This window comes from Chelonia mydas, chromosome 4, assembly GCF_015237465.2.
Source record: "Chelonia mydas isolate rCheMyd1 chromosome 4, rCheMyd1.pri.v2, whole genome shotgun sequence".
Classification (NCBI taxonomy): domain Eukaryota; kingdom Metazoa; phylum Chordata; order Testudines; family Cheloniidae; genus Chelonia; species Chelonia mydas.
The window spans coordinates 127,857,648-127,963,483 of record NC_057852.1 but is presented as its reverse complement, the minus strand read 5'-3'; the positions used below and the strand labels follow the sequence as shown (position 1 = coordinate 127,963,483).

The 105,836-nt window shown below is 42.3% G+C and overlaps 2 protein-coding genes and 1 long non-coding RNA gene across 10 annotated transcripts; 2 read left to right on the top strand and 1 right to left on the bottom strand.

The window, feature by feature from the left end:
• Positions 1-10,976: 10,976 nt before the first annotated feature.
• KRCC1 (lysine rich coiled-coil 1) lies at positions 10,977-60,685 on the top strand. Of its 7 annotated transcripts, XR_006290252.1 has the most exons (11): positions 11,098-11,257; positions 37,277-37,383; positions 44,376-44,483; positions 44,573-44,747; positions 45,478-45,756; positions 46,923-47,022; positions 48,154-49,099; positions 53,193-53,271; positions 53,803-54,001; positions 54,932-55,031; positions 56,467-60,685. XR_006290252.1 is itself a non-coding variant. In XM_043544878.1 (7 exons), exons 3-7 carry the CDS (start codon positions 44,415-44,417, stop codon positions 48,956-48,958), a joined length of 1,428 nt encoding a protein of 475 aa, XP_043400813.1. In that variant the 5' UTR covers positions 10,977-11,014; positions 37,277-37,383; positions 44,376-44,414; the 3' UTR covers positions 48,959-49,488. The 7 variants fall into 7 exon arrangements, 2 of the variants coding, with proteins under 2 accessions (XP_043400813.1, XP_037754233.1); XR_006290253.1 differs by lacking the exon at positions 53,193-53,271 and having other exon boundaries at positions 46,926-47,022; XR_006290250.1 differs by lacking the exon at positions 53,193-53,271.
• Positions 60,686-82,895: 22,210 nt separating this feature from the next.
• On the top strand, positions 82,896-99,112 carry CD8B (CD8b molecule). The gene is made up of 6 exons (XM_037898304.2): positions 82,896-83,058; positions 88,339-88,698; positions 93,273-93,374; positions 94,123-94,215; positions 94,901-94,937; positions 96,994-99,112. Exons 1-6 carry the CDS (start codon positions 83,013-83,015, stop codon positions 97,004-97,006), a joined length of 651 nt encoding a protein of 216 aa, XP_037754232.1. The 5' UTR covers positions 82,896-83,012; the 3' UTR covers positions 97,007-99,112.
• On the bottom strand, positions 88,640-97,049 carry LOC119566153. 2 transcript variants are annotated; one of them, XR_006290256.1, is made up of 4 exons: positions 96,912-97,049; positions 94,100-94,356; positions 89,865-90,014; positions 88,640-88,761 (listed from the first exon to the last, which is right to left on the bottom strand). It is a non-coding gene; the product is annotated as an uncharacterized LOC119566153 (long non-coding RNA). The 2 variants fall into 2 exon arrangements; XR_005225261.2 differs by lacking the exon at positions 96,912-97,049 and having other exon boundaries at positions 94,100-96,720.
• Positions 99,113-105,836: the final 6,724 nt, after the last annotated feature.

Here is a 105,836-nt window from a genome sequence, read left to right as displayed (position 1 = left end):
TGCCAGCCAAGTGGCTTGTAGAAGCATGGGGAATATGCTGGAAGGACTGCAGAAACTTGGCGTCTCTTTCAGCGCAGGCTTGCCATGTCAGCTATTCCCTCTGGTGTTTAATAGGCTAAGCTCAATGAAGTAACATGTCAGAGGATTAAATTCACCCAAGTTCCTCTCCACTGAATTGGATGGATGAATTGGGGCCACAGAGCACAAGAGGAAGAGAATATTACCTGTGAGTTCAATTAAATTGCAAAAATGGGGACCAGTTTCTGCTCTCCCCTTACAGCAACTGTAGTAACATGGTCATCAAGGGGTTAATTGGGTTACTCAGAGTTTTAGGGGATGGAGCCATGCTCAACCCCTACCCATCATTGGTTAGTTAGTGGGACTTTCCCCCAGCTGTGTTAGGGGGCGTGCATTTAATAAAGCAGCAAGTTCCTAGCCTGCAGTCCTGAGAGTAGGCTTGTTTTTGCTGCATTGAGTGGTGCCTTTACAAACCCAGTCAGTGTAAATCCAGAACAACTTCACTGAGGTTGGTGGGGTTGCTCCACATTCACACCGCTGTAGCTGAGGTGAAGAATGTGGCCCTGGACTCTCAATCAACTAAATATTGCTATTTAGCATCTTATAGTTCTTCAACGAGACTTTGCACTTTTAAAGTTCATGGTAACCTCACATGCCCATCACACTGGTATCTGACCCCATTTCATCCCAGGGTCTCAAAGTGCTTTATAAACACTCATGAATTTAGCTTCCCCGTTTCCCTAAGAGGCAAGTAAGGATTATACACTTTAACTGATGGGGAAACAAAGGCAACTTCATGAAAAAACTCGTACAGATACAGACAGACATCATCTTCCTTTCCAAATGCAAACAGATGGACATCGTACCAAAAGGACTGAAGGTAAAAAATCCATTACAATCTACATACCACACAGACTATGCTGACAGCTTGTGCCACATGCTCTCAGAGAAACTGCAGAACCACCTGATCAACATCCTCTACAGCAAACAGGGAAAGATTAGGAATGAGCTCTCAAAACTGGATACTCTCATAAAAAAAACAACCTTCCACACAAACTTCCTCGTGGCTGGACTTTACAAAAACTAGACAAGCCATTTACAACACACACTTTGCTTCTCTACAAAAGAAAAAGGACACTAAACTATCTAAACTACTACATGCCACAAAAGGCCACAGCAATGGTTCCCTTAACCCACCCAGCAATATTGTTCATGTATCCAACTATACTCTTAGCCCAGCAGAAGAATCTGTCCTATCTCGGGGCCTCTCCTTCTGCCCCTCCATCCCCATGAACATGATACAGTTCTGTGGTGACCTAGAATCCTATTTTCGACGTCTCCGACTCAAGGAATATTTCCAACACACCTCTGAACAACATACTAATCCACAGAGACCTTCCTACCAACTCTACAAAAAGAAGGATTCTAGGTGGACTCCTCCTGAAGGTCGAAACAACAGACTGGACTTCTACATAGAGTGCTTCCGCCGACGTGCACGGGCTGAAATTGTGGAAAAACAGCATCACTTGCCCATAACCTCAGCCGTGCAGAACACAATGCCATCCACAGCCTCAGAAACAACTCTGACATCATAATCAAAAAGGCTGACAAAGGAGGTGCTGTCGTCATCATGAATAGGTCGGAATATGAACAAGAGGCTGCTAGGCAGCTCTCCAACACCACTTTCTACAAGCCATTACCCTCTGATCCCACTGAGGGTTACCAAAAGAAACTACAGCATTTGCTCAAGAAAGTCCCTGAAAAAGCACAAGAACAAATCTGCACAGACACACCCCTGGAACCCCGACCTGGGGCATTCTATCTACTACCCAAGATCCATAAACCTGGAAATCCTGGGCGCCCCATCATCTCAGGCATTGGCACCCTGACAGTAGGATTGTCTGGCTATGTAGACTCCCTCCTCAGGCCCTACGCTACCAGCACTCCCAGCTATCTTCGAGACATCAGTGAATTCCTGAGGAAACTACAATCCATCAGTGATCTTCCTTAAAACACCATCCTGGCCACTATGGATGTAGAAGCCCTCTACACCAACATTCCACACAAAGATGGACTGCAAGCCACCAGGAACAGTATCCCCGATAATGTCACGGCAAACCTGGTGGCTGAACTTTGTGACTTTGTCCTCACCCATAACTATTTCACATTTGGGGACAATGTATACCTTCAAATCAGTGGCACTGCTATGGGTACCCGCATGGCCCCACAGTATGCCAACATTTTTATGGCTGACTTAGAACAACGCTTCCTTAGCTCTTATCCCCTAACACCCCTACTCTACTTGCGCTACACTGATGACATCTTCATCATCTGGACCCGTGGAAAAGAAGCCGTTGAGGAATTCCACCATGATTTCAACAATTTCCATCCCAATATCAACCTCAGCCTGGACCAGTCCACACAAGAGATCCACTTCCTGGACACTACGGTGCTAATAAGTGATGGTCACATAAACACCACCCTGTACCGGAAACCTACTGACCACTATTCCTACCTACATGCCTCCAGCTTTCACCCAGACCACACCACACGATCCATCGTCTACAACCAAGCTCTACGATACAACCGCATTTGCTCCAACCCCTGAGACAGAGACAAACACCTACAAGATCTCTATCAAGCATTCTTACAACTACAATACCCACCTGCTGAAGTGAAGAAACAGATTGACAGAGCCAGGAGAGTACCCAGAAGTCACCTGCTACAGGACAGGCCCAGCAAAGATAGTAACAGAACGCCACTAGCCATCACCTTCAGCCCCCAACTAAAACCTCTCCAATGCATCATCAAGGATCTACAACCTATCCTGAAGGACGACCCATCACTCTCACAAATCTTGGGAGACAGGCCAGTCCTTGCCTACAGACAGCCCCCTAACCTGAAGCAAATACTCACCAGCAACAACACACCGCACAACAGAACCACTAACCGAGGAACCTATCCTTGCAGCAAAGCCCGTTGCCAACTATGCCCACATATCTATGCAGGGGACACCATCACAGGGCCTAATCACATCAGCCACACTATCAGAGGCTCGTTCACCTGCACATCTACCAATGTGATATATGCCATCATGTGCCAGCAATGCCCCTCTGCCATGTACATTGGTCAAACTGGACAGTCTCTATGTAAAAGAATAAACGGACACAAATCAGATGTCAAGAATTATAACATTCATAAACCAGTCAGAGAACACTTCAATCTCACTGGTCACTCGATTTCAGACCTAAAGGTTGTAATATTACAACAAAAAGACTTCAAAAACAGACTCCAACGAGAGACTGCTGAATTGGAACTAATTTGCAGACTGGATACAATTAACTTAGGCTTGAATAGAGACTGGGAGTGGATGTGTCATTACACAAAGTAAAACTATTTCCCCATGTTTATTTCCCCCACCGCTCCTCGGACGTTCCTGTTAACTGCTGGAAATGGCCCACCTTGATTATCACTACAAAAGGTTTTCTCTCTCCCACCCCCCCCCCCGCTCTCCTGCTGGTAATAGCTCATCTTAAGTGATCACTCTCCTTACAGTGTGTATGATAACACCCATTTTTTCATGTTCTGTGTGTATATAAATCTCCTCACTGTATTTTCCACTGAATGCATCCGATGAAGTGAGCTGTAGCTCACGAAAGCTTATGCTCAAATAAATTGGTTAGTCTCTAAGGTGCCACTAGTACTCCTTTTCTTTCTGCGAATACAGACTAACACGCCTGCTACTCTGAAAAAAGCACAGAAAGATGACGTGGTTAATTCCTTTGAGTAGGGTGACCAGATGTCCCGCTTTTATAGGGACAGTCCCGATTTTTGGGTCTTTTTCTTATCTAGGCTCCTATTACCCCCACCCCCGTCCCGATTTTTCACATATGCTGTCTGGTCACCCTACCGCTGAGTGATCCCCAGCCACTTGAGGATGAACTCTGTCTAACTAGGGTTGTATGAGCCAGGGGGAGAGAGCATATGTGCACACCCCTGCCATCTTCTGGACAATCTCAGAACTGCTCAGTTGTGCATCATAGGCTCAGGCCCAAGTCTAGAGACCTGCATGTGCCCAGTGTTCGTATTCTGCATTGACATGTGAGTGTATCCATCTCCAAGTAGTTCTTGCGGAGGTTCCTGTGGTGATCTGGATTTGTGTGAGGGACCTGCCAAAACCACTCAACTCACCACCACACTCCTAACCTCTGCTTACAGTAGAAATCCTGCCCTTAGGAAGCAATGAATGGAAACAATTCTTTAATAGACAAAAATCACTTTATTTCTCATATTTTTTAATATGGTATCAACACATCAATAAAACTTGGGGTTTTATCAGTAACTATCTACCTGAGGCAGTAGGGCACACAAGAGCTTGGCTGGATTGAAAAATAAACAACTTCCCTTTGGAATGCAGACAAGAGCTTCTACATGAAGGGCCTACTTACTAGCTAGGGAGTTATGAAGATCTCTGCTGGACAGTGCGGGGCACTTCTTGTGTCATCCCACCATCTTGTGCACCTATGAAAGGACCGGGCACAATATGACCCTTCTGTTTTGCAATTGCAATGCATAATATGAGGGCCTTTGTCTGCTAGTGCCCCCTTGTAGCAGGATCGCTACTGTGACACTCTATTCCTTGGGGGACTGCTCTGTAACCCCCATATTCCTCATTTATATATAATTGTGATCTTGCATATAAAGCATGCCATGTAAGGTATCGGGAAAGATTAGGATCTGTTGAAAGTCACTGTTCTATCTAAATACGTATATCATTAGTGCATATGAAGTTATGAAATTGTGTTGTATGGTTGGGTGACTGGGCAACAAAATGGAAGATGAAATTCAATGTTGATAAATGCAAAGTAATGCACATTGGAAAACATAATCCCAACTATACATATAAAATGACGGGGTCTAAATTAGCTAAATTAGCTCAAGAAAGAGATCTTGGAGTCATTGTGGATAGTTCTCTGAAAACATCCACTCAATGTACAGCGGCAGTCAAAAAAGCGAACAAAATGTTGGGAATCATTATGAAAGGGATAGACAATAACACAGAAAATATCATATTGCCTCTACATAAATCCATGGTACACCCACATCTGGAATACTGTGTGTAGTTCTGGTCGCCCCATCTCAAAAAAGATATATTGGAATTGGAAAAGGTTGAGAAAAGGGCAACAAAAATGGTTAGGGATATGGAACAGCTTCCATATGAGGAGAGATTAATAAGCCTGGGACTTTTCAGCTTGGAAAAGAGACAACTAAGGGAGGATATGATCGAAGTCTATAAAAGCATGACCGATGTGGAGAAAATAAATAAGGAAGTGTTATTTACTCCTTCTCAGAACACAAGAACTAAGGATCACCAAATGAAATTAATGGGCAGCAGGTTTAAAACAAACAAAAGGAAGTATTTTTTCACATAACGCACAGTCAACCTGTGGAACTCTTTGCCAGAAGACGTTGTGAAGGCTGTGTTGCGGAGGCTGGGGGGGATTTGGGGTCTAAAAGCCAGTCAGGCAGCTCAATCTGGAGCTGGTGAGCCAGGGAGCAGGACATACCTGGGAACTCCCAGGAAGGACCAGAGTAGAGCCAGTATCGAGACGGTAAGCGAAGGGAGCCACAGCACCCATTGGAGGGGACAAGGACCAAAAGCCTGAAGGCGACATCCTCCAGAGTCCGGCAACAGCCAGATGGGAGGTGGACTGGAGCACAAAGTGACCCAGGGAAGCTGACAGGAAGCTGCACATCACACGAACACAGGTGAGCAGCAGAGTCAGCCTCACAGGGCCATGGGTCGGAACCCGGTGGAGAAAGGCAGACCTGGGCTCCCCTGCTCCCACCCAAACGGCAGCCACAAGGCGGGACTGCCACTACCTTGAACTAGTGCCACTAGGCGGGACTGACGCTTCCTTGGACTACCGCTACTAGGCATAACGGCCACTGTAGTGAACTGTGACCACTAGGCAGGAGCACCCTGCAGCACCCCCAATCACACTTCTATTCAGGTTCTTATACCATGCCCATCACTGAGGTTTCAGAGGGCCTGGGAGAAACACAAGTTTGTAGTAACTGAGCCACATTTCGCTTTCACTTAAGACACATGCAACCCCTCTGACTCCATTTCAAAAGCATCCTCTGCTTGGTCACTGCATGATTTATTATATCAATCAGTAATAAACTACAATATTCATTAACACATGAAAAAGAGTGACTCGGGAACCAAGCAAGGACTTGCCAGGATTTACAGAAAGCATAAGACCTGATCCTGTGTGAAACTGAACATCCTCCATTCCCATTGCAGTTAATGGAGATAAAGACAGAAAAGCCCCTCACTTTAGGATTCCTTGAAAGTTTTTCTCTCTCTCTAGAAGTGCTGTAAAAGTTCTTTAGAAATTGTACTGGGTCATCTATTTCAGACATACTGATAAAAGGCAAATGAGGTGGGAAGCCTACTGTGATTATTCAGGTGCACTAATAGCTTGTGTAAGAGCTACTGCCAAGTTACTATTATAACATACAAAAAGATACTGGAGATTTTTTAAGTAACAGTAAACAATTTACTTACCTAGTCAAACCATACAGCTACCTGCCTGGCTCCAAGTGCCTTAGCCACAGGCTTCTGCTAATAATGCTCACTACGATTCCACCCCCCACAACAGTGTGGGTAACTTTGGTTCCTACTCCAAAGTTCCTAATATCGTTACATCTTCCTTTATTTTTTAAATAAAGACATACAATTTAACTGAACTTCAACTTTTTTACTTAAATATATAAATTTAATTTAGCATCCATAACTCTACTCTGAATCCTTAAAGAGTCTAGAACAATTAGTCTCTTTATCTAGCAGGTTTTCCTATCACTCTGCATTTAGAGATAATAGTATCAGTGTGTTTCCTCCCCCCCCCCTTTTTTTTCTTCTTCCTGAATTTGATCTGACCACTTGAGATTCAGAGATTCAGTAAAATGGTCTGGCATTGCTTGCATTTCTGAGTTGGATGTTGACACAGTTTCTATTTGTTCCATGTTTCCATGCCCTTTCTGCACGTTTCTTTTATTTCTTTTAGTGCTCATCAAATCCTTTCTGTTTTTCCTACAGAGATCTCCTTCCTTTGTCTCAACAAGATAAGATCTTGGAGCAGTGTGTTGGTCTGTCACCTTTGCTGGTTTCCATGCTCCTTTATGCCAAATACAAACAGTCTCTGGATTTTCCAGTGGTGATAAAGGCTTTGCACCTTTATCAAAGAAATAGCTTTGCTTGTCTCAATTTTAGGCTAGTTTGTGTGTCTCTTTGAATCCGCTTAGGTTGCAACAACTATGATGAAGTCTGCAATCTGGCTTTTAGACATCTTCTCATGAGGAGTTGGGCAGATGATAGCATATCTCCCATCAGTGTATTCCGATAGTCCAACAGGCTAAAATAGGCATCTGTGTTATCCAAACTAGATTTTTTAAGACTCCTTTTAAAGAGAACCCAGTGTAGCTATTATTGGGTTAAAGCTTTCGCAGAGCACAGATAATCTAGAGTTTTGTGATCAGTGAACACGTGAACTGGGTGGCTGGCTCCTTCAAGATAATGCCTCCAGGTCTCAAAAGCCACTTTGATGGCAAGTAGCTCCTTATCTGAAATTTCATAATTGTACTTGGCAGGAGTGAGCTTGCGGGAATATGCACAGGGATGAACTTCTTTGTTGAGGCCCTGATTTGGGGACCGCACTACCCCAGTGGCGATGGTGGAAGTATTGGTTTCCAGGATAAACAGCTGACTTGGGTCAGGATGCGTAAGGATGGGCGTGAAGGCGAACCCTGCCTTTAGATGAGTGAAGGCTTCTTGGGCTTCTTGTGTCCAAGAGACCTGGGCGGGTTTTCACACAGAGAAGTTATAAGGGCCAGGATTTGGGGGTAGTCTCGTATACAGAGTTTATAGAAATTTGCAAACCCAATGAAGCGCTGAATTTCCCAATTGCTTCATGGTGTTGCCCACTTTCAAACCGCTTCTACCTTCTGCAGATTCATAAAGACTCCCCGACATAGAGAATGTAACCTAAGAATTTCCACAGTGGGCTGACTGTAGATGCATTACTCTAGCTTAGCACAGAGACTTTGTTGGCAGAGCCTTTTTGGACCTCGTGCGCATGCTGGTTGTGCAGAGGCTGGTCTTCAGAGTAAATTTGGATGTCATCTAAGCAGGTAACCAGATAGTGGTCTATCATATCTCAAAAGACATCTTTAATTACATGCTGAAAGGTCGTGGGTGCATTAGTAAGTCCTAAGGCATCATAAGATATTTTAAGTGTCCCTATTGAGTGCAAAAAGCAGTTTTCTATTCATCCCCTGACCAGATTCTGATTAGGCTGAATGCCCTTCTGAGGTCTAACTTGATAAATATCCAGGCTGCTCTTACCTGATCCAGGAACTCTGGGATCGGGGTAGAGAGTATGAGTTCCACACGGTGATCTTGTTTAGAACACAATAGTCCACACAGAGTCTTAGGGAGCCATCTTTCTTTTTTATAGGGCATATAGTCTCATAGATGTAGTCCTTAAGGGTGGCTCATTTGGGTTCTGATATGGAATATATTCCGCCAAACAGAATTGTTGCCCAGACTGTAAATTGATCAGGCAGTCATATTCCCAGTGAGGGGACAGTGTGTCCATGTTTCACCTTTTGAATACATCTGAAAACTCTTGGTATGTTGTTGGGGGTGTGATAGCTGACCCTAGTAGCAAGGAGGCCTGCTCTGTTGCCCAGGCATTTCTCCCTATTTCCAAAGCCCGGGCAAGGCTACTGTAACTATATTTCCAAATTATACGCATAAAGCATATAAAATAGAAGAAAAGGGTAAAAGAGGAAGTGACTTCTAGAGTTGGAATTCCCGTTCTGTGGGAAATTCTAACATTTCGAAAATGATTTTGTTCCACTTCAAACTGATCTCCTCAAAACTGTGGTCTTTTTCCACTCCTGCCTCCGATGCTCGGGACCTCTCACCCTCAACACAGTGTGTACTAGAGTGTTTGTGCCACCATGTGTGGCACCATTTCCTTGGTCACGGAAAGTAAACAGCAGTCTGTTAGCCTTTTTGGGTCCTCAGATAGCAAGCATGAATTCTGAATAGCTTTAGAAAGATCTGCTCTTGAGTTTGTGGGAGCAGCGAGATTTCTCTGCTGCTGATCAGAGGTTGCACAAGTTTACCACTCAGTGAACTTGTAGGCCATGATACTGTAGTGCCACAATATATAATTAAAATTCCAATATTATTAATAAGATACCTATATAAGATTCAGCTTTTCTGAAGCTTCAGATAGCTCTGACCTTATAACTGGGAAATTGTTTCCCATTCCAAAATGAAATGAAAGCAAACATTTCAAATTTCCAGTGGAAAAAAATTAAAAAAAAAAAAAAATCATTTCAGGTCGATTGAAACATTTTGCTTTGATAAAATCAAAATGTTTCATTTCAATTTCAACTTTTTCATTTTATATTACATACTATAATTTTTTTTATAAATTGACACAAAAAGTTATTTTGAAATGGAAAATCAGAAAACATTCCATTATAAAAAGGTTGAAATGGAAGATTTGAAATGCTTTATTTCAGTTTTTCTTTCTAAATGAACTTTTGGCAAAATCAACATGTTTCCATTGAAACATTTTGCTTTCAACTAACTGGCATGTTCTGATGGAAAATTTCCTCTTATCTCTTGCCCTTATAACAATAAAACAAATAGCACTATCTGCTGTCCATAATTTCATGAACTACATGCTAGTAGCTCACCAAAATAACAGCTGAATCCCCAATGTTTAATTAACTTATAATTAATTATGGAATTTGATTCTCTAATTATGAGCGAACAAATGGCAAAGAATAATCTCAGGGGCCTCATTACAACAGCCCTGAAACTCTTTGAATCTCACGGAGGCAACATGTCCTAGAGCAGGGGTTCTCAAAATGATGGTCGTGACCCTTATTCGGTCATCAGCCTCCACCCCCAATCCCCACTTTGCCTCCAGCTTTTATAATAGTGTTAAAAATGTTAAAATGTGTTTTTAATTTATAAGGAGGGATTACACTTAGAGGTTTGCTGTCTGAAAGAGGTCACCAATGCAAAAGTTTGACAACCACTGTCCTAGAGGAAAGCGGACAGGCTGGGAGTGAGGAATCCAAATCTGTATCCAGATCCACATTTGAGGTTGATCACCTACCTCTGTCAGGAACCCAGCCAAAACCCTTGACCTTTGTAGTGTTCAAAATCCAGACCCAAGCATAGGTCTCCATTTTGTAGGTCAGACCCATCCTCTAGTACAGACCTCCCCTTAAATATAATTTAATCTGAAGCAATTTTTCATTTCCTTCATCTTCCAGAATCCTCACTGCCGGATGAGCCTGATGGCCTGTTTCAGTCAGTGGCAGTGCAGCCTGGCATGCCGGTGGCACGCGTGATATTTGAGCACTTGGGGTTTGCAATACTGCAGCTCTGGCATGCACCCATCTATCAAGAGGCAAGTTGGCTGGAGAGTCCTGGAGGCCCTCCATGTCACCAAGAGACAACCAAAGACCTCACGGAGCAGCCCGAGGCCACCTGTGATGCCCTGAGGCAGACCCCAGAGCTCCACAGCACGGTCTGCAACCCCCACTCTCCCATCTGCCGGCACAGCCCGGATGCCCAAGGCGGTGCAGGGGCTGGGGGGACCCAGAGCGTGAGCTTGAGCCCAGTGGCCTGCAGGATGGAGCCGCTGCCTGGCACGCTGGGACCTGCCCGCCCTGGGGCCAGAGTGCAGCTGGAGACGGGCTATTACGGGATGGCACCTGTAACTGCCATGTGCTCCAGTATTTAAGGAGGCCTAGTCCTTTGAAGGGGACAGGGCGCTGGTTAAGGTGGCCTGCTCCCCCTTAAGGGGGAGGGGCGGGGCTGAGCGCTGGTTAAGGTGGCCCAGGCTCTGTTGAGGCGGGCGGATCCGGCTCCCGTTAAGCGGGCCGGGCGCGGGCGGAGGTTTGTTTTTTAAGGTGGCCTGGCGGGGAAGCCGCGTGAGCTCGAGGCCCCGCCCGCCGGCGGGTCTCTGGGCTTGGCGCAGGCGCGCTCGCTGTAAGATGGCCGGGCGGGGCGCCGCCATCCCTGCGCAGCTAGCGGGGAGCGCCCGCCCCACGGGCTCCCCCATGGCGGCGGCCCCCGTGGGGGGGGAGGCGGGGGGTAGGGACGGGGCCCCGCGCCCCGTGCCCAGTGTCCAGAGAGAAGGTGAGTGAGTGAGTGAGGGGCCGGGCGGGCGCCCCTCCCCCGCTCCCCACAGGGCGGGGCCGGAGCCTGGCGGGGAGCAGCCGGGCTAGGCGGAGCGGGGACGGGGAGCCGGGCCCGGGGCTGAGGCGTGGTGGGGCCCGGACGTGAGAAAGGGAGAGGGGGCGGGGTGTGGGGTTCACGGGGGGGCTGCACTGGGGGGAGGAAGAGGAGACGGGGAGGGGGCTCACTGGGGAGAGGGTGAGGAGGAAAGGGGGTGTGGGGGGGGCTGCAGGGGACCTGGGGGGCTGCACTGGGGGGAGGAAGAGGAGACGGGGAGGGGGCTCACTGGGGTGGGGTGGGGGGGCCGCAGGGGAGCTGGGGGGGGGGGCACACTTGGGGCAGTCTATGGGGCTGACGCTCCTGGATCCTGCAGTAATACCAGGAATAAGAGGAGTAATAAGGAAGTGGCGGGGGTGCTGGGCTAGGGAAGGAGCCGGCAGAGGGCAGGGAAAGGAGGAGGGATCAACACTCCTGCCCCAGCCTCCCCTTGAACATAAGAACAGCCGGACAGGGTCCCACCAATGGTCTCTCTGGCCGTCTCCTGTCTTCTGACAGCGGCTGGTTCCAGAGGCTTCAGAGGGAGTGAACCGAACCGGGCAGTGTACAGTGATCTGTCGTCCTCTATTGTCCACCTGGAGGCTAGGGACACCCAGCGTGTGGGGTTGTGTCCCTCGGACCATCTTAGCTAAAACCCATTCGTGGACCCATCTTCCATCAACTTATCTCAATCTTTTTTTTTTTTTTTTTTTTTTTTGAATCCAGTTATAGTTCTGGCCTTCACAACATGCTGTGGTGATGAGTTCCACAGGTTCGCTCTGTGTTTTCTGAAGAAGTACTTCCTTATATTTGTTTTAAAAGGGCTGCCTGTTAACTTCGTTGGATGACCCGTGGTTCTTGTGTTATGTGAAGTGAATAACACTTCCCTATTCACTTTCTCCACACCGGTCATGATTTTATAGACCGCTATCATGTCCTCCCTTTAGTAGTCTCTTTTCTAAGCTGAACAGTCCCAGTCTTTTTAACCTCTCATATGAACGCTGTTCCAAACCCCTCATCATTTTTGTTGCCCTCCTCTGTACTTCTTCCAATTCTAATATATCTTTTTTGAGATGGGATGACCTGAATGGCATGCAGTATTCAAGGTGTGGGCATAGCATGCATTTTTGTAGTGGCATTATGATACATTGAACAGATGTTTTCAGACGACTTATCTACAGTGACTCCAAGATCTCTTTTGTGAGTGGTAACAGCTGATTTACACCCCGTCATTTTGTAAGGATAGTTGGGATTATGTTTTCTAACATGCATTACTTTGCATTCATCAACATTGATTTTCATCTGCTGTTTTGTTGTCCAGTCACCCAGTTTAGTGAGATCCTTTTGTAACTCTTCAGTCTGTTTTGGACTCACCATCTTGAATAATTTTGTATCATGTGCAGAGTTTGCCACATCACTGTTTACCCCTTTTGCTAGATCATTTATGGATACGTTCAAGAGCACTGGTCCCAATGCAGATCCTTGGAGGACCCCACTATTTACTCTCTCCACTGTGAAAACTGACTATTCTTATCCTTTGTTTCCTATCTTTTAACCAGTACTGATCCATGAGAGGAGCTTCCCTCTTATCCCATAACTATTTATTTTGCTTAAGAATCTTGTGAGCAGCCCTGTCAAAAGTTTTCTTAATGTCCAAGTATACTATATCCACTAGCTAACCCTTGTCCACTTGTTTGTTGACACCCTCAGAGAACTCTAGTAGATTAGAGAGGCATAATTTCCCTTATAAAAGTTGTATTGACTCTTTCCCAACATACTGTGTTCATCTGTGTCTGATAATTCTGTTCTTTACTGTAGTTTCAACCAGTTTGCCTGGTATTGAAATTAGGCTTACTGGCCTGTAATTGCTAGGATCACCTCTGCAGTCTTTTTTTAAATCAACATCACATTTGTATCCATTGTCATCTAATACAGAGGCTGATTTAAGCAATGTTACGTGCTGCAGTTAGTGGTTCTGCAGTTTCATATTTGAGTTCCTTCAGAACTCTTGAGTGAATCCCATCTGACTCTGGTGGCTTATTACTGTTTAATTTACCAGTTTGTTCCAACACCTACTCTATTGACCCCTCAATCTGGGACAATTAGTCAGATTTGTCACCTAAAATGAATGGCTCAGGTGTGGGAATCTCCCTCACATCCTCTGCAGTGAAGACCCATGCAAAGAATTAATTTGGCTTCTCCACAACAGCCTTGTCTTCCTGGAGGGCTCCTTCAACTCCTTGATTGTCCAGTGACCCCACTGATTGGCAGGCTTCCTGCTTCTGATGTACTGTTAAAAAAAAAAAAAAAAAAGTTGCTGTTAGTTTTTGGGGTGGGAGAGGGGTGGGGGTGGAAAGGGAGAGGGGAGGTAGGGAGTGTTGTGGGAAGGAAGAGGTGGCTGGGGGTGGGAGGTGTTGGGAGCGGTGGTGGTGGGAGAGGCTGGTGGGCAGTGTTAAAGGGAAGGTGTAGGGGTTGGAGGGAGGAAGAGGCTGGTTGGGGATGGGTGTTAGAGGGGACATAGGGGATAGCCATGGGAGTAGTAGCTGGAACTACTAAGCAGAGGCTGAAGGGCTGGGGGCTCTCAGACTCTCCTGTGGGGAGACAGTAACTACACCTAACAATGGTTTACCAGGCCTCTTGGGCTGCGAGAATTTAAATGAGGGAGATTTCAGAAAATAATGCGTGAGATTTTAAATCTCAGTGAAACATGCACAGCAAAACCCTGTGTCACAGGAGAGAGAAATTTCAAACACCGCCTTGAAATCCATTCCTTTAACCTGGGTGTCTCCCTCCCTCCCACGTGCGCAAGTCTTGGCAACAGGTGTGCTTTTTGGCTCTGGAGCATAGCGAACCTGTAGTGCAGCTAGTGTGTATGTAAATATATACCCTGTCAGGCCTGCCAAGTCTCATTCATTGGGGTAAGGGTGACTCTCTTCTCTGTGATGCATTTTAAGCCAGAGTTTGAAGTCTCCCCTTTGTGAGGCTGGATTTTGCTGTATGTTTCAGTGAGACATTTAAAATCTCACTCATTCAAATTCTCACAGTTCGAGACTCATATCTATATTTTATATACTTTTTGGTGATGCCTAATCTGTCTTGCAGTGAGATCTACATACTGATCCTGGTGCACCCTGTGCATTTCCCTCCATGTAGACAATTTTCCCATACATGCTATGATATCCATTGCCACACATGGGGGTGAAAAAATCTTACTAAGATTAAGAAAATGGCAGGAATGTGGCAGTGCAGTTCCCCCTGTGAAATAAAATGTTTCCCACCCTGACAGTGTCTAAAAGCAAGTAGCCTTAAAAACCTAAGGGAGAAACTAATAACAAACAAGATGTGAACAGGAGGCTGACTTGCATATGTTTTGCTGTAAGTGGAAAGATGCTGTCCTTTCTTGAAGCAGCACTGAAGAACAGGTATGCTATGGAAAGAGACCTTGAGTTCTTAAAAATTACAGAAGGGAGACTATCTGCCAGGTGTAGAGAGTTCGTCAAGCAGTGCATGTCACTGTCCTAAAACTTCTGGAATTTTCTTTAAATCTCAACAACAAATATGAACCAAATTTTATACATCAGACCTGTGAAATAGAGTCCTGAACTTAATCTTGAGGTGGTGGCTCAGGGTGAAAACAGTAAAAAAATCTTCACCACCTCTTATCATGTGATCGTGGAGAGAGTCTCCTGTAGAGAGCATCATGTGTGGTAAAATGTAGCTAATCACACATAACTTACTACCTCATCTTGCCAGAAGTTCAGTAGCAGAAATAGTAAATAAACCTGCCATCTTAGAATTCATTTATGTATTTATCTACAAAATACTTGGTAGGACACTGAGTACTACAAATTAAAATGGAATTAAGTTAGTGGTCTACAATTGTTTTATTGTTATTTCTGAAACTTGTATTCGTGATTAAATTAACAATGGATCACCCCATTGCTAGTGCAAATTAGTACAGGTCTGCTGCAAGGATGAACAGAAATAATAGTGACAAAATGATTCCTTATGAGTAACAGAACTGCTTAAAGTATGGGTGGTAAACTGACACTAAGCCTTTTTTTAACAATCAAATTCTTGAAGATGAAGTAAGTTCGGGAAAAGTGGTACAAAGTCTTGTTTTCTCATGTTTTTAGATTTTTTTTTTTTTTTTTTTTGGTAACCACACAACTTCAATTGAAACTTGGCATTTTATAAACTCATTAACACCAAAGCTCTCAGGGTGAAACTGTGTATTGAAGGTAGTCCTCATTTGCAATAGCCTTCTGCACCAGCTACTATAAGAAGTATTTTTAAATTGCTATCGGTTACTTCTCTGGTGAAAGAGGACTCATTCATATGAGCTAGGGAGTAGAGTGTTTAAGGGCCCTCAATTCACTAATGTCCCTTTAAGATGTTAATTTTGCAAACAATACATTCTCACACCATTAAAATATCTCTGTTAGCTGTTAACAATAAGTTATGTACGTCATGAATCTAGTTCTATCTGTTCTTGTCAGCATATATAGTAGGGGCTGCTAGTTATGTGTTTGGACATGAACTAGCCTGAAGGGAGAATGTTAATAGTAGAGCTGTGAAGCGATTGAAAAAAATCATACAGTTAAACAATAATAGAATACTATTTATTTAAATATTTTTGGATGTTTTCTACATGTTCAAATATATTTTAATTAACACAATACAAAGTATTTTGTATACAGTGCTCACTTTATAGTTTTGATTACAAATATTTGCACTGTAAAAAAACAAAAGAAATAGTGTATTTCAATTCACCTAATGCAAGTACTGTAGTGCAATCTCTTTATCATGGAAGTTGAACTTACAAATATAGAATTATATACAAAAAAACTGCATTCGAAAATAAAACAGTGTAAAATTTTAGAGCCTGCAAGTCCACTCTGTCCTACTTCTTCAGCCAATCACTGAGACAAACAAGTTTGTCTACTTTTGCAGGAGATAATGCTGCTTGCTTCTTGTTTACAATGTCCCCTGAAAGTGAGAACAGGCGTTCGCATGGCACTGTTGTAGCCGGCATCGCAAGAGATTTACATGCCACATGCACTAAAAGAGTCATATGTCCCTTCATGCTTCAACCACCATTCCAGGGGACATGTGTCCATGCTGATGACGGGATCTGCTCAATAACAATCGAAAGCAAGGTGGACCAGCGCATGTTCATTTTAATTATCTGAGTCAGATGCCACCAGCAGAAGGTTGATTTTCTTTTTTGGTGGTTTGGGTTCTGTAGTTTCCGCATCAGAGTGTTGCTCTTTTAAGACTTCTGAAAGCATGCTCCACACCTTGTCCCTCTCAGATTTTGGAAGACACTTAGGATTCTTAAATCTTGGGTCGAAAGCTGTAGCTATCTTTAGAAATCTCACATTGGTACCTTCTTTGTGTTTTGTCAGATCTGCAGTGAAATTGTTCTTAAAATGAACAACATGTGCCAAGACTGCTATAACATAAAATATATGACAGAATGCAAGTAAAACAGAGCAGAGCACATACAATTCTCCCCCAAGGAGTTCAATCACAAATTTAATAAACTCATTATTTTTTTAACAATCATCATCAACATGGAAGCATGTCCTCTGGAATGGTGGCTGAAGCATGAGGGGGCATACAAATGTTTAGCATATCTGGTACATAAATACCTTGCAATGCCGGCTACAAAAGTGCCATGCAAATGCCTGTTCTCACTTTCTAGTGACGTTGTAAATAAGAAGAGGGCAGCATTATCGCCTGTAAATGTAAACAAACTTGTTTCTTAGCAATTGGCTGAACAAGAAGTAGGACTGAGTGGACTTGTAGGCTCTGAAGTTTTACACTGTATTGGTTTTTTTGAGTGCAGTTATGTAACAAAAATCTACATTTCTAAATTGCACTTTCACGACAAAGAGATTGCACTACAGTACTTGTATGAGGTGAATTGAAAAATACTAATTTGTTTTCACAGTGCAAATATTTAGAATAAAAAATAATATACACTTTGATTTCAATTACACAATACATTATATATGAAAATGTAGAAAAATCCAAAATATTTAATAAATTTCAATTGGTATTCTATTGCTTATCAGTGCAATTAAAACTGAGATTAATCGTGATTAATTTTTTTAATCACAATTTTTTGAGTTAATTGCATGAGTTAACTGTGATTAATCGACAGCCCTAATTAATAGCTACGTCAAAGTAAATGTGTACAACTGTATGTATGAATGTCACTTATGATGACACAATTTATTTGTATAGGAAAAGGGTTCTTCATATGTATTTTATTTTATTTATTTATTTTTAAATTAACAGCAGTTGTTAGCTTTGGGGACCTATTCTGGCATCTGTCCTTGCACAGCCTAAGCCTGAGGTCTTTCATGGCATTTTAAGGTTCCAGACCATACTGTTAGTTGCTAATTAAACAAAACATAATGAACTCTAAACAGCTTACCTTTTCTGGGATCACAACCATGACCCCTGTACAGAGAGAGAATGTGTGACTTACGTCAGTATATTAATGTCTTTGCTCTGAACAATACATCTCCCCTCCTTCCACCAAAACATGTAATGGGCATAAAATGAGAGCTATTACACAGTGTTTTACAAGCCAGTCTTCAAGGAGCACTGAGTATAATGCTAGTGAATACAGTATCAATCATCTTACAGGAATTCTTACATGCCAGAAGAGCAGAAAACTATCTAACAACATGCACATTAACTTTCATCTTTGTTAAGTGTTTGATCTGAACAAGAGATACTCCATGTTTGTTTTTTCTAGTATTGTCATACCTTCTTAGGATATGAGAACCACAAAGCAAAATGGTTCTGCCATCCAAAGAAAATAAAGTGACACTTTCAGCAAGAGAAGTGACATGGTCTATTATCCTGCAATTTTTTAAACGCTGATTTGTGCTGTTGATTCTTTAAACCTGTTTTGGGCAGCCTCATGTGCAATGCTAGGATATAACATTTAGAGTTTATTGTTCCTTTAAGAAGTTAATTTTTGCTGGGACGAACCATGCTATGTGTCCCATTTACCAGAAACTGCATAACTACTTGCTAGGCAGATGTCCAAGAGACTGTGTGATTCCTGCGATCCTGAGCGGTGTGTTACAGTGGAAGTGGCTTGATGCTGACAAGACCTAGAAATTTCATTGCTGTGCCAACTTTAAAAAAAAAAAAAAAAAACTTGTTCATTTCAATTTGCTTCAGCTGTAATGCACTGATCAAGATGTCATTGGTTTGATAGAATATAATGAGCAGAGTTCACTGTGACTTGGAACAGTGTGCACAAGAGCCAGAGAAATGGAAACAAAAGAACATGGATTGAAATGATGAGACTAAGGAAAATAGAGGAAGAGAAATGGAAACTGCAGAGTCAATCAGAATAACTTTGTGGGTAAGAGTAGACTACTTCATTTGGTGGGCTTTCATCTTAATTTTCTTTAAAATCCAATATTGAACTTTTTGTGTCTAAGTTGTGCATCACTTACAAACATTTCAAAGGGGGGTATGGAGGAGAAGAGGCTTATTGATGCACACCCTGTCTAGGACAAGTCTTGCCAAAAGCCTGTCCTTTATATGTTAAGTCAAGTATAATACCTTTTCACTGCTCTGTATATTAAGTGAACAGGTCTTAGGCCCACCTTCAGCCACGAGTTATAACAGCGTTTGTGCAGTCAAGACCAAACAATGTTATGATCTAGCTTGGCCAGCACCAATTCTAACAATCCCCACTGAACTCTTGTTTTATCAGTATATAGCGGATTTTAGGCCCTTAACCTGCAAATGCTTATACTTAACTTGTACATGTAGTCCCACTAAAGTCAACGAAACTATGCGTGGGAGTCAAGTTAAGCACATGCAAAAGTGTTTGCAGGATTGGGCCTAATTTTGTGCAGCATCCTATCGACACAACAACCACAAAAGATTTCTCTGTGGTTCACTTTGAAAATATAGAATGGGATTTTTCAGAAGCACTCTGCATTGGCCTAAGTCTGCTCCTATTGAAGTCAACTGAATCTTTACCATTGACTTCAGTGGAAGCAGACAGGCCAGTGCTGAGGTCTGTTGAAACTCTCACCCAAATTATCTCATAGCTTCGAAAATGAAGGCAACTTACTGAAATTTCAGGTATAGCCATTTCAGTTTTATACTATGCTTTTCCAAGCAACAAAGTACAGTTGTAACATTCCACTTTTTTATAATCTCTTGGGTTGTGACAAACTTCCACTGACTACATTGTTTAAGAAAATTGAAATATATTAACAGTTTCAGATTTTTCTTCATGGGGGCACATCCTTTCATCAGCCAGCTGCTGAAGCCCACATCTGTCTAGTTCTGATTTGTCTTGTCTGTGAGGTACACAGTTTTCTCTTTGACTCCACACTTGAGCTTGCAGCCATCTTTCAAATTGGTCACCAGAATGAGACCTTAAAAATTGAGGTCCTCTCTGCTCTCCATGGTTTACAAATAAATAAAATAAACCTTTGGCATTTTTCACATGAATAGGGCATTTGTCTTGATGTGCCTTTAAGAGTTCCCTTTTAACCAGCTGTGCTGTGGCTTGTGTGTATGTTTGGCTGCTCCATTGCATCCCGGCGGTGGCGGTATTTCTGTAGTGTTGTATGCCTGTAGTTTGGAATGAAAGGTGTTAAGAAAACATCATTTGATTTTTCTAGCACTTCTAGTGAATGTGTTTTTATGTATGGCTGTGATTGCTTTCCCTTCTGCCTCCCCAAAAACAATTAGCAAGAAAGAGACTGCTTGCCAAAGAGTTTGTTTTTCCAGTATTTTCTACAATAGCACCTCTGCCTTTCATTCTTGCAGTTACTATGAGGCTGCAAACAGAAAATCCTTTAAAAATGCTTGTGAAATAAGAAAATCACTTTTGGGGTCAACATCTGCTCTATATATTTGTTGAAGTCAATGTGTATATATGTTAATGTTGTGTTCCTGACTTTTAATGCTGTACCTGTCTCTGTGGTATTTGAGGGCAGAATTTGACGGTATCGTGTTTTATTGGTGCCTTCAAACTGAAACCCCATTGCCCCCTCCTGCCCAAGGGCTATATTTGGCCCAGGATTTTTCTTTGCACTCTTCTAGATTTCTGTACTCTTGCAAGTTTTCCTTGAGCATCAGGGAAGAAGAGCTGTTAGAAATAGTGAAGTTGAGCACACTTCCTTTTCCTTAAAAAGAAAAGGAGTACTTGTGGCACCTTAGAGACTAACAAATTTATTTGAGCGTAAGCTTTCGTGAGCTACAGCTCACTTCATCGGATGCATGCAGTAGAAAATACAGTAGGGGGATTTTATATACACAGAGAACAGGAAACAATGGGTGTTAGCATACACACTGTAACGAGAGGGATCAGGTAAGGTGAGCTATTGCCAACAGGACAGAAAAAAAACCTTTTGTAGTGATAATCAAGGTGGGCCTTTTCCTTGACCCTCTGATCAAAAAGCATCTGGACAAAACTATAGCATGTCTACAATGTTACTTTTCTAATGTTTTAACAACATACTCTCCTACCACCCTTAATCTTACACTTCTTAGAGGTTGAAGACTGAGGGCAGGTCTGCGCTACCGCGGGGATCAATGCTCAGATCGATCCACTGGCGGTTGATTTAGCGGATCTAGTAAAGATCTGCCAAATTGACCCCTGTATTCTACCCTTGACGAGAAGAGTAAGGTAAGTCGATGGGAGATTTTTCTCCCTTCGACTCCCCCATGGTGTAGACCCTGTGGTAACTCGACCTAAGGTAAGACGACTCCCGCTACGTTATTCACATAGCTGGAGTTGTGTAGCGTAGGTCAGCTTACCGCAGTAGTGTAGACATAGCCTGAAGGGAGTGGAAATAGACTGCGTGCAAAGAGAAATTTTAAAATCATCTTGAAGATGCTTATTAAATGACACAATCAGAACTTTCATGGGGATCACCAAAAGTTTTCTCTAAATTTTAACCTCCAGTATCTGTCCCTACATTTTTGTAAGGACAAAGTTAAGAGAAAATGTCTGAGAACTTTTAGCATGTAGCAAAAATAAATTAGTACAGTAATATTTCATATAGTGCTTTAATTGCTGTATCAAAGCACTGTGCCAAAGGAGGAACAGACAAATAGTTACAAGGCTAAAACAAATGCAACAAAGCATGCTCCTACAGTGGGGTAGCTAAGAACAGAGTGTCAGGAATTGAATCCTTGTCTCTTAATTCTGCTGCAGACTCAGTGTGCAGCAATAGACTACTCAACTGGCCCAAACTTTCAAAACTGTCCATTTGATTTTTTGGGGGGGAAGTGGTGGAGATGTCCAATTTAAGCTTCCCTGGTCCTGATTTTAGAAGATGGTGAGGACCTCCAGCTTCCATTGTTTTGTAAAATGTCTAAATTTGGACAATGGAAAATGGAGGCACCTAAATTACTCTGCTCATGAAAATGTGGGCCTTAACATCTCCTCACCTCTTACCCTCCCTGTATGATAGGGGTGGTGATAAAGCTAAATCAAAAAGCATTGGGAGTTCTGTAGATGAAAAGCAGTATATAAATGCTGAGTCTATGAGTACATTAGTGTGAATTCCTCTTCTTTTGGATGTTGCATTCCCACCCTCATTGAGTGTCTCCATTCTGGTACTAATTGATGTTCTCCATTATGATTCCACGACGTCTCATCACTAATGGTTGTCAGATTAGTTTTTAATCCACTTCATATTAACCTTTAGAGTCTTCTGCAGTGTTTCTAAATGCTCTCAAAGGGCTACAGTCAAGTGGCTTAAGCTGCCTTTAAATTGTTGTAATTCACTAGGTTCTGCACCAAAGCTGCTTTGTATTGCCAGTTTTGGCTGTTGAGCAGTTAACATACAGGACTCCTGCACTGCTCATGTTGAATCTACTGGGTGCAGTTTAAGAACATGAATAAAAATAGAACAAGGAAGTAAATTAAATGGTTATTTCAAGCAGTCATAACAGGATATTTGCTTAGTTGGACAAAGACGTTTATTTTAAAACTTAAGAATGCTATTTTCAGACAGTGGAAAAGTAAAAACAAATTTAAATGATAAAAATGTGGCGATTATGGCCTTATAAAGAGGTACCGGTGATATTTGTACTTGGTATTACAATCAGATAGAAAATGTCTTCTTTTTTTAACTGATCATTTTGAAAAATGAAGACACTTCTTATGGAGGTTCCCCCAAAAAGTGTTGTTTGCTCTGCTGGCTGACCGTCTGCCATTAGCTAGTGTACCTCATTGATGGCTTTGGGCACAGTGCTGCTGGTGTATGTACAAGACCTACTGCTCCCAAGAATGATTGGTTTATATGAGTATGTATCTGTTCAGGTACCATTGGGTCTCTCTTTTTCATCTGAATTTGTTTCTCACATGATGATTTGTTTGTGATACCACGCTTAGCTGTGGTTAATAATTATACTACCGCAAACTAAGGATAATAGATTCAAGTGGTGAATAATAGATCATTGCTTGCTGTGGAATGGGCTTTCTATAAAGATAAAATAAACATTAGGAGATGAATGGTTATTTAAAGACTTTCATAGTGAATGTCTTTTAATAAAGAACGATGCTTAGAATTTTGGCATATAAATTAATTACATTTATGCTGGGTCTTTAATATGGAAAAGCATAAGGATAAGATAGCAATAAATATAGTAGAGCTTTCATATAGTCATATTTTTTAAATCCAAGCTCATCTGGGATATGGATGTGCAGTCACCTTTATAAGGATCAGAGAACAATCACTGATGTAAGCATAGATAAAGTGTTTAGGAAGCCTGTTTTTGCTGTAAAAGGAATCTTCAAAAAGCTTCCAAAATGCTTTAGTAATTAAGTTAATAAATTTTCAGCAGCTCTGTAATGATTATCAAAGCATAAGATTTGGCTCAGAGCAAGTTTATAATGTGAATACTTTGTGTCCCAGTCCTGGGTTCAGATTATTAGACTTCTCTCTCTGAGTTGGGCTCAGAAGGTAAGACCATAAATGCAAATAAAGGGAAACAGTAGAATCGAAGGTAATACAGACAGGTTCTGCACCAGAGAGCAAAAGAGCACTGAATTAGGGGGTGGTGTTTTGTTCAATAGATACAAAGAGAATGTATCTTGATATTCTTTTAAGATTACAGTTCTGGGAAGTGGTATTAAGAAGAAGAGTGTGTGTTTTTATTTTTTCCACATTGCTCACTTCTTTCCTTTGCAAACTCCAGCCTTGTAAATTTGCTTAATGTTACCTCAGCTGCCATTCATTATCAATTATCCCTAACTGTGCATCAAGTAAAAACTATATTGACTTTGTACCTTCTGTCCTGGGAATATCTCTTTGCTAGCGAAAACTCAGACTATTTTAATTGATTCTAAGGGATGTACTAAATAAGCAAATGTCCTTGCTAAGTATATGACCAGTGCTGGACATATTTCCCTGTTTTAGAGATGTGGCCCACTGAGTTTAAAAGTTCCAGCATAGGATACTGATGAGGTTCAACAAGGACAAGTGCAGAGTCCTGCACTTAGAACAGAAGAATCCCATGCACTGCTACACACTAGGGATCAAATGGGTAGGCAGCAGTCCTGCAGAAAAGGACCGAGAGGTTACAGTGGACAAGAAGCTGGATATGAGTCAACAGTGTGCCCTTGTTGCCAAGAAGGCTAACGGCATTTTGGGCTGTATAAGTAGGGGCATTGACAGCAGATCGAGGGACGTGCTTGTTCCCCCTCTGCTCAACATTGGTGAGGCCTCATCTGGACTACTGTGTCCAATTTTGGGCCCCACACTACAAGAAGGATGTGGAAAAATTGGAAAGTGTCCAGCAGAGGGCAACAAAAATGATTGACAAAGCCCTGGCTGGGGTGATTTAGTTGGGGATTGGTCCTGCTTTGAGCAGGGGGTTGGACTAGATGACCTCCTGAGATCCCTTCCAGCCCAGATATTCTATGATACTCCTTGTTGATCCAAGTGGCCTTTGCTTGTGTCAAACTAGTGTATTGCATGATGGAACTTGTAGTCTCCACAGGCCACAGCCCATATTAAAGATGAGGATGGCTACAGTCTGCTGTATTTCATGCCAATAAATCTGCCAGTGTGGTCATCATTTGTACATGAGACACTTCATTGCCAATAGCACATCCAGCACATTTTTAAAAAATCCATCTGTAATTTAAAAAAAAAAAAGCTGTTTTTTAAAAGTATAAAATATCTAAGGGCTCATGTGGATGCTCTCTGATCTTTCTGAAAAGTTTGGTTTAAGTCCATTTCCTAGCAGAGAAGTGTCCATCTTCTCACAACCATCAGGGAAGTCAAATAGGCATCTTTATGTGTAGGTCTCTAAACCAGCTGAGTTTCATCTCATGAGTTCTTAGGCTGGACGAAATGGAGCTTTCAGTTCTTTCACTTATGTATTGAGATTCTTGAGTAGTCAAGCAGTGCCAGTGTGCAACAACTGGTATGTATATTTGAATTTGGAAGAGATTACAGAACGCTTCTGATCTTCAAAACACTTACTCATTGGTTTTTAAGACAATAAAAGCATTTAATCAGTGAGAATGTTAAGATTTGGACTGAGAAGAATAATGCGAGGAATTTGAGTTACATTCACTCCGAAAACTAGGATAATTATTTTCTCTTAGCATTCATCTGGTTGAAGATCTCAAAGAAATCTTTCAAATTAATATGAATTAGTCTGATCTCACCCTCATGAGGTAGGTAACTATTTTCCTCATAGTACAGATGAGGAAACACATTTTTAAGCTTAAAGTGAGGCACCTAAATATAGTATGAATTTAGATAAAATTAGTTGCATTTGAAAAGCTTTGCCCAGAAAAGGTGACTCACCCAAGGTAACAAGTTTCAGAGTAGCAGCTGTGTTAGTCTGTATCCGCAAAAAGAAAAGGAGGACTTGTGGCACCTTAGAGACTAACAAATTTATTTGAGCATAAGCTTTTGTGAGCTACAGCTCACTTCATCGGATGCTCAGATAAATTTGTTAGTCTCTAAGGTGCCACAAGTCCTCCTTTTCTTTTTCCAAGGTAACAAGCATATTGTGGAGCTTAAACTAGAACCAAGTTGTCCTGATGAAAGTCCTGTGGTTTAACCACAAGACAATTGTTTCTCCTTTTTAAATACAACTGAGTTCTGGTTTAATTTACCCTGTTGTGTCCTCTTTTGCATATGTATTGTATATCACACTCAGATGTGAAACGTCTTGCTTTTATCCTGTTGTCACTAATGTGCAGAACCGCATTAACACACTAAAATTTCTATTTAAACACTATCCACTAACATATACTGATGTTTATACACACATTCAGTAATCCATTATTAATACAGTTAGTAGTCACTGTAGTAATTTGGATGGTGTGATTGGTAATGAAATCTGGAGCATTTCACCTCCAGATCATAGTTCAAAACATGGTCAGAATGGACAAAAATCTCTTCAGTTGAGGACTGTTCAGAAGCCTGTGTGAAATGAGTTGTTTATGGTCCACAATTACTCTGGTCTCAGAATCAGGAGTTTACATTGTAACAGGCACTGTTTGTTAGCATTCTCAGCAGAGAGAAGTCACGCACTAAAGAGACCTAGTAGTGACTCACAGCTCACGTGCCTAATGGTGGACCCTCTAACGTAGAATGACAGGACTGTATAGGGAAATTATAGTGTCTGTGTATCTTCTGCTGATCAATAGAGGACTCTGCTTTCCTGAGCTGCCTCTTTGGTATGTATCACAAGTGCTTAAAAGTTTTCAAAATGTAAACTGCCCATAGAATATATACTTAAAAGCAGCATACTTTACAGCTGGCCCCAGTAAGGTCCAGTTAAACTCGCTTCACTGCAAGCTTTGCCTTAGAAAGCACAGCAGGGTTTGGCCCAATGGGTTCTCCTTATTAATACAGAGTTGCATTTTTCAGAGTAATAAATAACTGTCTTGCATGCCAAAATTCTGAGCCTGGGACTATATATTAATTGAGCCATGGCAGCACTGTGTTTCTCTGGAATCATCACAGCACCACTGTGGCATGTCAGCCTTTTAAGAGCACTTTCTTGTGCTTAGCATTAAGATGTTCATATCTACCATTATTACACTATCGGTGCAAGTCTTTTCCCATAACTGGCCATAAGAGGGAAAGGTGGTGTGGCCAAATACAGTGACCTGAATTGAGACCTGATTCACACGGATGCGTGGTAAACTTCAATAATAAGGGTGTAAAAAGGCAGTAAATATTTCTGGTGAATAGGCAATGTCTATAGTTATATGTACATTAGAAGCACAGCAATGTGTGTACTCAGGAACGTTGCTGTACATAAATGGCATGCAGGGCATGATGCCAAAGGCAGTGATCAATCAGGTAGTGCTGAGGTTCAAGATGTGATTAAATTGTCCTCATTCAGGAGTTCTGATACTTTTTCATAGCGTGGAGCACAGTCACATCTTAATAGGCTTTAGGAACATGAACGCTCCCATTTCCTGTCACCTAAACCACATCCTCTCCCATTTACAGTTGCACATCATCACTGTGGCAAGTACAGCAATTAATTATATGCATAAGTAGTGTTACAAAAATATTATATGTAACTTAGTTGCCTTTAATGTGATGTAGCACCTGGAAACTATGGAGGAAGGTTAGCAATGTGCAGTTAGCCAGTTCTCTGTGGCCCATTGCCAAGTGGTCACTGTTGGAGGACAGCTGTTCTGTTCCTTCCCTTCTCCTATGGTTCTGTTTCTCTGCTGGGCCCATTTTTAAAGGGCTTTATTAATGTATCTGGTCTGTGGATTATTCAACAATAACAGGGAAATACAGAGCAGACTTCCAGTAATAATGAATTGTAACAAGCTGGCTCGATCCTGTGCTCCTGGATTGCTTGAGTTCGCTGTCCCTACTCTTGGGGGGTGGGTGGGTTGGGTGCTTTTCCCCTGCTATTTCCACCTTCTGGAACAGCTTTCTCACTGCTCTGCCTCTTCTGAATCCATCTCTAGATTCATCTCTTCTCTCTGCTTTAGGGCCCCAGCCCTCTGTAATAACTTATTTGGAGGACTTGGGGTTTGAATTTATAACATTTGATTAGTTTCAGCTGTTCTACTGAAATGCACAAATATCCAACAATTAGTCTTTGCATAATTGAACCAATACTTGGATATTTTTTCTTCCTGCATGTGAATTTCAATTCTTTTGACACAGCTATATTCATTTTGATATATAAAATAATACCAGTAAGCACCCATCTAGTGCTTTAGATCTCCTGATGATGAATTCAAATGCATAACAGCAAAAGCAGTCACTAGGTAGGTTTGGGCAATCTATTTAAATCTATTTGCGTAAAGCAAGAGAATCAAAACTCTCAGTTATTCCCTCATTTCTCCCACCAGCCACCGCTTCCAGCAAAACAGGTGGATTCTGTAATTACTGCCCAACTGAAGTGTTCTATATCAACAGAACGGGTATGGCATGGCTAAGAGCAGGGAAGGCTTCCTTCCCCCTACTTCTCTGGGCTCTGAAACCCAGCAAAGTGGGTGGTCGCAGAGCCTGGGCTCCAGTACAAGCCCAAATGTCTACAATGCTATTTTTAGCCCTGTAGCACAAGCCCAAGTCCGTTGACCCAGACTCTGAATCTCGCTGCCGATGGGAATGTAGACCCACAGTTACCCTATGCAATCTTGTGTTCTGTAACGGTCACCTTTGTCTTCATGCCCCTTCCACTGTGTTGTACACCCGTGAGGTGTGTTTTAAACAGGAGAAAGGACTATTTCTTATGTTTGTACAGTACCCTGCACAAAGAGGCTGTAATCCTGGTTGGTGTCACTAGGATTGCTGTAATACAAATCACACACTGGATTGTTAACTCTGCCTTTGTGTGAGCACATACATTGAGGCAGTCAAAACTTTTTCTCAGGCATTAGCCAAAGAGGCTCATCTAAACATCTTTTCTGAAGCCCCTAAATACTGTCATTCTAACCTGACACTCCAGATCCTGTGACTTCTAGTGGCAATGGTGACTGATCTTACCAGCTGTAACTGCAGTGTCAGGAAATATTTGTTCAGCTACATATTCAGGAGTTACAGTGAAGTTATACAGATATACTTCTGATTCATTTGTGAAGGGACATTATTGGAGATAGGCTGAGTTCTGTAGTGACCAAATATAGTAAGCCCTGAAATCACAGGCAAGAATTATTGCTTTGTCTCCTCAGACTACTGCACAATATCACTAAGATCAGAACAAAATCAATGGTCTGTATTTCCCAAGGGTACTGAGGATAAATTGGTTAATGACCATGAGAATCTCCAAATCTACTCATTAAATATCACATATAAACACATGGAGTGAAATTCTAGCTCCATTGAAGTCAATGGCAAAACTCCCACTGATTTCAGCAGGGTCAGGATATCACCCTGGGTTAGGAAGATGATGATTGGGAGAAACTTACCCTTCTTTATTTTGTTCCTTACTCCCAATATTTCTGATCATTAATATTTCCACTTCTATAGCACTTCCTTTGTGAGCATCTCAGTGGACTTTACAAAACACTGAGTCTCACAACCCCTGTTCGAGGGATAGATGAGTAAACATTACAGTCTCCATTTTACAGAGGGTGAAACCGAGGCAGAAACTTAAATGACCTATCCAAGGTCACATGACAAGTCGGAGCAGATAGGAAGTGCTTTGCCAGATCAGGCCAGCTGTCCAGCTAGCCCAGTGTCCCGCTTCTAACAATGGCGAGTGCTTCAGAGAAATGAGTAAGAAACTTTATAGTGGACCATTATGGAATAACCTATCCAGAGGGAAGTTTCTTTGTAACCCCAGTCACATACTGATTGACTTGTGCGCGAAAGCAGGAGGATTTATATCACTCCCACACTTTGTTTTCATCCTATCTAATGTAAGTCTGGATGTTCTCATTATCAATATAAATGTCCAATAAATGAGCACCAATCGCTTTGTAGGAAAAATGATTTGTCTATTTTGTGAGGGTGAATCTTCTTTAAATGACAAAATGTTAGTTCACAGCGATCTGAGCCCATGCCCTGGAATGCTTCACAAAGTTTTTTTGGTCATGGACAAAATACTGAGTTCAAAATGGCAATCATGCAAGGCTGCCACTTTGAATTCAGTATCTCTGTAATGTTTCTCCTTAACGGTGCTGTTGGATTCAAAGGTGGGCAGTTTGGGTTTTTTAAAGTATATTTAGTTGTCATAAAAGGTGCTGTCTTTGAGATAGAAGTCCTCTGTGTACTCTCAGGTTCATCATAGGCAGTGGCAAGGCATGGTTCCCCACTCTGCTGCCACAGTGCGTCAGTAGCCTTCTTGAGGGATTGCTGAAAGGAGATGAGGGTAAATTCATTCTCCAGTTCTTGCCATTTCTGCTGGGAATGCCAAAACGAATGACAGTGCATTGGCTTTGTGATGTGCACACTTGCCCACTAAGAACTGGACTCAGATTGCATAGGTCACCCTGAAGAGCCTTCATGATGTACTGGCTGGATTAGATTTCAATAGGAGCTGCATCCATGCCTGAATTTTGGTCTGTATGTTTCTACTGCGTGATCATGTTATACACTGGATAATGGGGTGTATTACTGGGTAAATATTTTGCTTTAAAATCTGTGTTGACACAAAGGTAAGATATATTTCAGATGCCTAAAGCCAAAACTTTCAGATTTAAGTTCCTGAAGTCAAGCACCAGGAAACGGCTCAGTGTTTTTCCAGACGTGATGAGCATCTACAGCTCTGACTGGCTTCAGTAGGAGCTGCAGGTGCTCAGTACCTTTGAAAATCAGGCCACTTAAGGCCTTGCCTGGGTTAGGAAAAGTGGGTACGGTTATGTTGGGCTTAGCTATCACATTTCCTAATGCAGACACATGTTAATGCCTTCAACTCAATTTCAGCAGGTCAGGTTACTAAGCTAAAAGTGTTTCTGTGTATGTACAGTGTGTATAAAAAGGGGGGGGGGGGAGGGGCAGGCAGGTAGGCAGTTGAGTTTGTCAGACTTAGCAAGCTCATACCAGCTAAGTTGGACCTAAACTTAACCTTTCCTCTCCAGACAAAGCTTATTTAGGAGCCAAACTTTAGGCAACTAGGTTAAAAAAAAAAAAATTGTTGGCCTAATTCTACTAAACAATCAAACTATTCAGCTCTCTGGCAACATGAGCATGACAATTTGCTAGCCTGATTTGCAAACCTACTCACCCAGATTTACCATATAGATAATATTTAAAAAAATCCCATTAAAAATATTACTTGCAACTTTGCATGCTATATATCCCCCCTTTCCTCTTGTTTTTAAATTCCTGCCTTTTTGCCATGCTTCACATATCAGAAGCTTCTAGAGGGATGATGACTAGTGCTATTCAGTTTCTTTTTGTAACAGAATGCAAAATGCTGATCATGGGAATTTGACAAATGCAAGGTCATGCGCATGGGAAAGCATCATTTGAACTACCTATGTACATGGCTGGGTTCTAAATTAACTATGACTAGTCAAAAACAAGACCTGTTTGTCACTGTGGGCAACTCAGTATAAATCTCTGCTCACTGTGCAGCAGCAGTCAAAAGAGTAAAGAGTAAACAAATGTTGCCAGTTCTTATGATTGTATCAGAAGACTCATAATATTAAGTGTCTCTCCAAAAGCCTTGGTTCCTTGTCATGTTATTAGTTGAAAATCTCAACTTCCACTGGGGGGGGGAGTTTCTAGCCGTCATGGTGTGAAGAATGTGAACCCTAAAGGCTCCAAAAAACAACAATCCTGAATTTATTATTTTTTTAAAAACAATTTAATGATATTTACATCAGTCTCTTTGAGCTCAACTCTTTTTTGGACTCTTGGGGTTGGCAATACTACAAATGTTAAGATGTGCAAATAACAGAATAGAAAATAATGCAGAGAACATTATGCCACTTCCTCAATGTATTCTCACCTGGATTCTGATTACCCTATTAGAGAAAAGATAGAGCTAAAATAGGAGAGGGAGGAGATGTCTGGAGAGCAAAGACAAAATTGATCAAAAGTATGGAAGCTTCTACGGAGAGATTGGAAAGATAGGAACTACTAAGAAAGGAGGGATCTGAGATGTGACATGATAGAGGTATAGAAAATAAAAAATGGTATTGTCTAGGTGTATCATGTCCTACTATTTATCCTTTTGCATAATAAAAGAACAGGGGGACACTCATTGAAAATGAAAGGCAACATTTAAAACTGGTAAGATTTTTTCTTTTTTAATGCAAGGCAGTTAACCAGAGGAAGTCATTACCACGAGATGTCATTGAGGACAAGAGCATAGCAGGATTCAGAAAAGGATTATAAATGGTCTAACAGAAAACATAGGAATTACAATACCAGATCAGACCAGTGGTTTCTCTAATCCAATATTTATTTCTGACAATGGCCGGTACTAGCTGCGTTAGAGGAAGATGCAAGAAACTCTGCAATGAGCAGTTGTGGTATAACCTACCCGTATAGAAAGCTTCCTAATCTTCATTAGTTTATGGGATTTTTTTTGTCCTGAAACACACAAACCCTCAGGCTTCAGGGATAAACAAGTGACTGAGAGCTAGAAAAAAATCTTCTATTGTAGATTATTTCGTAATTGGCTATTACAGTGTTTCTTGCACCTTCCTCTGAGGTATCTGGTTTGGCCACTGTCAGAAACAGGGTACCAGAATAGATCGACCACTATTCTGATCTGGTATGGCAATTCCTGTGTCCTAGTCATTTTTTTCTTGAAACAATATCTGAGTTTAATGAAGAGGGGAAGCTGACTAGACCTAGCCTGTGTCCTTTTGGAAGTTTGACACAGTTTGACACTGCTACAAAGAAAAACTGAGTAGGATTAGTCAGTTTCTCTTTGCAGCATTTTAATAGCAAAGTGAAATTAACAACACATTGCTTGTTGTGTGCATACAGCTGAGTGGTAGGGTGACTAGCAAGAAGCATCAGTAAATTGTATTGACCCCTCCCAACCCGCTCTTAAAGGGGAATGAACTAGATCAATTAATAGCACTCCTCCACCTTTAATTTTTGTTATCTGTGAGATAAGGGCTGCAAATGGACCTGTCTAAATGCTGCCTTTGATTTGCAGCATTCCATTCATTCTCTGATAAATAAAAATTACATGTGTTTAAGAATGCCATTTATAGTGCAACAGTTCTTGGCAATCACCAGAGGGAAATGTTCATCTGCTGTTCCCCAGAGTGCTTATAATGTAAAATTAAAGTTGCTTGACCCAGAGTAGCCAGCCAGCAGGTGTTAGCTGTTTGCCAGCACAAGAAGTGGAAAGCATACAGTGTACCTGATATGCAGTTACTTTTCTCAGGTGACCCTTAGGTTATGTCTATGCTACAGCAACACAGCTATAGTCTTTCCTTCGCTGTAGATAATCCACCCTTGTGAGAGAAAGTAGCTAAGCTGATGGAAGAATTTTTCTGTCAGCCTAGCTATGTCTACACCATGGCTTAGGCTGACTTAACTACATTACACGGGTATGAATTTTTCACACCCCTGAATGATGTAGCTAGGTCAACCTAAAGTTTAGGTGTAAACCTGGCTTCCGTGTGATTATTTTTAGGACTGAGAAGCTTAAAAATCATACGCTCACTTCTGTGTTTAGCTGGAAAGGGCAATCTAGGAATAAGCAGAGCCATAGAAATTATAAACGGAAAAATACCAATAGTTCAAACTCTAGTTTCTTGAAACATGACTACAATAGTCTTTTGCACATAAAAAAATCATACCTCACTGATCTCCATTCTTTATGATAAGGGTGGCTGTCATCTTATGCTCCCAGAGGAATGGAGAGAAAAAATCCATGTTAGTGTCATGTAATAATGTCCATTAATTTTGTGCAGCACTTAGATACCATGACTGTAGGCATACCATAAAAATCTAACAGATACATTGAGTTTGATGTACTGATACAGACTTTTAAAAGACCATTGAATTGCTCATAAACTCTGGATTGAAGTTTAGAACTCAAGCAGAAGTCCTACATTTATATTTTGACTTTTTTATCCCACTGAAGTCAATTGAAGCTGCTGGGCACTCAGCGCTCTTGGAAAAAGAGGCCATTTATTCTCGAATGTGGATGTGGGAACTTCAGCATCCATTTTTTGAAAATTTTGGCTAGTCTTTTTTAGGTGTTCTTACTATACTAATGATGGCTCACAGTCAGACCTTATTATGTAGTCGGTATGCTTTGAAGTGATAGGAAAAAATGAGACTCTAGAATAAGAGAAGCTATGGTAACAAAATTCTACTTTTACACAGACCCCACCCCGAATTGCATTGACAAGAAATAAAAAATGCCCACTGTAAACCAGCATCCGTTCGGTTCAGGTGATGCATAGTTTGAGTACTATGGTTAAGATTTTCAAAGCAGCCTGGGGGATTTAGACAAATTTTCCACTAAAAATTGTGGAAGATTTGTGTCCCAATCCCTTGCACTGACTTGAGAATCTAAACACATATCTTTAAGAAGTGACTGCCTATTAATAGTGCAACTTCTTGTTGGACTGGAAGTTCAGGAGACCTGCTATTCCTTGTAAAACCAAATATCAAATGGGTGTCTGTTTTCTGTAGGCATACAATGGTAAAACATAACTTTATGGCATCCAGTTAGTTGTTTCAACTCAGTTCCTTGAAACCACCAGATCCAATTCCCTGCTGCTAACGCTATAACTTGTTTTCGCTTTCGCATTCCATGTCAGGATTCTTAGGTGTGCTATAGAAATGTCTCACCGCACATACTTTTTCCTCTGCTAAGAAAGCTGTGCAATGTGGATCTACGGTCAGGAGACCATATTTACAATTAATGTTCTTGAGTGGTACAGGAAAGATTGTCCGAGTTTCCCTGTTCAAAACAAGAAATATTGCAAACATTTTCCAATGGTAAATAAGGCAGCCATTGCCCATGGTAATATTATCACATGTATTCACTTACATTCCAATTCAGTTTTTTTAAAAAAAGAGATCTCCTTCATATATATTTCCCCAGTTTAGACATCCCCTTACTGTTCAGTGCTCTTGCTAATTATGCAGGATAAGGGGCCTTCCTTTAAGCAAACTGATCCAGTTTTGTAGAAAGTTCGTAACTTTTGGAGACTTAGGTAGGCTTGTACTAAAGCACAGAGCTGAGAATCATGAAATCTTGGCTCTCTTCCCAGCTCTGAGTTGGACTTCTTGTGTGGCTCGGAGCAAGTCATTTTACTCTCTCCATTTGACAGGGATGAGACTAAATACATCATGAATCTCCGATTGTTTTACAGTTATTGGATGGATAGTGCTAGAGAAATGAAAAGCATGATTAGAATTAAGCATCTGGCCAATGTAACTCATGAAAAGTGTTTGAAAATAAAGTTTGCATTTGGAAATAATATTTCTGAGCCAGTGACTAGCGGTGGACATCTTGCTGAAAAACAACATTTGTCACACAATCAATGTGGGAACCCAACACAGAAGACTCTAAGGACCATATTTTTAAATGTCTCTGCTTATGAATTGCAGTTATAGATCAACCAGTAGTTGTGTGCAAGTCAGGGCTGTACATATGCATAGATACAATAATAAAGATTTGTGCGTCTGCAAATCCCCACGTTGTGCAAGTGCATCAAGACTTTGTCGTAGAAGCTTTTCTTTGGATTGTTGAACTGATATGAAAGCAACATACAAAGTGGTTTTATAGTCCCATGCGCTCAGGCTTCCATTCTGTAGGAGCCACAAATGGTGTCCCTTTTCAGTGAGATGATTGCAACTGTGTCAGTTCATTCCTAGGTTGTACTGCTTGTATTAAATGCATGCTTGATTGGTAGAAGTGTTTGAGTATGTCTAAAAACACTCCTTTATAACAGGGGTATTTTGACTTCACAGATAAGCTAATGACTGTGTTAGTGTTAGCAGAGGGAATATCATTCAGAGCAGGGGTGGGCAAACTTTTTGGCCTGAGGGCCACATTGGGGTTGCGAAACGGTATGGAGGGCTGGGTAGGGAAGTCTGTGCCTCCCCAAACAGCCTGGCCCCCTCCCACTTCCCGCCCCCTGACTGCCCCCCTCAGAACTCCTGACCCATCCAACCCCTCCTGCTCCTTGTCCCCTGACCACCCCCTCCTGGGGCCCCCATCCCTAACTGCACCCCCCCCCCAGACCCCACTGCCTATCCAACCCACCCTGCTCCCTGTCTCCTGACTGCCCCCCAGGACCTCCTTCCCCTTATCCAACCCCCACCCCCTCCGCTTACCTTGCCACTCAGAGCGGCAGGACAGGCTTATTGGAAAGCCTGGGAGGTGGGTGGGTGCAAGCTGCACTGCCCATGCGGCAGCGTGGCTGCGGGGGAAGGGGAACAGCGGGAGAGGGGCTGGGGGCAAGCCTCCCCTGCCGGGAGCTCGGGCTGAGCAGGATGGTCCCGCGGGACGGATGTGGCCCATTGGCCGTAATTTGCCCACCTCTGATTCAGAGCAATAAAACATTGGTAGCCAGGGGGGTCCCCAGACTTTTTCATAGTGTGGACCACCACTTAACAGAGAGCATCTCATAGACCTGACACCTGCCCTATAATTTGTGGTCATACAGGCCATCTGGCTACCCACATGGTCCTTTTCATCCCCTGCGTTCCTGGACATATTACCTGGCACATTCCTTTCTCATGCTCCCCTGGATGTTCCTTTCCTGTTCCTGAATGGGAGCTGCAGTTCCACTGGTGACTCCAATCGCCAAGGGCCATTTCCTCCTCCAACCTTTATAAGAGCCCCCCTTAGTGGAGACATTAAAACTTGCTCTTCTTCTTTGCTTCAGTCTCTTCACCGGGATCTTCAAGGCCTTGCCAGTTCAGTGCCTGGCTGTGTTTCCTCTCGTTTCCTCCTCTCCTCTTCCCAAACGTCTCTCCTAACTACACTTGTTATGTCCACTTCCATGCTGCCCTTTAAGGGCTTGTTGACACAAGAAAGTTGCCTGGGTTTAAACTGAGGTGTGAATGTAAGCCCATTTAGTTAAACCAATGCACACCCCTATGTGGACGCTCTTCCTTTATTTTAAGAGTGGCTTTTTTGGGGTTAGTTTAAGAATTTATCTACACTTGAAAATTAATTCGGATTAAGCGAAAGTGTGAATTTAAAGCACAGTCAACCTTGGATTAAGCTAAATGGGAATAAAATGCTCTTATTCTGGGACAAGAGTGTCCACACATGGACCAGCTACTGTGCTTTAAATTCATACCATACCTTGATCCAAGTTTACTTTCAAGTGTAGGCCATCCTAAATCAACCAGGAGCAGAGTTAAACTAAACCAGAGCAAATCACTCTTAAACTGAAAAAAGCCTTCACGTAGGGGTTTGCCCCAGTTTAACTAAATCCGTTTAAAAACCAATTTAAGGTAAACGAGTGCAACTTTTTTTGACAAGACCTCAGCGCCTTCCTCTTAGTTGTATCTAGCAACTTTCTCATCTTCCTTCAAATCTGTCCTTTAAAACGCACTTCTTTTGCCAAGCTTTCCCACGCTCACGGTGAAATTCACTCCTGTGCAGAGGGCTAGCACAGGACCTGTGTACTACTTCAGTCCTATTTAAGGGCCTGTTCCCATCCCATTCCTTTCAAACAGTTTCCAATCCATCTGAACTGGACTCTAAGTCCTTGGGGCAGAATCTTTGCTGTCTATTTATTTTTATAAGGGCCAGGTACACTTATGGTTTTCTATAACTAATACCTTGATGATCCACTAGAGCAGCAGTTTTGTGGGTGAGATGGTTTAGGTAGCTTTGCAATAGTCCTTTGAAAACATAACCAGGCTCTATGTGATTTCTTGCTTTAATATATCACAATTCAGTGAATGGACCTTTGTTTCATCATATTGCATTGGATGTAAATATGTGAACATCAACAGCGGCTGGTATGTCTCTTAAGTAAAGAAATGAAAATCTTTCTTGTCCTAGCTACTAACTGTTCCTCTCTTTAACCTTTGATTTTAGGTGGTACGTTGGACGAGGCGACGAGAAAAGATCTTTTCACGGACACCTTCTGTAAAGTGTGCGGGGCTGTGCTGCAGTTTGAGTCGCAAAGAATTTCACATTACGAGGTAAGCCATAAGGGTACGTCAGTATCCTCCTACATAATGCTACCTGTTTTTTTCCAATGACAATTGCATTGCATATGGGTCACTTATGGCTTTTTGTAGTGACTTATCCAAGACTCCTCATCATGGTTGGATGGTGACCAGAGTTGCATACTATGACTACCAGGATCAGTTACAATTACCGCAGCTGAAGGGTTGTACACATGTTCGAAGTCAGTGGTTCTCAAACTTTTGTACTGGTGACCCCCTTCACATAGTAAGCCTCTGAGTGTGACCCCCCCCCCCCTTATAAATTAAAAACACTTTTTCATATATTTAACACCATTATAAATGCTGGAGGCAAAGCGGGGTTTGGGGTGGAGGCTGACAGCTCACAACCCCCCATGTAATAACGTCACGACCCCCAAAGGGTCCCAACCCCCAGTTTGAGAACCCCTGTTCTAAGTAGATCACATAGGACACAGTGAACTATAAATCATGCTGAAGGCTTTTAGTCTTGGAACTAATAAATATCTTGGGTGAATACTTTTTTGTTATAAAGTGTACTTTGCCTTTACATGGGATTCTTTGTCTGTACAGAGGTTCCCAGGCACTAGTATTTCTTCCAGTTTCAGCCAAAGCAATATAATCTCTTCACTCTCAATCTTCACAAGTTAAAGAAGTTCAGACTGTCTACTACCTTGGGAGTTCATTATTGTTATCTACAGTAGAAACTAAGGACTTGCTCCAGCAAGGTGCTGAGTGCCCTTAACTCTTGTTCACTTCAGTTGGAGTCAAAGACACTCAGCATCTCATAGGGATCAGGCTTCAGCATTAGTTTCTCTCTTTTGGGATATGTCTTCACTGGAAAAAAAAAAAAAAGGTGCGTTCTTAACTCAGGTTAGCTAACTTGGGTTAAAATAGCAATGAAGACATGGCAAGTCAGCTTTTCACTTGAGTTAGCAACTCAACTTAAAGCCTTTAGGGGAGCTTGAGGTTGAACTTGAGCTACTAACCTGAGTTAAAAACAGACTTGCTGTGTCTTCACTGTTGTTTTAACCCAGATAGTTAACCTGAGCTAAGAACACACCATTTTGTTTTTTGCGGTGCAGACATACCCTTTGTTGAATCTGACCTCAACTGAGGATGCAGATAATATCCTAATGACTTCACCATTACAGGGGGAAAGGCTATTTTCCATACTGATAGTGTTTTCTGAGTCAATGTTTTAGCCAGCATCAAACTCGTGTGTAGCAGGATCTCGTTCTCTTTGGTGGCTTTGTATGGGCAGCCTGGGATTGCTCCTCTGAAGCCATGGCATCTGTTTGGATAGTATCCGCTCAGAGCAGGCAAATGACATGTTGGCCAACAGGTGACTACCATATCCTGGAACATATGTGCAGCTGTGTTTTACCAGGATAGGGTGTGGTATGAGATGGCACCTCCAGAATTAAAAAGGAACTGAAAAATGTAGGATCCTTCCTACTGGGAGGCAGAATGGCCTTGTGGTCAAGGCACAAGAATGGGAAGCAGGAGAGCTGGGTTCTAGTCTTCATTCTGCAATAGACTTTCTCTGAGATCTTGTGTATGTTTCTTAGCCTGTCCAGGCTTCAGTGTCTCCATCTGTTAGAGAGAGATGGAAGGGATGCTTGTTTCACTAAGGTGAGGATTAATTCGTGGCTGTAAAGACTGCTTTTAGATCCTTGAACAGAAACCCCTATAAAAGCACTACATATTAGCATTATTGATTAACTTAACTTCTGTAACCAGAAAGATAATGGAGCAAATAATTAAGCAATCCACTTGCAAGCATCTAGAAGAAAATAAGGTGATAAGTAACAGTTGGCATGGATTTGTAAAGAATAAATAGTGTCAAACCACCCTGATAGCTCTCTTTGACAGGGTAACAAGCCTTGTGGATGGGGGGGAGCGGTAGATGTGGTATATCTTGAGTTTAGTAAAGCTTTTGATACCGTCTCACATGACGTTCTCATAAACAAACTAGAGAAATGCAACCTAGATGGAGCTACTATAAAGGTGGGTGCAAAACTGGTTGGAAAACTGCTCCCAGAGAGTAGTTATCAGTGGTTCACAGTCAAGCTGGAAGTGCATAACAAGTGGGGTCCCGCAGGGATCAGTTGTGGGTTTGGTTCTGTTCAATATCTTTATCAATTATTTAGATAATGGCATAGAGAGTACACTTATAAAGTTTGCGGATGATACCAAGCTGGGAGGGGTTGCAAGTGATTTGGAGGATAGGATTAAAATTCAAAATGATCTGGACAAACTGGAGACATGGTCTGAAATAAATAGGATGAAATTCAATAAGGACAAATGCAAAGTACTCCATTTAGGAAGAAACAATCAGTTGCACACACAGAAAATGGGAAATGACTGCCTAGGAAAGAGTACTGCGGAAAGGGATCTGGGGATCATAGTGGACCATAAGCCAAATATGAGTCAACAGTGTTACTCTGTGGCAAAAAAAGAAAACATCATTCTGGGATGTATTAGCAGGAGTGTTGTAAGCAAGACACGAGAAGTAATTCTTCCACTCTACTCCGTGCTGATTAGGCCTCTGCTGGAGTATTGTGTCCAGTTCTGGGCACCACATTTCAGGAAAGATGTGGACAAATTGGAGAAAGTCCAGAGAAGATCAACAGAAATTATTAAAGGTCTAGAAAACATGACCTATGAGGGAGGATTGAAAAAATTGGGTTTGTTTAGTCTGGAACAGAGAAGACTGAGAGGGGACGTGATAACAGTTTTCAAGTACATAAAAGGTTGTTACAAGGAGGAGGGAGAAAAAAATGTTCTTCTTAACCTCCTGAGGATAAGACAAGAAGCAATGGGCTTTAAATTGCAGCAAGGGAGGTTTAGGTTGGACATTAGGAAAAACTTCCTAACTGTCAGGGCGGTTAAGCACTGGAATAAATTGCCTAGGGAGGTTGTGGAATCTCCATCATTGGAGATTTTTAAGAGCAGGTGTCATAAATATAAAGGGAAGGGTAAACACCTTTAAAATCCCTCCTGGCCAGAGGAAAAACCCTTTCACTTGTAAAGGGTTAAGAAGCTAGGATAACCTCGCTGGCACCTGGCCAAAATGACCAATGAGGAGACAAGATACTTTCAAAAGCTGGGGGGAGGGAGAAACAAAGCCTCTCTCTCTCTGTCTGTGTGATGCTTTTGCCGAGGACAGAACAGGAATGGAGTCTTAGAACTTAGTAAGTAATCTAGCTAGATATGCGTTAGATTCTGATTCCTTTACATGGCTGAGAAAATAAGCTGTGCTGAATGGAATGTAGATTCCTGTTTTTGTGTCTTTTTGTAACTTAAGGTTTTGCCTAAAGGGATTCTCTATGTTTTGAATCTGATTACCCTGTAAGGTATTTACCATCCTGATTTTACAGAGGTGATTCTTTTTACTTCTGTTAAAATTCTTCTTTTAAGAATCTGAATGCTTTTTCATTGTTCTTAAGGTCCAAGGGTTTGGGTCTGTGTTCACGTATGCAAATTGGTGAGGATTTTTATCAAGCCTTCCCCAGGAAAGGTAAGGGAGGATTTTGGGAGGAAAGATGTTTCCAAACGGGCTCTTTCCCAGTAATATACCGGTTGGACTTTATCGCTGCCACCACCAAACGTCTAAGGGCAAAAGGTAAAATAGTTTGTACCTTGGGGAAGTTTTAAGCTAAGCTGGTAAAAGTAAGCTTAGGAGGTTTTCATGCAGGTCCCCACATCTGTACCCTAGAGTTCAGAGTGGGGAAGGAACCTTGACAGCAGGTTAGACAAACACCTGTCAGGGATGGTCTAGATCAGTAATTCTAAAAGCCAGTCCGCCGCTTGTTCAGGGAAAGCCCCTGGCAGGCCGGGCCGGTTTGTTTACCGGCCGCATCAGCAGGTTCAGCCGATCGTGGCTCCCACTGGCCGTGGTTCGCCGCTCTAGGCCAATGGGGGCTGTGGGAAGCGACGCGGGCCGAGGGATGTGCTGGCTGCCCTTCCCGCAGCCCCCGTTGGCTTGGAGTGGCGAACCGCAGCCAGTGGGAGCTGCAGTCGGCCGAACCTGCTGATGTGGCAGGTAAACAAACCGGCCCGGCCCGCCAGGGGCTTTCCCTGAACAAGCGGCGGACCGGCTTTGAGAACCTCTGGTCTAGATAATGCTTGTTCCCTGCACTCATTGCAGGACTAGGACTAGATGACCTCGAGGTCCCTTCCAGTCCTATGATTCTATGATTAATAAATATTATTATACAGTCTTTATCCAGTTGTGGCTCTCTTGCTATATCAATACAATCTGTAAGTATGAAAGCAGCTTTTCATAGTTTCATAGAGTTTAAGGCCAGAAAGGACCATTAGATCATCTAGTCTGACCTCCTGTGTATCGCAGGTCGTTAAATTTCACCTAGTTACACCTATATTGAGCCCAATAATTTGGTTTAGACCAAAGCATTTCAGTCCTCAGGAGACTAAACAGTTATGTGCCCTAAGCAGAGAACAGGAGAGACTGAGGTGACGTGACCAGTGCAATAACGGAATTGATTAGTTGAGCTGTGCCCAGAAGATCCTACCAGGAGAACCAGGCCCCATGCTGCAGAAGAAGGTGAAAACCCACAAAGGTCCCTGCCAGTCTACCTGGGGAAAAAATCCTTCCCAACCACAGACAGATTAATAGATTACAAAGCCTGGAGGGACCACTGTGATCATCTAATCTGACCTCCTGTATAACACACCCCATAAACTTCCTTAAAATAATTCCTAGAGCAGATCTTTTAGAAAAACATCCAATCTTGGTTTAAAAACTGCCAGTGGTGGATAATCCACCACAACTCTTGATAAATTGTTCCAATGGTTAATTACCCTCACTGTTTAAAAATTTATTTCCAGTCTTAATTTGTCTAGCTTCAACTTGCAGCCAATAGATCATGTTATACTTTTCTCTGCTAGATTGAAGAGCAAATTGTCAAATATTTGTTCCCCATGTAGATACTTCTAGACAGTGATCAAGTCACCCCTTAAACTTCTCTGTGTTAGACACAAGGAGCTCATGATATTTAGCTTATCACTGTAAGGCATGTTATCTAATCCTTTAATCATTCTCATGGCTCTTCTCTGAACTCTACAATTTATCCATATTCTTCTTGAATTGTGAACCCAGCAGCAGATACAGTATTTCAGCTGTGATTGCACCAGTGCCAGTACAGAGGTAAAACAACATCTCTGCTCCTACTTTAGGGTCCACTGTTTATGCATCCAAGGATCATGTCAGCCTTTTTGGCCACAGCATCACACTGGGAACTCACATTCATCTGATTATCCACCATGCTCCCCAAGTCTTTTTCAGAGTCACTGCTTCCCAGGATAGTCCCCCATCCTATAAGTATGGCCTACATTCTTTGTTCCTAAATGTATACATTTACATTTGTCAGATTAAAATGCATATTGTTTTCTTGAATCCACTTTACCAAGCAATCCAGATTGCTGTATTTCAGTGACCCGTTCTCTTCTTCATTCACCGCTCCCCAAATCGTTGTCATCTGCAAATTTTATCAGCAGTTATTTTATGTTCTCTTCCGGATCATTGATAAAAATATTAAATAGCATGAATCAGAGAACCAATCCCTGAAGGATCCCACTAGAACACACCCAGTATGTTGATGCCTCACTTACAATTACATGTTGAGACCTATCAGTTAGCTAGCTTTTAACCTATTTAATAAGTGCCATGTTAATTTTATATTCTAGTTTTTTAATCAAAATGTTGTAGAAGTCTATCAACATTATTATATTTATCAGCCAAATTTGTAATCTCATCTAAAAAAGTTAGTTTTACAGTATGTACTTTCCATAACACTGTGTTGGTTGGCATTAATTATTACCCTCTGGTAATTCTTTATTAATAGAAAAGGAGTACTTGTGGCACCTTAGAGACTAACCAATTTATTTGAGCATAAGCTTTCGTGAGCTACAGCTCAATACAGCTGTAGCTCACGAAAGCTTATGCTCAAATAAATTGGTTAGTCTCTAAGGTGCCACAAGTACTCCTTTTCTTTTTGCGAATACAGACTAACACGGCTGTTACTCTGAAACCTGTTTATTAATAGAGTCCCATATGAGTAGCTCCATTATCTTGCCAGGGATCAGCGTCAGATTGACCGGCCTGTAATTACCCAGGTTATCGCATTTTCCCTTTTTAAATATTGACCCAGTATTTGCTTTCTTCTGGAACTTCTTCCTCAGTGTTCCGAGAATTATTAAAAATCAACACTAACAGTTCAGTGAGCTCCTCAGCGAGCTCTTTTAAAACTCTTAGATGCAAGGTATCTGAGCTTGCTGATTTAAAAATGTCTGGCTTTAGAAGCTGCTGTTCAACATCCTCCTGAGATACTAGTGGAATGGAACAAGTGTTATTGTATGATATGACTACATCATCTGTTTTTTCCCAAATATGGAACCAATATTTATGGGATGTTTCAGTCTTTTCTGCATCATTATTGATAATTCTACCATTTCCATCTAGTAATGGACCAGTATGTTTGTTACAATTATCTGACAAATCTGGCAACCAGTTCGATCCTGAGCGTGTGAACAAGACCTACCCGCCAAACATCTAAGGGGAATATCTGAACCACCTCAGAGTATCGGTGTCTTGTCTCCAGCTGTGGCCCATCCCTCGTGCTTCAGAGGAACACAAAACAAACAAAAAAAGCCCCCAACTCAGAATACATCTGGCCAATTGTGATACCAGGGATGAGGGGGAGGAGGATTCCTTCCTGACCCCTTCAGGTAACCAGCTGAAGCCTTGAAGCATGAGATTTAGATTATAGTCATTGTCTTAATGCAGAGCTGCAAGTTTATGAGTATACTGAGGGCAGTGCAGAGCTTCCTGTTCTCTCTGTGTACCATGAAGGAAGGGAATGAACAGGGGGATTCTCAGATTTTGACAAAGCAAATCTTAATTTCTTGGTAAATCAGCACATGGGTCCTTGTTAATGGAGTAGGAATAATTTTTCTCTTTCCAGGGCAAAAAGCATGCTCAGAAAGTTCGCCTTTATTTCCAAATGCGCAGTGAACAAGATGACGGACAAGAGCCTGGCAAACAGAAGAGACCAGATCATGTGAACTTTCAGGTAACATTTCCTCTTCAGATCTCTGGCTAAGATGTTAAATGAGCTCTTCGTTGTTGAACCCTTGTAACTGAGCTTGTCTTTGGTTTCAGGTGGATGGGAGTGGAGTAGTGGACAAAAACAAATATTGCAATCTTTGCAACATGATTTTTACTTCTCCAGTTGTTGCTCAGTCTCATTACCTGGGAAAAATACATGCCAAAAAGCTGAAGCAATTATCAGGAGACCAACCTCAAGTGCCTGCACAGAACACTCAACCACAAACAGGTGAGAACTAAATGGGCTTTGTGTCCTACATGGTGCATGTATTTTATTGTCGCTTCTCTGAAACAGATGAAGTGAAGCATTGACCATCTTCCCAGCACTACTACTTCACTGTGCTTTTATTGAAGTGTGGCAGAAGGTACGACAACTCAAGATGCAACCATCAAGTGAAAGAATGAAGACACTGTTGCTTAATCAGTGTCAGCAAGTCCATAGCAAAGGACTGGGAGTCAGGGACCCTTGCGTTATAATCCCTCCTCTTCCACTGACTGTGGCTGTAAGCAAATGTCTCCATTTTTCCATCTGAAATGCAAATAACAACACTTCTACTCTTGGGGTATTGTGAGGGTTGATTGCAGCCCTTAGCAGGCATGATGCTAAATTAGTATTACTAATTATTAAGAAAATCAGTCCAGGAACACATAACTGAGACTAGCATCTTGTGCAAGTCCTAGGGTTGAAACCTAAAGTATCTTTTGTGTTCTCGTGCCACGCATTCAGTATACCTGCAGGAGCTGGAAGAAGGTGACTTGGTGGTGACAGAAGCTCACGTGCCTGGTGAGCCCATTCTCCTCTGTGAGATGAGAGAGACTGAGGATTATTTTCTCTCTTGAACAGTGTTGTCTGGAGGCCCCAGGGCTGCCATTCTGCTGCTCTCCCTTTTCAACTCCAGTAGTTCAATACTTGGTTCTATAGAACTATTCCAGACTTTCCTTTGTTGTGCTATTAACAGGTTCCCCCACTGGTCCTTCTACGTCTCTGGCACTACAGCAGCCCTCAGCTGAGAAGCTCTCCCAGGAGCTGAATGTTGAAGAGTCCACGTCATCCTCTAGCATTGCTTTGGATTTAAATGATCCAGACAAGTATTGCAAGCTCTGCTCAGCTCCCTTCAATAATCCATTGATGGCCCATCAACATTATGTTGGCAAGAAGCACAAAAGGAACGAAGCACGGAAGAAGATGATGGCGGAGATGGGAGAGGAAGTTGTTCCTGCGGAATCCAGTGCAAATGGTAAGTGAGCTATGGGGAATTATTCCAGGGTCTTCACTGATTAGAGCTGGGTGTTTGATGGTGCCTGATTTGTGCAAGGAAGTGAGGGCTCATTCCTCTGTTTTGGATTCAGTTTGTTTTCACCTTTCCCTTTGTGCTGTCACTGTTAGATTTTATGGTCTCTGAACACCTTTGCTTTGGAAAATATTTCCTGATAGCCCTGAGGTCCAAATCCAGTTCTCATTGAACTTTGGCAGCAAAACTCTCATTGACTTTAATGGGAACCGGATCTGGCCCTCAGTGAACTGCCAACCCTTCCTATACTAGAACTCAAGATCTGGATCTGACTCCTTATTCAAATGTTGCTATTTATATATTTCAGATCTCATTAGATGAATCAGGCTGTTGATCATAAATAAACTCAAGGAATACGCTTTGATGCCAAACAATAGCCTGTTGGGATTGGGTGTATTTGCTGAATTTGTCTGATAGATAAGGTTGTTGGCTTTTGAGGTGGGGCATTTATTTACTGATTTTGCTGTGTTTGGAAATATTGATGCTTCAGCTTCTAAAGGGCGGTGAGGGGGAGGGGGAATGATGTGACTTAGTAAAGCACAAGCCTTTCCTCTTCAGACCTTACCATGTATTCACTTGACGCTACATGTGTTACATCCATTATGTACCATGTTGAAATTTCTCTAGGCATCATCCAGCATTCTCTACTCAGGAGATGCCCTTGTCTAAGCTAATACTACTGTATTTAGACTGGATGGTCCGGTTTATATTGTGAATGCTTTATACTTTATCCACACTGTGTATTTACAGTAATACTTCAATTTCCAGCACAGTTATCCTTCTTGTCAGCGCTTGGGTACCAAGATAATAGATGCTCTAGAAATATCATAGACGGAGAGCTCATCATCAATGCCCATAAATAATAATCTCGTTATTTAGATCATGCCCATAATATACTATATGCTTTAAGGTTTACTATCACAGACCCAAATTCTCATCTAACTAGAACAAAACAAAATCTGTTTACCAGAAACTTTGCATCTGTCTGTAGAAGATTTTAGGAGGACGCTGTCTCTATAAAATGGCAGTTGCTTAAGGGAGTAGACAAAATGTGCTTTGTGTTTTGCTGTTTGTTTGCAATCTCTTTAACCTGCAGCTCTCTGTTCTTTCAGCAGTTGGAGTTGGTAACTACATATGTCCTATATGTAACATCACTCTTACGTCTATAGAAATGTACCAGTCCCATATGCAAGGAAATAAACATCAGATTAAGTAAGTCTTTTGTCACTGGGGCAACTTGCATTGGCCACTGTCGGAAGACAGGAGACTGGGGTAGCTGGACCTTTGGTCTGACCCAGTATGGCTGTTTTTATGTTTTTACTGTACATCTCTGGCTGCACCACTGCACTGCTGGTTCAAGTTTCTGTTAAAGAGTAGAAGGATTGGAGGGGGTGCCCATCTTGTGCCGCAGCCTCTGGTGGCTGCTCTGTTAATTGGCTTTGACGTTGCACATTTATTCTGCTGACTTAAATAGACACCAACAATTTAAAAATCACACTCAGATCAAAAATGTGACTACCACTGGGTGATAACATCATCTCCCTTCCTTCCCCACTCCCCAGATCAGCTCACGGAGCTTTCTCTCTCACACACACACTCAATTCTGGATGTTCCTTGCCTGCGGAAAAGGCCTGCACAGTTTTTCCTTACTAATTTCGCCAGATGGAGGCAGCACCACATACTTCGGTATGGAGCCTTCTGTGCTCAATCACCGTTGGAGGGAATGGCCTGTAATGTGAGGTTACCATTGCCATGGCAATTTAGGACCTGATCCCAAACGGTGTGGAGAGCCCACAACTCTCATTGGCCTCCATGAAAGTTGCTGCACACCCAACACCTGTTGGGAACAGACCCTGTTAATATTAAACAACCTATATAAATAATATAGTAAAACTAGTTTATTTACAATCTAGATAGAGGAAAGTCTTTAAATCTCTGTGTCCAGCTAGTTTAACAGTTTGTGGCTTTAATCTCTCTCTACATTCACAAATGGTATAATACTTTACTATCTGGATTCTGTACCACAGAAAGCTGGGAAGACAGGATATTTTTTTTTCCCCTTCTCTTCCCCCCCCACCCCACAACCTTTTTTTCCTTTCCTTTCCCCTAGTCGCATCTTTTTAAAAAACAAGACAAAACTGCTGGTCATAATAATACTTAGCACTTCTGTGTGCTTTTCAAGGCATCTTCTCCGCTTAGATGTAAATGTACTATGTAACATGCCACATCTAAACCAGGAAGACATAAAAGTCTTTACCTGACATTCTACCATAGTTCAAAAAGGAAACAGGCCAAAAAGTAGATTCGTTTTAGTAACTAAGATTTTATATCTGATTCTTGCAGAGAAACCATGGTTGTCAACCTCATAAAGAATTCAAAGAAAACATATGACTCCTTTCAAGATGAATTAGAAGATTACATTAAAGTGCAAAAAGCTAGAGGACTGGAACCAAAAACATATTTCAGAAAAGCAGAGGAGGAAGAGTTTGTAAACTATGAGTTAGAAGTTGTAAATGATTCTGATAATATTGTATCTTCCAATGTTACATTTGAACAAGAACAGCATTCCATCCTCTTCTCAGAAACATATATGTCATCACATGCTGTTGAAAACAGATCTCTGTGCTGGTCACCAGCTCATGAGAATAGGCTAAGACTAGAAAACATGGCTAAATGTCATGACAGCAAGGAATATTATTCAGAAATGCAAACATCTCAGGTGACCTCTTTCAAAGATGACAGCTATGGCATATCATCTGCAGAATCCAGTGACTGCTACAAACACATCTCTTCTGATAATAGCACCCACTCCTATAGGAAAGGCCGAAAGCTTCGAAGGAAGCATGAAGAGGGGGAAAGACACACTGGGGAAGGAGAAGAGACACACAACAAAGAAGCCACAAAGCAGAAGAGAAAGGAAAACAGTGAAGACACAGATTCTGGAAAGGACAGAGAAATGCAAAAGCGAAGAAAGATTGATCTAGATTCAACTCACGAGAAAAAATCAAAGCATAGTAAAGACAAAAGAATTAAAGAAATACCCACTGAGAAAGAGAGTAGAAAGCACAAAAAGGATAAAAGGAAACTACAGCCTGATGGCAAAACAGAAGAAGAGATACTTTGGGATGAATCTATCCTGGGATTCTAATAGAGGTTTTGATTAACTTTATGAAGTCGGTATTTTTTGTAGTCTCTCTTAACCATGGTGTACTATGTTATGACTCAATAGTTTTTGTCCCACTCTGTGGAAGCAAGAAAAAGCCTGACTTCTGAAAGTATTGGGTAGTAGGTATGAATCAGCTTTTAATAATCTCATACACACAACAGTCCTACAACAACATGAATTGAAAGCCTATAATCTGTTCTGGAATGTACTTCAAATATGGGTCAGTAGCTATACCATTCCTTCTGGAGTTTTATCACAACGAATTGTCTCTTCCAAATCATATTACTGGCATTAATGTGGAGAATTTGATTATTCTTCCATTAGTATACAGAATCTTGTAAAATAAATAAGTACACAGTATTCCCAACCCTCCCTGTTCCAGTTTCACTAAAGGCTTTTAAGGGGAATGTGAAAAATATTTAGGTTTTTTGGTTCCAATTATTTACAACTGTTATTTTTCCCTCAGTTCTGAGTGAAAAGAGAGTCTATTAAACATGTAACTGATTGTCAGACATATGTTGTCCAGTATATTTTTCTCATAGGTGTGATCCAAATTTTTAGTTTAGAAAATACTGATAAAGTACCATATGCAAAATCAATTTCAGTTGGTAATTCCAAGCTAAGTAGTGTTTGCCACTCTGATTCAAGATAATTTACTTAAAATCTGCAACTATCAGTGGTGGAATAGAGCTTGATTTGAAAAACAAACAAACAATGCTTGAAAAATAAAAGAACAACTTTGTTGGGGGGAGGGTTAGAAATAAAATTTTACTAGCTCTTCATTCACAATATGAAACTAGATCTTTTTGATAGAGAACTAATGTAATATTTGGTGTCCTATAGTACATGAAATGAGTTGGTGTTCTCAGGCTGCCTTTGTGCTACTCTCAGGTCCTGGGCTCAATGGGCCATTGAGACTGGAACTACCGTTGCACCCTTACAGATGGTCCCTCTGTGGCAGGGTTGAGTCACATTAGCAAAGGAGTTGGGGGGATAATGTACAGTGTCTGCATATGGCAGTGGTTTTCACTCTGTGGTCCACGGACCCCTGGGGGTCTGCAGGCTATGTATAAGATTTCCAAAGGGGTCCGCACCTTCAGTTGACATTTTTAGGGATCCACACAACAACAAAGAAAGTTTGAAAACCACTGGCCTGTGATGTCTAAGGTCTTTGGCTAAAGGAGGATAGGAGTTTCCCTTGCTGTCATTCTTTCACCTTAGGAGTGTTAAATTGACTCTAAAATGCTGTTCTACTCACCAAAAGAGTGATTGGTCTGTCATGTAAATGCTGCACATGCTACTTGTCAGACGTTCTCATCCAGCATATGTGATATGGATCTCTATTTTATATTGAGAGGTTATAATTTTCTAGCCATTCATATTATTATAAATAATGTTGTTCATATTTTTTCCAAATATTTATTTGCCTGTATTTGCAAATTTGTGTCAATAGGTATTTATATGACAGTCCATTTTTAAAACAATTACCAAGCCCATTTAAAAAAAATACTTACCATGTATTGCAAGTACATGTTTACCATATATACTGTTTTTAACTGTCAACTGTCATACACTTTTTTCCTCCCTAGTTGCAAAAGCATCTAGATACTGTTGATAACTAAAGGAAAGTGTGCCAATTTTAGGTTATTAATCTAATTGAAACCACAGAAGCATGGGAATTTTGAGATGAAGCACAGACGAAGGCCCCGATTCTACAATCAGATCTGCATGGATGGACAATGACATCTGCATGGAGACCTATTCAAGTCTGTGGTGCTCCATGCAGGCTCAAGGCTCTATCTGCACAGATGCAATTGCAGAATCGGGGACTTAATCTGTGACACGTTCTTTTCTAAACTTCTATATTGCGAGGGTCTTTAAACAGACAACTGCTGTATATCAGCACAGTAGGAATGAGCTATGGGCAGATTTTCAGTCTTAACTGTGAACTTCATTGTTGCATTAAGACTGCTTGAATGTAGGCTCAATGTGAGACAGGATAATCTAACGGTTAAAATGAGGGACTGGGAATCTGGACTCCATTCCCAGCTCTTCCACTGGCTTGCCACATGACCTTGCCGAAGTCACTTCACCTTGTGCTTCAGTTTCTCCATCCGTAAATTAGGTATAATAATAATTACCTCTGAGAGGGATTGTAAGCTATACTGTTTGCAAAGAGTGTGGTGATCTTCAGCTAAAATGTGCTGTGTGAGTCCAACGAGTGTGTATCTTAAGGGAGGATTTTAGAATTTCCTGTGCCCACCTGTCTTTTCTCCCTGGTATGTGGTACATTAAAATATCCATTGTGATATCCATTACAGATATGTTTGAAAAAGGTTATGACTAAATAGGACCTCTCTCCTGCACTTTCAAAAGCAGGAGAAAAGTCTGGTTGACTGTGAAATAGAATATGTAGCCAAATAATGTCATCTGAAAGCTCTACAGGGTACAGTTTTTAAAGATAAATGTGAACTTCTGAATATACCCTGTATGCCCCCAGCTCAGCAAGGTACATTGTGACTATTCACATCTTAAACTTAGTCATGCACTTAACCTACCTTGCTGAGTCAGGATTTAGGCCTTTAAAATCTCTCCTAGCAGCATCTCTATAAAGTGAAGATTAAGAGGTATTCTATTTTAAATGTAGTATATGGTCTGAATACAATGCCCTTCAACTAGCTCCTATAACTGTCGTTCAAATTTATTATAAAAGTACAATATATTATTTTTATTTCTGGGTTAGTGTAATTGCATAGGGAAATTACCATAGATATAAAAATATATCAGGTGAACAAATGTTCAGAGTGTTTTAAATATTGGAATAAGACATTAATTTGATAATTAAGCATTCCTAAAATTCTTGTAAGTAGCATTTGTGCTATTACTCATGTTACTGTGGTAAAATGCTTAGCAGTATTTTTAAAAATGGGACCAAATTGCAGTGAAGTAGCTAAATGATCGTTGTCAATTAGTTTAGGGTTTTCTCTATATCTCATTTATTTTATGCTCTGTTGCTTTTCGTAATACCTCTTTAGAATGGGGAGCGTATCATTCTAAATGTCCTGAACCTCTGAGTCATGAAATGGAGCCCACCATCTGTATTCGGATCCCTCTAAAAGTTAGTGACTGTTGGTTTAAAAAATGTGTTTATCCATCAGATACTGAGGTGAAAGCATCTGGCTGTGATTCAAGAGATCTCTGTTCTCTTCCCAGCTGTTCCACAGACTTCCTGTATGACCTTGGGCAACTCTCTTAATTTCTCTGTGCCTTAGTTTCCCCATTTGTAAAAATGGGCTGATAATAGTTTCATGGTGTTGTGAGGATTAATCCATTAATTTTTGTGAGGCGTGCAGATACTATAGTGTTAGGCTTATAAAAATGCCTATAAATAAAGATATAAATGTACAGTGATGACCAAAAATGAGCATAAATGCCACAATTTTTTCACTTTCGACAGAAAGTCTTAAAAACAAACAGAACTATTCCTTCTAAAGAAGGTTCAACCTTCAAAAGAAAAATGAACTCATTTTAGCAATCACTCTTGTCAGATCAAAAGTTGGGCCTAAACACCATATGATATATTTTCAATAAATGTAGAGTGTCTTAATTTCAGAAGGCTACAGGAAAAGCACATAAGGCTGCTGTTTCATGCACGATGAGCTGCATGTGAGAAATTGGAGCAGCAATTTAGGCCTAAATTCTCGACTTGTGATTTTGGGGTGTCAAACTTAGAGATCTCTTAAAGGGCTCCCTGATTTTTAGAAAATGCTGAGGACTTGCTCTCTCAAAATTAAGCTCTGTTAAGGTGTCTCAAGTTGGCCACCCAGAATCACTACTCGCTTTTGGAAAACGTAGGGCTTCGTGCGCCAACTCTTTCACCTCTGGAGATGTGGGCTCCCCTACTTGTGTCCCAAGTCAAACTGAACTTGCTGATCTCATCTTAGAATGAGAAATTCACTGCTGCACAAACAGGCCGCCTCCTCTAAAGAGGGAAAAGAGGGAGTATTGCGTGTCCGGACTGAAGTAATTGCCAGACCCATGACGTGAAACTTGTACCATGCCTTTCTGCGAATGCATAGTGCTTTCCTGTGCTTGCTTAGCCCACTTTCAACTTCAACACCATTTTTAACCAGTATGCTTAACAAGTCACCTGATACACGATCCCCTCCACATACAGCCAAACTGGTTGTGGCTTCATTCACATTATCTCATTAAGGCCCCACTTCCACAAGGTGCTGAGTGACTACAATTCTGCCTGAAGTCTTCACCCAAGTACAGGACTATTCCAACGAGAGGTAAGGTTGCTCAGCACCTTGAAAGATTAGGCCCTTATACCCAACCCTGCTCCCTTTGAAGTCAATAGAAGTTTTGCTGAGTTCACTTGGATCAGGATCAGGCCCTAAATATTTAAGGGATAGGGATGCATAATCTTCGCATGTCTCTCTCTTGGTGTAATATGCCATACAAGGCCAAATCAGGAATAAAGATCCATGCATTAGTCTGTGAAATCCATATCCATTATTCACTGTCATGCAGTTTTATGAACTAGAGCATTCAGTACAGTTCTGAATTATTAGATGGAAACTCTTATGCATGATTCTCATTTACGCTAAGGCCCCTTTATGCACTCTGGCACGGTATGTAGATAATATGCCTTAAAGCGGGCATAGTTTACATGTATATCATTTTAAGGTTCTTGGACTCCCAGAGTGATGTAAAAGTGGTCTATTGTAAATGAGATTCAGGCCCTCAAATCTGAGGGAGAATGTCACCCTAGATCTTTAACTGGCTGCTCTATGTTTTTTGTCTCTCTCTCTCTTTCTTAGATTAGCAGATGAAAGAAAACAATCTCTCATCCTAAGGAAAGAGAAGAGCTATGGGCAGACCAGACACATCAACCACACTCCTCTCTCTCTGCTGTCTCAGCCGTTCATGTGGCGAAAGTGTTATGTAGGCTAACACGTGCAAAGCTGTGCACACAGTGTGCAGCTTGGCTGTAAGCAGTGGGTGCTGGCACAGTATCAGGTACGTACAGTATTGGGTGCGGAAGTAGTCACGGTGCCATAACCACTCCTGCTCTTCCCTTTCACATTGTCCCCCTTCTCTTCATATGTGACAAAACAGGAAAGCTAATGTCAGTGGGGAATAAGAAATCCAGATATACTTTTGTGCTGATGTCCAGTCTCTATCTTCTTTATAATGACTGTTTGGTCTGCTGTAGCTTTTATCCTAAGCTATTATTTTACTCTAATATCTGTGATGATTTAGTAGCAGGGACTGCTTCTAGCCTTGCCCGTATCCCGCTGGCAACTGGATTGAAACCACTAGTTCTGTTTTATGGAAGGGCACAAAAGACGGCAGGATGGAGGCATATATATGTAACAATATAATATGTTCTGTCAGACTTATTATCTATCAGTGGTAGCATAACTGTAACAAACATCTTTTTATAAAGCTGTATACAGTAACCCTGTTGCGTACAAAGAGCAGCTGTTATACAGGTAAATGACTTACATGTCTTTGCTCACATTGAGGGGCTCTGGTGTTACCGCAGTTCCCACAAGTGCAGAGCTAGGGTAGTTTAATGTGATCACAACAGCAAGATGTGTGCATCTCAAGTATGATCCAGAATGTGCCTGTGTTACGTTTGATGGAGCCCCAAATGTTCTAACCCTTGTGTTTCAATAATAATAATAATAAGTAAAAAATTAAGCACCTAAATCAGTGTCTTGGTTTTCAGAAGTGCTGATCATGTGCAGCTCCAGTTGACTTCACTGGAAATTGTGGATGCTTAGCACCTCTGAAAATCAAAGGCCGCCTATTTAGGTGCCTAAAAATGAATTTTGAAAAAATTTGAACATTCTGATCTTAATAAGATCAAGGATAGTTGTGAAATGCTGCAAACGTGACTTCTTAAACTCACTCATTCCTCCCTGTGTGTGTTTATTTGTCTAGTGGGCCCACGAAAATGAGCTTCCCACCACTTGCTGTGCTATGCTAGCTGGCTTGTCTTGTCGCATTCACCATTGAATAATGCTGGTGCCTGCCTACGGAGGTAAGGTGGGTCTGTTGATTTTCCCCCTCTCCTCCCACCCCATATTGTGTGGTGGTTGCAGGTCTCTGATAATGTTTGTTTTAATCTGATACGCACAGAGAAGTGTATTTGTATTAGTTTTGGTGACTAGCTATATAAAGTACATAACTCTTCCTGTTGTTCTGATACACAGTACAAATGATGGCTCATAGAGTCATATACAATCAGACTGATTCTATTGCCATTCTAATCTGTATGTGTGTCCTTTGAATGCATTTACAAGGGGCTAATGCTCTGCACGAGCATTTAAAAAAAAAAGCAAAAGAAACCTGTTAAATTAACATTACAGTTCTGAGTGAATATAGCCAAAGTCAAGGATATTCAGAATGAAGGCTTCCTCCCTATCTCTCCACATCCTGCTGATATCAGCCACAACCTTCATCGTGGTTGCAGAAGCAGTGCTGGAGAGGCCTTCATCCATGCTTTGATCTTAGAATGCCTGGTATATTTACAGTAGATAAATGACTCCATCCTCGATTCACACTCCTGTGAATATTGGTGACCACAGATTGGCCCCGATCCTGAAGTCTGATTCACATGGACTGATGTCCATAGGATACTGCACAAGTGTGAGATCTGCCAGCATGGATAAGATTGGCGGATCAGGGCCACTCTATGTAAGATTAGTGCCTGATCTCAAATCTCTGTGTAGGCTGGACTCAAGAGAGTAAGGTGCAAACATCACTTACCTCCCCCCAGCCCTGTTGATTTATGTTTAATCCTGTCATTATTGCAAGGAATGCTGCAAATATAAGGTAATTTAAAAAAATATTTTAAAATCTCTGTACTACCAGCCAGGTAAACTCAGTTTTCATATTGAAATCTAATTACCTTGCTACCAGTTGTACTCTCTTTATGCTTCGTTCAGCTTGGACAGGGAGAGTGGCTTTGTTGATTTCACTTTCTGCTTCTAGTCCATTGTGGCTTTTGCGCACCAGTAAGTTCCTGTTGGAGTTGAGTGCTCATCACTGTAGGGGGAATACCTAATATTTTTATTCAGTTTTTTAACTGAAAATAACTTTGTTCATGTTAGGCTCTGCAAGACCCTTGACTATGGGTCTAAACAACTTGGCAGTGTCCTTTTAAACACATTTTAAGGTGGTTCTAATTTTTATTTTTTCAGGATTTAGAATAGGAAATATATGAACCCATAAGAGGTCACTGGGTCCCCATCTTAAAATATAATTCCAGTCATTCAGCTCCCCAGTAAAAACAGATGCAATGTGTTTAAATACTTTACAGAGGGAAGGTTTCTCGTTTTCTCAGTATCAACCCTGAACCCATCTACCCTTCCTCATTCTTCCCTATGGAGTAGCTCATATGTCAACCTTCATGTTGATTCAAAAAGATTTCAGACACTTCGATGGATTTCAAAAGCCTCTCTTGTGTTTTACAGGTATACAGAGCAGAGAAACAACACAGGCGAGAGGCTATCTCAGCATCCCAGATGAGTTGCCCAACTTTCTGCCTAATTCTGCTGAGAACGTTAATCCAGATGATCAATTTGGTCCACGAAGCAACAACCCTTTTTCCAGCCCCTAGCTGAGACTCACTTCTTCAGTTGTGCCCTCAAGAAATGAGCAAACAATTATATCTACATTACTCCTGGGGGAATTCTGTGCCAAAAAATCAAAAATTCTGCAACAAAAAATTAAAAATTCTGTGCACAATATTTTAAAACTCTTCAAAATTCTGCATATTTTATTTGTCAAACTAGCACAATATAATCACACCAGTTTCAATTATTTTTGGTCATTTATTTCAAAATACCAGTCAGCAAGCATGTCTGTAACAATACAGACAACAAAAAAGATTCAGGAAATGTTTTTTGACAAATGGATTCCTAACTAGGCATATTAATACAGAACTCTGAGTAATAATTCATTTAAACTACAATACAGAACTGTATTTCCCGTACCTCCCAGAAACAGTGCAAAGGCTTTGGGGAGTCAGGGGTAACAGAGGAGCTGAGGGAGAGTGAAGTAAATTGCTGGGAAGGAGCCTGGGTGTGAACTTGGAGGGTATGGTTGGATATGGGTGGGAAATATATGGAACCATTTTTTTGGTGGCGCATGAAGGGATTTTTAGGGAGCTTCCCCCCTGCAGACCCTGGCTGACCCCTCGCCTCTGCCATTCAGTCAGGCACTTCTGCCCCTGTCCCCATGTGTTCCTGCACCCCAATGTGTCCTTGTACCGCTCCGCCCTGTCCACGTGTGGCCCTGCACCCCTCCCCCATCCCTTTGTGGCTCTGTACCTCAACCCCATGTGTCTCTGTGCCCCCACCCGGCCACTCCCCTGTCCCTGTGTCCCTGTACTCCCTCCCCTGTCCCCATGTGTCTGTGTCCCCACTCAGCCACCCCTTGTCCCTATGTAGCTCAGCAGCCCCTCCCCCATCACCATGTGGCCTTGCACCTCTCTCCCCCCTGTGGCCCTGTGCCTCCACTCCCATTCAGCCCCTGCCCCAGTCTGTCCTCCCCCACTAGCCTTATGAGCCCCTGTCTGACGCTCCGCAGCACTGCACGCTGTCTGTCTCCCCATAGCTCCTGTATCTTGATATGGCTTGACAGGCGCTGCGAAGAAGGCAGGCTCTTTCTCTTCCCTAGCTGGCTGGGAGCTGCTGCTGTTCTTGTGCCACATCGCTCTCTGGTGGACAAAAGGTGGAACTGCAGCAACATTTAGGCAGAAGCTTTTATCATTATTATTTATTTTATAGAATGCCTTAAATGTGCACTGCTTTACAAAATGTGTAAGGACAAAAGGTTCCTGGCTCAAGTTATAATCTAACCCAGACAAATATAAAATGCTGGGCAGTTCAGGCCTAGAAAGGCAAAGAGACCTTGTCCTTGTGGGGGTGGAAGCATAGGAAGGTCCTCACCAAAGCGATGACTTTTGGGCAGTGGAAGATTTGAAGGAGGAGATTAATTTGTTTTGGCATGTGGGATGCAGAAGGCTGGTTCAGGCATAGGGGCCTGTTTAAAAAAAGGCATAAAGTTAAGAATGGGAGAAGTAGATAAAAGGATCCATGAGGAGAGAGGAAAGAGAAGAGCCTAAGGATCTAGAGAGGATGAAAAATGTGAGAGCTCTTGCAAAGCCTTGAAGTTTGAGGATGAGAAATTCAACAGGAAGTGAAATCAGTCTAAAGGTTTCAAGGGGAACTGGAAGGCTGAGCTCAAAGTGATGGCAGAGAAGAAACCAAGCAGCCACATCAGCAAAAGAATCCCCTATTCAAATGTTTTCTTGATACTAAAAATTATCTTCAACGATGTAGAAAATTCATTGAAATTACTTGTTTAAAATCAGTGGTGGTAGTGTTTCTGTTACTCACCTGCTGACTGACCTTGACCTAGGTTAGTTTATCCTAGTGGAGGTTAAGACTAGAGATGGCTGGAGGGTGGTAATTCCATTTTGTGGCAACTTTTAAGCATTTAGAATTTATCTTTGTTCCCCATTAGAACAAAACCAAAACTTTTCGGAATGATTTTGTGAAAACAGAATTGTTTCAAAATGTCCATTTTCAATTAAAACCCTGAGCTTTTTGATCCTAGAAGGTGTGTGACACATTCTGTAGCCTGGTGGGTAGGACCTGGGATGAGGGAGACTACCATTCAAGTCTCTGCTCTGATTGACAGAAGAGATTTTCATCCCAGATCTCTCTGAGTCAGGCAGGGAAGAGACTTGAACCCGGATCTCCTACATCCCAGTGACCTCACCACCGGGCTATAGAGGTGCGATAGATAGATAGAAAGAAAGAATGAATCTCTCAAAATGTCATTTAAATTTCATTTAGTCCAAAATGTTCCAATCAGCTCTAGTTAAGTGACTTGATCATGGTCTACAAGTACATATGTGGGGAAGAGATTTGTGACTGTAAACACCTCGTTAATCTAGCAGAAGAAGGCATGACAAGATCTAGTACTTGGAAGCTGAAGTAGACAAATTTAGACTAAAAATAAGACGCAATTTTTTAAGAGTGAGGGTAGGTCACTATTGGAACAACTTATTTAGAGGTTTGATGGATCCTCCATCACTTGAAGTCTTTAAATCAAGCCTGGTTTTCTTTCGAAAAGATATGCTATAGCTCAGACATGCTATGGGCTTGATGCACAAACTACTGGGTGAGTTTGCTGGCCTGTTATGCAGGCGGTCAGACTAGGTGATCATAACTGGTCATTTCTGTCCCCTTGAATTTTTCCAATCTGTAAAACAGATATGGATACGTACCTGCCTTTCTAATGCACTTTTGAGATCTACAGATGACAAGTGCTGTATAAGAGCCAAATATAACTACTAACATTCATTGTACATTAAAGTGTTAAAAAGTTGCTTAACAAACATTTGTCTGGTATTCTGAATATTTTTATTATAAAGTAATGCACACTGGAAAAATTAATCCCAATTATACATACAAAATGATGGATTCTAAATTAGCTGTTACCACTCAAGAAAGATCTTGGCGGCATCATGGATAATTCTCTGAAAACATCTGCTCAGTGTGCAGCAGCCATCAAAAAACCTAACAGAATATTAGGAACCATTAGGAAAGGGATAGGTAATCAGACAAAAAATATCATAATGCCACCATATAAATACATGGTAGACTCAAATCTTGAGTACTGCGTGCAGTTCTGGTCACCCCATCTCAAAAAAGATACATTAGACTTGGCAAAGGTACAGAGAAGGGCAACAAAAATGAGTAAGGGTATGGAACAGCTTCCCTATGAGGAGAGATTAAAAATACTGGCACCGTTGATCTTGGAAAAGAGATGATCAAGGGGTGGGATATGAAGGAGGTCTATTAAATCATGCCTGGTGTGGAGAAAGTGAATGGGGAAGTGTTATCTACCCCTTCACATAACAAAAGAACCAGAGGTCACCCATTGAAATTAATAGGCACCAGGTTTAAAACAAACATAAGGAAGTACTTCTTCACACAACACAGTCAACCTGTGGAACTCGTTGCCAGGGGATGTTGTGAAGGCCAAAAGTACAACTGGATGCAGAAAAGAATTAGATAAGTTCCTGGAGGATAGGTCCATCAATGGCTATTAGCCAAGATGGTCAGAAATGCAACCCAATGCTCTGGTTATCCCTAAACCTCCGACTGCCAGAAGCTGGGGCTGGTGGACAGGGGATGGATCACTCGATTAAATTGCCCTGTTCTGTTCATTCCCTCTGAAGCACATGGCACTGGTCACTGTCAGAAGACAGGATACTGGGGTAGATGGACCATTGCTCTGACCCAGTATGGCTTAAGTTCTTACGATTGTATCTCCTTTGAGTCTCTGTCTCTTAATTAACAATTAGTTAATCGGGCCCAGTCTTTCAAACACTTGAGAAAATTTAGTTGTGTGCAGAAGTGTTTGCAGGATTGGGCACCCTTTTTTCCTCAGCTAGACCACCATTGTAAATGAGGACTTGTTCTCCAGTGGATTTTTCTGGGTTCAGTAAAGTTTTTATTCCTGTTTTTAAACAATAATTGCAATGCTGTGGTTTTCAATATGATTGATTTTTGCCTTGTTTATTAAATTAAATCAGATTTCATGAACTTTAATAAATGTTATGATTATATTTATAGATGTTCTTAATCTACAAATAAACATTTTATTTTCTTTGGACTGTTTGGGTGCTAAGTGACTGTTTTACTGTTCCTGAAATTGGTATACAAGTCCATGTTGCATTCTGTGAAGGGGTGTACCAGGCCCTTTGAGGCCCCTCCTGGAGACCTTGCAGTCCTACCACACCCTGCCCCAGGAGAGGAGCAGTAAAGGTGGGTCCTCCAGCACTGCCTAGAAAGGCTGCAAGGAAGCAGCCAATCAGAGCATAACAGGCTCAGATAAAAGGAGCTACAGGGTCTGAGCAGGTCTGTTCCTGGCTGGAACCAGAAGGGTGATGTAGGGCTGGAAGACTAAAACTCTCCTGGCAAGGAATACTGGGTGAGACCATGCTCAAGCAGGGATAGGGTAGAGAAACTCTCCAGGCGTGGAAGCTTGGGAGAGACTCTGCTCAAACGGAACAGACAGCGAGAACCCAAGGACTGTAACCCTAAGGTAACGGGTGAAGGTGATGGGACCCCTGAAAGGGGGTTCCAAAGAGGATGGATCTAGACTGTACTCAGTGGTAGCAGATGACAGAACGAGGAGTAATGGTCTCAAGTTGCAGTGGTGGAGGTTTAGGTTGGATATTAGGAAAAACTTTTTCACTAGGAGAGTGGTGAAGCACTGGAATGCATTACCTAGGGAGGTGGTAGAATCTCCTTCCTTTGAAGTTTTTAAGGTCAGGCTTGACAAAGCCCTGGCTGGGATGATTTAGTTGGGGATTGGTCCTGCTTTGAGCAGGGGGTTGGACTAGATGACCTCCTGAGGTCCCTTCCAACCCTGATATTCTATGACCAAGAGGGAAGCAGCCCTGGGAATGCAGCAACAAATATTAAGGGAAGTAGTCCAGGGCTGCTGTTTACAAGGTCCCTAGAGTAGTGGGACCTGGCCAGTAGGGGAGTGGGCCGGGGTCTGCTCCGACCTGGCCAGTAGTGGAGTGGGCCGGGGTCTGCTCCGACCTGGCCCTAAATCCCAAAGAGGTGACAAGACTCTTTACTAAAAACCCAAGAAAAGATTTTAGCCAAAAGGCTAGATTTAAAGGAGCCCAAGAGGGGCTAAAGAGAGAAGGCACCTTCAGGCAGGAGGGGCTGAGTCCAGTTTGAGCCAGGGAATTGGAAGATCTTTGTGTTTTGTTTTGGACTTGAGTACCCCCAGAAGGGGTTCATTCGTGTCTGTCTGTGTGTGACTTGGACGGAGGGCTGAGCCACTGAAGACCCGCCGAGTGAGGTCGGCAGTCTATAGGTGGTGCCAGGAGAAAAAGAAGATCGCAGCACCACACCCAGCTGATAGGAGGTGCTCATGAGATGAATGCACTGCGTCACACATTCATACACTGGCAAACACCTGTGGTATTTATCATTTGTGGTGATGATGATCATCAATAATTCAGGGCCCTTAGATGCTCTAGGACCTGGACTTGAATATCCGAAGTAGAGATCTCCCCATTAAGAAGCCGGCCTAGGTTTTCATACCCTTTAAGAGTTAGCCTGTGCCAAATACCATTAATTATTTATACAGTGCTATTAATGGTGCCTGGCATTAGACAAAGTGTGAATGTGCTGGATAAAGAAGAGGCCCTACACCTTATAGCGTATAGTCTGGCGCCATAAGCGGGCGTGATACAGAGCAATACGCAACTCTCTGAGTGCAGAAGGGGTTCTATAGCCTGAGTGCCTCATAGAACAAGTGAGTCTTTAGGAATCCCTTGGAAGCAGGGAGAGAAGGGGAAGCAAAGCTAGATCTATTCAATATAGCTGCTAGTTGCTCACCCGAACATTGGCAAGGAGTCATTTCCATGAAGCTTAGAACAGTATGTTAGTATCAGGCTTCTGGTGATCTAGGAGGTAGCAGAACACAGAAGATACCTCACAGGTCCCATCCAGCTGTATGAAGAATATGCAGGAACAGCCAATAAACAGCTAAGTAGTAGAGGTCTTTTTGTCTCTTTTTATGGTGATAAGGTCTTCTACACTAACTATATAAGTGAATAGCTGAATGCTGTTGTAACTAGCCAAACTAGGATCTCTTCTCCGCATGGGCTGTGCATTAAGCTCCTATTAAGTCTGATTTAGGCAGGTACACTTTATATAGCATAGGCTCCCTAAGCAAAATTACTGATTCTGTAACCATTAAAAAATAAGTTTTCTGTCCCTGGCTATTTAATTCATTCAGTAGGTTATAGGAACATGGCATATGGTCCCTCTCCAAAGAGGTGCCATGGAAGCCTATTCATACATTATTCTGCCCCATTCAAACCAATGGCTCTTCACTGAAGCAGCTTAACTCCTGAATGCAAGCTACAATTAGAGGACTTGTCTACATGCATCCAGAAAGTTAATCTGAATTAACTAAAGGTGTGAATTTGAAGCGGATTAGTGAAACCACATTAAACCTTGGTGTGAACATCCTCATTCAGAATTAAAATGGCCTTAGTTTGGTTTATCTTAATTAACTTCCAAAGTGAATTATACTAAACTGAATTATGTCCTCTTTAATTGTGAATAACAGCATCCTCACAGAGATTTAGTGCAGGTTAAATAATCCACTTCAAATTCACTCCTTTAGTTAATTTGGATTAATTTTCCTGGATGTCCCAGTGTAGACAAGACCTTTAGAATTCAAAGGGTTAAAACAGAACTGTTGTTTCTAAACTAATTTCTTCAATTCTTTTCCACCTACTGTAGTTTTTAGTTACTGTGGCCAGAACTAGAACAATGCATACTGCTGGGCTATGAATATTAGTGCCAAAGGGAACTAAACTTGGCCAGTTGGACCTAACTGCTTAACTACCCTGAGTATTTTCTGTGGGTATTTTACATGGTTAAATGGGGAGGGGAACTGGTGCATTGCAGACTGCTTAGGGTGTTGGTAATGGGGCCTTTTACATGCAGCCTGTTGACTTGTCTAGTCTGGCCTGGTCAGTGGTCACAGAAAGTTTTTGCCATCTGTTGGGTCTTCAGTGGCCTAAAGAAAATGGGTTGACGGGCTCACTCCAGTTCCTAGTGGGCAGATGTTCACATCACAAACCCCAACAACTGGCAGCCTTGTTTGGCTACCTTAGCAAAAAGAGCAAGGAATGAGTGTGTCAGAGGAACTGAATTATCCTCTCATCCCTACAAATAGTCCCTCTAGGTCAGGTTTGAAGCTGGAGTGAAACAATATGAGGAAAGCTTATACTTCCACTGCCTGCTTTCCAGATCAATAGAGGATTCCAACCTCCAGAGCTGTTAGCCTTCCACCTTTTGCCAGCACTAAATTCACTTAAAATACAAGCTAGTAAACTGCATACAGTCCCTTACTTCATATGATATAGCCTCATTGCTTCTATGGGATTTCCAAATCTATGTGCACTACTGGTTTTGACCCATAGATGGCAGCAGCCATTTGCAGTTGCAGAGCGGTGCTTTCATTGTATGCTATCTGCTAGTTAGTTTCAATAGGTTTAGCTACACTAGGAAATTATACTGATACTGTAAGTGTGATCCAAACCTTGGGATTTAGGAACTCGAGATCGCCTTCCTCTGTCTCTTCTTAGCCTAATACAAGCATAACTTTGTCACTGACTACCTGCAAGAGCTTGAGGCTGCCCATCTGTAAAATGGGAATAATAGGAGGTTCTGAGGCTTAGTTTAAAGATGTAAATGCACTGTATAAAGGGATAAATATTCATAGGGTAAAAAGGTTGTAATTATATTTATGCAACAGGTTTCAGCACCGTTCGGTTTGTTTGATTTATAGTTCACTTGAGAAAATAATAAATCTACTTCAAATTACATTAAAAAACCCATCAATTAGGCCTTTTTTTCCCTGTGCATTTTATTTTCTACAGATACTATGCAATTTTTTATTATTATTTCCTTGGTTAATTTTATGTGTAATTTTTATTGCCTTAATTATTACTTCTCATGAAGTGTCATATTTCTGCTCCTTAAAGAGTAATGTATTTACTAAAAACACTATATTAAAGATTTCCATTTTTTAAAGCCTTCTGCTTGTGTACATCCTGTAAAGGTTGCACTTTGTTTGTACTTCCTAGATGCATGTTAGTAAAACAAGTTATTTGAGATCATTTGAAGAAAAATAAATTTTAAAATGGAGCAAGCCTGGCAGGGGCAAACCCTTGCTTTTCAGCCACTACAGTTTATTACTCCTGTGCATTCCATCCCCCTGTCTTCTGGAGCTGTCCGGTTCAGTTGCAGTGAGGGTGTTTATATCAAAGCCAACCCCCAGCAACAATCTGGTCAGCTGTCCATCCGTGTAGCTGAAATGGCCAAGAGTTTCTTTGTCACCAAGGTGAAAATGACCAATGAAACCTTGCAAAAGAGTCATTCTGGTATCCTGTGCGTTGGTGGCAACAGTGATGGCTCGTGATGGTACTAGTGATGGATATAAAGTGAATATGCAAGCAAACGACTTTACGCACCTTGCCAGAGATTGATCCATTTGGAATTTTCTAGGATGACGCCATCGCTGTCTCCTACCCAGATGAGTAACGTATTTAGAGCAGGGACCTCTTTTTCTCCGCAATGTCCATAAAGCAGCACATGAATTGCAGGCACTTTCCCAGTAGTAACCAGCATCATCATTATGCTTTATTTACTACTCAGATACTGCTCTAGACGTGCATGGCAGCACAAATACAGACTGATTCCCTGCCTGCGGAGTTGATGCTCTAAGGCCCCGGTCTTGCAGCTGGCTGTGCGGACAGACCCTGGTACCCACATGCACAGAAGTCATTGGGGCTTTGACTGGATGTAGGGGACTAACATAGTCTCAGCTGGGTGAACTGACGTAACTCTATTAAAGTTGGTGGAAATATGCCAATTAGTACCAGGTGAGAATTTGGGCCACAGAGTCAATGTCTGGATCAGGGCCTAAGTTGAAATGAGAACAGCAGGTGGAGGTGATAAGATTAGAAAAACAAGAAGTAAGGCAGAGCGAATGCAGCCACATGGGAAGCTAATGCACTGGGATAGAGGATCACCAAACAACTTTTGTTATATTTATGGGGTTTTATGTATGGTAAATTTAATTTTAATGGGGCTGGGAGCAGTGTAGGCTTAGATGTATAGGAGTCCCTAATTAACAAGGTGCCTCAAAGTACCAATTGAAATTTGTGCCCAAAATAGACAAGTTACTTTAAAACATGAAGGTAGAAAACAATTTTAAAACCCTTATCTTTGATCCACATGGCAGATCTCAATTCCACTGTTCCGCTCTCTCGGATCATAGAGCTCCTCAAAGTTCCACCTACTACATAACATGTCAACCTGTGGGAGTCCTGTGCAAGTAGCCAGACCCAGAACACCAGCTCTGAGATCTACTCTGTGGAATAAAATGGAGAATTTTCAGTCTTGTTGAATGCTTTGCAAAAATGCAATTGGATGATACTGACTCTTCTGAAAGCCACATCTGCCCTTGCTGGGATTTTTTTTCTCTCTCTCTAAAGTAATTTTAAAATGGTAATTGCTTTCCCCCTGCAAGTATCAATTGCACCCTAAATAACGCTAGTTGCATTATCATTTTTAAGCCTACTCATTTTAACAGCTGTTCTTCAAACTAAGGTCACAGGCAGTGCACCAGATTTCATCGTGCAGCTTTCTATCTCCGCAGTCCTTGCACCTGTCACCTGTAATAAACACTGAGACTCTGAAGTGCTATTGTGTAAATCCCCAGTGTGTATCTCGCATGTTTGATCCTATTGGTAAAGAAATCTGCTTGCCAGTTTTCTAGTAGATCTCAGTAAATTTCACATCATTTTCGCTTGTGATGCTTCTCAATTTTTGACTTGTTACATATCTTTGACACATACCAGATTTTCTGATGCTAGCCTGCATCTTTTAGGGTGCAATTTTGACCTACGATTATCTTTGCCTGAAATTTAGCATTACTTAGCTGTGTAAGTCCTTCATGTACAATGACCTAAATTTTCAGTGCAAAACTGCACCTGCATAAACAAAAACAAAAATTTGTCTCTCAAACCACATTTCAGCTCAGAGCAGCATAAAAGAAAAAGTGATTTGCTTTTTTTTTCCCCCTGTAAAAAGAATCACAAATGTCATTCATTAAAATAGCAGCCAACAAATTTTTGATTCCTGTCCTCTTTGATAAAAAACCCTAAAGTTTTAGACACTACCTTTTATGGCAATACTTAACTTTAAAAGTAAAATGTGAAACTTTTAAACAGAGGAATTTTCCACTGAAATATTTTTCAACAGACAATGCAGTTTCTGCAAAACGATTATTTTTTATTGTTCCTTTGGAAAAATTGAAACATTTTAGTTTGTTAAATCAAATAGAAATATTGTTTTCCAGTTCAGTTTGACATTTGCTTGAGCTGTTGTGATGCCCCATGTGAGTTGTAGTTTGGATGTCTTGTGCCCCTGTTATTCTCAATGGGCTGGGCTGCCTGCCTTGACTACATCTCCCATAACGCACTTTAGTATCTCCACTGGTTGAATTGACAGTGTGCATCATGGGAGTCACGTGTCTGTTTCAGGCAATTTGGGACAAAACCAAATGTCAAAATATCAGAATGGAAATTATGGAAATTCCAGTGTTCAGCTACCTCTACTTATAAATTGTTTTTAGTTATAAATACTCTAATGAAACGGATCAGCTGCTTAGACTGCGGGCTGATCGGTTTCTTTCAGATAATGTTCATTAAAATGTAGCTTCATTTGTGGTTAAAGAATTATGCTGAACTAATCCTGATGGTTGTGAATGTGTTCATGACTCCTAAGGATTTGCTGAAGCAGTCTATAAATAACTTCCAATCTCATTGGTTCTTTTCTTTGAATGTTCTTTGAATGTTGAATGGTCACGGAGGTCACCTGGCATTTGGGATACCGTGGGGTTGCTCTTTAATAATTATTAATATTGTATCTGGGTCTGTCACTAGTGTGGTGTGTTTGTACCATATAATGAAATGATATTTCACCCAAAGGGGGTCTATTTATCCTAAGGGAAGAGCACCCAACAGCATATAGTTAAGGATCGTTAAGAGACAATGCCAGAGCAAGTAGCCTTAATGGCGTTAGCCCACTCTCATAGACTCGTAGACTTCGGGCATGTCTACACTGCAATTAAAAACCTGGGGCTGGTCCAAGTCAGCTGACGTGGTCTCCTGAGGCTCAGGCTAAGGGGCTGTTAATTGCAATGTAGATGTTTGGGCTAGAGCTGGAGCCCAAGCCCTGGGACTCCACAAACAGGGGAAGGGCCCCAGAGCAGAGCCCAAACGTCTATACCACAATTAAACAGCCCGATAAGCCCAAGTCAGCTGACCCAGGCCAACCACAGGAGTCTAACTGTAGTGTAGACATACCCATAAAGGCCAGAAGGGACCATCATGATCATCTAGTCTGATCTGCTGTATATTCGGGCCAGCCACTCTCATAATAAGACCATAACCTCTGGCTGAATTATTGAAGTCCTCAGCTCTTTATTTATAGACTTCAAGTTACAGAGAATCCACCAGGGACTCTAGTTCAATCCAGCAAGTGACCCATGCTGTACACTGCAGAAGATGAAAAAACCCTTAGGGGTCTCTGCCAATCTGACCTGGGAAAAAATTCCTTCCCAACCCCAATCATGGTGATCAGTTAGACCCTGAGCATGTGGGCAAGACCTGCCAGCCAGACACCCGGCAAACCATTCACTGTACTAACTCCAAGCCCTCCCCCTCTAGTGTCTCATCTCTGGCCATGGAGCTATTTGCTAATAGCAGATGTGGATGGGTCATGTGCCATTGTAGGCAACATCATTATAACATCCCCTCCATAAACTTATCAAGCTCATAAATCAGGTTTTTTGCCCCCACTACTTCCCTGTTCCAGAACATCAGTCCTTTGATGGTTAGAAATCTTCGTCTAATTTCAAGCCTAAATTTAGTGATGGCCAGTTTATACCCATTTGTTCTTGTGCCAACACTGGCCCTTAACTTAAATAACTCCTCTCCCTCCGTGGTGTTTAATCCCTCTGATGTCTTCCCCCTCAGCCTTCATTTTGTTAGGCTAAACAAGCCAAGTTCTTTAAGTATCCTCTCGTAATGTAGGTTTTCCATTCCTCCGATCATCCTAATAGTCATTCTCTGCACCTGTTCCAGTTTGAATTCACCTTCCTTAAACATGGAAGACCAGAACTGAACACAGTATTCCAGATGAGGTCTCACCATTCCTTGTATAATGGTAATAACACTTCTCCGTCTCTACTGGAAATACCTCACCTGATGCATCCTAAGATTGCATTAGCCTTTTTCAGGGCTGCATCACATTGGCAGCTCATAGTCATCCTGTGATCAACGAACATACTTGGTCTTTTTCCTCTACCACTTCCAACTGATACATCCCAAGCTTATAGCAAAAATTCTTGTTGTTAGTGCCTGATCTTACACTTTATGCTATTAAATTTTATCCCATTTTTATTACTCCAGATTTCAAGGTCATCCAAATCTCCTTGTATGATATTCCGGTCTGCCTCCATATTGGTAATACCTCCCAAATGTTTGTCATCCACAAATTTTATTAGCACATTCTCACTTTTTGAGCCAAAGACATTAATGAAAATATTAAATGAGACAGGTCCCAAGACCAATCCTTGAGGAACTCCACTAGTTACCTCCTGGATTGGGAGCTCTCCTTAGCGAGCATTGTAATTTTAAAATGTCTTTTCCTCTGATGCTTTGTTCCAATCACTAAACATAAATACTTTGTTTTAAGAAAGTTATTGGTCACTGTCACTGGTCATCTCTAGGAGGTAACACAGGGGCTTGAAACCCAGTTGGGCCTTCAAGGTGATAAATGATTGGTATACATGGGATACAGTGGGTCCTGGTCATAGTGCTCAATGATTGTGAGACAGCTATGGGCAAAAGGGAGGGGGCACTCAAAGAGACCAGAAGGTCAGCCGAGGTGCAGCTAGCCCTGGAACCATGTTTATGGAGAACAATAAACTCCCACTATGAATTTTCAGACCAGTAACCATTTATGCTAAAACTCTTGAAAATGTCATAGTGCACAAACATTTTCACCTGTGCGCCGTGATCATCCAAATACTCATGAACAACCAATCATATAACCCTGCAAAACGTGGCAAGCCAAGCTTGGCACTTTTAGTCATGAAAATAGTAATGTATCAGGGTCTTGTCTGTTTAACTATTTGACCTGCTCCACTTAAAATGCTTCTTCCCCCCTCCCATATTTTCTCTTGCAGAAAACCCCAACAGTAATAGCCCCAAACAGTGTTGTGACACTGTTATAAGCACCAGTTTACCAATCCTGTAGAATACTGTAGTATTTCTTTGTAATGGGTTGTATAATGGGTTAACAAGTTGCCCACTTCCTAAATGTTTTCTAGTAGTAACGCCCTTCAGGCCTAGGCATTGTTCACTCACCAGTAAATTGCTGAACTCTGTAAACACTGTGGTTTCGAAAACTGATTGAACGTAATATTCTAGTACATGTTTATTGTGTTAAACCCTTACATTGCAAACTCCCCATACAACTGCATTCTATAGGAGTCATGTCCAGATGCATGGAGGCGGGGAAAAGAGCCTAGTTTAGGTTGCCACCAATGGGATTGAGCCCATGTGTTACGGTGAAATTTGTTTTCCTTTCTCCTGCTTGTGTGAGATCTTCAGTCTCCTGTAGCTTGCACCAAAACCAAACCAAACCCTGTAGCTAAGCTATTCTGCATGAGGGGGAGAAGAGCCAGCTCTCTGAGGCAAGGATTCTGCTGGCACTAAGGGCTCCTGATCGGAGTAGGGGCCTCTAGGGGTTACTGCAACACTAACAATAAATAATAGTAACACCTTCCTGCAGTCAAATATGGCCTATCTGAAAAAATTGCGGGGGTGGGGGGGAGCTTAACCCTTTCACTGCTGCTTTTACATGGATATCCCAGTGGACATACCTCAGTTCAGTTTGTAGGAGAATTAATTCAGAATGTCTTCTTTGTTTAAGAGATTTAACTCAGTTTTCCCTTTTATTGTACCATGGCTTAGGTGTATCTAATTCCCTTCATTGTTGCAACAGTTGCATAAGCCCCCGTGACATTATTCTGTGATTTGCATAGAAACGGCTTTCACTACATTGAAATTCATTCATTTTAGGGCCAGAAGGGACAAGAATGGTCATCTAACCTGATCTCCTACATAACACAGGCGAGAGAATTTCACCCAATGATTCCTGCTTCTAGGCCAATAACTAGATTGTGTTCTTGCCTTTTAATATCATGTCTGCAATTTGCTAATGCAACTAGCCTGAACTAAGTTTAGTTTCCAAACCACCTTGGTGAACTGATCACAAGGACACTCGGAGGGGAAAAAGGGCTTCAGGATTACAAATCTCCCCAACAGTCGATGGTGGGGAAGAATAGACCTTGGGCTTCCTCACCCGGCTCATTTCAGTACTAAAGAGCTCATTTCCATAAGTGAGGCTGACCACAGGTCTGCCCTGAGTTCTTGGAGGTGCCCACGCTGACATGGCAACTGCATGTGTAAATATAGCACGTCCCTCCCTTTCCGGGCTGTGTGAGGTTTTGAGGTGCTCAGATACAATGGAAACAGGGGGGGGCAAAATTCCCTCAGCTAGCTGTAGCTGTTCACAAGCACTGCAGCCTTTACCTCTTGTATGGGTTCCATTTGCCATGCCACCAAAAGCAAAATGTCGCCGGCAGATATTTAGTCTCAGATTCTTATAGCCACCCTGACTGAACTGCTCAGGGGGCGGGGGCGAAGCTGCAAGAGCATGACAGGAAGTTCTGAGAGAGCTGACAGGGTTATTGTTGCTAAAGAAACCATTTCCTTCAATAGCCACGTGTTCATTGTACCTCTCTGTTCATCGCAGGCCCTGAGAGTCATGTCACTGGTAGAATGAAAAATGGATATTGCAAATGGCAGTCATAAGACAGTGCATGCAGTTTCAGATCTCATGTCATGTCCTTCTCCCCTAACCCCCGAAATCCAGGCTGTCACTTAGTTCTGGGGCTTTTTCCTCCATAATATCATTAGACTCCATCCTTTCCTCTACTTCCCTATTATATACGTACCTTAGTCATCTTTTGCTTTAAGCATGGCAACCTCTCCGTCTCTGGCTTTCTTGTATTTCTTCTCTATAAAACCACTGTTAAGATCATCCTCTTCTTCCTTCATCCTCTAAATCGCTGGACTTTGCATCTTCTCACTTGAATCCTGTCTCCTACCAAGAAGAAAATTCTCTTGTGACAATGCACTGAACTGGGGTCCCAGGAGATTTGGGGTCAGTCAGTCCCACTATCACAGACTTGCTGTGTGACTCTGGGCGAGTCACTTGGTCTCTCTGGGCCTCAGTTCTCCATCTGTAAAATGGAGATCACATTCCTTCCCCACGCACTCTCTTTGGCTGGCTGTAGACTGTAAGCTCTTTGGGGCAGGACCCATCACTTACCATATGTTTGTACGGTGCCTAGCACAATGGGGCCCGGATCTTGGTTGGGGCTTCCAGGCACTATTGTAATACAAATAATATGTAATAATCTTACTACATCAAATTCAAGGTCAATTGTGCACAATTTCACATCAACGATCATATCTACCTCTTCTCATCAGTAGATCTCATAACCCCCTTTTACAGATGGGGAAAGCAACTTACCCAAGGTCATCCAACAGCAGATCAGGGACTAGAACCCAGCTCCCGTAAGTCCCAGTCCAGTGCACTAGCCTTCCCTATAGTGCCTCTCTCTACACACCTATTTCCTTCCCTTCCTTCATCCTAACTCTAAATTCTCCTTTCACCCGCTACTCCCATTCCCAGCTATAGACCTTGTTTGCCTGGAAGAGCAATCCACTTGGTAAGCACCAAGAATGTTTGATTGCTAGGTTTTAAAACTACTTTTATATAACCTTTCCATGCTGATCTTACTGCCACAGCTTTCCCCTTGCCAATTAGGGCATGAACTATCTTATATATCATATTTTCTTATCTGAATTAAAGCATAAAGTCCTTGGACAAGGGATCTTGTCTTAGGTATGTTTAAAGTGCCATGTCTGATAGAGGTTAAATAATAAATCGTCCCCAGTGTATCACTTGGAAAGGGAAAAGAAACACTCTCTCATTTACAGCAGGTTTACAATCATGTCCCTGCACTGATGGCAGTGGAAACGCTCTCAATTTCACAGTGTGGTAGGAGATTCAAAAATTGGTGTCTTTGCTGCTGCTGCCATATCCCACGTAATGTCATGCCCCTCTTTAAATAAAATCTCAGATGTGCAATTGTATTAGATATTGTTACAAATATCTCTTGATAAATTCATCCCGGGATCAATCCTGTAATGGTAATATGTTATTCGAAGCAGAGCTTAATTTGTGCCAGGACTTGCCAGCACTGAGCCTCTGCACCTCCAAGCTGGGCAGTTCATAGCCCCGGCCCCGCTGGGCTTGCTGTGTCAGTTATGAAAGTAAAAAAATTGCTTGAGCCCTGGCACCTAACTGCTTGAGCACCAGCATTTCTGTCATTACAAATTAAGCACTGATTCTAAGACATCCAGAGGGTGGTTGTTCATGGGTAGTTGTGTGTGGTGGGGAGGGGGGGGGGACGTGTAAATACACTGGATACAATTTTCAAAAATGCCTCCATGACTTAAGACTCTAAGTCCCATTGAAAGCACTTAGACACTTTTGAACATTTCACCCCTTCACACAATGAAGTTCTGAATGCTTGAGTTGAGCCTGGCTAGAAAAATGCTTGATTTCAGCTTCACAAACAAATTAAAAAATTTGGAAGGCCACTAGTCCTCTACAAGTTCTGAGAAATGCACTTATAACCAGGTAGAATCCTTCATTATAGGAATGTTATTAATGTCACCCAAATTCTGCAGAAGTGCCCAGGAGATATCATTCTTTTCAAATAAGCCTCAGTGCAGAGTGTATTCATAGGGGGAGTGTCCCAACAGAAGAAATACCATCCTACCATTAACAGAGAAGGGAAACAAACAAATAGAATTTTTAAAGGACATGCTCCCCCATACAGCTGAAATTCAGACAAAGAAACAACTTAATTCAAAAGATATTGAACTGTGTGAAAATAGCCAGACAAAGTGGGTGAGGTAATATATTTTATTGGACCAACTTCTGTTGGTGAGAGAGACAAGCTTTTGAGCTTACATAGAGCTCTTCTTCAGGTCTGGCAAATGTACTCAGAGTATCGCAGCTAAATACTGTTCCACCTTAGTGTTGTAGCAACCAGGCAAGGTACTAACAAACTTCAACAGGATTTTATTTTTAAAGTGGAAACCTCTTTACCAAGCAGCTGCTGCACCCTTGGTAGCTCTCACTCCACCTCCTCAACTTCCCCACCACACACACACACACTTCCTGTTTCCTGTCCTTTCAGACTCCGAAAAGCCAGTGCTCCTAGTTCCAAAAATTACAAGCAGCATCTAAACACCACATTTCCTCCTCTCTTAAGAAACTCTCCCAATTAAAATAAACATTGTTGTTCTAACCACAGGAACAAATATGAAACAAGACACTATATTGTTGGCAGAAATATTACACTGAAAACACTGTAGATACTACATAACATAGTCTCTAGTCCAGACAGGTGGCCGTCTGAGTCTGACAGGCCGTCTCTCAAGCCCCGGTTCCAGTGCAATGTCTTGTTGTGTTGATACTATGGTGAAGTCATCCAATGCAGACTGGGTGTTGGCATAATTTCCTCTTGGTGCATAGTCAGGTGCAAGATAAGAACCATTCCATACCCGCCCATCAGAAAGTCGATAAGTGTAAGGTCCCTTCTTCTCTATGATTTTAAGAGGAGCTGTGAATTTATGGTCCCCTTTGCATAAAATTCCAGGTTTTCGTATTCTAACGAAGGAACCACACTCAAACTTTGGTTCCTTAGCACCCCGACGCTTGTCTGTGAAAGCCTTCTACTTTGCTTGGTTCTGTTCAATTGTTTTTCTTACATCATCCTCGACTGGGGCATCAGGTCATGCCTTTAACAATCCAGCAATGTTCAGTTTAGTATTCATCTGTTTCCCATGCAGTAACTCTGTGGGTGATCTTTGTGTTGTGGCATGTCATGTAGCCTGGTATGCGTGCAAGAAATCAGTAGTGAAAGTTATCCACAATCGCCCTTCCAGTTTAGCCGTTTGCAAACTCATTTTCAAACTTCTGTTAAACCGTTCGATTTCCCCATTGGCTTGAGGGTAATATAGGGATGACCTTCTGTGTAAAATGTTCCTCTCTGCTAGAAAAGTTTCAAACTCCAGAGAAGTAAATTGACTACCATTATCTGAAACCAGTTCTTTGCGGTTACCTTCCCTGCTAAAAACTGAAGAGAGGAACTTAAGTACTGTAGCAGAAGAGATTTGCGATGTAAATGCTACCTCAGGCCATTTACTGAAATAGTCTATTAAAGTGATGGCATAACGGCAGTCACTTGGAGCAGTATCAAAGGGTCCTACAATGTCAATCGCCACTTTTTCCCATGCAGATTCAGGAAGAGGAACAGGCTGTAATGGAGGGGTACATGTCACTGCTGTCTTATCATGCATTTGGCAAGTGACACAGGATTTTATGAGTGCTTCAGTTTGAGAGTCCATCCCTGGCCACCAATACAGATTCCGTAGTCGTTGTTTGGTTCTGACAGTTCCTTGATGAGTATCGTGTGCCAGGTGTATGAGTTTTGACTGTAATTCTTCTGGCACAAATAGCTGGTGTGTATCTCATAGCACACAGCCATCAAGCAAAGAAGGTTCATCCCAAACTCTAAAATAAGGCAGCAAAACTGGGTCAAGATTTTTAGTGTTACTGGGCCATCTCTTTGTCAGAAATTCCCATAGTTTTTGTTGAATTGGACACGCTGAACAAGCAGCTTGAAATTGTTCTCTTGTAACTGCAGTGAGAGCGCTTGTAATAAGCGCAACTACTACATCCTCATCCTCCGGTGGACCGTCTGGTGAAGGCAAAGGCAGACGAGAAAGGCAATCAGCCACCACATTTTGGTTTCCAGGCTTATATTTCAGTTCATAATTGAAAGAGAATAGTCTTGCAGACCATCTAGCAATATGATATCCTACTCTTCCCAGTCCTTTTGTGGTGAGCAACGTTGTCAAAGGGCTGTGGTCTGTGTGCAACTTGAACGTGCGACTCCACAGGTAAGTTCTCCAGTTTTCAGTAGCCCAGACACAAGCAAGTGCTTCTTTTTCGATGGTAGAATATTTCCTCTCAGCATTACTTAGTGTCCTTGAAGCAAATGGAACAGTCCTCTCTATGTTTTCCTCATGCAGTTGTGTGAGACAGCCCCAAGTCCATAATCAGAAGCATCAGTAGTTACAATTGTGGGCAATGCAGGATTGAATAGTGCAAGTACTGGACTATGTACAGTCAAGTCTTTCACTGTTTCAAAACTAGCTTGTGCATCCATTGTCCACACTAAGGTTGAACTTCTCCATAGTAATTCTTGTAACAGTTCAATGACAGAAGCATAACTGGGAAAGAATTTTGCATACCAGGAGGTAAGACCCAAGAAGGAACGTATGGTTTGCAAATCTGTTGGAGGAGGAGCATTTGAAATTGCCAGGATATGATCTGGATCAGGTTTTAGTCCAGCCTGTGAAATTGTATACCCCAGAAAGGAGAGTTCAGTTTGTCTAAATTTGTATTTGGACCTATTGAGCTTGAGGCCTGCTTTGCTGATGAAGTTTAATACAGACTGCAGGTTATTGTCATGCTCCTCAGAAGTATTTCCAAACACGATAATATCATCCAGATAACACTGAACTCCATGTTGATTCTTCAGAATCAATGACACCATTTTTTGGAAGGCACTTGGGGCAGATGCAAGACGGTATGGAACACGTTTAAAACGAAATAGTCCCTCATGTGTAATAAATGCTGTGAGGTCTCTGCTATCTTCATGCAACATAACCTGGTAGTATGTGGTCTGCAAATCAAGAGTAGAAAACATCTTTGCTCCATGGAGTTCTGCAAATACTTCTTCTGTGTGAGGAAGAGGATGGCTGTCAATCACAATAGCTTTATTTGGCTCCCATAAGTCCACACAAAGGCGAATGCCTCCACCCTTCTTCTGCGTCACTGCTTTGGTGAAACCCATTCTGAGGAGTCAATCTCTTCAATAATGTCCTTTTGAACAAGTTTTCTAAGTTCCTCTGAAACAGCTTCTCTGACTGAAAATGGTAGGCGCTGTAACTTCTGTCGTACAGGCATCACATTATTCCGCATTTTAACTTTATGCAGAAACCCACAAGCACAGCCGAGTTTCTCCTCAACCTGGTGTTGGGTCCCAGCTGAAACTGGTGTGTGTACTGCAAGAGTGCTTTGCTGAGGAAGATCAATTCATCCATTAACTACCCTGAGATTTAAAGTAGCCAATACATTTCTGCCAAGGATAGGAGTGCCTTTCTGGACAATGTAGAACTCTGCAGTTACACAGCAATCACCAAAAGTCACTAATTACTGGCAGGCAGCCATGTGCTGGAATATGGTTTTTGAAATAGCACACCAAGTGAAGTTTGGGTTCAGTAAGAGACACGTCTTTAAAGTAATGCAAATAGATGGAATCAGGTAGTATAGATACTGCTGAGCCAGTGTCCAGCATTAGCTGAATACAGTGTGATTTGCCTGAGGGTATGGCGGAAACGTTTACAGTGCACTTTATCTGTTCTGGAATATGTGCAGTAGTGATTTTGTCCACACTCAGCACAGTAACATCTGGTATTGTAACTGCGTGCACCTGTTGATTGAACTGGCTGCTGCGACATACTTTAGCAAAATGCCCAATCTTTTTGCAATGATTGCACTGAGCTACTTTTGCCGGACATCCTGTGTAGCTTGCAAGGTGTTGTGGGGATCCACAGTGAAAGCATGCTTTTACTGTATTTTGAAGTTGCTGATTCAGTGGTTTTTCATTAGTTTCCCTCTTGTAATCGTTTGTCTGCAGCGATAGTGAACTTTTCTGCAAAGGAGTCACAGCCTGGACTGTGCCTCCTATATCCATGCTCATTATTTTGGCTTCAGCTGTAGCTGACTCAATCTGCGTAGTAATGGTTATTGCTTTTTCTAGTGTAAATTGTGGTTCTAGAAGTAAACGTTCTCTTACACGAAGCATGGTTGTTTTCTCTAATCATCTCATCTGCCATATTCCCAAAGTCACAAGTTACAATCAGACTCCTCAGGGAAGCAATATAGTCTCCCCTGTTTTCTGCTCATGCTGGCGAAATCTGTAACGATTAGCTACTACATTCACTTTTGGCACAAAAAAGTTCTTTAATGCAGTGAGTGCAGTCTCATATTTATCATCTGCAAGGAGAAAAGTGTAAAATATACACTGCTCTTCTGCTCCAAGGTAGTGGATTAGTAGAGCAAGCTTTCTTACTTCAGAAATCTCTGTAGCAGTGATTGCAAGCAGATAAGTCTCAAACATATGGATCCAGGCAGTAAAAGCAATTGGAGGCTCACCTGGGCTTTGCAGAAAGGGTGCAGGTGGGTTCAGAGGCAGAAGATCCATCCTCATTGCCAAAATGTTGTAGCAACCAGGCAAGATACTAACAAACTTCAACAGGACTTTATTTTTAAAGTGGAAACCTCTTTACCAAGCAGCTGCTGCACCCTCAGTAGCTCTCACTCTGCCTCCTCAACTTCCCCCCTGCCTTCCTGTTTCCTGTCCTTTCGGACTCCCAACAGCCAGTGCTCCCAGTTCTAATAATTACAAGCAGCATCTAAACACCACACTTATATTTAATTGTGACACTCTCAATACGCTTCCCAGAGCAAAAGAAGAGCTCCATGTAAGCTCCAAAGCTTGTCTCTTACCAACAGAAGTTGGTCCAGTAAAATATATTACCTCACCCACCTTGTCTCTCTAATATCCTGGGTCTGACACGGCTACAACAACACTGCATATAACAATGAAAATAGCCATAAGATAAAGGGCCAGGTCCTCAGCTGATACAATTTAGCATAGCTACATGAAGTCAGTGGAACTACACTGATTTACATCAACTGAGAATCTGGCATTCGGTGTATTGGGAAGCAAGGCTGTTGATGTTACTCAATGCTTTTCCTACACGTTGGCTCAGATTTCCAAGTTGGTTCTGAAAGCATATTTAGTTCTGCAGCTAATATTTTTGCCACAAATTCGAAAAGTAACTACTTCTAAGAAAACCAAATCAGCACAAGTAGGAAAGTACTAGCATAAAAAACAGCCTTAGACTAGCTTTTTGTGATCACTGTAGGGGAACTCAAATGTTCTGTTAAGAGCACAATATACTAAAAGGATTCGTTTGATAGAACTAGATCTCTCTAGCATTGCAACTGATTCAATAAAGAGTTCAGCAAAATGAGGCTGCAAGCCAAGGAAATTAATCTTTAGGAATCCTTAAATCCCCTCTATTGACTCTCCACATACAGGCTGCAGAATTGGTAACTGTATAACATTCACTCATAGATTAAACAACGTCATTGAAAACAGGTCTTGTTAATGTTTAGAGTGCTGAAATATTTCATTCAATTTTTGTTTTCATCGTAGCAAAAAACTGAGGAACTCTGTAATTCTGACCCTAAATTTCTTGGGATAGCACATGTCAAGAAATCATGGCAAAGATTCCTTCTTCTCGTGTTTCCAGGTGGTTCAGGATTTCTCAAGGTGCAAAAGTAGTGTCACAGAAACCCAGCTGTGACGCTGGCAGATCAGGTACCAGCTCATGCTCAGATCCCCATGTCTCCACCGAACACTGACAAATATGCGGCTGGAATCAGTCTGGCTCAGCTGTGTGTTAGTATTGTTAAAATAGGTATTAGAATTATAATTTCTGCCTTAATTTCAGTCATAAACTCTATATCCCACACTGTAAGATCATGTTTGAGCATTTGCATTGTAAGCCTTTGTAACTGTGTAAATCACCAGACAGGAGAGAGACATTAGTTAGAGTGAAATGCTAGCGTCCAACAGAAGGTGGTATGTCCTGCCCAAAAAGGAAGACCCACTGACACCAGACAGACTAGAGTGGAAGACTGAAAGGGACCAAGGACTTTGTTGTTTACTCTTCCCACCCATGAAGATGAGACTTGCAAGTGAAGACTTTGTTGTTTACTAGAGTGAAACATTCACAAGCACAAAAGACATTGTTGTTTATGCTCTCCCCCACCACCACCATGAAGATGAGACTTGCACGTAAATTCCTCCCATCAGCTGAGTTTGCAACTCAAAGCAGAAGGTGGGAAGGGAATAAAAACCCTTTACAAGGAGGAACTGGATCTGGATGCTGCTTGGATTCTGGAGGGCAAGGATTACTGGACATAAGCAAAAGATCCCCAGTGCTTAGCCTGGGTTAGCCCTAAAGGATGGATAGCATTTGCTTATCATAAAAGGATCTATTACTTTTGAAACTTCAGATAGGAACTTAATTGTGTGTATCTATGTTTACCTACTTTACCCTTGTAAATAACTATCATTTCCATTTCCTATATAATAAATCTTTAAATAGTTTATTATAGGGTTGGCTACAAGCGTTATCTTTGGTTTGAGATCTAAAGTGCAATTGAGCTGGGGTAAGTGATTAGTCTTTTGGAACTGACAGTAACCTGAATATTACTGTGATACTTGGTGTAAAGACCCATCATTCACAAATGCAGGCTTACCAGGTTGGTAAAACAGATTGGAATATCCAAGGGGATTGTCTGTGACTCCATGTTTAGGCTATTATAGTGCCTGAGGAGTTTACACTTGATAATTGGTTGATGAAATCTAAGTATAGAACTCACAGCCAATGTGGGGTTTGTGCCCTGATTCCTAAGGCTGGTACTTACGCTCTTGGCGCACTGCAGGACAGGAGAATAATACCATTTTCATCCATCACTTCATGTTGCAGATTAGCGTGGAGGACTGTAAGACTCATTGCAGTATAGCTGGTTGAATTTTTCATACTACGTTTCTTCCTCAAAAAAAATGGCATGTTTTCAATAAGCAAAACTTTTTCTGAAAAAGTGTCCACATTATAGAAACTTTCCGTTATTCTTTTTATCAAAATTTTCCAATTTCCATTCATATCAAAAATTTTAAGAAAATATTTAACACAATTGTTTCAATACTTGTTAGTTACCAAAAATCCAGTTTTATTTTCAAAAATATTTCAACAATTTTTTTTTAAATTTCATGGAAAAGGAAGTATTGGATGAATCTATGAAAGTGAAGTATGTTTTGAACCCAGAAAATAGAAACAGCTTTGAATTTTTTTGTAAAAGCATTTCCCCATTTTGCTGCCAACTCTAAGAAGGAGCTTTCTCAGCCCCCAGTAGAAGGGATAGAAATGGGAGTTGTACAAATAAAATTATTATGACTAGTTTTACTTTTTTGTAAACATGTGAACAGAAATTTGATGGTTACTGCTGAACTCCCCCGCCAACTCCCATGTAAAACAGTGAATTCATCTGGAGACATTTCATTATTAAAAGCATAAATATTGAATGATACAAACCTAGCAAAGCCAAAATTTCAGAGCATCTCTTATGCTTTAATATTACAGCGCATAAGCCATGTAGTGGCATGCACAGCAACACCCAGACACAGTGAGGTGAGCGTTAGCAGAATTTCCTTACTTTTGTGGGTTTGTCAGCCACTAAATGTGTTTGAGGTTTCTTGCTCTTGTTCTCAAAACTTCCTGTAATTCTTTTAATGCCTCTGGTATCTGGATAATGGAGAGTAAGCTTCACTTTCAGCATTATCCAAGTCCAGAAAAAATACCCATTGTAGAAAATTAACAGGCTATTGTTACCCCATACCAAAGCTTGAGTAGGTAGATTTTCCTTGTGAATCATACAGCTCGTCAAATTTTTTATTCTTTTTTAAAATGAAAAATGGCAATAAATGTTTCGTTTATTTAAAAATTAAACCCTGAAAACCCAACATCTTTTGACACTGAAAACCCCAAGCTGGTTTTTCATTTATTGTTTTCTTTTCAGTAGCAAAACAGAAAAGGGGTGGGGGGAAGAGAGAGAAAAGGGGCGGGAGAGAACCATAATTGAAAAAACAAAAACATCTCAGTTTTTGGATTTTTACTTCAAAAACTTGGATATTTTCTTAATGGAAAAAATTTGAGAAAATGGGAAATTTTTCACAAAACATTTTTTGACCAGTCCTATTGCGAGCACGAGGTTAAAAGAATGAACAGTCTATTCATACAAAGCCCAATCCAAAGCCTGCTGAAGTTGACAAGTCTCCCCCTGACTTCAATGGGCTTTGAACTGGGCCCACAGTGCTTAAGAAAAACAAGCTGTTACGGGGAAAAGATCTGTGACCAGTGCTTAATTTGTAATGAAAGAGATGCCGGGGCTCAAGGAATTTTTCTACTATCATAACTGACACGGCAAGCCCAGAGGTGCCAGGGCTATGAACTACCAAACCTAGAGGTGCCGGAGCTCAGCCCTGACAAGCCCCAGCACAAATTAAGCACTGTCTGTGATCAACAGCTCGGTAGGATTCTGTGGGATTTTCTGGAGGCATGGTTTGGTCCTTTATTGTCAGGCAAGCTCTGTGCAAGGCCTGGAGAGAGGCTCACCATCTTTCCATCTGGACCCCTCCTTTGTTCTAACTCTTCTGCCAGCCATCTGGAAGTTGCTTCTGGGGACTCACCAAGGAAGGTACCACCAGATGATTAGTCATCCGCCCCCTTCCGATTAAAACCTCTGACCAATTCTTGTCTCACAGGTATCAGAAGGTTTGCGGTGTGAAAGAGGGAGTGGGCAAGCCCAGCACTGGAGATGGAGCAGGGGCCAGAGTGCAAGAAGGATATCTCTAGCTCCCTAATGCTATAATACAGAGTTTACTTCTGATCTCATTTATAGCCGTGGAATGCCACTGATGTCAGTGAGTTGCTACAGAATTCCCTGGTACGGCAAGAGACCCTGCTGCCAATAGGTTGTTGTATTAAGAGCAGGAGCACATAAGTGTGGGGAGAGGGGGCTGATGGGTGAGACACTTTGCATGCCAAAGAAAGTGCCATATATACAAATCTATGTGGAAATAGCATTAGACTTCATGTTCCCATACCGAAGAGACATCCACTGTCCAGGTCATTGTCCAAACCAGGACGGGTGAGATGTGTCTGCTTCCCACTCCCAGGCGGGTTATATACAACTTACACGTCTTAATGGAGAGAACAAATAACTCAATTAACCATGTGTCCCTCATCATCCCCTCCCTGCTGCCTTGCTAATGAGAAGCAGTTCATACACAGGCTGTGGGTTCTGTCACACAGCCCGCCCCCACCACTCCTCCTGCTTCAGCAGACTCAGAAGTCCTCTTGTTCCAGGCTGAAACTCACAAGCTCTCAGGTGCCCTCGGGTCCGAGATGGAATGGCCTTGGCTCTTTCTCTACCTCTCTCTACACATCACAGGTAACAGAGGAACACGGCGAAGCCTTTGTATGGTGTTAACTAGAGCTGAACCCGAAGTGCAGGAGACTGGGAGGATGCAAAGTGCTGTAGTAACTTTGACAGGTTTCAGAGTAACAGCCGTGTTAGTCTGTATTCACAAAAAGAAAAGGAGTACTTGTGGCACCTTAGAGACTAACCAATTTATTTGAGCGTAAGCTTTCGTGAGCTACTGCTCACTTCATCGGATGCATACTGTGAAAAGTGTAGAAGATCTTTTTATATACACACAAAACATGTATATACAAAGTGTGTATATAAAAAGATCTTCTACACTTTCCACAGTATGCATCCGATGAAGTGAGCTGTAGCTCACGAAAGCTTACGCTCAAATAAATTGGTTAGTCTCTAAGGTGCCACAAGTACTCCTTTTCTTTTTGTAGTAACTTTGTAACCTCCTCCCCTCCATCGTGTTATATCACAGCTACAGATTGGGATGTTAATAATGCAGATAAAGTACAGTAGGTTATAGATTTAATATAGTTTATGTTACATATGTATATATGGTATTACATATCTACTGTATAATATTCTAGACATCATTTGGGATTATTTTATTTCAGAGCCATTAGGGTTGCTATATTATAGGGTGTTATCGGTTTGGAATATACTATATTCAAGAATCATCCGGTTAAATGCTGTAGTCAACTAAATCAGCATATAGCTTCAGGCGTTGAGATACTGTGGTCATGGAAGGCTACATAAGATTAGATTTACACCAGTGTAACTGTTGGATTGTCCCCCTAGAATCACAGAAACTACTGATGTATGATGTCATGTTTTATTATAGATATAGCATAGGGTGTGTTGATTAAATATTCGCTATATTATAGTCCTAGGCTATTTACAGCTACAGGATAGCAGACATTTTATCAGCATTTAGATCCGAGAGTGTTGGGAGCTATAGAAATGCCAATGATATATACGTAGTAGGATGGTATATTATATATATATATACACCTTTATATTATAGTATTATTTATAGGTACTTTGTGTACTGCATAAAATGCTTTATTGTTGGTTTATCATAAGGATACAGATGTTGAGTACAGCATAAACTTGCAGATTATGTCACCAGTTTTTTTCAGATCAGGCACCACAAACCATTTTATTTATTCTTTCCAGGAACAGAGACAGGGCAGAATTCTCCCCTGACTTTATTCTACAGCCTCTGCGATCCCATTGATTACAGTGAGGTCGCAATGGATGTAAATCAGGACAGCATGTGGGGAGTCAATGAAAGGAATAATTAATACATTATGAGATGACAGAAACAAGTTACGAATGGAATCTGGTCACATGCGCATCTTGAGAAATTCCAAACAATCGGTGTACACATTAGAAACTGCTAAATACTTCTAACGTGGGGGAGGAAAATGGACTGGTTTTTATTATGGACTTTGACTGCAAATGAATATTTATAAAGAGAAGTGCGCCATTATAATCTACTCCAGAGGGGATTTTCAAATGCACTCAGCATTGTTCTAACTCCGCTCTCATTCAAGTCAATGTGAGTTTTACCATTGACTTCAATGGGAGCAGAGATAGGTTAATGCTAAGTGGTTTTGAAAAATCCCATCCTCAATATGAAATGGGCCTTTTCTTTTTATGAATGTTGGGGTGACCACATAACTCAGAAGGACAGAACAACCAGGAGTAGAGAAGTCTATAAGGATCTACATGGTGAAAAAATATTTAATAATGGGCTCTTCAATCTAACAGAGAAAGGTATAATATGATCCAAGGGCTGAAAGTTGAAGCTAGACAAATTCAGACTGGAAATAAGGTGTAGATTTTTAATAGGGCAATTGTTCCAGTGGTTAATGTACCAAGGGTTGTGGTGGATTCTCCATCACTGAAATTTCTGAAATTGAGATTTGAAGTTTTTCTAAAAGCTCTGCTCTAGGAATTATTTTGCAGAAGCTCCATGGGTTGTGTTAAACAGGAGATCAGACTAGATCAGAGGTTCTCAAACTTCACTGCACTGTGTCCCCCTTCTGAGAACAAAAATTACTACATGACCCAGGAGAGGGGACCAAATCTTCAGCCCCGCTGCCCCGGGGGCGGGAGGGGGGCAAAGCCAAAGCCTGAACCACACCGTGCAGGGCAGGGAAGCCGAAACCCCAGGGGTTCAGCCCCAGGCAGGGGGCCTGTAACCTGAGCCCTGCCACCCAGGGTGGAAGCCCTAGGGCTTTGGCTTTGGCCCTTGGCAGTGGGGCTTGGGCTTTGGCTTCGGCCCTGGGCCCCAGCAAGTCTAACGCCAGCCCTGGCACGCCCATTAAAGTAGGGTCACGACCCACTTTGGGGTCCCGACCCACAGTTTGTGAACCGCCGGACTAGATGATCACAATGGTCCTTTATGGCCTTGGAATCTATGAATGAGACGGTTACCCAGCAAGCAGTCTGTGGGACAGATCCTGAAAACCTTTATGCAAGTAGTCCCATAGACTTTGCGGCACAAGGAAGTGTCTGCCAGAATAAGGGTTTGCAAGGTTGGGCTTCAATACATGAAAATATAATAGACTGTTCACCATCATGTTCTATTTACAGCACAGCTTCCCTTCCCTTCAGTTTTATTTCATCAATGTCAGAGATTTTTGAGAGAGAGAGAGAGAGAACGGGAACCATACTACAAAGTCACAGACCACATCTTTATTATAGGCTAAATCTTGCTGGCCTTGCTCAGTGTATTGACATCAATGGGACTATTAACACGAGGAAGGCAAGAAAGATTTCCTATGCTAGTAAATATTGCCCTTACTCAGCAAGCCTTTCTCAGGTGAAATGTCCAGTGACACAATGGAAATTTTTGCTTGAATAAGAACAACCAGCTTTGGCTTTTTGTTTGTCATAAGAATAGTTTTAGTGCTCCTCCGAGATGCATTCATAGATCAAGCAAGCATATCACTAAGCCAATGCTGGCTTAAGACACCCAGACGATAGAGAATCGAAAATTAAAATGTTAACTACCAGCAGTCTTTACTGAGGTCAAATTCCTCAATACAGCATATCAAATACAGAGCTGGTTTAATGTCAATGGACTTGCAGCCACTTATACAAGTTTTAAAACTGGCTGGCTCCCAATATTTGTAAACCATTAGGAAGGTCAAAAGTCCTGTATCAAAGTCAAGACACAGATCCTGCAAGCTGACCCAAGCAGGCAGCCTCCTTCATCTGCATGGAGCCCCACGTTAACGAGGTTCCACTTGGAGACCCACTGAGATCCGTCGGGCGCCATTTAGGTGCACGTGTGTGCATTAGTGTGCAGGATAGGGGCCTAAGTATTATTATTACCCAAAGTGACTGTAAATAAGCCCAGGATTTTAAAGGAACATGAGCACTTTAAAGTAAAGAGGCAAGAAATATGAGACAAGACTACAAAGGGCAGGCCCTTAAAACATGCACAGGAAATAAGTGGCTCTTGGTTGTTCAGTGTTGTTTTTACTCTGTTGCATCATCTCCAGAGTTTGTTGTTTTGTTTGCTGAAAACCTAAGTCCCCTCTATTATTCTCGCCTAAGCCTGTACACACACACATCAGCACACCAAGGCAGAAAATTGTAAAGGAGGTAATATTTTCCAAAGGCTGAGTTCAGTATTGCCAGCCCTAAGCATTCAAAAACCATGAGTCAAGCCCTGAAAATCGCAAAGTTGATATAAAGCTCACTAATGAGATAGTGAAAATGGCTTCCTTTTTATTTTCCTGCTTGTTTTTGAGTCTGTGGAGTGACATTTTCCAGCTTTCCTCAGCAATCATGAAGGCTAAAAACATTACTTTTGTAATGAAAGCTGAGAGTCTCACATAATCTCCTGGCTCCAGGCACTGGAGCTTTAAGAAAAACACTAAATATCGTGAGACTCACAATAAAATCATGAGAGTTGGCAATGGTATGTTAACATTATTATTCAGTATCCTATCCCACTGTGGCTCATGTTTCCAGCTATGAAGATTCACGACATGGAATCATTTGTTTGTCTCAAAAATAAATTCTAAGAACAGTAAGTAAAAAGGCCAGAGTAGGATACTTTTACTCAAGGAGAGTAGCACCTTTCTCCACAAATATTCCTATTGAAGTCACTGGGCAAGCCTGCAAACCAATAATCCCACTAAGCAGCACCTTACTCCTCAAATAGTTCCACTGAGCTCAGTGGGAGTCATTGAGCCGTAAGGTACAACTCCATGTACATGAGAGTATTACTGAATCTGTCTCTAAGAGACGATTCACAGTGTACGATGCTACTCAATGTGAGTGAGGATATCAACATCTGGCCCTTGTTTATTATCTCTTTTTATTTTAATTCTGTGACTATCCGAGCTCCAGGTACTTGCAAAACTCCAAATCCACACAGTCTATCGAATGCAAGAGGTGAGAGAATAAGCAAAATTACTGCCCCTCTCGACCACCAAGTCTCTGGTTGTATTCATCCATGATTAAATAACAGAAGCAGTCTGGAGAAATCATCAACTGGTATAAATTGGCAGAGCTCCACGCATGTCAATAGAGCTACGCTGTTTTGACACCAGCTGAGGATCTGGCCCATTGTAGGATTGTCAGTATGAGTAAATGTATATTAATGCATAAAAACCCATACGGGGGGTTGGATCCTCTGGGGAGCCAAGTGCCTTCAGCTCCCATTGACTTCAGTATATTATCTATTTTTATGTGTGTTGCTTGCTGCATTTATCGCTTGAGTGAGCTGTAATTCTTCTTTTGACATGTTTTGATACCTTATCTGGAGTCATCTTCAGCCTCTTTGCTGCCTTTCCAGGCAGAGAAAATCCAGCGAACAAGTTAGAAAAGAACTGTCAAAAGAAATTGAAACATGTCCAAAGAATGGCAAAGCACCGAAGACAAGGAAAGGCAAAAAAAAATACTTTCCCTTACTAAGATGTGAAAGACCCATTGGTTGGGACTTTTAAAAGTGGGCTGGACAACATACTAGAAATAGAGCTAGCTAGCTATGATCTTTTATAGATACCCATAGAGCTAGGTAGAGAGCACCAGCCACTGTAGTATCTAGGCACTGGTTACAAAATGTTGGGATGACAAGAAGATTAATAGGGAACAATCCACCACTGGCATGAAATAGGAGCTAGATTTCCTAATAGGTCTGTTATAGCCCTAATTTGTGTGACCCCCATAATTCCATGAACAGAGAAACTACGAAGCTCATGAAGAAATCCTTTATTTAATATGTGTAGGGAAAAAATCTTGACCACAAACATGTTATTTACTTCCTTGTAGGTTGCCAGAAAACCCCAGCTTTATTTCAGACTCCACCACGTATTGTAGCTCTGAACAACAGTACGAAGGAAATGGTCTGCGCAATGAAAAGTGAACAGTTTTCCCATTTAGGGATCTACTGGTACCGATGGAGCAAGGAGAGCCAAGAATTCCAGTATATACTATTTTCAAACGTTTTGCACAAACACACTCTCGGTGATGACATCGACAAAGAAAGGTTTAATGTGAGTAAAGGAAGCTTTCGGCAGTCATACACGCTGAAGATCAGCAAGCTTCGGCCTTTGGATGCCGGCACATATTACTGCGCTGTCTCCCAATACTCGGAGCTGCTCTTTGGCAATGGAACGGAGCTTAGCGTGGGTAAGTGCTGTTTCAGACTAGCACGCGCACTCCAAAATCTCACAAGGCTTGGCCGAGATGCTGCTGCAATAGAAAGGTTAGAATAATAAAAATAACCCTGATAGAAAAGGTAACTGGGCACAAATCGGTGCCTAAATCCTGCCCGCCTTTCTCATTGCTTTCATTGAGACTATCCGCATGAGCAAGGCATGAAAGGTTTGGACCCTGGAATGTGCTTGAAGAGATCTTAGAGACTATTAGCCAGAAAACCTGGCAGGAAAAGGTATAGCAATAACCGCTGGCTTGAGTACGAGGCTAGACAAATTCAGACTGGAAGTAAGGCATGAAATTTCAAAAGGGAGGGAAATTAACCACTTGGAACAATTTACCCAGGGTTGTGGTGGATTCTCCATCACTGGCAATTGTTAAATCAAGACTGGATGTTTTTCTAAAAGATCTGCTCAAGTTCACACAGGTATTATTTCAGGGAGGTTCCATGGCCTGTGTTACGCAGGAGGTCAGACTAGATAATCACAGGTCCCTTCTGGCCTTAGAATCTATGACTCTGTGAAATGTAGGGAAATTGCTTCCAGTGTTATAAGGCTGCTAATAAGTTGTAATTTTTCACCACTGTCTGTTTCTCAGTCCTGACCACAGCATGAGCACTGCTGTGCTCTGATAATTGTTGTGTAAAGGAGCCTTTCAAAGGAACGCTACTAGACCTGGAAGATTCACGTTTATTATCCTTCTCTAATTCCAGTGCTGTTTTTGCTCTTAACTTGGATTATTTCCCCACTTGAGTTCACAGCTCATTCTCACGCACTGCTTCTGTTTCTCACCTGGCATTTACTGATATCCTAACACCCCCATTAAATCAATGGGGGCTGATCATCTAGCTCAGAGGGTTGGTGACAGGATACTGAGCCTTTCATACCCAGTTCTCCCCTGGCAAGTCCTGACAGGCTGATAACGGCTGACAGCTCTCACCATCCAGGGACTGGTTAGGACCCTGTGTGAAATGGGTCTCAGTCCAGTTCCTACTCCATCACAACTGGCACACCCTGGCAACGAGGTTGGCAATCTCAGCAGGGACAGCAGCTCAGGACTGATGGGGCCATGGAGACTGAACTACCTTCTGATTCCTAGAGCTGGTCCCGCTAGGTCAGAGCTGAGGCACATTGGTGTACCTGTGTGGGGAAGCTGGCACTGCTGATTCCTGCAATCTGATCCAGCAGGACCCTGGTGCCGGGCTGATGGAATCTGGGGCACTCCTTAGAAGCACAGGATCCACACGCATGGCTCCAACTGCTGGTTTGGCAATGCTGCCCGTGCCTGTTCTGTGCGTAAACAGAGAATTTCAGTCCCAGGGCTGTCGGACCAAAACCTTTTGTGAGCTCTACATTGAAACCAGTGGGACTTTATGTGGGCTTAAGGATCTGAGCTATAGGATCCTATTGTAGGGCCTTAGCGAACCTCTTTGAAATTCTCAGGCATTCAGCAATACTCTCCAATCCACAGCTTCTCCACTATGTAGCAAAGGGTAGAAAAAGCACTGCACTTTGATCACAGTACATGATCATGTGCTTAAAACCCTTCCTCATGGCTTCACTTTGGAGCTATGTATGTCCTAAGGTGATAAAAACCTTCAATCTAAAGTGTATGTTTAACACAGATATAATTATGGTCATTGGCTTTAAAATGTTCACAGTCTCCCACCTTGAAGAATCCCCAGTCCTTTGCTTGTTGCAAATAAATACGCTGGCATTTACTGCCATTGTGTTGGCTAAGTGTGTCCCTTTTCTATCCTTGCTTACTTGAAAGAAAAGCTCTTTGAAGACAGAGGAGAATTATCTGAGCAGCTATACAAAAACAGTGGTTTCGAAAACATGCTGCTGTCATCCAGTCAGAATGAAAACATTGAGATTTAGCTGACCCCAATATATTGAGTTAAAGAAACAGGGGTTCCCCGCTCATATGTAAGCAAAATCACGCTTCACTGGGAGTTTTTTTCTTTTTTCCTTTGGCATCCGTGACAAAATACTCTTTGATTTCATTTTTTAATGTCTATTGTTAAGTAGTTTAACAAAAATAGGAAAGAAGTTACACAGGTAAATCCCAATGATACAGATGTCTCATGGGACATCTGACACTTTTGGCGTGTCCGTGTCATTATAATAAATTGTGGTTTCTATATGAATTTCAGTTCCAGAGGGAAAGAAATGAATTTTGGATAGCCCAGACTTTTGGTTAACTGGTGTTTGAATGATCTGATTTTATCTGTAATTGTATAATAGAGGGGGATTTTGTTTGGCTGATTGGTTGTTTTCTGTCATTAGAGGTTTTTCTGGCCTGACTTCTTAGAGAGCTAAATATGTTAAATTATAACTCATATAGTCAATAAGCGACAGGCCTTATTTAATCACTGTTATAGTCAGCAAAAAAACTACTCCAAGCAAAATTTTCTATATGCTGACAAGGGACCAGAGTCAGAGATGTTTTGATATCCCCTTGGGATGCTGCTGTTGCTATCAGTTTGATGTGATATGCATGCGGATCCTACCATGATGGATATCAGGCCAAAACCTTATGATAGACATGTGGAAAATATTCAGTCTATATTAGACTGAAGACAATGTGAGCTGAAGGTAGATTAGAGAATTTTGCAGGATCAAGCCCCAATATAGAGTTTTGTGCAGAAATATCTTTCTGGTAGCCCCCACACACTTTCTCAACTATCGTGGACAATAATAACCTGTGATACTGTAAAATACAAAATATGGTTTGGAAATATAGCAGAAAATATGTTAACCCAATCTTAGGGACAGATCCTGTAAACGCTTAGCCCACATCTTGTAATACGTCCAGTGGTAAGTACTGTTCCTGGTAGGAAGTGTTACAGCACAGGAGATAGCTACCAGTATGCTTTTTCCACCAGTATAGCATGATATCACTGCCCTTGTTCATTCAATATACTGTAATACTGGGCATTTCTTTAAATGCTATTGGCTAGATCAGGAGTCTCAAACTCAAATGACCACGAGGGCCACATATGGATTAGTACATTGACCCGAGGGCCGCACCACTGACCACCGCCCCCCACCACTGCCCCGGCCCTGCCCCCACTCCACCCTTTCCGTGAGGCCCCTTCCCTGAAAGCCGGGAAGCTCCCATTGGCCGGGAACGGTCGCTTCCCGGAGCAGCGCAGGGGCAGGGCAGGCAGGCAGGGAGCCTGCCCTGCCGCTGGTGTGCGCCGGGCCCGAGCCACTCTAGGTAAATGCTGGGAGCGGGGGGCTGCGGGGAGCTGGCAGGCCGCAGAAAATAACCCTGCAGGCCGCATGTTTGAGGGCTAGATTTTGCTTTCTTTACTAACACTGAGTAGTACCTTACTCATTGAAATCTGGGGTCCTGTATAATTACAAATTCACCTACCAGATATGGGATAATTGCTTGTATTTTGGGCAGAATTTGAGGTCATTGAAATTCTTCGGAAGCTTAATGACTAGTAATTACGGTGTTTAGAAAAATAACTGGCATGAAAGGGCCCAATTCTGCACCCACACAGCAAAACTCCCATTCGGGACCCTTCACACTAGTTATTTTCCTAAATATTTTGAGGCTGTTTAAAAAAACCAACCCCCCCTCCCCTTCCCCCCCCACATACATTCTAAGGCCAGGATCTTCAAAAGCACCTAGTGATTTAGGGTGCCCTACATCAAGACTCACCCCACCTTATCCCCACCCTACCTATCATCTCTCATTCAGTATTGAAAAGTCAGCTCCTGTCGCTGATCAGCCCGCATTGCCCAGTCTCTATCACCCACTTGTTAAATTTTCAAACAAATACTTTCACGTTTTCACCAGTGTTTCCTGGCAGGCTTGGGATTTGCTCCCTGTAAACATCCACAAAACCACTTCATCAGCCTCCTTCAAAACCCTCCTTAAAACTCTGTTTTGTCATGAGGCCTCCAAGAAACTTGACACAGCTTAGACTGCTGGGGTTCTGTGACCAGAGCCTGCCAACCAGGATTGTCTCTGCTGCCTTGTATGCCTCAGTCAACCTGTCTGTATCCATGTGACGATGCTTGTTTTGGACTTACATTATAAGCTCTGTGGGTCAGGAGCCGTCTTTTTGTTCTGTGTTTGTACAACCCCTAACACAACATGATCCTGGTCCGTGACTGGGGCTCCAAGGTACAAATGCTAATAATTATCCATGAGACACATTAAAGGGCCTGGCTGTTCAGAGAGTAAATTCTTAGTATTATTTTGAAAATCAGGATCCTTTAAGGTGTCTCAATCTGGACACCCAAAATCAGAGGTCACTTTTGAAAATCTTGGCCTAAATGTCAAAACTCCTTGTCCCATATTATGACCTAACCACTTGCCAAGCATCAACCTTTTCTACACAAAGTTATTTAGAGATACAAGAGTACAACACGTCCATTCATTTGGGATTTTACAATAATTCCGTTCATTGGGGGGGGGGGGTTCCTTTTAGCCCTAAAGATCGTCAAAGATTTTTCCTCATTACTCTTAACGTGTCGTTTAAATGTCTTCCGTGCTATGTCACATTAATCCTATTTTCATCATTTCAGTCAACTCTTTGCCTTCCACTGAAAAACCTACAGAGAAAACGCTGCCCCCAAAGAAACCTTTGAGGTGCAAACCCTCCGGCATAACTCCTGCTAAAATGAAAGGTAGGGCACTGCCTTTTGCTGGGCAACTTTGCAAAGTGTAGCGTGGGCCAAACTGATCCTGAGTGCAATTCGGTTTAAACCAACGGAGTCACACTAGGAATGAAGCTGCCTCAATATATTCCATTTTCTTAGCTGCCCCGATGTAACTCTGGGGTGACTCCACTGAAGTGGAGGACACTCTCTGGGCCCTGGCATAGAGTCATGAAACACTTCACTGAAACACTTCACTGAAACATGCAAGGTACATAAAAACACAGGGATCTGGTCTCTCCCCTTGATACATGCACATGACTCCCACTGATGCTAATAGCAGTTATGGTCCTGTCTGTATCTGACAGAGCCTCAGTACCTGGCACTGCCCCCGGCACTAGGGACCTGCTTCAAAGGGGGATCCTCCACCCCAGAGGGGATTCTAAGGAAAAGAGAATACAGCTCAGGGCTACCCCTATCCTGGCCTGTCCACTTCTCCGCACACCCCACCCAGTCCCTGCCCAACCCACCACCCCCGGATCCATGGAGAAGTGGAGGGGCCCCGTGGGGGTGGAGGGGAAGGGCAGGACTGTATCCCTGAGGAAGCTGAGCCCCCTTCTGTGTGAAAGGGGACAGATCTGTGTGTAGATCTGAAGACACAATGTCCACTCCCATGCCCCAGGAGCATTTCTGTCAAAGGTATTGTGTGTAGCCGGCACAGTCTGCCAGCTGCTGTTGTTTTCTGTAATACTCACTGTGTGTTTCTTTTGGTTTCTAGGTTCTTCCTGCAGCGGCTTCATCTGGGCCCCATTAGCGACATGTGCTGTTATTTTACTGCTGTCTCTGGTTATTGCCATCCGTCGCTTTCAGCGTAAGTGCTGGGCACAGCAAATGGGACGCACTGCTCCCGGAGCTTTTCACTCTTCTGAGGGGGGTTTCTCCATGTGTGGAATTCACCTCTCCTGCTCAGAAGGGGGCACTCTCTTCTGCCCCAGCACCCTGCAGAGAGCCTCTGGTGGGTCCAAAGATCCATTTGGGAAGGAAGCAGAGGATGGGGAGACAGGTCTCACAGGAAACCCGTCATCCACCCCAAATCCCATAGGGACCCCCCCAAAAATGCCTGCAGCCTAGGGCTGTGTGCACACAAATCCCAGTGTTACAGGTGTTACAGGTCCCCTCTCTCTGCTGATCCCCGGAGGATATGCATCTGTTACAACCCCCAGCTACGGCGCTTCAACTGCTCACGTTTTTAGCTCTGGAGGTCCCCAGTCAATCCCAGGTGCATCAGCCAAGATGGCGGCCCTCACACATTTCTGCTCCTCATCCCAGCATAGAGGAGCATCCGCACCCTTCAGACAGGGCCTCAAGGAGCAGCTGCAGGCTGGGAAACCCTGGCAGGACAGCTCCAGTGGGGGAAAGGGGAGGGGGTCTTGAGGAGGCAGAGATGTCTGGGAGTGGGAGCAGGGAATATCAGGAGTTCAGGAGAGAGCTTTGTGGGGTGGGAGTGCTAGAAGCCAAGGAACTGTTCTCCTGAGCTATTGCCTGTCTCCTTTCAGGCCTGCGCAGGAGACTGCGGCTTCACTTCAGCAAACAGTAAGTGCTCTTGGTTGCGTTCTGCAGCCCTGTATACTGCAAAAAATGCAGCTTTGCTTTTCTCATGCGTGAGCTAGTGCTAACGAAAATGAATGTGGGGGAACAATCCCACGAGGTGCTGAGCACCTCCTGTATGCTGCTGCGTATCCTCAAGTGCCCTCAGCTCCTGGTAAAGTAAGTGGGAATTGAGGACTCTCAGCACCTCGCAGGAAGCACTCAGCACCGTACAGAATCGAGTGTGTCTGTGCAACTCCTTCAACTCTGATAATGAAGGCATCCCATAGGAAAGGGAAGCAGTCTGTCTGTTTTCCCCTCCTGCAGGGTGGGGTAGTTTTCACCCCATTATTGCTAGGTCCAGAAAAGGCGTTTTCTCCCCAAGTGTTGGCTGTTTCATGTGCCAAAAGCTTAAGCATGGGCCTGTTATCACACGAGATGGGCTGAAAGCAAACTCTCAGGCCAGAGCTCCCTTCCCCACATCCTTGCCACAGCTTCGGGCATCTGGACAGAATATTACAGCTAGATCCTCAAATACTCCCAAGCTCGGAGGGGCTCAGATCTGAATCAGAACTTTCAACTCAGGCCCATCTGCAGATAGCACTAAATGGTCCATAGAGACGTAGGACATGTCACATGGCAACAGACCAGTTCCCAAGTTGTGCCACTGGCAAACAAGATCCAGCCTGCACAAACTTCCTTGGGTTCTCTCTGTGCCTTGGCCACATTTTAAATCCTCCCCGAACAGCTGGATATTCTGAGAGCTGTTTTGGATGTGGTTTCTTCCCCTGTATGTGACAGGAAGTGAGGAGTGGCATGCGGGCAAAACTCAGCACGGCTTATCCACCCAAAAATTATGTTAATCTACAGCTGGTCCCCTTCTCAACTAGCAAGGGATTACTGACTGCGAAGGAGGCATGTCTGGCAGCCACTGAATGAAAGTCAAAAAGGAAGAGCTGGCCTGTGTGTTCAAAGATGCCTCCTGCCTGGGAGATCAGTTAAGCTGAGGAATGGTTTCCGAAGGGGGAAAGGAAGCCCCAGAAATCTGGCCATTTAATGCTACCCTTGATAGGCCTGGAATAACAGAGAGTGGGGGGGGGGCCCCTAGAATGATGAACTACAGTGACAGTCTTTCCATGACAGCAGAGCTATGTGAAGATGTTCCCATGGGCCCTTGGTGAACCTTGACAGAGGTTGTTCACAGGGCAGAAAAAAATCCATGAACTTCCTCCTGAGAGTAGGACTCTCATTCTAGCTCCAAGAGCCACATCTAGCCCCACTGAGCTCCAGAGACCTGTACACCTTCTCTGCCCTGCCCTGCTAGCCTGTCCCCTTGCCTGCTTTGCTCAAATGGCCCCCTGCCCCAGTCATCAGGACTGCATTCCAGTGGCTGCCTTCCTTCTTTCAATTCTTCCTGCCCCCCCCAGTCCATAGGAGTCTGGGTGGACAGGGTACGCATGCCATTCCAGTAGGGCAGCGACAGAAGGAACACCATCTCCCACTCCTATGACTACTAGACTTAGCTCAGGAGCTGGTAGTGCCCCAGAACGTGCTCCCCAGACCTTGCTGCTTGGGAGAGTGTCCCCCATACACACACACACACACCCTCCGTTATTGGGTGGGGAGGGCTGAGTGCATTCTGCTCCACGCCCACGCTGTCACTTATGGATTGGGATGCTTGTCCATCCCTTGTTGATGTGGATCAGCAGATACCATTGTTAACTGTTGTTCTGGGTCACAAATTACTTGCTAGCTTAGCACCATCATGTCTGATTTTTCATTCTTCTCAGTTTCCCCTTTGCCAGGCTGTTTTTTGTTCATTATTACTAGGACTCTAGTAATGCATAGTCTGAAAAGGGCAGTATTTTCTATTTTGTTCCTGGACTTTGGCCCAGATCCTCAAAGTATTTAGGCATGTAAATCCCACTAGAGATTGAGACCCAATGAGATTGACCCAATGAGAGTCAGGCACCCAAATACCTGGAGGATCTGGACCTTTGCGCTTTGCAGCATGTACTCTTTGCCAAAAGGATTAACATCTTTGTATCTCCCAATACTTTAGGGTTCTTAAGTAAGACAAATGCCTGGAGGATTCTTCTATGTTGCACATCAGATGGCTACTGTAAATGCCACATGAGATCAACACCTGGAACACATGAATCAGGAGGAATGTTATGGAAAACAATCTGAGACTTGAAATGCAGAGTAGATATTTGTTCTCTGGGATTTACCTGTCATGTACCACAGCTGTGGTAGTATTCTCTCACTTACTACAGCAAACAAATTGTAGGGTCAGGTCCTGCAAAGTACCAACTCCCTCCTGCTGCATGCCTTCAATTCCTTCTAAAGTCATCGGGCTTTGAGGCTGCTCAGCACCTTACAGGAATAACCGCTGGTTTGCTGTATGTATTGTCATGTCAATATTGTGTAAATCGTGTTTTTGTACAATGTACTGAAAAATTCTTCTGAAGAGCGTCATGGCACTCTATACATTCAATTCCACCTAATAAAATAACTTTTGAGCGGATTTTAGATTTTTTTTTTTTTCTCTTAAAGCCAATTGATTAGAATTTTATTGAATGTACAGGTCACTTTCAGAACAGCCTTTTGACAGGATCGGTAATTCACTTATCTAGGAGGTTGAGTGGCTCTCAATATATTTATAGAGCTCGGCAAAATTTTATGGATGAATAGTTTTATTCACTGAAAAATGCAGCTTCAGGTCAACCAAAACTATTCACGAATGTGGATCAAATTTGGCAAACAGTTTCAAGAGGGAAAAAAATGTTTTTTACAGTCCAAAGGTTTCATATTGATATTTTCAAAATGAAATGTTTTGAGTTTCTGTTTGGAACGATTTCATTTAGAACGTTAGGTAGATTTATTTGAAAAAGAAAAAAACAAGAGGGTTTAAAAAAACTGAAATATGAAACAAAATGAAGAAAAATTGCAGGTCAAACAAAAAGTTCAACACAAAATGAAATGTAATTTTTTTCAAGGTTTTCATTTCAGCTGCCGAACTAAAAAAAAAAAATTATTTGCTGAGTTCTATGTACTTCATGACCAAGAGTGTTGTTATAAAAAGTCTTTACCAATCTAGGACTAGGACCATCTTTCACCTGATGTTGCTCAGAGAATAAATTCCTATTGGTATTACTGTAGCACCAAGTGCCCCAAGCTGAGATTGGGGTCCCAGGCTATTTGACACTATAAAAATATAGCAAGAGCTTGTCTAAACACAGTTTTCTACCATTTTAATTAGATAAGGTCCAAACTGGTCTAGTTAAAGTGGTCCAACCCCTTCGTGTGGACGCAGTGATACTGGCAGGAAGGTACTTATACCGGTACAGAGTACTCCTGTAAATGCAGGGTATTGTACTCTTTCTGTCACAAATCACATCCCTAAATGAGAAATTTAAAGTGGAATAAAAACGGTGTAGACCAGGCTTAAGACAGAGTCCCTGCCCTGGAGAGCTTACAGTCTAATAGACAAGACAGACACAGAGGGCAGGTCACACTGCAGGTTAATAGCAGAGCCCAAAATAGACCCCATGTTTCCTGCCTGCTAGTTTAGTGCCCCCCTGTTTACTAAGCTACACTGCCTCCCTCCAGAAATGGTCTCTAGTTTCACATGTGCCCGTGGATTCTACTCTCCAAACCTGTTAGCAATACTCTTCTGGCCTATTAGAACTTAGTGGTTCTCTCCTCCACACACCATCACCACCAACCGCCTCCTCAATGAAGTAAGCACAATAACTTCCATACTTACTTCTTACACATAGTGGGTGGGTTGTTTTTTTCAGGAAGTAATCCCCAGAGCTGTGCCTAGGGTAATTCTTCTCCAATGCAAGCAGTAGCCACTGATGTTTTAACTTGCATTTAGTCAAACAGAAAGTGAGCCAGTAAACCTCATTTCCACATTGTGGGTGGAAAGGAAAGACTCATACTTGTATTGGTGGTAGGGAAAAACCTATGTAAGATATTTCACTTTCTTCTGAGTGTATTGGATAGACCTAGCCATCATCTCACTAGCTCAGGGATTCCCATAGTGCTGATCACCATAGTATGTGAGCACCAGTTCTGTGTTAAATAAATGCCAATTTGCCAAAGAGCATATTTACTGAAGCTGAATATCTCATCACAGTATCGCTAAAAGCCCAATAAATGTTTGACATAATTAACTGGCATTGTATTTATTCTTCTTTTTAAAGCACCACAATAGGTTACTTTACAGCCAAGGCTTAAAAGAAAAGTCCCTGGGACTTTACAATCTAAGGGACTGATCCTGAAAACCACTGATTGCCACCTTTCCTGCTTCCTACCATCAGTTAGCCCATTGGAAATACATGCACTAGTAAACCCTGCATCCACGCTATGTTTGGGATCAGGCCCTAATACTTTGCAATACTTTTTTATTGACTCAGAAGGGTTGCAGCTAGTTGCAGTTGTTATGGAAGATATTGAAATAGGAGCCACTGCTGAGGGATTGCAGCGTCAAAGCTCTGCAATAGGTATCTTTTAGCAGGGTGACGAGCAGTATTTAAATACATTACGACAGGTTTCAGAGTAACAGCCGTGTTAGTCTGTATTCGCAAAAAGAAAAGGAGTACTTGTGGCACCTTAGACTAACCAATTTATTTAACCAATTTGAGCTCACGAAAGCTTATGCTCAAATAAATTGGTTAGTCTCTAAGGTGCCACAAGTACTCCTTTTTTTTAAATACGTTAGTATTTAGTTAACATAAACAGTCCTGCTTTTACATCCAATTTAAGGTGGAGATTTTCTAAAGAGCCCAGTGATTTTGGGTGCCCAACCTGAGACACCTTAAAGGGCCCTGATTATTAGAAAGTGCGGAGAATCCACCCTCTGCAAATTAGGCTCTTTTAAGGCATTGCAAGTCAGACATCCAAAAAATTCCTAGTCACTTTTGAAAAGCTTGGCCTAAATCTTTATTGACACACTTCATCGGAAGCACAGCAGGACAGCCGAGAAAGCCTCTGAGGCACCGGTCTCGCTAACCGACACTGCTAAAGGGTCTGTTAACGGATGGGTCTGTCCCTGGGAAGCGCTGAAGTTGAAGGAAGGCAATGTAATGCAGGTGGTGCGCAGCACGTCACAGGCCCTCAGCACCTGAGGCTGAGCTGGAGGGCGGTTCACAGGCAAACTGCAGCGCAGTCCCACTGCATTGTTACAGCAGGGTCTGAGAAGAGAACTGGCTCCGACAAGCCAGCTCCCAGGCCACGTCTACACGGAGACAACTGCAGAGGAGCAGCTATACCGGTGCCGCTGTGCCACTTCAGCACGTCTACACAAACGCTTGTCGCTCCGGGGGGGGTGGTTTATTCACACCCCTGAGCGACATAAGTTATGCCAACATAGGCTGCAGTGCCGGCATAGCCTGAGTCAAACTAGAACCTCCTGATGGTGTTTAAAATCCAACACAGTTTTTCAGCGTTTTCTCCAAGGAGACTCACTAACTACTCAGATGAATCACCACTAACCAGGCAGGGTATTTTCCCACCCTTGCTACCTGGGCATTCCTCAAGCACAGCTGGTAGTTTCAGGGTGAGATCAGCAGCGCCGGCTCAGTGGCTTCTTGTTCATGCCATAAGCAAGCAGATGCTGCACAGAGTGCAGCAGCTCCTGGATCACAGCCAGGTGCATGGAGACCTCCTGTTAGGACTGCTTTTTTTTTAACATAAACATTAGGCTAAATCCTGATGGTGCGGAGCACCTGTAGTTCCCATTGACTCGGATGCACGTTGTGACTGGGCACGTCCCAGGATCTGGCCATTTTTGCTGAATGCCAGCTTGACTTGTAGTGGCATCTACAAAATGCCTTGAAAAGTATCGTTTTCAGGTATCACTCAGAAATCGAAACACTTGGGGCCTGATCCTGCCAGGGGCTGGGCATCTCCTGGAGATTTTCTGCAGCTCACAGGACTGAGCCCTTGAATAATAAAACGAAAAGAGGAACAGCATCCATCAGTGGCATGGGAAATCAATGGGAGTTTTGCCATTGATTTCAAAGGCAGCAGAACTGCCCTGCTCCTTTTTTAAGGGAGTAAATACAAAACTTTTGATGTGAGCAGAGATTGTAGGTTCCCAAATCTGATCTGGCACCATTTAGAACAGGCCCAATTCAGTCTAGTTTCTCCTCTCTGCAACACTTCTCCTCACAAAGTGTTATCTAAAGAAGAAAGCTCAGAATCGATCTCCCTTATGCAGGAGTCTCACTATTTGTCTTCCATTTGAAGCACTCCATCTTCTTGCAGCCTTTATGTTGAGGAATTGGAAGCCACAGGAGGTGATGGAGTACAGGCATGATAGGCTCCATCTGTGATTTCACACACTCCCCCTTTACCTGGCCCTTGTAATTGTTTTAGCAATAGCATCCAGTAGAACGTCACTGTCCCATTTCACGCCACTGCACGTGTCCTATTCCCCAGGTGAACCCCTTCTACCTCCCAGCCATGCTTCAACAGCAGATGCTGATGTGAGGTTTCATACTACTAGGCTTTCATTATATTTATGCTACCATATGTTCAGCTAGTGCATTATGAAGAGTTGTTATATTAAACTATCGTTGGGTTTGATCCAAGCCACATTGAAGCCAATGGGAGCCAGCGGATTTTAGATCAGGCCCTGAATGAACAAAGCATTTTGTGATACATTGTCCTTCCTTTTGTATTGCATGTGTACACTTTAACAATAGTTTGCAACATTAAGTCATTCACAGTTGGTCTCCCCACTAACCGTGTGAATTAATGAGTTTCTAACAATTAAGCTCGCTCTCCTCTGCTCTCTCAACATTTGCTGCATAGGAATGCACACCCACAAAAACCCACCGAGCTAAAGTGCGGGGCACAAGAAGATGCTATTACACACAGCATGTAGTTCTGACAACCGTCACTTGAAACCCAAAGAAACTGCAAAAAATATTTTGAGGAACAAAGTTCTCTGACATAGTGCAACAAAGATCTTGGTCCTTGAACACTAGATGCTCCCCACATTAAAGACCATTTATTGCTTCATTCAAAATATTCTCTTCCATTTCATCTCGATGGAGAAATTCACACCTAACTATTCACAGTTGCCGCTCCATAGGCCAAATGGAGTTGTTGAGGACCCCAGGGCATGGCCACTAGTTAAGTCGAGGGGATGGAAGGCCATAAGGGTCGAGGAAGTCTCCCTGCTCTAGGCCTAAGGGCTTCTTTTCAACCCCCCTTAACGGAACTCAGGCCTGGCTGGTTTGAGTAAGCTCTTTTGCTCTTAAAACAATGTTGCAGCCGCAGATAATGCCTTACAGTGTAAGGTTTGCTGATGCCAAGTTAAAGATAACAGGAGGAGACATCTTCAAGGCCAGACAGAATGTGCTGGTTGTTTAAGTTGCTAGGAATGCTTGTTAGAGGTTGCAGGAAATAAACATTGTTGTAACCCACATAAAGAAGGCAAAGTATTTTTGCAAAGCTTTGATTGGCTGATGTGTAGTGCAGTAGCATTAAGGAATATAAAAGTGTGTGTAATGACCTGCTCTGATGTGCAGGATTTGAGATTTCTCTCCCTGTACCTTTCTTTGGAATTCCAAATAAACTTTTCTACTTCTCCACCCCGTTGTGATTATGGGTGACGCACACCGGGCAACGAACCCCTGCTGTTGTTTGCCTCAGGCACACTGTGCCGGCAACAGAGTGGTTCATGGGACCTTAAAATATAGGGCTTAACCCTGCCTTCAAATACACGGCCCAAGGCCTTATTTAAGCAAAACTCTCATTCATTTCAATTGGAATTTTGCCTAAGGACTTCAGGGTCAGATCCATACACTCTGTGTTTGCCATCCAAAGCACCACGCAATAACTGACTGAACTAGCTATGTTCTCCAGCTAAGAAAGTTACATAACTGATCCATTTGTTTTCTCCAAGTGGGGTTACAGTGTACGAAGAGCCATTCTCCTTTCCTTCAATAACACTGGGTTTTGTTGATACTGTTGTGCCCAGTGTCTCCTGGGTTTAGAATTCACTTGACTTTCTCAAATCCTCCATTTTGCTCTGCTGCGATCACAAAGGAACCACAATCTAACCACAGACATCTACCACGCGTGCCTGGGGCTTTTGTGACAGTTAATGGCTGCATCGGTGCAACAGGTGAGTTGTTTATACAGACAGGGACCAAATCTATACAATAAGAAATACAATTTTTTTTCAGCTACAGTACAGCAATACTTACCTTTGAAGGACTTGCACCGGGAAGGGCTTCTTGGGGTAAGCTGGTAACCAGTTATGCCTTGCCAGCTATTACCTAGAATATCAGTGTGTGCTGCACACCTGCCTTTATATTTTAATGTGGTCAACACTATGTAGGACACACCGCACAGCAGCTGCTGCTACATCTGAATCTGCCACTTCTTGCGTTCTTAGAAACTCTCTTCTATTATGTTGGTTCGGTGCAAGGGAGCTGCCTCCAAAATGTGTTTAAAGGCAGCTGATGAAAGGATTTTGGTTTGCTAAGCTTTATAAGAAAACAACACTAATCATGTCACTTTATCCACTGCATGTCCCTGCCCCTGTGACTGCCCAGCCAGAGCCGTTTTATTTTTGAAATTACACTAGCAAAACTACATTAAAATAACATTATTGAGGTTTCAAAGTCAAGCTCTAAAATGCCCAAATTAGGAAATGCCCAAATTAAGATTGGCTGCACAGCCATAATTCTCTCCCCTTGGACATGTGCATGATGATACAGACATTAATTACATGATCAAAATGGTTTTTCATAAGACCCCTGCCACTTTCAGTGAATGGGTCATTTTTATTATTTCTTTTTCTCTCCTCATTCAATGTGAGGTCCAGGGCTAATTGACTGCCATACCATCCGAAGGCTGCTCTGAATGCAAAATTATTAATTTGCTCCAAGGCATTTTGTTGGTGCTCTTGTCGTAGTACCTTAGTGCTTCACGAAGACTGTGAATTTTTCCGCACCACACCCCTGTGAGCAGAGATAGTGTTATTAATTCCATTTTACAGTGGGGAAACTGGGCAGGGAGCGAGAAAGGTTAAAATTGTCAAAGCCTCCACTAATTTTGGGTGCCCAATTTGAGATGACCTAAGACCTGATTTTCCAGAGTATGTAGCAATTTAATAGTACGGTACATGTTCAAAGCACAGCTCCAGTTGACTTCACTTGCAGACACAAGCACTCAGCGCGTCTGCAAATCAGATCTCCGGGGTCTCAACGCAGGCAGCCAGAAGAACACACAATTAGTTGCCAGCTGTGAACATTTTGTTTTAAGTGACTTGCCCAGCATCATATGGGCACTCTATGGCAGAGGCAGGGATAGAATCTAGTTCTCCAGGGCAGCATCCAACTTCCTTAATTATGAGACTATCCTTTCACTTCCTGCAGTGTCGTGCCTCATTCACTTCACACCTTCCCCCTTCTGCAATACTCACAAATGAGGCAGGGGTCCTACAGACAACAGTCACCTTCACTACATAACTCTGATTCATCCCCAGGTGAGGTCCATCCTGTGCATTGAATGAACCAGAGGTACTGTGGAAAAGCTAGTATGTGATCATAGAATCATAGAAGATAAGGGTTGGAAGAGACCTCAGGAGGTCATCTAGTCCAACCCCCTGCTCAAAGCAGGACCAACACCAACTAAATCATCCCAGCCAGGGCTTTGATCATATACTTAAAGTCTAAAAGTATGCGACTATAAACATAAATACACAAGGGGGCTGAACTAAGGTTGCAAAGCAACTCTACATCTGGTATTTCTTAACTTTTGAGTATTTGACTCAGCAACTTCAATACATTTATTTAACATAATTTTTGGTATGTAAAATCCTTGGTTTTATTTTCAAAAGAAACAAGATCTATGGTCTGTAACTATCAGTCTCCTCATCATCAAGAGGGTTTGATCTATGGACCTTCTGCATTTCCGTTCAGACTTCTAGCACTAGAGTTACAAGACTAATTAAACAAAACAAGATGCACACTATTAATATCCTTTCATGTCTAATGGAATTAGCCCAACTGCTATAGACATTTTCAGTTTCTTTTCTTGTAATCAGCTCTCCAAAGCAGCAGCCACAATAACAACTGCATGCTACCTCAAAGGTCAAAGATGCTCTTTTCCCAGCATGAACTGGAAAATGGGTGTCTGATCATAACGTCAAATGGAAAAAATGCCTCGCATGTAACTAAGGCCTGAGATCTGTCAACGTTCAAGGAAATGGAAACCAATAACAGCCAAGAAAATGAACTATGTTGAAAATCAGTGTCCTTTAGGTCTTGAGGACTGTTGCTGAGCAACACAAGACATCCCAGAATTTCATCCTCTCCCTCTGAGTAATAAGCCAGGTGCAGAAAGCCAAAGACTTGTACATAACAGTAGGTTCTCTGCTCCTATTTTGGAGGATGGAAACCAGTTATTAAGAGAAGAAAAACCACAAGATTTACAAAACTATCAGTAGGGTCATGGGACTTTCTTGGTGGATTTCATAACACAGGTCATCAGTCCTGGATAATACAGCTTTTGCAAAGAGCTTGCCAGCATAGGATCATATCGCGGGATGCACAGATGAAACCAACACCGGTAACATCTTGGGTCAACTCAGCAAGATTGCCGTTGTTCATCCACACTGCCTTTGAGGACATGCAATACCGAGAGAAGCTGACCAGACTCATTTCCTTTGTGTTTTTTCAGTATGTTTTCTCGTGACTATTAAACCATGGCACTGTTTCCTTTTAGAACACTAACTAGTATTGGAAATTTAGGATGCCTAGCATGGACATCTATCCAAATGGAGGAACCAAAAATCAGAACAAATACAGCAGATTCTGCACCAGTATAATCATTTGAGCTACTCTGGATACACACCAGTGTAATTGTAATCAGAAT

Bases quoted from the DNA above. Each gene is read 5' to 3' on its own strand.
- KRCC1 (XM_037898305.2), top strand. From the start codon at position 11,113: ATGGCCGGGCGGGGCGCCGCCATCCCTGCGCAGCTAGCGGGGAGCGCC. The intron at 45,757-46,922 runs GTAAGTGAGCTA...CTGTTCTTTCAG, and splicing joins TGCGGAATCCAGTGCAAATG to CAGTTGGAGTTGGTAACTAC. The intron at 47,023-48,153 runs GTAAGTCTTTTG...TGATTCTTGCAG, and splicing joins GGAAATAAACATCAGATTAA to AGAAACCATGGTTGTCAACC.
- CD8B (XM_037898304.2), top strand. From the start codon at position 83,013: ATGGAATGGCCTTGGCTCTTTCTCTACCTCTCTCTACACATCACAG. The intron at 88,699-93,272 runs GTAAGTGCTGTT...TCATCATTTCAG, and splicing joins TGGAACGGAGCTTAGCGTGG to TCAACTCTTTGCCTTCCACT. The intron at 93,375-94,122 runs GTAGGGCACTGC...TTTGGTTTCTAG, and splicing joins AACTCCTGCTAAAATGAAAG to GTTCTTCCTGCAGCGGCTTC.